Source organism: Hylobates moloch, unplaced genomic scaffold (assembly GCF_009828535.3).
Source record: "Hylobates moloch isolate HMO894 unplaced genomic scaffold, HMol_V3 SCAFFOLD_19, whole genome shotgun sequence".
Taxonomy (NCBI): Eukaryota; Metazoa; Chordata; class Mammalia; order Primates; family Hylobatidae; genus Hylobates; species Hylobates moloch.
In genome coordinates, this window is record NW_026652294.1 from 14197939 (window position 1) to 14338599 (window position 140661).

The 140661-nt window shown below is 50.0% G+C and overlaps 4 protein-coding genes and 1 long non-coding RNA gene across 14 annotated transcripts in view; 3 read left to right on the forward strand and 2 right to left on the reverse strand.

The window, feature by feature from the left end:
* DMC1 (DNA meiotic recombinase 1) overlaps nucleotides 1–21120 on the forward strand; it is a 54774-nt gene extending 33654 nt beyond the window's left edge. For 4 of the 8 annotated variants that reach the window (XM_058431411.1, XM_058431412.1, XM_058431413.1 and 1 more), the window contains 6 exons: nucleotides 532–623; nucleotides 1337–1410; nucleotides 1540–1654; nucleotides 2293–2353; nucleotides 18064–18180; nucleotides 19982–21116. In XM_058431411.1, the coding sequence (XP_058287394.1) occupies nucleotides 532–623; nucleotides 1337–1410; nucleotides 1540–1654; nucleotides 2293–2353; nucleotides 18064–18180; nucleotides 19982–20051 (529 nt within the window). In that variant the 3' untranslated portion in view covers nucleotides 20052–21116. Of the gene's footprint in view, nucleotides 1–531; nucleotides 624–1336; nucleotides 1411–1539; nucleotides 1655–2292; nucleotides 2354–18063; nucleotides 18181–19981 lie in introns of all 8 variants that reach the window. The other 4 variants (XM_058431409.1, XM_058431408.1, XM_058431410.1 and 1 more) reach the window with 4 other exon arrangements.
* Nucleotides 21121–32105: 10985 nt separating this feature from the next.
* Nucleotides 32106–55813, forward strand: DDX17 (DEAD-box helicase 17). Of its 2 annotated transcripts, none has more exons than XM_032139879.2 (13): nucleotides 32106–32488; nucleotides 37145–37295; nucleotides 39241–39340; nucleotides 40471–40604; nucleotides 40904–40969; nucleotides 43099–43240; nucleotides 43994–44154; nucleotides 44238–44410; nucleotides 44910–45020; nucleotides 45270–45331; nucleotides 46917–46976; nucleotides 50903–51145; nucleotides 52808–55813. In XM_032139879.2, the coding sequence occupies exons 1-13, from the start codon at nucleotides 32439–32441 to the stop codon at nucleotides 53311–53313; spliced, it is 1959 nt and encodes a 652-aa protein (XP_031995770.1). In that variant the 5' UTR covers nucleotides 32106–32438; the 3' UTR covers nucleotides 53314–55813. The 2 variants fall into 2 exon arrangements, with proteins under 2 accessions (XP_031995770.1, XP_031995771.1); XM_032139880.2 differs by having other exon boundaries at nucleotides 50903–51139.
* Nucleotides 55814–56305: 492 nt separating this feature from the next.
* KDELR3 (KDEL endoplasmic reticulum protein retention receptor 3) lies at nucleotides 56306–70592 on the reverse strand. 2 transcript variants are annotated; one of them, XM_032139920.2, is made up of 5 exons: nucleotides 70364–70592; nucleotides 64029–64129; nucleotides 59495–59653; nucleotides 57746–57998; nucleotides 56306–56735 (listed from the first exon to the last, which is right to left on the reverse strand). In XM_032139920.2, the coding sequence occupies exons 1-5, from the start codon at nucleotides 70452–70454 to the stop codon at nucleotides 56695–56697; spliced, it is 645 nt and encodes a 214-aa protein (XP_031995811.1). In that variant the 5' UTR covers nucleotides 70455–70592; the 3' UTR covers nucleotides 56306–56694. The 2 variants fall into 2 exon arrangements, with proteins under 2 accessions (XP_031995811.1, XP_031995810.1); XM_032139919.2 differs by lacking the exon at nucleotides 56306–56735 and having other exon boundaries at nucleotides 57687–57998.
* A 559-nt stretch (nucleotides 70593–71151) lies between these two features.
* On the reverse strand, nucleotides 71152–75044 carry LOC131381924 (uncharacterized). The gene is made up of 3 exons (XR_009210999.1): nucleotides 74915–75044; nucleotides 74474–74613; nucleotides 71152–71193 (listed from the first exon to the last, which is right to left on the reverse strand). It is a non-coding gene; the product is annotated as an uncharacterized LOC131381924 (long non-coding RNA).
* Nucleotides 75045–83134: 8090 nt separating this feature from the next.
* Nucleotides 83135–112672, forward strand: KCNJ4 (potassium inwardly rectifying channel subfamily J member 4). The gene is made up of 2 exons (XM_032139903.2): nucleotides 83135–83626; nucleotides 110575–112672. The coding sequence occupies exon 2, from the start codon at nucleotides 110614–110616 to the stop codon at nucleotides 111949–111951; it is 1338 nt and encodes a 445-aa protein (XP_031995794.1). The 5' UTR covers nucleotides 83135–83626; nucleotides 110575–110613; the 3' UTR covers nucleotides 111952–112672.
* The last annotated feature ends 27989 nt before the right edge of the window (nucleotides 112673–140661 follow it).

The following is a 140661-nucleotide window of genomic DNA, read 5'->3' on the forward strand; positions in this document are numbered from 1 at the left end:
ATAAACTATTTCATATTGAGCAAATGAGGGGTATGAAGAGAGTGAATTAATTCACTTTGCAGTTATTGAATTATAATTCAGTAATATTATCTATTACAGGTCTATTTTTATAGATCTGAGAACAAAAGGACTCACAAAGCTTAGTTCCTAGTTTTTCTCTTGTAACTGATTTGCTGCATAAGCTCAAGTCATTCTCCAAATCTCTGTTTGCCAGTGTCTTACGTTGTAAAATGTAAAATAGGCCATAAAAACTAGCTTCCAAGGTTATTGTAAAGATTTAATAATTTAATAGTTAAATTCATTACTGCCCCACATTTCTAAGACCATTATCACTACCTATGGTAAATTGAGGCACTTATGAATAAACAAATCTTGTATAGACTTTAGATGGTTGCTAGCATCCTCTAGAATACCTTCACAGGTACATTGTTTGGCTTCTCTGTTAATTTACGTAAGATATTATGTTTTGTAGTGGTTGTCTAAACTTTTTTAGAACTGGCTTATTGGATCCTTAATCTTGGCATACTCCAGCCGTCCAGATCGCCTTAGGGACATTGCTGATCGCTTCAATGTAGACCATGATGCAGTACTGGACAACGTACTTTATGCACGTGCATATACTAGTAAGAGCCCCATGCAGTTGGATGCTTGGGTCAATCAATGTAAGGTTGGCAGCACTGATTTACTACTTGAGTGATACAACATTTTGATACTTTTTTTCTATTTTATTTTTCTCTAAATTAATTTACTCAGTCTATAAATTTTATCATCTGGTAAGTCCTTAGATAATAAAGTGCCCTCAAATTATTTATTATTCTTTGTCTTTGAAATTAACAGTAACATTCTTTTTGGCTAATGTAGCATTTGGTATATATGCTAAAGCAGAATATGCAATAATTTTTTTCTTTTTTTTGAGATGGAGTCTCGCTCTGTCACTCAGGCTGGAGTGCAGTGGTGTGATCTCAGCTCACTGCAACCTCCAACTCCTGGCTTCAAGTGATTCTCCTACCTCAACCTCCCAAGTTGCTGGGATTACAGGCACACGCCACCACACCCAGCTAATTTTTGTATTTTTTAGTAAAGTCAGGGTTTCACCATGTTGGCAAGGCTGGTCTTGAACTCCTGACCCCAAGTGATCCACCTGCCTCGGCCTCCCAAAGTGTTGGGATTATAGGCATGAGCCACCATGCCCGGCTGCAATAATATTTAATAAAGTCATAAAGAACTAAGAGAATCCTTCAAGGAATTTCTTTTGCCTGGCTCCCAAGAATATGAATGACCTTAGCCTCTGCTTCTTTCAACTTTTATAACATTTTCTCACTGCATTTCCCATCAGGTGAACATCAGATGGAGCTACTTGATTATGTAGCAGCAAAGTTCCATGAAGAAGCTGGCATCTTCAAGCTATTGGTACAAGCTTTTAAATATTGCTTTCACAGAGCTATTTAGCATAATATTTTTCTTCTATTGATCTCTATTCAAATAATGTCTTCCTTCAATTTCCAAATGCATGTTTATTTTTACGTTAATCCTGTGTAGATTATCGATTCAATAATGGCACTTTTTCGAGTGGATTTCAGTGGCCGTGGGGAGTTGGCCGAACGGCAGCAAAAATTGGCCCAGATGTTGTCACGACTCCAAAAAATCTCAGAAGGTATATCTTTAAAATAAAATGGCATCTGTGACTATGTTTGTCAAGTATACTTTGCAGAGAAGCTTGGAATATAATGTCAGGAGGCAGCGATTTTTTTTTAAAAATAAAATTACCTTTATAAGGATACAACTCTTTTTTTTTTTTTGAGATGGTGTCTCGCTCTGTTGCCCAGGCTGGAGTGCAGTGGCACGATCTCGGCTTATTGCAACCTCTGCCTCCCAGGTTCAAGCGATTCTTCCTCCTTAGCCTCCTGGGTAGCTGGGATTATAGGCGCCTGCCATCACGCCCGGCCAATTTTTTGTATTTTTAGTAGAGACGGGGTTTCACCATGTTGGCCAGGCTGGTCTCGAGCTCCTGACCTCGTGATCTGCCCGCCTCAGCCTCCCAAAGTGCTGGGATTACAGGCATGAGCCACTGAGCCCGGCTTTACAACTCTTTTTTTAAGCCAAAAGTATTTATTCTAACTTTAATAATAATAATAACAAATAATTTCTGTTGTCAATGAAAAATAGGAATATGATGTTATTTATAAAATAAATTCATGATGCAATATTTCTAAACTCTGAAATCTAAACAATGAACTTTTAAATATCTATATTGCCTTTCTCATAGTTGTAAAATTTTATCTCTTGATGCAGAATATAACGTGGCTGTTTTTGTGACCAATCAAATGACTGCCGATCCAGGAGCAACTATGACGTAAGCCCCAATATTCTACTTTTTATTTCACAGAGGTTAATATAAAGAGGGTTAGAGTGTAGAATAGAAAATAATTTCAAGGCCTGGCGTGGTGGCTCATGCCTGTAATTCCAGCACTTTAGCAGACTGAGGCAGGCGGATCACGAGGTCAGGAGATGGAGACCAGCCTGACTAACATAGTGAAACTCCGTCTCTACTAAAAATACAGAAATTAGCCGGGTGTGGTGGCACACACCTGTAATCTCAGCTACTCAGGAGGCTGAGGCAGAAGAATCACTTGAACCTGGGAGGCGGAGGTTGTAGTAAGCCGAGATCGCGCCGTTGCACTCCTCTCTGGGCAACAGAGCAAGATTCCGTCTCAAAAAAAAAAAAAAAAAGAAGAAAAGAAAAGAATTTAAAAATCATTAGTCTTTATGTGGGCACAAATATATCACAAATCACTTTATTACCGGGCGCAATGGCTCATGCCTGTAATCCCAACACTTTGGGAGTCCGAGATGGTTGGATCACCTGAGGTCAGGAGTTCGAGACCAGCCTGGCCAACATGGTGAAGCCTCGTCTCTACTAAAAATACAAAAAATTAACTGGGCGTGGTGTCGTGCGCCTGTAGTCCCAGCTACTCGGGAGGCTGAGGTGGGAGAATCACTTGAACCCGGGAGGCGGAGGTTGCAGTGAGCCAGGATCACGCCATTGCACTCCAGCTTGTGCAACAAGAGCAAAACTGCATCTCAAAAAAAAAAAAATCACTTTATTGCACAGTGTATATGACTTCATAATTGTAAATATCACTTGGTATCCAGAATCTATTTTTCTCTAGTTCTTTATAGAATAAAGTGATACTTTAACCATTTTCAGCAGTACTTTGGGCTTCTCTTTGGTCTAGGGCTAAAGGGGTATGGGAGGACAATAAGAAATAGATCCTAGGGAAATAAAAACTAATATTGCAGCTTATCAGTACAATAAAAACCATTCATAAAAACAAAAAAGTCATCTTTCTACAGGATATACATGAGATATATTTCTCAGAGGCACTATGGGAGAAGTCTCCTGTTTGAAGAAAAAGAATTTCAGTTCACACTAGGCATATTCGGAATTTGTTGAAGTGTTTGTGCCCATAACTATTGATGACTCTGAAAGACGGCAGTGAATAGAAATACACAGAGAGCTAAAGTAGGATAATAAAAATAGATAAATCAAACAAAGGTTTGTTGCCACCATAACAAATTTTGAGCGTTATGTGTCTGAATAAGCAATCAAAATAATCCTAAATACAGACCACTGCACTCCAGCCTGGGAGACAGAGCAAGACTGTCTCAAACAAAGCAAAACAAATCTAAATTCATGATAATGCTTTTTAAAAGTGTGTGTGTTTTTTTAAGAGACAAGGTTTCACTCTGTCACCCAAGCTGCAATGCAGTGGCACCATCTCTGCTCACTGCGACCTCTCCTCCCAGGCTCAGGTGATGCTCCCGCCTCAGCCTCCCAAGTAGCTGGGAGGCACACATTACCACGCCTGGCTAATTTTTTTATTTTTAGAAGAGACAGGGTTTTGCCATGTTGGCCAGGCTGGTCTCGAACTCCTGGCCTCAAGCGATCCTCCCACCTCGGCATCCCAAAGTGCTAGGATTACATGTGTGAGCCCCCTTGCCTAGCCAAAAAGCTTTTTTAAAAATCTTTTAAAGGTTGGGTGCAGTGGGCAGTGGCTCACCCCTGTAATCTCAGCACTTTGGGAGGCCAAGGTGGGTGGATCACCTGAGGTCAGGAGTTCAAGACCAGCCTGGCCAACATGGCAAAACCCTGTCTTTACTAAACATAAAAAAACTAGCCAGGCATGGTGGCGTGCACCTGTAGTCCTAGCTTCTTGGGAGGCGAAGACAGGAGGATCATTTGAACCCAGGAGGTGGAGGTTGCAGTGAGCCAAGATCGTGCCACTGCACTCCAGCCTGGGTGACAGAACAAGACTCTGTCTCAAAAACAAAAAAAAAAAAAAAAATTTTTTAAAGGTTTTTATTTAGAAAATATTTTTACCAGAGAGAAGTTAAAAAACTAGTGCAATGAATTCATGCCACTGCATTTCAGCCTGGGAGACAGAGCAAGACATACTCATTTATCTAGATTCATCAGTTGTTAAATTTGCCACATTTTTTTCTCTCTCCTGTGTGTGTGTGTGTGTGTGTGTGTGTGTGTGTGTATGTAGAGGTGTACATACACCTTTGTTTCTCCACACATACACACATTCTCATATGTATATGTATGTGGTATGTGTATACGGTTTTCTCCTGCCTCAGCCTCCCGAGTAGGTGGGATTACAGGCGCCTGCCACCATGGCCGGCTAATTTTTGTATTTTTAGTAGAGACAGGGTTTCTTCATGTTGGCCAGGCTGGTCTCGAACTCCTGACCTCAGGTGATTCGCCCACCTCAGCCTCCCAAAGTGCTGGGATTACAGGTGTGAGCCACCATGCCCAGCCTGTATATGTATTTTTTGGTGAACCATTTGAGAAGTTTCTTCTGAACCACTGAAAATTATTCGCAGACATCATGACACTTCACCTCTTAATACTTCAGCATATCTCTTCTAAGAATAATGATGTTCTTCTACATAGCCACAATATAATTATCACATTCAGAAGGCCGGACGCGGTGGTGGCTCACACCTGTAATCCCAGCACTTTGGGAGGCCGAGGCGGGTGAATCATCTGAGGTCGGGAGTTCAAGACCAGCCTGACCAACATGGAGAAACCCTGTCTGTACTAAAAAATATATATATATATATATAAAATTAGCTGGGCGTGGTGGCACATGCCTGTAATCTCAGCTACTCAGGAGGCTGAGGCAGGAGAATCACTTGAGCTCAGGAGGTAGACGTTGCGGTGAGCCAAGATTGCGCCATTGCACTACAGCCTGGGCACCAAGAGTGAAACTCCGTCTCAAAAAAAAAAAAAAAAAAAAATTATCACATTCAGAAATTCTAACATTGGCATAATAATGTTATCTAATATACAGTTGTATTCAAGTGTCTCCAATTGCCCCAATAATGTCCTTTATAGTTGTTGGGGGTTTTTTTGTTTTGCATTCAATTCAGGATCAATTGAAGAACATGCACTGCATGTAATTGTCATGTCTCTTTAGTCTCCTTTAATCAGAACAGCTCTTCAACCTTTGTTAGACTTTTATGACACCGACATTTTTGTAGAACACAGGCCAACTGTTTTGCAGTGTCCCTCAATTTGAAGTTGATTTTTTTCTTCATTATTTAAAATGTTAAGCATTTTGACAGGAAAACTACATAAGCAATATTATGGCCTTCTCAGTATATCATATCGGGAGACACATGATGGCAGTTTGTCCCATTATTGGTGATGTTAATTCTGATCATATGATTAAGATGATATTCACATGATGTCTCCATTGTAAAAGAAAATTACAAAAATTCTCTTTTATATTTAATTAGTAATTTGTGGGGTGATAATTTGAGACTGTGCAAATATCTTGCTCTGCAATAAGCTTTCATGCATTTATATTAGCATCCATTGAAGATTCTTGCCTAAATTAATTACAGTAAATTAATTATTACTCTGATGGTTGCAATACAAAGTGCTATTACTTTAAAACAGAAGCAATGCATCATATGGTAGCGGATTAAATGAATCATTGACATATATATTAAAATATATTTGATATGCTGGAGTAAATTCTGTAAATTACATTGAAATGAATGTGTCTCTCTTTAGGCATTTTCCAAACTTACCCTTAACAATTTTGCTTCATCTTTTGCAGTTTGATATCTATCTCTCACTTTTCAAGACTCTTTTTTTTTTTTTTGTGACGGAGTCTTGCTCTGTCACTCAGGCTGAAGTGCAATGGCGCGATCTCGGCTCACTGCAAGCTCCGCCTCCCAGGTTGACGCCATTCTCTCACCTCAGCCTCCCTAGTAGCCTGGGACTACAGGCGCCCGCCACCACGCCCGGCTAATTTTGTTTTTGTGTTTTAGTAGAGACGGGGTTTCACCGTGTTAGCCAGGATGGTCTCGATCTCCTCACGTCGTGATCCGTCTGCCTCAGCCTCCCAAAGTGCTGGGATTACAGGTGTGAGCCACTGCGCCCAGCCAAGACCCTTTTATAAGTATTTTCTACTTAGTTACAAGAGATTCCTATGAAAAATATTAAGTACTCAAATGTTATTAAGCAAGTTAAAAAGATTGAGCAGGGGAAATCATTTATTCACTCAATGAATATTTATTGAAAATCTACTATGTAACAATATTCTGAGAATTCACTAGTGAACAAAAAAGACAAAAATCCTGGCCTCGGCCAAGCACGGTGGCTCACGCCTGTAATCCCAGCACTTTGGGAGGCTGAGGCAGGAGGATCACTTGAGCCCAGGAGCCTGAGCCACATAGAGAGACCTCGTCTCTACAAAAAATTAAAAATTAGCCAAGCATGGTGGCGCATGCCTGTAGTCCTAACTACTTGGGAGGCTGAGGCAGGAGGATTGCTTGAGCCTGGGAGGTCAAGGCTGCAGTGAGCCATGTTTGCACCACTGCACTCCAGCCTGGGCAAGAGAGTGAGAACCTGTCTCAAAAAAAAAAAGTCTTGTGGCTGGGTGTGGTGGCTCACTCCTGTAATCCAGCACTTTGGGAGACCAAGGCAGGTGGATCATGAGGTCAGGAGATCGAGACCAGGCTGGCCAACATGGCGAAACCCCGTCTCTACTAAAAATATAAAAATTAGCTGGGCGTAAATGCGCGTGCCTGTAATCTCAGCTACTTGGGAGGCTGAGGCAGAAGAATCGTTTGAACCCGGGAGGGGAGGTTGCAGTGAGCCAAGATCGCACCCCTGCACTCCAGCCTGGGTGACAGAGTGAGACACTGTCTCAAAAAAAAAAAAAAAGGAAGGACAATAAATGATGTCCATTCAACTCAAAATTGTAGTCTTGGTAAGTCACACATTGTCTATAGTATAGTCGCTGAGTGGTTAAGGCAATCATCTCTGTTTATGGGATGACTTTCATACACAGGACATGAAGTGCTTCACAAAGAGAATAATTTTAAACTGAAGAGAAATGGAAGATTTTTAAGGCTCGTTTTAAAAAGAGAAAATGACTCATTGGCTTAGAGGGAGGAAGTGGGTTGCATTCAAATAAAACAGTACAAGTTAAAGAGCAATGTTCTTTCTTCAGGTGTCGGGAGGGAACATTGAAGAGGCCAAAACTGTCACTCTAGAGTTAGAAGGCAAAGGAAATCAGCGGAAATTAGGTCAGATAGGGGTTCTTTTTCTTATATTTGTAGAAAGTTTCAAAAAGAGTAAAACAATTTTGAATTAATTCCAGTAAGACAATGAAAGAAATAGAGAGGTGACAGATAATTGAAGAGGGAGTTGGAATGGGGAGGAGAATGAAAATGAAGAAGCTAAGTAAAGTGCTAGACAAAGTAACAAAGGCTAGTATTTTAACTGGGTAAGTCAACTCTGAAACATCATCTCCTCCACCTAGCTGAATTGTTAGGAAACAAGGTTCACTATAATTGGTATGTTAATAAAGTATATTAAATTATAACAATACAAATTAAATGCTTGTCTTTATATAAAGCACAAAAGTTGCCACCGCTAAATGGGGGGAAAAAAAGGACAATTTTAAACTAAAGGATTTTAAATACTGTTAGGAAACCTCCCATAAAGAAAATATCTTGGCCGGGCGCGGTGGCTCACGCCTGTAATCCCAGCACTTTGGGAGGCCGAGGCGGGCAGATCACGAGGTCAGGAGATCGAGACCATCCAGCTAACACGGTGAAACCCCATCTCTACTAAAAATACAAAAAATTAGCCGGGCGAGGTGGCAGGCGCCTGTAGTTCCCAGCTACTTGGAGAGGCTGAGGCAGGAGAATGGCGTGAACCCCGGGGGGCGGAGCCTGCAGTGAGCCGAGATCGCGCCACTGCACTCCAGCCTGGGTGAAAGAGCGAGACTCTGTCTCAAAAAAAAAAAAAAAAAAGAAAATATCTTTGTTTCTCAGTGTTGAGAAACTCCAAGCTGCAGTTCCCCTGGGGCCTGTCAGGGAACTATCACTATAATTGGTATGAGTCCGCAAGTACACTGACAATAATTGGGGCTTATATCCCATGCATTATACTTGATTGCACATCTTATTAAAAAGGAATGAAATTATAGAGGCGAGGAGCTGCCATATGATATAGCAAGAGGAGTAGCTCCTAGATGAGGCTTACAGATACAGACTTTAGAACTGGAATGATCCAGTTGATGAAGACTTGGAGATAAAAAGTCAAAGTATCAGTCCATAAAGTCCCACACTGGGGCAAATAACAAGATGAACAACAAATAAGACCATGATGTTGTCACCTACTTCATTTGCGTATTTGTTTTGGGAAAACAAAAAGTCACCATAGAACATTTGCAGTCTTGTAAATGTACAGTCAGTTTATTCTCTAAGGATGTCACCTTCTTTTTGTTTGTTTGTTGTTGCCCAGGCTGGAGTGCAATGGCATGATCTTGGCTCACTGCAATCTCCGCCTCCCAGGTTCAAGAGATTCTCCTGCCTCAGCCTCCTGAGTAACTGGGATTACAGGAGCATGCCACCACACCTGGCTAATTTTTGTATTTTTAGTAGAGACAGGGTTTCACCATGTTGGCCAGGCTGGTCTTGAACTCCTGACCTTGGGCGATCCGCCCGCCTCAGCCTCCCAAAGTGCTGGGATTACAGGTGTGAGCCACCACACCCATCCTAAGGATGTCACCTTCTGATCCATCATCATTAGCATAAATTAAGAGGCAATATGATTAGAGAAAAAACATTAAACCAGGGTCACTAGCGTAGTGACCTTGTACAAGTGATTTAAACTATTTGAACTTCATTTTCCTCCCTCTCAAAATTAATTTATGTTTATTGATTACTTACCATGTGCCAGGTGCTTTTATGCATCATCTTATCTAATTCTCATGTGACCCCAATGTAACTCATATCCTCCTTGGACCTCCCTGTTGTTTTTGTGAAGCCAATCTCAGTATGTTGTTGAATCCCTCTCCATCTCACCTCCTCCCCCAAAAAAGAACCCAGAATTCCATCTTTAAAATGTTGAAAAAAGTATATATTTTTCTGCGTATTTTGGGAGAAGACAGAGGGGAGAATTACTTAACAAAACTTCTTAAACATACCCTTTTTTTTTAACCACCTCTTCTCTTTCCTCAAAATTCTTCTCCTTTGGCAGTACTCCCCTTTCCCCCATCTTCCCAAAATCTCAAAGCCTCCCCTGCCAGGCATGGCTCACAACTGTAATCCCAGCACTTTGGGAGGCTGAGGCAGGTGGATCACCTGAGGTCAGGAGTTCGGACCAGCCTGGCCAACATGGCAAAACTGCATCTTTACTAAAAATACAAAAATTAGCCAGGTGTGGTGGTGGGTTCCTGTAATACCAGCTACTTGGGAGGCTGAGGCAGGGAGAATTGCTTTAACCCAGGAGGCAGAGGTTGCAGTGAGCCGAGATCATGCCACTGCACTCCAGCCTGGGCGACAGAGCAAGACTCCATCTCCAAAAAAGCCTCCTAATTCTTGGGCAAGTTCAATCTTTCTCTCCTCAATGGACCACTTCTCGAAAATGCCATCTGTAATCTCACTCCTTAGCAAGTAAAAAGCACCAGGAGTACTTACTGTCCCTCAAGCTTGCCCTTGCCCATGCCCCTCAAGATCCACACTCTAACCAGTATTTAAGGTAGGCATGATGATTATTCCTAATTTATAAAGGTGGAAACAGAGGCTCAGAATACTTAGTGTTTGCCCAATTCCAGAATTTAAAAATGTGGGAGCCAGGATTTGAACCCAGGTATCTTTGACATCAAAGTTAATGCTACTTGAACCTCACTGTACCATCCTCCCCATCCTATACCATAACTCTATATATGTTTCATGACCCCAGCATCCTAATTTGACATTGCCAGGTCAGGCTGTTTTGGGTCTTCCCTCAACAATATAATATGCCATATCCTGTTCAACCAGAGGGGGAGAAGTGAAATATTCTCATCCCCTCTTTACTACTAATATACACCCCCATCTCTTCCTCCTCGCCATACTCCCCAGTTCCCTGACAAAAGGAAGAAAGAAGAAGAGAAGAAAATATAAAAGAAGAAGAAATAAAATGATAGGCTCAAAGAGGGTTGTGGGTGGTTTTCTGAAGCTGTTTTCACTTGGTCAGAAATAGAAGAAAATTGGCCGGGTGCGGTGGCTCACGCCTGTAATCCCAGTACTTTGGGAGGCCAAGGCAGGTGGATCATGAGGTCAGGAGTTCAAGACAAGCCTGGCCAAGATGGTGAAACCCCGTCTCTACTAAAAATACAAACATTAGCAGGGCATGGTGGCACACACCTGTAGTCCCAGCTACTTGGGAGGCTGAGGCAGGAGAATCGCTTGAACCCGGGAGGCGGAGGTTGTGGTGAGCCAAGATGGTGCCATTGCACTCCAGCCTGGGCGATAAGAGTGAAACTCCATCAAAAAAAAAAAAAAAAAAAAAGAAAGAAATAGAAGAAAATTAAAGCCCTCTAAAAGAATGTGGAATGCTATTACACCTTCTTGTGCTTCACCTCAAGACTTGGTTATAACTGCTGTAATAGTCAGGAAGTTCAAAGAAACTTTAAGAAAAGTTTCCTGGTCTACTTTTCACTGACAGATCGACTGTTTTAGCTGAATTGTTTAGTTAAATAATAGTTATCCTATGTATTATTTTAGTTTAGTTTAGTTTTTGAGACAGGGTCTCTGTTGCTCAGGCTGGAGTGCAGTGGCATGATCTTAGCTCACTGCAGCCTTAGCCTCCCAGGCTCAAGTGATCCTCCCACCTCAGCCTCCAAGGCAGCACAGAACCAGGCACATGCCACCACACCAGGCTAATTTTTTGTATTTTTTGTACAGACAGGGTTTCACCCTGTTGCCAGCCTAGTCTCAAACTCGTGGGCCTCCAAGGGATCAAACAAGGGATCTGCCCACCTTGGCCTCCCAATGTGCTGGGATTACAAGTGTGAGCCACTGTGCCCAGCCAATAATTATCCTTTATCGAGGATCTCTTATGTGCCAAGATTGCCGTAAGGATAGAACAAATGTATGTAAGTGAACAGGTACAGTTCCTGGCACATAGGAGCCTTGTATGTATAATATTCAAGATTCAGGCCGGGTGCAGTGGCTCACACCTGTAATCCCAACACTTTGGGAGGCCAAGGCGGGCAGATCATTTAAGGTCAGGACTTTGAGACCATCCTGGCTAACATGATGAAACTCCGTATCTCCTAAAAGTACAAAAAAATTTGCTGAGTGTGATGGCGCACACCCGCAATCCCAGCTACTCAGGAGGCTGAGGCAGAAGAATCGCTTGAGCCTGGGTGGTGGAGGTTGCAATGAGCCGAGATCATGTCACTGCACTCTAGCCTGGGTGACAGAGTGAGATTCTGTCTCAAAAAAAATAATAATAATTCAATATATCTTGAATTCTCACAATGCCCTAAGAGGTAAAGTCTTTTTATTCCCATTTTTTAGTGAAAGAAACCGAGGTTCATAAAGGTACCCCAAGGTAATATAGGTAGTAAATGTTTAAGTCAGGATTAGTAAAGCAGGTAAATAATTGTAGTCACTGGAGTTATGCCTTACCTGAATTATTTCATTTTATTTTACAACTATTAAGTACAGTTATTATCCCCCATTAAAAATGAAGAAGTAAGGCCGGGCATGGTGGCTCACACCTGTAATCCCAGCACTTTGGGAGGCTGAGGTAGGTGGATCACCTGAGGTCAGGAGTTCGAGACCAGCCTGACTAACATGGCAAAACCCCGTCTCTACTAAACATACAAAAATTATCCGGTATGGTGATGGGTGCCTATAATCCCAACTACTTGGGAGGCTGAGGCAGGGAGAATTGCTTGAACCCGGGAAGCAGAGGTTGCAGTGAGCCAAGATTGTGCCATTGCACTCCAGCCTCGGTGACAGAGCAAGACTCCGTCTCAAAAAAAAAAAAAAAAAAAAAAGGAGAAAAAGGAGGTCCAGTGCAGTGGCTCACACCTGTAATCCCAACACTTTGGGAGGCCGAGGTGGGTGGATCACTTGAGGTCAGGAGTTCAAGACCAGCCTAGCCAAGATGGTGAATCTCTGTCTCTACTGAAAATATAAAAATTAGCCAGGCATGGTGGTGGGCACCTGTAGTCCCAGCTACTCCAGAGGCTGAGGCAGGAGAATCGCTTGAACTTGGGAGGCGGAGGCTGCAGTGAGCTGAGATCCTGGCACTGAACTCTAGCCTGGGTGGCAGAGAAAGATGCCGTCTAAAAAAAAATAAAAGAAGAAGGAGAGATTTAGAATGGTTAAACAATTTTCTCAAGTCATATGGCTAAAAAGCCAGAATTTGAACTCAGGTCTAACTCCATAGCTCATACAACACACAGTATATCAGGACTGCTTCTGCCTGGGGAATGGCTGGTATGCTGTCACCTGAGAGGTTTTGCAGGGATGTATCCATTTCTCCAGTGAACTGACCATAGTCCAGAGCCCTCAGCCTTGCAGGCAGAGATTTGATTTGGTCAGCTTACTAAGAGCCAATCTGTTTCTTGGCGGCAGACACCCATTAATCAAGCTCATGAGACTGAATGAAGAACCAGAGGGCCAGTTTATTGATAACGAAAATGTAGCTACATTTGAGATTCATGTGACAGCACATTCTCTCCCTGTAAGTAGACCTCAATAGGAATCCAAATTTTAATCTGAAATTATTTACTCGATATGGAATCCAAGCAAAGGGAAAAATTTGATGACTTAGAAGAATGTCTGCCACATAGCAAGGACTCAGTAAATCTTAGTTATTATTATTATTATTAATACCCATGTATACCAGAGAAGGGGTTATGAATTTCCCAGACTTACACAAACATTTTTGTATGTGTGTATATGTGCCCCTTTTTTGGTGGGGGGGGGGGATGTTTTTATTAAATTATCAAAGTGTTAGTGACCTACAAGAAAGGCTAAGAGCCATAAATTTGGCCAGGTATGGTGGCTCACGCCTGTAATCCCAGCACTTTGGGAGGCTGAGGTGGGCGGATCATGAGGTCAGGAGTTCGAGACCAGCCTGACTAACATGGTGAAACCCCGTCTCTACTAAAAAATACAAAAATTAGCCAGGCATGGTGGCATGCACCTGTAATCTACTACTAGCTACTCAGGAGGCTAAGCTAGGAGAATCGCTTGAACCCGGGAGGTGGAGATTGCAGTGAGCTGCGATAATGGCACTGCACTCCAGCCTGGGCAACAGAGCAAGACTCCATCTCAAAAAAAAAAAAAATCCATAAATTTGACACAAAATCCTGAACACCTTAGTGGAACAAACAAAATTTGTTTGTTTTGCTTTCTTTTAAACCTATGGGTTATATCGAACAAACAAAATTTGAATTGGCTTGATATTCTCCTGGAGCTAAGGCTGCTATGTCACAGCCTATTTTGATATAACTTCTTAGTTTATGAATCATTTGTTAGACTTTTTTATCCCATAATATCTTTCTTTTTCTTTTTTTCTTTTATTTTATGTATTTTATTTTATTTTTGAGACAAAGTCTTGCTCTGTCACCCAGGCTGGAGTGACTGGAGTGCAGTGGCACAATGACCACTGACCGCAGCCTCAACTTCCTGGACTTGAGAGATCTTCCTGCATCAGCCTCCTGAGTAGCCAGGGCTCCAGGCATGCACCACCATGCTCAGCTAATTGTTGTATTTTTGTAGAGATGGGGTTTTACCATGTTGTCCAGACTAGTCTTGAACTCCTGGGCTCAAGGATCCACCTGCCGCAGCCTCCCAAAGGGCTGGGATTGCAGGTGTGAGCCACTGTGCCCAGCCTCATTCCTATATGTTTTCTTTGCCCTTTTGCAAATGCTATAATCTATTTCCCCATTTGGGTGATTCAAAATCATCTCCTTTTGGAAATAATGTTCTTAACATTCAGGCTCTTCACCTACAGTAATGACAAGCAATTGTCTCTATTCTTTTTTGCACATCGGGTACCACACTAGTAACAGTAAACAATAGTTTGCTAAGAAAAAAAAAATCATGGCTATACATCTAGAAGCTCTAGCTTCCCAGTCTTGTTCAGGTTATCTATAATGGCATGGGAGGCATGGTGCTTCAACTGGGGAAATCTATCTTCTTTTATATTTGCCTCTGTCAGAACACGCTTCAAAAGTTCTCTGAATTACAGTTTTGAAGATATGACACAAATCTGTGTCCAAGAAGGACCTAGCCCAGGGAGTCCCAAATTGTCATCTCTGTATTCATTCCACAATATTTATGAAGTACCCTGTATATTATAGGCACTTTTCCAGGCACTGGAGTTTCAAAGATAAACAGATATTTAACATATAGTTGGGGAATAAGACCAATACATTTAAAATTACCATGTAGTGTGCTTTATTTATTTATTTATTTATTTATCTATTTATTTATTTTGAGACGTAGTCTAGCTCTTGTTGCCCAGGCTGGAGTACAACAGTGTGATCTCGGCTCACCACAACCTCCGTCTCCCAGGTTCAAGCGATTCTCCTGCCTCAGCCTCCTGAGTAGCTGGGATTACAGGCATGCGCCACCACACCCGGCTAATTTTGTATTTTTAGTAGAGACAGGGTTTCTCCATGTTGGTCAGGCTGATCTTGAACTCCCGACCTCAGGTGATCCGCCCGCCTCGGCCTCCCAAAGTGCTATTGCGCCCGCCTGTAGTGTGCTTTAATAAAAGAATACAGACTGTTGGAAAGCACAGAGCGGGCCAGTTTCTACTGTTTCAGGGAAACAGGCAAGGGTTCCTAGAAGGGAGGACACTTGAAGGCTGTGTAGGAGCTGAATGAGCAGACACGGTGGGGAAAGGAGCTTTCATTTTAGAGGGAATAATGTGTGCAAAGTCATCAAGGATAAGAAGACTTTCTGAAATCAGAAAAAAGGAAGTTTTAGAGGGAAGGAGAAAACATGAGTACAACTGTAGTTAAGTATATAGGTGGTGGATAGAAAGAAGAAGTTGAGGAAGTGTCCTCCTAAGAGCCCTTATTTTCTTTTTTATTTATTAGTTTTATTTTATTTTATTTTATTTTGTTTTATTTTATTTTTTTGAGACGGAATCTCGCTCTGTCACCTGGGCTGGAGTGCGGTGGCATGATCAGCTCACTGCAACCTCTGCCTCCTGGGTTCAAGCGATTCTTCTGCCTCAGTTTCCTGAGTAGCTGGGAGTGCAGGTGCATGCCACCACACCCAGCTAATTTTTGTATTTTTAGTAGAAACAAGGTTTCACCATATTGGCCTGGCTGGTCTCAAACTCCTGACCTTGTGATCTGCCTGCCTCAGCCTCCCAAAGTGCTGGGATTACAGGCATGAGCCACCGCGCCCGGCCGAGCCCTTATTTTCTTTATAAAGTAGCAGGCGATGTTGTCCAAGGTGAGGGGATAAGAATGGAAAAGGGGGCTTAAGGAGACTACTGAAGGTTAGGCAGTAAAGCCAACCATGCTCACACAGGAGAATGAGCAGCATTGAGAGACTAGCTGGGAGAAGCAGTAGCATTGTGTTAAGACTTCTCTCTGCCCATTTAGCTAACCTTGACTATCCGTTCTTAGCTCCTTTTGATAGAAATTTCCAACTGGTCTCAATTTTATTTTCTCTTAACTTCTGTGAAAACACCAATCTTTTTGCAGTCCAATATTCCCCTTGGAATTGTTGTAGCATAAATATCTTAAGATGAAAAAACTTTTTTTTTCTGAGACAGAGTCTCACTCTGTCACCCAGGCTAGAGTGCAGTGGCACAATCTCAGCTCACTGCAGCCTCCGCCTTCCGAGTTCAAGCGATTCTCCTGCCTCAGCCTCCCACGTAGCTGAAAAAACAATTTTAAACACCCACTGTGTGCCTGGTTGTGCAGAACTAAACACAATATAGTCTGCCCTTAAGGAGCTTAGTGATAGAGAATAAGAGAGGAATTGAGAAGGAATACAATAAGTAAATAAACAATAGTGCTAAAGGCAGAACATGAAAAGTACATTACAGAATCATAAATACAGTGTTTGCAGGCTCAGAGTTCATAGCCCAATTAAGAATATCCTCAGGGTCTCAAGCAGCCCATCTATACAGAACATAAGATTATTTTAAAACCATGAAGAACCACCTGTAAGGTAGGGTGACCTGAAAAGTTAAGTGGCATCGATCCGTAAGCATTATAGAGACAACTCACTTATCTAGCTATTTTATCCAACTGAGAAGGCTTTATTGCTTTACTAACCTGTCAGGTGCCTGGCAAAGCAACCCAGCTTTCTGACTTCTTAACTGCTGTTAGTCTCGACTGTCTGGCTGCCACTTTCTTGATAGTGGTTCACTCCAAAACTAACTCTTTGTCCTTGTTCCTATGTTGGACCTGCTGCATTATATATATAATTTTTTTAAAAATGTTTTAAAGAGGGCCTCACTATGGTGCCCAGGCTAGCCTCTGAATTCCTAGGCTCGAATGATCCTCCTGCTTCAGCCTCTCAAGTAGCTGGGACTACAGATATGTGCCATAGTGCCCAGCTTCTACTGAATCTTAATCAATCCTATTCAGCGCCAACCAGGGATCTTCTGGTCCTAACCTCTGAGCCATTTAATCAAGTAGAAGTTTATCTCAGCAAACTCCTTTACCAAAGAGCTTCTTATCCCGACCAACTACAGTCTAAATATTTAACCTCATGCCAATCAGCTACATCCTTGCTATACCAAGCCTGAAGCTTAGAGTAACCAGAATCATGAACACTTCCATGGAGCAAGCACAACTTGAATTGACTTGTAACTATATTCTTCCAGAACTGAAGCTATTATGCTATATCACAGTTTATTTTGATCAAGTATAACCTTTAGTTTGTGCTGTTCCCTTATTGGTGATTTCTAAGCCCACATTTTCTTTTTTTTCTTTCTTTTTTTTTTTTTTTTTTTTTTGAGAAGGAGTCTTATTCTGTTGCCCAGGCTGGAATGCAGTGGCTGATCTCAGCTAACTGCAGCCTCCACCTCTTGGGTTCAAACAATTCTCCTGCCTCAGCCTCCCGAGTAGCTGGGATTACAAATCAGGTGCACGCCACCACACCCCAACCTCCCAAACTGCTGGGATTACAGGCACGAGCCACTGCGCCCAGCCTGTAATCTCATTTTTTAAAGTCAGGCTGGGCACGGTGGCTCGTGCTTGTAACCCCAGCACTTTGGGAGGCTGAGGTGGGCAGATCACCAGGTCAGGAGTTCGAGATCAGCCTGGCCAACACAGTGAAACCTCATCTCTACTAAAAATACAAAAAATTAGCTGGGCGTGGTGGTGGGCGCCTGTAATCCCAGCTACCTGGGAGGCTAAGGCAGGAGAATCGCTTGAACCCAGGAGGCGGAGGTTGCAGTTAGTGAGATCACACCATTGCACTCCAGCCTGGGTGACACAGCTAGACTCCATCTCAAAAAAAAAAAAAAAAAAGTCAAACAAAATATAAACTATTTATCATAGGAATCTCAAAAGCCTAGACTAGATGGGGTATATAGTAGTTCCAAAACTCACCCCACTCCATAGTTTATGAACAAGCCTCTGCTTGTTTAGAATATACACTTATTCCAACTCCTGACATTCACCACAGAAAGATTGCCTTGTAATTGCAGATATTGCCATATATAGTCCATATGATGAAACCTGAAAGGGTATTTTATTAATTCAGCTTTCAGGCAGATCCCAAAAAACCCATTGGGGGACACATTCTGGCTCATGCTTCAACAACAAGAATAAGCTTGCGAAAGGGAAGAGGAGAGCTCAGAATTGCCAAGATTTATGACAGGTAAATATTTTTTATTCTGTGTGTGTGTGTGTGTGTGTGTGTGTGTGTGTGTGTGTGTAGAGACAGGGTTTTGCCATGTTGCCCAAGCTGGTCTCAAACTCCTAGGCTCAAGCGATCCACCCACCTTGGGCTCCCAAAGTGCTGGGACTATAGGTGTGAGCCACCGCAAGGCTGTAATTATTACTGCCAGATGCTGTGTGTTTGAATTTCCTTCTAAAAAATTATTCAATTTATTGGGAAGTCCCTACTGTGTACTAGGTACTAGGGATTAAGGGATTCTGTTGACACGTAGACTTGGTCCCTGACCTTTCAAAGCATACACCTGGATAATGAAATCATCAATTCCAATTAAATTGTGTTATGTGCAAGGTAAGTATCAAGTATGGGAACATATCCTCCTTTCTTTTTTTTTTTGAGACGGAGTCTCGCTCTGTCGCACAGGCTGGAGTGCAGTGGTGCAATCTCGGCTCACCGCAAGCTCCGCCTCCCGGGTTCACGCCATTCTCCTGCCTCAGCCTCTCCGAGTAGCTGGGACTACAGGCGCCCGCCACCACGCCTGGCTAATTTTTTGTATTTTTAGTAGAGACGGGGTTTCACCGTGGTCTCGATCTCCTGACCTCGTGATCCGCCCGCCTCGGCCTCCCAAAGTGCTGAGATTACAAGCGTGAGCCACCATGCCCGGCCCTCCTTTCTTTTTGCCAGGTTAACTCTATTTGTTTTTCAGGTTTCAGTTTAAACATCACTTTCTCAGGGAACCTTTCCCTAACCCTTACAGTCTAGGCTACTCAGTATATTATACCCTATATTCTTTCTCAGCACTTTACGTGTTTAATTAAGAAACAGATTTTGGCCGGGCACAATGGCTCACACCTGTAATCCTAGCACTTTTGGGAGGCCGAGGTGGGTGGATCACCTGAGGCCAGGAGTTTGAGACTAGCCGAGATCGTGCCACTGCACTCCAGCCTAGGTGACAGAGCAAGACTCCGTCTCAAAAAAAAAACACAAACAAAAAACAAAAAAGAATTAGATAACCTGGGAGGATGAGCTAGGCAACCTATGTTTCCACGGAAGGTACTCAGTAATCTTTTAATTTATTTCAAAGTATTTTATAGTTTGCTCCTCCATTAGTCTAGTCATGAGAAAGGTGCATACCTCTATAGAATCAGATAAACCTCTAAGGGGCTGCTATACAATGCCTGACACTATACTAAAATAACATCCAGTTGGCCAGGTGCAGTGGTGCACGCCTGTAATCCCAGCACTTTGGGAGGCCGAAGCAGGCGGATCACCTGAGGTCAGGAGTTCAAGACCAGCCTGGCCAATATGGTAAAACCCTGTCTCTACTAAAAATACAAAAATTAGGCGGGCGTGGTGGCAGGCACCTGTAATCCCAGCTACTCAGGAGGCTGAGGCAGGAGAATTGCTTGAACCCAGGAGGCAGAGGTTGCAGTGAGACGAGATCTCACCATTGCACTCAAGCCTGGGGGACAAGAGCAAGACTTCATCCAAAAAAAAAAAAATTAAAATAAATAAATGAAAGAACATCCAGTTATCCTTTCACCTGTTTCCAAGTTTGGGGTAATTTTTCTTGACATTCAGACCTTTATATATAGAAGTTGCTCAATAAATGTTTGTGAGGGTTAATAATACTTGTGGGTAAGTTCTGTAGGCCACATTTGGTTGTACCAACTCAGATGTCTCTGGAGACTCAGACTGATGGGCGCATAATGCCTGTGACATGAATATAGTATTTATAGAAATAGAGCTTTTTATAAAATTCTGTTCCCTTGTATTCTGTTAGTCCTGAGATGCCTGAAAATGAAGCCACCTTCGCAATAACTGCTGGAGGAATTGGGGATGCCAAGGAGTAGGTGGTGAATTGATGCAGATTGCTTCTTAGTGCTTATTAGGAGCTGAAGAAATGGAAAAGCAGTCTCCAATTTCACATCTTGAAATAGAGGTTTTTTCCCACGTTACTAAAGTCAGCAAAAGAGATTTAAATCTTATATTTATCTTAAAAGTCCCTGATTTGTGATAACTATACATTGTATGTAAATTTAGGGATATGTATATGTATGTTTGTGTGTGTGTGTGTGTGTGTGTGTGTGTATACCTGACATATATAGTAGATATATATACCTATTGAAATTCTCTCACTCTGTGTATGTATATATACCTATGGAAAATTGTTGCGAAAGGGGTATGTGATTCCCTCCCTTTCACTTTTCAAAGTGAGCCACTAAGCAGATAGAAAGTCTAAGAGTTCAGAAATGTCCCATTCTCCTGAGGACTTTCCCTTCACCATTTTTCTAGGGTACAGTGCCACTGACTGACAGAGCTGGATGTTTTTCCACAAGAGGATTTAAGGGAGGAATGTTTATAGGACACACACAAAAAAGCTCTTTCTATTTATAATATCAAACTGCATATTCACCTTTATAGCAACAGAAAACAGACATTAAATTAAGCCAAATTTTAAATCATTTGACTTTGACAAGCAGAAATTACTTTTAAAAAATGTATTTATGGCTGGGCGTGGTGGCTCACACCTGTAATCCCAGCACTTTGGGAGGCTGAGGCAGGTGGATCACTTGAGGTCAGGCGTTCAAGACCAGCCTGGCCAAAATGGAGAAACCCTGTCTCTGCTAAAAATACAAAAATTAGCCAAGTGCAGTGGCATGTGCCTGTAATCCTAGCTACTCTGGAGGCTGAGGCAGGAGAATTGCTTGAACCCAGGAGGCAGAGATTGCGGTGAGCCAAGTTGGCACCACTGCACTCCAGCCTAGGTGACAGAGTGAGACTCCGTCTCAAAAAAAAAAAAACTTTTTAAAAATGTTAAAATTAATTTAAATGTAAAATTTCTGAATACTAATCTTAGAAATGTGTAAAAGATATTATTTTGATTGTTAAACAAAAATAAAATCCTGTTTTCAAAATGCATGTATGGTGAAAATATGTAAAAATAAATATACTAATGACAACATACAATGAAGAGCTTTATAGACTTCAATCTTTATAGACTTTAATGTTACATCAACTTACATGAAAATTCCAGGGCTGGGCGTGGTGGCTCACACCTATAATCCCAGCTCTTTGGGAGGCCAAGGCGAGTGAATTGCTTGAGCCCAGGAGTTTGAAGACCAGCCTGGGCAATATGGCAAAACCCCATCTCTCCAAAAAATACAAAAAAATTAGCCAGGCATGGTGGTGTGTGCCTGAGGTCCCAGCTACTCAGGAAGCTGAAGTGGGAGGATCGCTGGAGCCCAGGAGGTGGAGGTTGCATTGAGCCAAGATAGAGCCACTGCACTCCAGCCTGGGTCACACAGTGAGACCCTGTCTCAAAAAAAAAAAAAAAAAAAAAGAAGGAAAGAGAAGAAAATTCAAGTATTCGAAGTACCGTTTGTTACAAAAGGTATTTGATTATTCATGAAATTATTCACTCACTAATTATTATTGTTAAGCGCTAAAGAATAAACAAGGAAAATGTGGTTCCTACACGTAAAGAATGTGTACACTAGTTAAGAGAAAAGACTAATATTTAGGAAAACAAGAGAGCAAGTGATTATAGAATTAATTCATAAGCAGTGTAATCTTGGATTGACCCTTAAAGAAAAAGTAAAATTCTGCTGGGTGCAGTAGCTCATGCCAGTAATCCCAGCACTTTGAGAGGCCGAGGTGGGTGGATCACTTGAGGTCAGGAATTCGAGACCAGCCTGGCCAACACAGTGAAACCCCATCTCTACTAAAAATATGAAATTAGCTGGGTGCGGTGACGCACATCTGTAATCCCAGCTACTCAGGAGGCTGAGGCAGGAAAATCTCATGAACCCGGGAGGCAGAGGTTGCAGTGAGCTGAGATCATGCCACTGCACTCCAGCCTGGGCGACAGAGCGAGACTCCGTATCAAAAAAATAAATAAATAATAAGTAAAATTCCGAAAATGAGAGGGGAAAGGTTAAGCTGAGAGACTGCAAAGGTATAGGAGCTGGGATATGGAAAGAAAACAGAGGCTAACTCAGCAAGCAGAAATTGTTCACAATGCAGGATACTGGGAAATTGGAGCTTTTTTCTTCCTTTTACCTTTTGAAAACCACAGAAGCTGCTTCCCTGAATAAGCAGAAATAAAGTCATCTAGGAGCAGATTTTCTGCATTCTGCAAAATCACTTAAATGGCTTATTTTCGTATGCAAATATAAAGGCACACTTTAGTCCTAGGGAAAGGAAGGCTTTGTTACTTGATTCATTGTGTATATTTTAAATTTTCTGTGTATTATGCTGTTTTAACTTTTTTGTTTTGTTTTGTTTTGTTTTTTGTTTTGAGACAGAGTTTCACTCTTGTTGCCCAGGCTGGAGTGCAATGGCGCAATCTCGACTCACTGCAACCTCCTCCTCCCGGGTTCAAGCGATTCTCCTGCCTCAGGCTCCCGAGTAGCTAGGATTACAGGCACCCACCACAATGCTCGCTAATTTTTTGTATTTTCAGTAGAGATGGGGTTTCACCATGTTAGCCAGGCTGGTCTCGAACTCCTGACCTCGGGTGATCTACCTGCCTCAGCCTCCCAAAATGCTAGGATTACAGGCGTGAGTCACCACGCCCGGCCTGTTTTAACATCTTGAAAAATCTTTCTAGCTGGGGAGAGACTGCCCCTATCAGGGATAGCCAATTCTTAGAGATAGCAAAGGGACTAGCCAGGAGCATGCCTTTGATGCGCAAACTAACTAATCTACAGCCATCCTAGCTCTATCTGGCCCTTACACTCCAGAAGAGACTATTCCTTTGCCTTAATCATACCAGGCCCTGCTACCAGGCAACTAGGGGCCACTCATCTAATTTAGAGCCTATTGAAATTTCAGCCTGGGCAACATGGTGAAACCTGGTCTCAAAAAACAAACAAAAGTTAGCCAGGTGTGGTGGCACGTCTGTAGTCCCAGCTACTCAGAGGCTGAGATGGGAGAATCACTTAAGCCCAGGAAGTTGAGGCTGCAATGAGCCGTGATGGCACCACTATACTCCAGCCTGGGTGACAGTGAGACCCTGTCTCAAAAAAAAAGAAAAAGAAAAAGAAAAAGATTATTCAACTGGCCACTCCTCAACTGTTTAACCTGCCCTGCCTCAGAAACTTCAATAAAGGCCATGGCCCAAGCTCTCCCCCATCCCAGTGTTCTGCCTCCTGACTACCCCCACATTCCCCAGTGACCTCTGCATGGCATGTGGTGACCCCCTCTTTAGGACCTGTGAGTATAATAAACTTTCTTCAAGCCTCTCCTATCTTTCCTCCTGTGGCCACATCTGACTATCCTATAAATGTACAATTTAAATAGCTTTGACAACATCCTTGATAAAAACTGAGCATCTTCTAGAGATTCCCTGGTATGAGGAGCCCTGGAGAGGGGGTGGACCAATTTGCATAGCAGCCCAGAGCCTTCTAGTAGGGACAGAAATAAAACTCTCAAGACTTGAAATTCAGAGAATTTTTCTGGGTTAAGCAGAGTACCTCTGACAAATGACAATTTACCAAGAAGTGGGCATTCGGGTTGGAAAACAGGGCCCAAAACAAAGGCCTAGAGTTCAGTGGAGAAGCTGGTTTCAATATGGCATCTGGCTAAGGCTGGAAGTCTCTCTGGGTCCAGCCACTCTTACATGTCCTGCTTTGGAGAACAGTGGCTGAGTGTGAGAATGTGAACTAAAAAGCTGTAACTTGGGGCCCAACTTTGGGACAGAACTGCAGATTATGCAGGTATCTGGGCCCGCAGGAAAATCACCAGTGCCCACCGAGCTTTTCTAGGCCGGGGTTCAATTTGTTACCTGTGAGCAAAGGACCATGGCTTTCCAGTCCTCCACTCTCCATTTGAGTGTAGACATAGGTCTGGTCTATTTCTGGCCTATATAGGGGAGAGGAGCACTCAAAAAAGAGGGTTTATTGGTTAGGACTCTTTTGGTTGCAAGCCACAGAAAAATACTGTTACCAGAAAAGGGTCCTAACCCAGACCCGAGAGAGTTCTTGGACCACACCCAAGAAAGAATTTGGGGTGAGTCCATAGAGTAAAGCAAAAACAAGTTTGTTTGTTTGTTTATTTATTGATTCATTTTTGAGATGGAGTCTTCCTCTGCTACCCAGGCTGGGGTGCAGTGGCGCAATCTTGGCTCACTGCAACCTCCACTCCCAGGTTCAAACGATTCTCCTACCTCAGCCTCCCAAGCAGCTGGGATTACAGGCTCCCGCCACTACACCCAGCCAATTTTTGTATTTTTAGTAGAGACGAGGTTTCACCATGTTGGCCAGGATGGTCTCGAACTCCTAACCTCAGGTGATCCACCCACCTCAGCCTCCCAAAGTGCTGGGATTACAGGCATGAGCCACCGTGCCCTGCTACTTTCTTTTTCCCTTTTTTCTTTTTGTTTTTTTTGTTTTGTTTTGTTTTGAGAGGGATTTCATTCTTGTTGCCCAGGCTGGAGTGCAATGGTGCAATCTCTGCTCACTGCAACCTCCGCCTCTCAGGTTCAAGTAATTCTGCTTCAGCCTCCCAAGTAGCTGGGATTACAGGCATGCCTAACCTTGCCTGGCTAATTTTTTGTATTTTTAGTAGAGATGGAGGTTTCACCATGTTGGTCAGGCTGGTCTTGAACTCCTGACCTCAGGTGATCCACCTGCCTCGGCCTCCCAAAGTGCTGCGATTACAGGCATGAGCCACTGCACCTGGCCCCGGCTACTTTCTTAATAAACTTGCCTTCAGGCTAGGCACAGTGGCTCACGCCTGTAATCCCAACACTTTGGGAGGCCAAGGTGGGCGGATCACAAGGTCAGGAGTTCGAGACCAGCCTGGCCAACAACGTGAAAACCCATCTCTACTAAAAATACAATAATTAGCCAGGCATGGTGGCTGGCACCTGTAGTCCCAGCTACTCGGGAGGCTGAGGCAACAGCAACTGTCTCAAAAAAGAAAAAAAAAAAAAAATGGCTATTCCATAGGCAGAGCAGCAGCATGGGCTGCTCGACTGAGTACACTTACGGTTACTTCTTGAGCAAGTGCTAAACAAGTGGCAGATTATTTATGAATTTTCCAGGAAAGGGGTGGGCAATTCCTGGAACTGATGATTCCTCTCCTTTTAGACCATACAGGATAACTTCCTGACGTCATGGCATTTGTTAATGTCATGGGGCTGGTGGGAGTGTCTTTTAGCATGCTAATGCACTATAATTAGTGTATAATGAGCAATGAGGACAACCAGAGGTCACTTTCATTGCCACCTTGGTTTTGGTAGGTTTAGGGCATTATATTTACCTATCCTGTTTTATCAGCAAGGTCTTTGTGACCTGTATCTTGTGTGACCTCCTATCTCATCCTGTGATTAAGAATGCCTGGTGGCTCACACCTGTAATCCTGAGGTGGGCATGGGCAGATCATGAGGTCAGGAGATCTAGACGATCCTGGCCAACGTGGTGAAACCCATCTCTACTAAAAATACAAAATTAGCTGGGCGTCATGTTGCATGCCTGTAGTCCCAGCTACTCGAGAGGCTGAGGCAGAAGAATCACTTGAACCCGGGAGGCGGAGGTTGCAGTGAGCAGAGATCACGCCACTGTACTCCAGGCTGGCAACTTCATCTCACAAAAAAAAAACAAAAAAAAGAATACCCAACCTCCTGGGAATGCAGGCCAGTAGGTCTCAGCCTTATTTTACCCAGCCACTATTCAAGATGGAATCCCTCTGGTTTGAACACCTCTAACAATGCTAGCAAATGCAAGACAGGGAATTCATTGGCTCACGAAACTGAAAAATCCAGAGGAAGAGCTGACTTCAGCCACAGGTGAAGCCAAGGTGTTGAACAGCAGCCTCAGGACTCGACATTGCTGCCTCCCTCTCCTGCTCTGCTGATTTCCATGCTGCTATTGTTTTCAAACAGGCCTTCCCCACACAGTAGCCAAGTTACTGCTTCTAACTTTAGTGGGATGCATCAAGTTAGAAAACTCACTAGAACATGCCTTTTTCCTCATAGATTATTCATTCTGGGCCAGGCGCGGTGGCTCGCACCTATAATCCCAGCACTTTGGGAGGCCGAGGAAGGCAGATCACCTGAGGTCAGGAGTTCAAGGCCAGCCTGGCCAACATGGCGAAACCCCAACAAAAAAAATTAGTCGGATTTGGTGGTGCGCACCTGTAATCCCAGCTACTCAGGAGGCTGAGGCAAGAAAATCGCTTGAACCGGATAGTCGGAGGTTGCGGTGAGCCGAGATCGTGCCACTGCACTCCAGCCTGGGCGAGAAGAGTGAAACTGTGTCTCAGAAAAAAGACAGACAGAAAGAGAAAGAGATTAGATACAAGGGATATCTTTCATCATGGTGAGAAGGATTGGACCTTAGACACCAAGCTGTGGCCAGTCAGGACTCCTTCAACTGACCCTGGCTTGTTAGTGCAAATGTTTCACATTTTTTGGTTGCACAGTTTGCATTTCTCCATCATAATGACACTTGTTTTCTTTCAAAGAGTCACCTCTCCCCAATTCAGGGAGTGCATCCTGGGACACTGAATACCAAGTGACAGTCACAGGATGACAGCAGGGGTTAGAGGCTGCTCACACCTGCAGTGACAGCAGGGGGAGCAGGGTCAGCAGGGCCTAGCAGCAGTGGCAGGGGCCTGACCAGGCTGTTCCTGCTGCTAGACTGGGGTTTCCGGCTCCTAGACTGCCGAGTGGCTCAGACTCCCATCCATGCCCAGGCTGTTTCTGCAGTCTTCTGCTAATTCAATGAACCCTAATGTCCTTTTTTTTTTGAGACAGACTCTAGCTCTGTCATCCAGCCTGGAGTGCAGTGGTGTGATCTTGGCTCACTGCAACCTCTGCCTCCTGGGTTCAAGCGATTCTCCTGTCTCAGCCTCCCGAGTAGCTGGGATTACAGGTGTGCACCACCCCACCTGGCTAATTTTTTTTTTTTTTTTTTGAAACGGAGTCTCGCTCTGTCGCCCAGGCTGGAGTGCAGTGGCACGATCTCTGCTCACTGCAAGCTTGGCCTTCCGGGTTCACGCCATTCTCCTGCCTCAGCCTCCCGAGTAGCTGGGACTACAGGCGCCTGCCACCATGCCCGGCTAATTTTTTGTATTTTTAGTAGAGACGGGGTTTCACTGTGTTAGCCAGGATGGTCGCGATCTCCTGACCTCGTGATCCACCCGCCTCGGCCTCCCAAAGTGCTGGGATTACAGGCGTGAGCCACCGCGCCCTGCATTTTTGTATTTTTAGTAGAGACAGGGTTTCACTGTGTTAGCCAGGATGGTCTCGATCTCCTGACCTCGTGATCCACCCGCCTCGGCCTCCCAAAGCACTGGGATTACAGGCATGAGTCATCACGCTCAGCCCCTAATGTCCTTCTAATAAGTTTCCCTTTGCCTTAGTTAGCCAGTTAGATTCTACCACTTGCCATCTAGAACTCCAACCAAGGTACCAACAGAGTACCTCTCAAGTTCCGCCTTCAGGGACTGGAGACAGGAAAGCCAGGAGGGGCTTGCTTAACACTCAGGTGGGACAGCTCTCATTATTCATACTCTTCACGTGCTTTCCTACGCCAGGCTTCAATATTTTGAGAGGGAAGTTGTTAAAGGGATAGCTTAGATTTTACTTGATTGAATATAAGAGAAAACCCCCAAAATAAGTGTCTTAAACAAAATACAGGTTTATTTTTCTCTCATAGAAAAGAAATCTAAAGCTAGGCAGTCCAGAGATGCTACTACGGTGGGTCCACTTTGTCATCAGGCCCGCAGGCCTCTGTCTTTCTGCTTGACCATCTTAATTTTTGACTTCCGTCTTCAAGGCCAGCTCATTGCCTAAGTTGGCAGCTGGAACTCTAGTCAGAGAAACCAAGTTGAGAGAAGAAAGATAAAAGGCAGTCTGGGCGCAGTGGCTCACACCTGTAATCCCAGCACTTTGGGAGGCTGAGGCAGGTGGATCACTTTAGGACAGGAGTTCGAGACCAGCCTGGCCAACCTGGTGAAATCTCATCTCTACTAAAAACACAAAAATTATCCGGCTGTGGTGGCATGTGCCTGTACTCCCAGTTACTCAGGAGGTTGAGGCAGGTGAATCGCTTGAATCCAGGAGGCAGAGGTTGCAGTGAGCCAAGATTGTGCCACTGCACTCCAGCCTGGGTGACAGAGTGAGACCTTGTCTCAAAAAAAAAAAAAAAAAAGAAAGAAAGAAAGAAAGATAAAAGGCAGAAGGGCAAAAAGAAAAAAAAAAAGGAAAAGCTCCGTCTAGCTGAGTCAGCTCCTGTAAAGCAGCCCTACCATACAACATTTGTGCTTATATCTCATTGGCCATACCCATGCACAAAATAGGCAGGAAAATACAGACTTTTGTTCCAGACATTGATATGCCCAGCTAAAATTTGGAATTCTGTTATTAAGGAGGAAAAGGAGCCTTAAGCATCAGTGAAGACTATCAAAGACCCAGAAGAGGACACAGGGACACATGGAGCGGGGGAACAACACATACTGGGGCCTGTTGGGGGTCGGCGTAGGGAGAGCATCAGGAAGAATAGCTAACGGATGCTGGGCCTAATACCTAGGCGAGGGGTTGATCTGTGCAACAAACCACCATGACACACGTTTTCTTGTGTAAGAAACCTGTGTATCCTGCACATGCACCCCAGAACTTAAAAGTTGATGACAAAGGGCAGGTGCGGTGGCTTATGCCTGCAATCCCAGCACTTTGAGAGGCCGAGGCAGGTGGATCACCTGAGGTTGGGAGTTTGAGACCAGCCTGGCCAACATGCTGAAATCCTGTCTCTACTAAAAATCCAAAAATTAACCGGGCATGGTGGTGGGCAACTATAATCCCAGGTACTCAGGAGGCTGAGGCAGGAGAATCACTTGAACCTTGGAGGCAGAGGCTGCAATTAACCCAGATCATGCCACTGAACTCCAGTCTGGCCAACAGAGCGAGACTTTGTCTCAAAAAAAAAAAAAAGTTGATGAAAGAAACCAATAACATCAACAAAAAAGAAGAATGCAACTGCTTGCCTCTTTTATCTACCCTCCCTATACCCGCTTTTTCCTTTCTTCCCTTTAAAAATTGAGGTTCCCCAGACTCTTCTTAGAAAAAAAACATGGACCACTGATTTTTCTGTGGTTCTGTGTTCTTTTTCCCCAAGTACGTTCTTAACATTGGCAAATGAACCTCTTAAAGTGATTGAGACTCTCCTGGGTCATATTCTTTTTTTTTTTTTTTGGCTGGAGTGCAGTGGCACAATCTCGGCTCACTGCAACCTCTGCCGCCTGGGTTCAAGCAATTCTCCTGCCTCAGCCTCCCGTGTAGCTGGGATCACAGGTGCTTGCCCCTGTACTTGGCTAATATTTGTAGTTTAGATGGGGCTTCACCATCTTGGCCAGGCTGGTCTTGAACTCCTGACCTCGTGATCCACCCGCCTCGACCTGCCAAAGTGCTGAGATTACAGGCGTGAGCCACCGCACCAGGCCTGGGTCATGTTCTTTTATTTACACTATTAACCTGCCCCAATCCTCATCATCTCTTGCCCGGATGACTGCGCTCGCCTCTTTTTAATCTGTCTGCTCCTGTCCTTGCTCACTCTGAATTTATTCTTCACATTGCAGTCATAGTGGTCCTCCTATTATGTCACTTTGCTTAAAATTTTCCAGAGGTTTCCACTTGATAGAAAAGACAAAGGCCTTACAGTGGCCTACAAGCCCTTGAGGATGCGGTCCTCTTCTGTCTTTCCTCCTTGTTCTACTCCAGCCACACTCGGCCTCAGGGCCTTTGCACTTGCTCTTTACTCTATGTCAGCAAGGCTAGATACCTCAGTTTAGGTCTGTGCTCAAATGTCACTAGATCAGGGAAGCCTCCCCAGACCCCAATGCAACACTGTGTAACCTGCATACTCTCCTCCTTCACAAGTACACATGCATTCTTTCTTTTCCATTTTTCTTTGCTTTCATTTGAGTTAGCAACTGCTTGACATAAACACTTTCTGTCTCCCTCCTAGAGTGTAAAATCTGTGAGTGCAGGAACTTATTTGTTCACCACCGTGACCCAGTGCCTACCTGGCACAGTGCCTGACCTTTTAGCCATTCGACCACGCCATACCCTTGTCCAGTGAGTCTGTGACTGTCCCTTTGTGTTTCCGGGCCAACTGACATCTCAACAGCTTTTGTTTTTTGAGATGAGAGTCGCTCTGTCGCCCAGGCTGGAGTGCAGTTGGCTCACTGCAACCTCCGCCTCCCGGTTTCAAGCGATTCTCCTGCCTCAGCCTCCCGAGTAGTTGGGATTACAGCCGCCCTCCACCACGCCTGACTAATTTTTGCATTTTTAGTAGAGACGGGGTTTCACCATGTTGGCCAGGCTGGTCTGGAACTCCTGACTTCAGGTGATCTGCCTGCCTCGGCCTCCCAAAGTGCTGGGATTACAGGCGTGAGCCAACTTGCCTGGCCTCAAGGGCCTTTTTGAAGCTCCTTTTCTTATGCTATGTTCCCAAAAATTTGGGAAACAAACACTCAGCACCCACACTGAGGGGCCAAATCTCCCCGCTTCTACCCATCTGTTGAATTGAGACGTTAGATGGGCCCGTCTCGAGGGTCCCAACAGCTCAACAGTTGTGTGACGCCATTTGGCCAAGCTTGCGGGGCTTTAAAATGCAGTTTGAGAGGACAGAAAGCAGGTAAGGAGAGGGAAGCCAGTCTGGAAGGAATTGAGCAGAGAACGTGCGCTAGCCTGGTTAAACACTTGTCCTTAGCCTTAGCCCTTTCTGTGTCTAAAGACCATCGCTCTGAAATCTTGTTCTCCCGAGAGTGCTGGGGTCTTCTCCGGGCCTTCTGAGGAGCGCCGTTCAACGGCAGCAAAGGGCCCACGGAGTCCCCTGGGGTTCCAAGCAATTTTTTTTTTTTTTTTTGAGACGGAGTCTCGCCCCGTCGTCCAGGCTGGAGTGCAGTGGCACGATCTCGGCTCACTGCGACCTCCGACTCCCGGGTTCAAGCGATTCTCCTGCCTCAGCCTCCCAAGTAGCTGGGACTACAGGCACCCGCCACCATGCCCTGCTAATTTTTGTATTTTTCGTAGAGACAGGGTTTTGCCATTTTGGCCAGGCTGGTCTCGAACTTGGGACCTCAGGTGATCCTCCCGCCTTGGCCTCCCAAAGTGCTAGTATTACAAGCGTGAGCCACCGCGCCTGGCCTCCAAGCACATTTTGTTTCTGTATTAGCAACAGCTGTGCTCGGCCAGGGACAGTGAAAATATACGGTTCAGAAAATGCACCTCAGTGTGAACCAAATGTAGCTGAGCGCGCTTTAACCTGGAGGGGACATCGCCACCTCACAAACTCCCGAAAGAAAGGGACACGGCGCATCCATCATGGCTGCCGGAGACAGAACAGCTAGAGGCAACGGAAAGGAAATGGCGCCGGGGCCCGCCGCCATTCTCAGCGGGCCCAGGGCGGCGGAGCGAGAGGGCTGGCGGCGCCATATAGGAAGGCCACCCAGGGAATTTAAGACCCTCCCGGCCTCTGGCACCAGAGGACTCTGAAACTTGATAACAATATGGAGGACGGTTATTGTCTCTGCAAAGCAACTTCTTCAAGCCGGCCGCGGGGTCTGTCCCGAGATCGGAATCAGGCAAAATCCCCTATTCTCTAAACAGAATGCGTTACGCATACTGCGTATCTTCGCAACAGCAGGCTGGCTAACGACGCAAAGAATGTTACGTCGCACTAGAGGCGCTTCCTCCCACCTCACCCCACGTTCTAGTTCAGGTGGCGCGAGAACTCTACGCTCGCTCCGTACTTTATTTTTCTTGTACAGACCGCAAATACGCCCATCGTCGCAACTGACGTAAAGTGCTTCCAAGAATACCCGTAGTTCCCCGCGGATCCCTCGGGCTATTCCGAGACGCTGTTTACGTATCGTGTCCGCCGTACGCAGCGTTAAGTTGGAGCCGACTCAGCGGCGGCCGCCATTTTGTGCAGTCGCTGGGAAGGAAGGAGACGCCTAAACCGCGGCGCTGCCCGGTTTGAGCGTAGCCAAACCTGCCCACCGGCTTTGTAGCCCCGATTCTCTGTGTTTTGCTCCCGTCTCCGACGAGAGAGGCGGCGACGGTGGCGTCTGCGACGGGAGACAGCGCGTCGGAGCGAGAGAGCGCTGCGCCTGCCGCCGCCCCAACAGCGGAGGCGCCGCCGCCATCGGTCGTCACCAGACCGGAGCCGCAGGCCCTCCCGAGCCCGGCCATCCGTGCCCCGCTCCCAGATCTCTATCCTTTTGGGACCATGCGCGGAGGAGGCTTTGGGGACCGGGACCGGGATCGTGACCGTGGAGGGTAAGGGTGGGGGAGGAGAGGAGAGGCCTGGCGTGGGGGTGGGGGAGTTGCTTCTTGGGGAGGCCCAGCGGACTGCGAGCCTGGGAGCCTTGCTCCCGACCCGGGAGGCGAGGCGAGGCGAGGCGACTCGAGGCGAGACAGGTTTCGTGCGCGGGCCTCGGCCCCAGGGTCACTCGGGACCCGAGGAGGGCGGCCGCTTGGCGACGCTGGGCCTCTCCGTGCGGACGGCCGTCGTGGCGCGGCCCGGCCTCGTCCCAGCCCCGCGGGGCATCGGGAGGGGCGGCCTGGCGGCAGCAGCCCAGACCCGAGTTTAGGCGCCTCGCCTGGCTTCCCGGCTCTCGAGCCGGGCCGCTTCGGGCGGGCTGTTCGATGTCTTCAGGTCTCGGCGTTCATCTGGAAAACACGGATTTTCCTAAGAAGAGACTTCAGCCCAGGAAGGCTTTAACACGAAATGGCAGCCTTGACGTTGTCTCCCCAGAGTTCACTGTTTTAAGGCACTGGAGACGAAAAGACCAACTTACCATTTTTAGAAATAGGTTTTAATCCTCTTCAGTTATATTTTAAGTCGGAGGAAATGCATTGGGATGTAAAGCAATGGCGTTGCTTGCCATCTAAGTGACCGGGTTTAGGGGAAGGATGGTTTTTTGGGTCGTTATTTTAGTTTTAGTCTTAATATTTCCAGCCTTTTTTCTCTAATTGGACTGCAGCGTCAACTATTCTGCCTCGCTAGAAAGTTCTTGGTATTGTGGGCCGGGCGCGGTGCCTCAGGCCTGTAATCTCAGCACTTTGGGAGGCCGAGGCGGGCGGATCACCTGAGGTCGGGAGTTCGAGACCAGCCTGACCAACATGGAGAAACCCCGTCTCTGCTAAAAATAACAAAATTAGCCTGGCTTGGTGGCGCATGCCTGTAATCCCAGCTACTCTGGAGGCTGAGGCACGAGAATCGCTTGAACCCGGGGGAAGGAGGTTGTAGTGAGCCAAGATCGCGCGATTGCACTCCAGCCTGGGCAACAGAGCGAAACTCCGTCCGCCCGCCACCCCCCACTTCCAAAAAGAGTAACGTGACGCCACTTTATATGTGTGTATGACCTTGGTCAAGATCGGTAACTTTTGTGAGCCTGTTTCCTCTGAGAAACGTGATAATAATTGCCTTTACTTTGGTGTGGTGTCAGGAATTAAGAGATAGTCTCACTGTGGTAGGCGCTCTGTTAACGATATTTTCTCCAAACGTTTTTGTCTTTTGTGGTTCAGATGCACAACTACTGGATTTACTAATCACAAGCACTTCAGTTACCACTTTTTACAAAATTATTTTGATTTATACCTTATTAGGAAGGAAAATATTTGATCTCATTGTTTAGAGGACGAGAGGTGGAATGTTTGCTTCGTGTTTGACAGTATTGCTAAGTTTAGAAGTGAATTTCAGTTCAATGACTTAGAAAAAGAATTTAAGATATCTAGGAAAGTTGAAAACGACACAGCAATTCCTCCCTAAGCTTTATACGCTAGACTGTAATGCCTAGAGAAATCCTTGCACACGTACCCCAGGATCCTTGTACAGAAAAGTTTACACACCAGCATTCGTGCTGACAGGATATTGGAAACAATGCAAATGTCCCCATAAATTGTGGGTATTCGTAAAATTGAATCAGCCGTGAAAAAGAGAAGAACTTGGATTAATGTGGATAAGTCACAGACGTGTTGAGTTAAAAAGCACGTTGTGGTAGGGTGACACATTTAAGGATATGTGCAAATACTATAGGAAAGGGAATGGTTAACAAAATTCAAGGTAGTGGTTATTAGGGTGAAAGTTGTAAACTTGAGATAGGCACATAGAGGGGCTACAGGGTACTAATAGTGTTCTGTTTCTTTACCATGGGTGTTTGGTTTAATGTTTCCTTTCGCCATATATGTGCTTTAATAAGTTATTTGAAAGGAAAAAAGTGAATTACTGATCCATACTTTGAGTATCAGATGACATTTTTTAAAAATTGCAGACGAACTGGCCTTCTTTCATGAAATCTGTGCCCCAACTCTCCCTTTCCTAAGAAATGTTCTTGATTATTTGAATTGCTGTTGTTTTAACTGAATGTTACACAGTCGAAGTGGTTATTTTGAAAAAGGAATAGGTGAGGTCAGTTCATGTATTTCACATGTGTGATGCAAAAATGATATGCATTGTACATTTGAAGTAGTATGGTTTTTAATGTTAATACATGACTTCAAAGGTGAATTTTTTTGCAAAGCCAAATTAAACTAATTACTGACCGGATAAAAACATTTGAGCAGCATAGTATACCAGAGAGTACAGTGTGCGTATTTAAAGATGGCATGGATATGCTCAAAAGTAAAAGACTTCCTTGAATTTTGAGGTCATTAATTATGTCAGCATTAATTATAAACATGGAAGACGGCATATTTTCCAAGAACCCCATGTTTCAAATTAAATGTTTAGTGTAGAATAGTATGTCTTGAATAAATAGCCAGGGAAATAAGAGGAAAAAAATACATAAATGATAATCATCAGTTTAAAGCCTTAACAGGAATCTTCTTTTCAAGTTTTATTTTTTCCTGAATCACTAAGGTTTGGGTAGCATTGCAATGTAGCAGTAACAGTGAAGTCTTTTGTAATTTGCAAGAGTGATAATCCAAAGACTTTTTCTACCTCTTGAAAAGTACCTTATTTAGCTACTTCATTTGCAAGTGTGGCGGGAGCGGCAATTGAGGTGGCCTTTTTGGTCTGTTCGGTATTGAGCCTTAAGCTGAGGGGCATATTAAAGATGTCGCTGACACGGGTATCCCTATGCTATGTGCTCTTCCCGTTCTGATTCTTAATTTGTCTTACTGCCTCAGTAGTGGTATAAATGGAATTAGCCAAGTTCTGCCTGTTGAGTGTAGGTATCCAGTAAAATCTCCTGCCATCAATTTTTGTTACCTGTGTATTTAAAGGAATGTCTAGCTGGTTAAGCCAGAGTTCTAATGGCTTTGAATTGCAGGAAATTGAGACCCTGTAGAATAATACACCTACTTGCCTATCAATGATAAAGTGGAACTTTATATAAGATGAAGTTACAAGTGGGTTAGAGTGGGAAAAGGAAACTAAATTCAGTACAATATTTTACAAGGAGTAAAGAAACTGAGTGAGAAAATGCTATACAGTTTGTATGCCAAACAAAGACCTGTACTTGACAAGATCGAAATAGGGAAAATTAAGGCCATCTTAGTGTTAAGATTCTTCTAGGAAAAGTAGCTTCTGATTTCTTAAATATTAGCTTTGGCTAGTGGTCATATTTGTATTCCCCTTGAGCTTGTCTGTTGTGAAAGGTATATAAAAAGCAAGAAGTTGATCTTAAGTAATTAGTTGACTGTTAAAGCCTTAAGTAAGTCTTGTTAGTGTTTTTTTCTCTGTAAATTAATAATACCATTTGGGAACAAGAAGGAGATAGAAGGTAAAAGTAGAGACCAAAGAAGAAGGAAAGGTCATAAATCTATGTTCAGCTTTTTTTTTTTTTTTTTTTTTTTTTAAACCGACCCTCCCTCTGTCTACCAGGCTGGAGTGCTATGGTGCCATCTCAGCTCACTGCAACCTCCACCTCCCGGGTTCCAGCGGTTATCCCGCCTCAGCCTCCCAAGTAGCTAGGGATTACAGGCATGCACCACCACACCCGGCTACTCTTTTGTGTTTTTAGTAAGAGATGGGGTTTCACCATGTTGGCCAGGCTGGTCTCAAACTCCTGACCTCAAGTGATCCGCTGGCCTCCGCCTCCCAAAGTGCTGGGATTACAGGCTTGAGCCACTGCCCCCGGCAGGCTCAGCGCTTTTATTAGCGTAAGCTAAAAATGAAGACCAGTCTACCAGTCCTTTCCAAGACCCAGTTTTGCTTTGCAGATAAGCAGACAAGTGGAGTGCTTATCACAGTTTAATGGGGGAGCGGCCCAAGAAGCTATTCTAAGATTGAGAGACTTGCTTGGAGTGTATTTTCCTCCTTGTCCACAATCTTGCCTTTAATTGAAACTTAAACTAATGTCATCCTTTGCCTGCATGTCTGCTACACAAAAGTAGAGACTTGTGTCTGTTTTATTTAGTAACTCCAGCACAGCACCACTTCAAACAGTAGCCGATACATACTTGGTACCTAATAACTTGGTACCTAATAACTATTTGTTGAATGAAATGATGCTAACTTGTACTGAGTGCTGGCTGTGCCAGATACTTTTATAGCACATTACACATTATTAGGTCATTTTCTCAGCAGCCTCTGAAATAGGTGGTATTATTTCTACTTTGCATAGGAAACTAAGGTGTGTAGAAGTTAAATAATTATCTTTGAATTATACAGTAAGTGGCAGAATCAAAACTCAAACCATGTCTGGATCCAGAATCTGTGATTGTAATCCCTAGGATGTATTTCTCTCAATAAAGGGATTTTTAATTTTTCACCTATTGTAGCTATATTCATAAACAGTATTTATTGTTGTGTAGTAAAGGAAGTTTTACACAGTTCTCCATACCTTTAAATCAGAGTAAATAAAATGATCTTTTTGGAGGTAGGCTGGTAGTATCCCTAGAACTCCATCCTTTTTGAATGTTCTTATGGCATGTACGATACGTTGCTTTAAAAATACTGATGAACTAACAAAGTTCCGTTGTTCCTAGATTTGGAGCAAGAGGCGGTGGTGGCCTTCCCCCGAAGAAATTTGGTAATCCTGGGGAGCGTTTGCGTAAAAAAAAGTGGGATTTGAGTGAGCTCCCCAAGTTTGAGAAAAATTTTTATGTGGAACATCCGGAAGTAGCAAGGCTAACACCAGTAAGTTTATGTGTATGTTTTAATGTACAGATTATTGAACCAAGTAGATATATTGGTTAGAGTTTATTCATACGCTACTGTTGCTGTTTTACATTTTATTCTAGTATGGTGATATTTTTCTTTAAAAAATTTTTGGTTAATTTGTTTTTTTCCTTTTTGTAGAAGACTGGGTTTCGCCATGTTCCCCAGGCTGGTCTTGAACTCCCTAGCTCAAGCAAACTACCTGCCTCAGCTTTTCAAAGTGCTGGGATTACAGGCGTGAGCCACTGCACCCAGCTGATTTTTTTCTTTTTTTTGAGATGGAGTTTTGCTCTTGTTGCCCAGGCTAGAGTGCAATGGTGTGATCTTGGCTCACTGCAACCTCCGCCTCTTGGGTTCAAGCAATTCTACTGCCTCAGCCTCCCGAGTAGCTGGGATCACAGGCACCCGCCACTATGTCTGCCTAATTTTTTTTTTTTTTTTTGAGACGGAGTCTCGCTCTGTCGCCCAGGCTGGAGTGCAGTGGCGCAGTCTCGGCTCACTGCAAGCTCCACCTCCCGGGTTCACGCCATTCTCCTGCCTCAGCCTCTCCGAGTAGCTGGGACTACAGGCGCCCGCCACTGCGCCCGGCCAATTTTTTGTATTTTTAGTAGAGACGGGGTTTCACCGTGGTCTCGATCTCCTGACCTCGTGATCCGCCCGCCTCGGCCTCCCAAAGTGCTGGGGATTACAAGCGTGAGCCACCGCGCCCAGCCTGTCTGGCTGATTTTTTGTATTTTTAGTAGAGATGGAGTTTCACTATGTTGGGCAGGCTGGTCTCGAACTCCGGACCTCGGACCTCAGGTGATCAACCTGCCTCGGCCTCTCAAAGTGCTGGGATTACAGGCGTAAGCCACCACGCCCAGCCTTTTTTTTTATTATTATTTTGAGACGGAATCTTGCTCTGTCACCCAGGCTGGAGTGCAAGAGGCAGGGTTTCACCATGTTGGTCAGACTGGTCTCCATCTCCTGACCTCGTGATCTGCCCGCCTCAGCCTCCCAAAGTGCTGGGATTACGGGTGTGAGCCACCATGCCCGGCTTTTCTTATATTCTTAACTAAGACCCCTAATACTCATAAAAGGGGACCAATTTAAATATGCATTTAATTTGTTCTCATTTGTTGATAATGCTTACTAATCTGTTTATTATACTTGATTGAAACTATTGTATATTAGGTCATCGTGTCTTTTCAACTGTTAGTGAAAAAGATAGATTGGCGCTTTTTTTTTTGAAGTGAAGTCTCACTCTGTCCCCTAGGCTAGAGTGCTGTGGCATGATCTTGGCTCACTGCAACCTCTGCCTCCCAGGTTCAAGCAATTCTCCTGCCTCAGCCTCCCGAGTAGCTGGGATTACAGATACATGACACCACGCCTGGCTTTTGCTTTTTTTTTTTTTTTTTTTTTTTTTTTTTTTTTTTTTTTTTAGTAGAGACGGAGTTTCACCATGTTAGCCAGGCTGGTCTCAAACTCCTGACCTCAAGTGATCCACCCACCTCCCAAAGTGCTGGGATTACAGGTGGGAGCCACTGTGCCCAGCCAACATTGTCTATTCTTGTACCTCATTACCATTGTTTTTTGACTCTACACATGAAATGGTTGCTCTTTCAGAAGAAAGTGTAATGGAAAGAGTACTTGGGTCCAAGTTCCACTTTTTTTCCTTCTCCTCATTCTGACCTTGGGCAAGTACTTATCTTTTTTCTCCTATAGAAAATGGAACACTTAATCACCTACATCATTAATTAACTTATAAAATAAGTAGGAGCCTTGCAAAGTTAAAGTGATACACATGAAAGTACCATGTAAACTATTAAATATTTGCCATTGTAGCTGTGGACTGGATAATTGCTCAGCTAGCTTGGAACATAAATTCTGAATGTTTAGAATAACTAGCTTATTAACCTGTCTTATTTCATTTTTTTTTCCATAGTATGAGGTCGATGAGCTACGCCGAAAGAAAGAGATTACAGTGAGAGGGGGAGATGTTTGTCCTAAACCCGTGTTTGCCTTCCATCATGCTAACTTCCCACGTAAGTATTCTTCAGTCTAGAACCTTAATTTGTTAAATTGGGTTGAATGGGAGACAAGGGTAGTAGGTTAAACTCTTTGAGCCAGGCTTGGGGTTTTGTTGAAAGGACAAGAGATTGTTTTTATGGTCATCAGTGCTTCTGTTCTAGTATTTAGACTGAGGTTTTTTTTTTTTTTTTTTTTTTTTTTTGAGACGGAGTCTCGCTCTGTCGCCCAGGCTGGAGTGCAGTGGCGCAATCTCGGCTCACTGCAAGCTCTGCCTCTCGGGTTCACGCCATTCTCCTGCCTCAGCCTCTCCGAGTAGCTGGGACTACAGGCGCCCGCCACCACGCCCGGCTAATTTTTTTGTATTTTTAGTAGAGACGGGGTTTCACTGTGGTCTCGATCTCCTGACCTCGTGATCCGCCCGCCTCGGCCTCCCAAAGTGCTGGGATTACAAGCGTGAGCCACCGCGCCCGGCCAGGTTTTTTTTTTTTCGAGGTTTTTATCTTTTTCTAGGGTTTTGCCCTCTGCCTTTTAGAAAACAGCAGAATGAAATTGCTTTCTAGCTGGATGTAATGTGAATTTGGTAAACAATAAATGACTACCATGTTCCCATGTCCTGTTAGATGCTTTTGGGTAATGGTTTTTCAAATTTCTGGGACAGGTAGACTATTGTAGCAGCTTTTTTTTTTTTGAGGGTGGGGAAACCGAGTCTCAACTTTGTCACCTAGGCTGAAGTGCAGTGGCGCGATCTCAGCTCACTGCCTCCTCCTCCTCCTCCCAGGTTCATACGATTTCTGCTTCACCCTCCCGAGTAGCTGAGATTACAAGCGCCTGCCACCACTCTGGTTAATTTTTGTATTTTTAGTAGAGACAGGGTTTCACCATGTTGACCAGGCTGGTCTCAAACTCCTGACCTCCACTGGCCTCAGCCTCCCAAAGTGCTGGGATTACAGGCGTGAGCCACCTAGCCTGGCCCTTAGCAGCTTAACAGTAAGCTGGTCGGAGATCTAGTAGATAAAGGAAAAGCACTTTGGAGAGGTGAAGCTGGGTAAATCTTATCTTCAGTGAGCTTAAAAGTTTTTTTTAAAACTCTTTTGGTTTGTGTCTTTAAACACAATAAAATGTGCAAAATAAAATTCTCTTACAGAATATGTAATGGATGTGTTGATGGATCAGCACTTTACAGAACCAACTCCAATTCAGTGCCAGGGATTTCCGTTGGCTCTTAGTGGCCGGGATATGGTGGGCATTGCTCAGACTGGCTCTGGGAAGACGTTGGCGGTATGTATGAGCAAGAGAAGATCCTTGATATTGTGGTAACTTATTTTGCTATTCTAATTGTCATACGCTCTCAGTTCTTCATAGAATTGCCGTTCAGTAGTTACATACTATTTTAGTTATTAAATATATGGAAGCATTTTATGTTCAAATTTGTATTGCTTCCTGTGTATAGCAGTGGTAAGTTCTGTTTTTCACTTTCCTATTTATGTATTAATTCAGTAATTACTAAGATAATATTAAGTATCTTAGTAAGATTGTACTTCTAAGCGTAAGGTTGTCATTCTTTCCCCCCTTCACAGTATCTCCTGCCTGCAATTGTTCATATTAACCACCAGCCATACTTGGAAAGGGGAGATGGCCCAATCGTAAGTGTGTTTCAGTTTCTTTGTAATTCTAAGAACTGCAATTTAGCGACTATTTAGGCATGGTGCTTTACATTATCCGTTTGTACTCTTAACCACACCCTCCATACGTGGAAATGGTTTCATTCTCATCTTGCTTGAAATTAAATGACTTACCCAAGGTCACTCAGCAATTGAATAGCTGAGCTTATATTTGAACCAAAGTCTTACTCTTAAAGAAACTATGCATGCTATATGGGCACTTACTGTGCAGTAAATTCAAGTGTTTTCTGTTTTTGGGGTTTTTTTTTTTTGTTTTTTTTTTTGTTTTTTTTTATGAGATGGAGGTTTGCTCCGTGTTGGTCAGGCTGGTCTCAAACTCCTGACCTGAGGTGATCAGCCCACCTTGCCCTCCCAAATTGCTGGGATTACAGGCATGAGCCACTGTGTCCAGCCTTCTTTCTTTCTTTCTTTTTCTTTTCTTTTTTTTTTTTTTAAGACATATTCTCACTCTTGTTGCCCAGGCTGGAGTGCAGTGGCGAGATCTCAGCTCACTGCAACCTCTGCCTCCCAGGTTCAAGCCATTCTCCTGCCTTAGCCTCCCGAGTAGCTGGGATTACAGGTGTGCACCACCACTCCCCGCTAATGTTTGTATTTTTAGTAGAGACGGGGTTGCGCCATGTTGGCCAGGCTGGTCTGGAACTCTTGACCTCAGGTGATCTGCCTGCCTCGGCCTCCCCAAGGTGCTGGGATTACAGGTGTGAGCCACCGCGCCTGGCATTGAATGTGTACTTTTTTTTTTTTGAGTTGGAGTTTCACTCTTGGTTGCCCACGCTGGAGTACATTGGCACAATCTCGGCTCATTGCAGCCTTCACCTCCTGGCTTCAAGCGATTCTCCTGTCTCAGCTTCCCAAGTAGCTGGGATTACAGGCATGCGCCACCACACCCAGCTAATTTTTGTATTTTTAGTAGAGATGGGGTTTCACCGTGTTGGCCAGACTGGTCTCGAACTCCTGACCTCAGGTGATCTGCCTCGGCCTCCCAAAATAATGGGATTACAGGTGTGAGCCACCACGCCTGGCCTACTTTTTAACTTTTTTAAGAATTAAGCTTGCATTTGTCCTATATATTTATGAACATGTACAGTATGTCTCAAGATATTCACAAAAAGAAATAATGCACTAATTATAATATATAGTATATGTCTGACAGCATTATTATTAGTTGATACCTAACGGATCAGTATATAAAGCAAGTTGCATAATTTGAATGGTATATGATACCTTGATTTTTGTATTATTTGGCCAGATTGTACACAGTCTTGTCAGATTACCTGTAAATTTTCATTGTTTTTGCCTTATCTGCCTGGTGAAGTGCTTAAATTAGAGGTCAGGAATTGTCATTCTGCCAGTTTTGTGACTTCTAGTTTAAGTCAGGTTGACCATCCAAAATTTCAAATTTTAGGCCAGGCACGGTGGCTCACACCTGTAATCCCAGCACTTTGGGAGGCTAAAGTGGGCAGATCACATGAAGTCAGGAGTTCAAGACTAGCCCGGCCAACGTGGGGAAACCCCATCTCTACAAAAATACAATAATTAGCTGGGCGTGGTGGTGCATGCCTGTAGTCCCAGCTACTCAGGAGGCTGAGGCTCAGGAGAATCATTTGAACCCAGGAAGCAGAGGTTACAATGAGCCTTCATTGCACCACTGCACTCCAGCCTGGGCAATAGAGTGAGACTTTGTCTCAGAAAACAAAACAAATCCAAATTTTGAGGACCAATATGATCCTCAAAGTAAATGCTTGCTGGAGCATTTTGGTTTTTCAGGTTTAGGATGCTCAACCTGTAAATGAGAGTTGTATACTTACAACCAGGTAATATAATCTATATCTCCACTTAAACAGTATATATAAACTATAATGATTGCTAATGTGTCATAGTAAAAGTGACGAGGATACCAGTATCATTCCAAATGCTAAACATGAAGTTCTAATAATTTTTTTCTACATTCCATTGTACTAATATTCCCTCCTTCCGATCTTCACCCCATCACTTTTAATGTGCTAGATTAGACAACAAAGAATTAGATTAGCTTTTTGTATTTTTTTTTTTAACCTTGGATGAGGTCTCAAGTGTCTTTTTGTTGGTTTCAGTGTCTAGTTCTGGCTCCTACCAGAGAGCTTGCCCAGCAAGTACAGCAGGTGGCCGATGACTATGGCAAATGTTCTAGATTGAAGAGTACTTGTATTTATGGAGGTGCTCCTAAAGGTCCCCAGATTCGAGACTTGGAAAGAGGTAATAATATATAGTGTAAAAGAATTGTTAGTTTATCTTACTTTACCAATTCCTGTGGATGAAATTGGAGAAAAAAGTGGGTTCTTGTGAAAAACTCAGAATTTCAGCAGCTTAGAAATTCTCAGATGTGACTAAAATAGCTATTTTGAGAGAGAAAGTTCAACATGGCTGGAAACTTTGTGAGGATTTGGTGATTGTACATAAATCCTGACATCATGCTTTTGCAGTTACTTTATTAAAATTTAGCTTCTCTGGGCCGGGGCAGTGGCTCATGCCTGTAATCCCAGCACTTTGGGAGGCCGAGGTGGGCTGATCACGAGGTCCAGAGATTGGGACCATCCTGGCTAACATGGTAAAACCCCGTCTCTACTAAAAATACGAAAAATTAGCCAGGCGTGGTGGCGGGTGCCTGTAGTCCCAGCTACTGGGGAGGCTGAGGCAGGCGAATGGCGTGAACCCGGGAAGCGGAGCTTGCAGTGAGCCGAGATCGTGCCACTGCATTCCAGCCTGGGTGACAGAGCGAGACTCCATCTCAAAAAAGAAAAAAAATTGGCTTCTCTGCAGCATTGAGTACAGCCACCAGGGCTGCTGCTGCTGCATTTTTGTAGAGTCGGGGTCTTGCTATGTTGACCAGGCTGGTTGTGAACTCCTGGCCTCAAGCGATCTTCCCGCCTGCGCTTCCCAAAGTGGGAGAACACAGGTGTGAGCCACTGCACCTAGCCGATTGGCTTGATCATTGGTTTTGTTTTACAGGTGTTGAGATCTGCATAGCCACTCCTGGACGTCTGATAGATTTCCTGGAGTCAGGAAAGACAAATCTTCGCCGATGTACTTACCTTGTATTGGACGAAGCTGACAGAATGCTTGATATGGGGTTTGAACCCCAGATCCGTAAAATTGTTGACCAAATCAGGGTGCGTAAAGCTAATAATAAGCAGTCTTTATGCCATTTGTCCAAGTTCCTTAGCCTGAAAGAAAGCCTTTCCTTTTTTGATAGCCTGATAGGCAGACATTGATGTGGAGTGCAACCTGGCCGAAAGAAGTAAGACAGCTCGCAGAGGATTTCCTTCGTGATTACACCCAGATCAACGTAGGCAATCTGGAGTTGAGTGCCAACCACAACATCCTCCAGATAGTGGATGTCTGCATGGAAAGTGAAAAAGACCACAAGTATGAAAGATATTTTACTCTCTGATTTGATAATGCTGATAAACCTTTTCTAATCTCCAAAATTAGTACTGCAGAAACCAGTATATTTTGAGGCCTGAAAACATTAAAAGCATTGCTAGCTTTCTGATAATCCATCTTCATAGCATTTGTCAGAGCATTATGGTTAAATGCAAGGATTCTGAATTCTTGAGTTTGAAACTCAGCTCTGCTGATTACCAGCTGTATAATTTTGCACAATTTTATGTCTTGGTGCTGCAGTTTTTTCATCTGTGAAATGGGAATAATACCACTCACATGAGACTTGCTGTGAGGATGGTATGAGTTAGTATTTCTTGAGTACATAGCAGAACCTGACTCAGTATTCTATATATGTTTATTAAAAATTTTAATAGCACAATGTGCAAAGAAAGTACTGTAGCTTTGGGAGTTGATATTGCAGACGTAATCTTCCACATAATAACTTTCTGTGTGATGACTGCATTGTTGGTCTTGTTTTCAGGTTGATCCAACTAATGGAAGAAATAATGGCTGAAAAGGAAAACAAAACAATAATATTTGTGGAGACAAAGAGACGCTGTGATGATCTGACTCGAAGGATGCGCAGAGATGGGTGAGTATAGCACCAAGGCAATTAACGGCTGGTTTTATAGTTAAGTGGAAATTTCTAAATTGGTATTCCAAATGTTGTATAATATTTCAATAACGCCTATCCATGCAGTTGGCTCTTTTAATGAGCACAGTCATCTATTCATGAAGCCTGACAAACCTTACAAAAATTGCATGATAGCATTTGGCTTTAAAGTTTGATTTTCTCCACTTTAAAAGATTTTAAAAATATTGGTCACTTTTCTTCTGATAGTTGGCCAGCTATGTGTATCCATGGAGACAAGAGTCAACCAGAAAGAGATTGGGTACTTAATGGTAAGTTTAAAACTAAGCATTTTCTGTTGATTCCCCAGCCCCCGCCCATAAGTGAATGTCCATGCTCTGTTTCAGGGATAGGCAAACTTTCTGTAAAGGGCCAGATAGTAAGTATGCTTGGCTTCGTAAACCAAATGGTGGTCTCTGTTATAGCCACTCAGCGCTGCTGTTTTAGGACAAGAGCTGTAGGCTATAGATAATATGTAAAGAAATGGCCTGGACTGGGCACTGTTGGTGGCTCATGCCTATAATCCCAACACTTTGGGAGGCCGAGGCACGTGGATCATCTGAGCCCAGGAGTTCAAGACCAGTCCGGGCAACATAGTGAAATCCTGTCTCTAAAAGAAAAACAAAACAAAACAAAACTTAGCCAAGCTTGGTGGTGCACGCCTGTAACCCCAGCGACTCTGGAGATTGAGTTGGGAGGATAGCTTGAGTCTAGGAGACAGAGGTTGGAGTGAGCCAAGATCATGCCACTGCACTCCAGCCTGGGTGACAGAGTGGGACCCTGTCTCAAAGAGATAATGTGGCTATGTTCAGACAATATTTATTTGCAAAAATAGGCGTTGTGCCAGATTTGGCCCAAAGGCCAGTTTGTCTTTCCCTTGTTGTATAGTTGATTGGATTACTGAGGGTACTTTTAGCGTGTGCTCATGGTTCTTTAAGGTCCACGATGCTGGCTCTTTAAACTTTTTCACAACTTTCACCACCCTCCCTTAATTAATAAAGTCTTCAATTTTTTCCTTCTGATTATAAAAATATAACTACCATTTGGGGAGAATTAAACTGTTAATGAAATATTTAAAGAAAAATGTTTCTTAATGAGTCATATTTTAGCATATTTCCTTTCAGTCCTTTTCTTCAGGACTACTCTTAAGGGAAGCCATTGAGAAATGGAAGAGGCCATATTTTGTTTAAGAAATAAAATGGGGCTGGGCGCAGTGGCTCACGCCTGTAATCCCAGCACTTGGGAGGCCGAGGCGGGCGGATCACCTGAGGTTGGGAGTTCGAGACCAGCCTGACCAACATGGAGAAACCCTGTCTCTACTAAAAATACAAAATTAGCCGGGCGTGGTGGCATATGCCTATAATCCCAACTATTTGGGAGACTGAGGCAGGAGAATCGCTTGAACCCGGGGGGCAGAGGTTGCAGTGAGCCAAGATTGCGCCATTGCACTCCAGCCTCGGCAATAAGAGTGAAACTCCATCTCAAAAAAAAGAAAGAAAAATAAATAATATGCATACCTTTTGGGGGGAAATTCAGTTCTTTTCATTCCACATCTTTTGAACTTGTTTCCTACCGACCCCCAACTTTTCGTTGTGTCTCATTTGGGAAATAACTTTAAGGGGAAAAAATTCTAGCTCATATTAATTATGTAACAAATGTATTTCATTATTAGTAGAGGTAACTCTTTATTGTCCTGCTGAATATGAGTGTAATAAAGATTTTCAAAAGAATCACTGTCAGTCATTACAAGAGCTTGGGATTTTCTGACACCATTATTTGAAATTTTAACATGGTTATGTAAACAGATCAGATAGCGAGGAATGCTTATTTGATGATGATTATTGTTTGTTTTTACAGAGTTCCGTTCTGGAAAGGCACCCATCCTTATTGCTACAGATGTAGCCTCCCGTGGGCTAGGTTTGTATAGATAGGTGTCTCTGTCAATGGTATATGTATCTTTTGGTTTAAAGATTTGTCATTTCAAATTCAAACTTCAAGTTTAGAAAGTTGTATATACATGTGGTTAGATAAATATTTGAAAGAAAAGAATACAAAGCGTGATTCTCCCCATTCCCCGCCCCCCCCCCACACTTTTTTTTTTTAACTTTGGTATCCCACCCCCTTTTATTTTCAAAGTCTCTTCCTGCTCCTAACAAACAGGCTTTGGTCTGCAGCAAGGCCTAGGCATGACTGTTCAAACAGAGGGAGAGGAGACAGACAGTTGAATGCTCAGCTTCTCTCTGGTGGTGGTTTCTGGCTGGATAGAATAAGCCTGACGAAACCTAGCTATTGTAAGCTAGTTTCTTCAGTTATTATTTTCCCTATTCCTGTCGAAGCTAGATACATACAGAGAGGTCCAGTTTTATGAAGGCTTATTAGATGGAATTGTATAAGTCTAATGCAGTATCAGAATAGCAAATGTGTGTATTGCCCAGTTTAATTTACTGAGGTCAAATTATCTTGGGCACTTGGCTATCCCCTCCTCCCACCCATGCGCTTATCTGTAGGTGTGTTATCAACTGATGATTTTCTGGAGTTTTTGACCCATTACCATTTAAGATATACAGAGAATTTTATGGTAGTTTAGCCCACTATTCTGAGCTAAACAGGTCTAACTCAGAACTTCTATATTTTAAAAAAAGATTATTTGTATTACAAGGAAATCCTTAAATTATTGACAGGTATTTAATTTGCCCAGTAAGGTGAGAAGTACCATATTATTCCCTTATACTATTTAATATAAAGAGAACAGGTATTCAAACTGGAATACAAAAGTAATGAAGCCTTTTTATGCATTGCACTCATCATTCCCTCCTTCAGAGGTGGTGACCTGCAGCCATGATGGAAAGTTCTCTCTGCCCCTCTGCTCTCTGAGGTCATGTCTGGATCTGTGCCATTAAAACTTGGGCCTGTTGGGAGAGGAGGCGGAGGCCTGAAAGCAGTTTACATAAAGCTTTCAGTAATGGTTTTTAAACAGGCTTGCTATGTGCTGGTAGCTTCTTTGTGCATCTTGCCTAGACTATTAAAAATATTTGCTCCATGTCCCTTTGCATTTCTAAACCAAATTAATTGGCTACCATTAGAATAACTTAGACTCTTCATCCCACCCCCACTCATCCAAGTGAGGGGAGAGGGAAGGTACCCGAGTCTGTTTCTTGTTACTCAACATCAGTGCTTGTTTTGGGCCCCTTTGTTTGCTGCCTTGTAAAAAATCAAAAGAGGGAGAAAACCCACCAAAATGGCAGAATTCTGACCAATGTCCTACAAGATCCTGGAAAGTGAAGGCTTCTACCTCATAGACAGGGGTGCAATTTTCAGCTGAGTCACCAGGCCTTTTTTCACTTCCTGTCAAGCGATGGTCTCTTAAATGTTCCCTTCAGGTAAGTTCTTTGATTCCCATAATTTTATAATAGTTATCCTTAGGCTACCACTTCCCTTTCCACTGGGATATTTTTTATTTTTCCTTTTTTTTGTTTAAACTACACACTGTTAAACTAAAAGTATTGAATTTATTTTGTTTTGTTTTTTAACAGAAGCTTTGATATCAGCTGCAGATCACTCAATACATGGCCGAGACAAATCTACATTGGCCGGAAGCAGCTCTAGATGAGCCTCTTGGCTAGACTTAGTCCCTCCTAATTAGTGATTGGAGATTCAGGCCATGTCATAGGGCCTTTCAGTCAAAAGGTTCTTATCCCAGTCAGCTGGCCAAAACATTAACTTTTGATTTCTTACCCTGCTACAGCATCTTCTAGAAAGGCAGCAAGATAATATTGTGGCAGTACACAGATAACATCAGGGTAGACTTGACTGGAGAAAACCAGATTCTGCGCTTGCTCCTATGTGCCCCCATCCAGCTGTGTGTGCACACACAGGACACCTTTCTAGTATGAAGAACTTGCATCATGTCTGCCCTCTATTGAACACCCCCAGAAATACTTCCAAGTATTAGCATGTGAACTGTTGACTCCAGCCCCTGGTGCTTTCTGCTAGGAAAGCACACTTACGCATTCAGTGTAGTAATTGAACTTGTTCTGCTGCCATGGTCATATGCAGTGGGATTGCATAAGGAGCATTATCCTAGCTCTGAAGATACCATGGAGTAGAATTCCCCACCCCCTGTCTTACATCCACCCTGGCCCTGTAAATTCTTTTTTCCTTTGTTGCGTCAACGACCCTAGCCGGAGACTCAAGCTGCCCCCTGTGATAAGTGCCTTCTCGTCTTTCTGGTGTGATTCAGGACTTTAGGGGTCAGTAAAGACCGAGGAGCCTTTATTGTAATAAGAAACAGACATAATGCCCCTTCTTCACAAGCCCTGTAACAACAGCTAATTTTTTTTTTTTTAATCTCCCCTTTCTCCCTTGAAATTAATCCAGTCTGGGCAATAGATGCAGTCTGACCCTTTGGATGTAACTTACATTTTTTTATTAATTATTTTTTTCTACAATCGCCCCAATTATCCTTGGGGGAGGCGTTGGAGGACCTGAAATTTTTACCCGAACCCAGGTTCTCCGGCGCTTGGCAACCAAATGGGGCTACAGAGAAGCATCTAAGCCAGTTCACAGAGCGAGCGTGTGTGGGGACTTCTCACTGCCACGGACCCTTGATGCATGCTCCCCGCGCTCCAGTGGTCCCGTGTCAGAAGGCGGAGTTTTCGAAAGGAGGCCGCCAAAAATAAAAGGCAAAGAGACGGGATCGGCTGCAGCGGTTTCCCAAAGGAGGAGGGAGTGTGCATCGGTCTGGTAACAAACAGAGAATGTTTTTTAATTATTTATATCACAAAAATCTGTGTTTTATCTAGGATATTTTCTGAATATTCTTTGTAAAATGCAGATTTTTTTCCACAAAACAGTAGGATTCTTTGTTATATTCTTAAAATTGTTTGTTTAAGTAGGTAAAAATATACATTCAGCTGAAAGCATTACACTAACATTTACATTTTAAGCCTTAGGAGGTTATTCAGCCCAATTCCCAGCAGTAGAGAGAATACTAAACTTGTGTCTCAAGGTTTCATGGTTTTCCCACATTCTTTGGCTATTAATTTAATTTCCCAGGTCACGTAGACAATCGTTGATAATTGAAACAAGTCCTGAGTTGAAATAACCTTGAGTTGAGCAAAAATATCCTCATTTTGGCAGAAGCTGGGCTTGGTAGTACAGTAAAATTTTAGTGTAATGTGCTCTTGTAATTGAAAGGGGATAGATAATCTGGATGTTTTTGCAAAGGAAAATAGGTGCATACTTAACAGCTTTGGCTCTACTCAGTTTCTTAAAAAGATAAGAGCAAAAAAAGTTAAATGTTTTGATTAAGTTTCCTTTAAATTGTAGTAATAAAATATATGAAGCTCCTTTTTTTACTTTGCTCTGTGACTGGTTTAAAGGTAAGTTTGTTATGTTGTTGGTAGATTTTGCCAGGCTTCTCCCAACAGAGTAGAAGTGATTTGGCCTCGCAACTTAACAGTGGTTTACCACTTTGTTCTACGTTCCAGTTTTGTAAAGGATAGTACTGGAATTTGCGTCTGAAGACCAATCTTGGTATAACTCCTGTCAGTATATTGGTAAAATGTAGCAGAGGCAGGAGTTTGGATGTTTGGATGGGATTCCCTTAGGATTCTACAGCCAATAAAGATCCTACTTCCCATGCATGTCCCAGGAATCAGTAATCCTCTTTTACTCTGTTGGGATGAGTCTTTTTTTGTTTCTGTTTAGAGTGGTTACTAACTTCACCTTCTTTCCTCTTGCTGTCATCTGCATTCGTGCTTCCCACCTGTTGTTGGCATGTCCTTTACCTTCTCTTTCCCTGCCACATCAACCTACACACTGACTCATCATTGACGTGGAAGATGTGGAAGATGTCAAGTTTGTGATCAACTATGACTATCCAAACAGCTCAGAGGATTATGTGCACCGTATTGGCCGAACAGCCCGTAGCACCAACAAGGGTACCGCCTATACCTTCTTCACCCCAGGGAACCTAAAACAGGCCAGAGAGCTTATCAAAGTGCTGGAAGAGGCCAATCAGGCTATCAATCCAAAACTGATGCAGCTTGTGGACCACAGAGGAGGTGGCGGAGGCGGGGGTAAGGGTAAGTCCTGGAGTTTTCCAGGTACTGCCAAGGTATCTCTTTATGCCTTCTGTGCCTTGCTTTTAGTTGCTGTTTTTAACCATGCAAAGGCTGTAAGTATGTTGCTTAATTGCAAAGGACACTGCCTAATGCTTTTTATAACCTTTTTCAACTAAGAAAACGTGAAGTTTGTTGTGCTAGTCCTATTAAGCTAAATTGTGATTTTTTTCTAAGAGACTGGTCTGAGGTTTGGTTTTGTTTGTTTGTTTGTTTTGAGACGGAGTCTCACTCTGTCGCCCAGGCTGAAGTGCAATGGCGCCATCTCAGCTCACTGCAACGTCTGCCTCCCAGGTTCAAGTGCTTCTCCTCCCTCAGCCTCCCAAGTAGCTGGGATTACAGGCGCCCACCACCACACCCGGCTAATTTTTATATTTTTAGTAGAGATGGAGTTTCACCATATTGGCCTGGCTGGTCTTGAACTCCTGACCTCAGGTGATCCACCTGTCTCGGCCTCCCAAAGTGCTGAGATTACAGGAGTGAGCCACCACACCTAGCCGAGGCTGGTCTGAGTTTGTTTTTGTTTTTTTTTTTTTTTGAGACAGAGTCTTGCCCTGTCGCCCAGGCTGGAGTGCGGTGGCGCAATCTCGGCTCACTGCAAGCTCCGCTCGCTGGGTTCACGCCATTCTCCTGCCTCAGCCTCCCGAGTAGCTGGGAATACAGGCGCCCACCACTACGCCTGGCTAATTTTTTTTTTTTTTGTATATTTAGTAGAGACGGGGTTTCACCATGTTAGCCAGGATGGTCTTGATCTCCTGACCTCGTGATCCACCCACCTCGGCCTCCCAAAGTGCTGGGATTACAGGTGTGAGCCACCGCGCCCGGCCAGCTGGTCTGAGTTTTAATGTGGTTGCTTTGGCGGGGCGGGGGCAGAGACAGAGTCTCACTCTGTCGCCCAGACTGGAGTGCAGTGGCACGATCTCAGCTCACTTGAACCTCTGCCTCGTGGGTTCAAGTGATTCTCCTGCCTCCTGGGTTCAAGTGATTCTCCTGCCTCAGCCTCCCAAGTAGCTGGTACTACAGGTATGTGCCACCATGCCCAGCTAATTTTTGTATTTTTTGTAGAGACAGGGTTTCACCATGTTGGCTGGTCTTGTAACTGCTGACCTCAAGTGACCCTCCTGCCTTGATCTCCCAAAGTGCTGGGATTACAAGAGTGAGCCACTGTGCCCCCCGTCATGGTTGTTTTTTTAATACTTTCAAAAATGCTTAGTAGTATATTAGGTTTCCAGTTTTCCATACAGAGAGATCAGTCATTTTACACTGTTTAGTGGTGGGTAGAAATTGAGACATAGCAGTTGGATCTACAGTTGCAGAATATCCTAGGATCTGGGCTTCCTGCCTCAAGGTTTCATATTGTAATACCGTGTTTCTTGATCATCCTCAAGTAAAGGGTCTAAAAGGGTGAAAAGGTCTAGTGTCCTTTAATGTTTACTGTGCTTTTGAATGTGCCCCATTAAAGAATCAAATTATGAGCATATTTTTACAGTACTAATTTGGAGGCTGGCCAGCATAACTAAATATCAGGGAGACATGCTTAATACTTTTGTACCCAGTAGAATTTTTATATTGTTATGTTTAGGTCATATATCTGGCATTAAAAATTTCCTTGTATCTTCCCATTAGGTGGTCGTTCTCGTTACCGGACCACTTCTTCAGCCAACAATCCCAATCTGATGTATCAGGATGAGTGTGACCGAAGGCTTCGAGGAGTCAAGGATGGTGGCCGGAGAGACTCTGCAAGCTATCGGGATCGTAGTGAAACCGATAGAGCTGGTTATGCTAATGGCAGTGGCTATGGAAGTCCAAATTCTGCCTTTGGAGCACAAGCAGGCCAATACACCTATGGTCAAGGCACCTATGGGGCAGCTGCTTATGGCACCAGTAGCTATACAGCTCAAGAATATGGTGCTGGCACTTATGGAGCTAGTAGCACCACCTCAACTGGGAGAAGTTCACAGAGCTCTAGCCAGCAGTTTAGTGGGATAGGCCGGTCTGGGCAGCAGCCACAGCCACTGATGTCACAACAGTTTGCACAGCCTCCGGGAGCTACCAATATGATAGGTTACATGGGGCAGACTGCCTACCAATACCCTCCACCACCTCCCCCTCCTCCTCCTTCACGTAAATGAAACCACTTAAGTGGTAGTGACTCCAGCAGACTTAATTACATTTTAAGGAACACTGTCTTCCTGGTTTTTTTTCCTCTTCCCCTTTTCTTTTTTTTTCTTTTTTCTTTTTTTAATTCCTTTTTTCTTTTTTTAATTTTTCCCCCCAACCATCGTGATTTGTCTTTTCATGCAGATTAGTTAGAATTCACTGCCAGGTTTCTTCTGCCCACCAAAATGATCCAGTCTGTAATAACATTTTGTATAAAAAAAAAAAATTATATATATATATAAATATAGCTGACTGGAAGAGATTAATTTCTTCCCCCAACTTCTTGCATGTTGAAGATATTTGAGCTATTTTTCATCTTAAAGAGTAAGGTACTAGGCCCTGTTGTGGGAGCCCATCTTTTGTTTTTCTGAGTTGGTGGGGAGGGAGGGAGGGGAGGGCTGAATTGTTTTGCAGAGGAAGACGGCATCTGTGCTTTAAATTTCTCATTACTGCGTTAGAAAACAGAGGGATTGCCCTGCACATTTTCTTTCGTGCTTTTAAATGTTTCTCAAGTTGGAACAGGTTTCCTCGGGCCTGTTTTGACTGATTGCTTGAGTGCATTTGACAGTTAAAATATTACTAATTGGTTTCATCTCCCTTTACACTCTGCCTCCCCACTTCTCCCCCCATTACTGAAAAATAACCATTTTAGTGTCAGGCTAGAAATTGAATTGCTGAGTCTTGTGTATCCTCTAAATTAAAAACCACAAGTGTTTATTGCAGTGGTTAAACTGTAGCATCTCAGCATCTGGGTGGAAGCTGCCTATATTTCTTCCCAGTATAACTGGGGACCATCTGTGAAATTAATTTTCCATCCAGACAGCTGCTGTGAGCAAATGAACATAAATGCTCACTGGAAATTTACTAACCAGTTTTTACATTGACCTGCAGTGCAAAAAGCACATTTAATTATAAACAATATATTCAAAATGGGCAAATTTTCTTTTCAAATGCAGTGTAGAGCTAGAATAAAAGCAACTCTTTTGCCAGCTACTCTGCCCTTTTGGCAAAGTTACCTTGAGCAAAGAATCTTAAGGGTTTATTAAGAACTCTTATTTTCTTCATACCCTGTTCTCTGCAGTGCTTTCTAACAGCTTCTGGGTGCAGATTTTCTTCGGCATCCTTTTGCACTCAGCTTATTACAGGTAGGTAGTGCTTAAGAAAAGTCATGGAGGACTAAAGCCTAAGTCCTTTTCACTTTTCCTCCATCTGAAGGTAGGTGAGTTCATCCTCTTCATAGTAATGCTGTTTTACCAAGACTTTATAGCAGATGGACCCAGAATTTTCTGCTATTGTGTTCACTACAACAGGATAGGGACATCAGACAGCCCCAGAAACCCCTTCCAGATCTGATATGGGACTATTAATTTTTATGCTGTTAATTGGTATTCATTCACAATGCAGTTAAAGGGGGAAGGCTCCACTGCATTCTTTGGCTAAGGCCCGAATGCTTGCTGATCTGTAAGATCTATACTCGAGGTTTTGTTTTCCTTTTAAAATTCTTTAGGGAGAGAGGGATGGTTTCTGAGGGGTTCTGAAAGTATGATTCAATGTGCAACATAACAGGTAGGTCTTCAGCATAAGCTGAAATATATGCATGTAAAAACTTTGACATCTCTTTTTTTTAATTTTCCACTTTCTTCTTAACTTTACTTCTCTTTTTGTCCCCCCCATCTTATAGAAGTTGAGGCCAAGGGAGGATGGTAGGCACAGAAGAAACATGGCAAACTGCTCTGTGCTTTCAAACCAAAGTGTTCCCCCCAACCGCAAATTTGTCTAAGCACTGGCCAGTCTGTTGTGGGCATTGTTTTCTACAACCAAATTCTGGGTTTTTTTTTTCCTTCTTTAAATATAGAGGTTCCACCATAAGGGATGCCCTACTCTCTCGCAGCTCTTGAAAGCATCTGAGGGAAAAGTCTCTGGGCAAGCAAGTGGTTATTTGGATTGCTTGCTTCCCTTTTTCCACCTGGGACATTGTAATCATAAAATAACAGTAAATTCCAAACCTCAAAAACTATTATGGCCTGAGCACAGTTGAAATCTAGCAGAGTTTAACTCTTCTGCCTCCATGTCTGTCACTTATAATTCAGGTTCTGCTGTTGGCTTCAGAACGTGAGCAGAAGAATCATTTTATGCTAGTTACTGCATTCATGGTTGAAACTCAACTTAGGGAAAGGGTTTCAATGTATTAAGCAATGGGCTGCTTCTCCCCAATCCTCCCTAACAATTCGTTGTGTGGACTTCTCATCTAAAAGGTTAGTGGCTTTTGCTTGGGATCAGTGCTCTCTATTCATGTTCTTGCTGGTCTCCAAACACATTCCTGTTGCATTAAGACTTGAAAGATTTGTAGATGTGTGATGTTCAGGCACAGGATGCTGAAAGCTATGTTACTATTCTTAGTTTGTAAATTGTCCTTTTGATACCATCTTGTTTTCTTTTTGTAGGTATAAATAAAAACACTGTTGACAATAAGGTGTGAGCCTTTATTGCTTAATTCTCTGAATAGTTCAACGTAGATGTCTTAAAACAGTTTTTGTTTCAAGACAAAGGTGGGGGATATTGGATTGACTGATTAGCACCTAAAACTGAAAGGAAAAAACTTAAGAATTGGAATTGAAAACCCTAGCAGGATGCCTAGTAGGTAAGGGTTTGGATATATCTGTATCTGCTCATAAGTAAAACAGTGATTCTGCAAATGGTACTCACCTAAGTACCATTAGGTTATTGGTATTAAGGTACTAAGTACAAGGCAGGTGTCAGCCACTGGTTTGAAAAAATTCAAACCAGTAAAAGATGAGGCACAAAGCTCCTCCAGCCAAACCCAGTAAATTTGTTTTGCTTCTGGCCTGAAGGCAGTGTGAAGGTGAAATAAGTTTCACACTTAAAACTAGCTGTCACCTTTATATGTTGACCACCTAAATTTGGTCATCTGCCTGGAAAGTGGAAATTCACAGGAACGTACTCTAATGTTTTAACTGGTCTTTATTTGGAACATTCTTAAGAGGAGGGATATCGTTCCAGATTGGGGTTGACTTGCTCATCATGAGTCTTGCCCTCGGGCCTTAGAGAACAATCATTTATTTGATCTATTTTGTCGGTAAGGCACCTTAAGGTTTCTTGCAGTGAGGCACCATTTTGTGCAGTTGGCCAAGGTTTTTTATGACCTTACAATGGGTCTTTAAGGGCGATCTATTGAGAAGGTCTTCTGGGTGGGATCAGGTTTTGCTGAAATCCACACTAAGCATTTTTCTGGTTTTAACATTTGATCCCAAATTACGGACAAGTTGCCAAAGAACATTCAAAATAGTTTTCTTCATGTGCTTGTTGAGGTGTAGACTATCTCTGAAGGGTCCTCAGATTGGCATTGGAAGACTCAACTTCTTTCCCTTAAGGACTGGAAGAAAATGGAGATGAAATGAGAATTTACCATCTGATGAAAGGACTGCTTTATAACTTGATGCATAATCTTGGTATCATCTCTTAATGGCCGGCTCACAGTATATGTTTGATTGTTAAAGCAAAGGGGGAGTCTTCATCTCTGGTTGACTGTGGACCTACTGATTCCCGACTTGGTTATGGGCACCTTTCCCCCCAGCTGTAAACTTAGCGATTGGCCTCAAATTGTCTATTGTACATCTCATACAATCAATCAGCAGTCCCTCTCAAGTCCCAGAACTTGTGTCCACATCTCTTTCCACCTACAGCCTTTTTCCTGAACGACTGCAACTGCCCCATAGCTAGTCACTGTACTTGGACTGCTTTTTACCCTACATAGCAGCTAGTGGATTGGGTTAATGACCCAGTACCTGCCCTTGGCAATCAGAATATAGTGCAAACCCCTTACCCTGGCCTATGAGGTGCTAGGTCAATCTTAACCCAACCCGTGGCCCAGGATGGCTTTGTGGCCCAACATGAATTTGTAAACTTTCTTAAAACATACGAAGTGTTTGTTTTTGCTCATAAGCTATCAGTGTATTTTATGTGTGGCCCAAGACAGTTCTTCCAATGTGGGCCAGGGAAGTCAAAAGGTTGGACACCCCTGCCCTATGTGAACTGGTCTTGGTTAACTGTTACCTCCAGGTTTATAGATTTTGACCCCACTAGCCTTTTTGTCCATCACACCAAGCTAGTTGTCACCTTGGGGCTTGTAATAAGTTCTGGAATGTTTTTCACTATTAGCCAAGTATTCTGTCAAATGTCATCTCACAGCTGTCTTGCATAGTACACATAACCTATTGGCCTGCATGTTTTTATGGCATAAATATTTGTCTTCTTGCATTAGAACACAAAGCACTGTGAATGGCAGAGACTTGACTGTTCACATCTGTATCTCCTGGAATACTTATTAAATGGATGAGTAACTCAGGCCAGTGTCAGCATCATTGCCGTCATCCCAGGACCTACCTTTGGTCACATACAAGTAGAAGAAGTCACAGTAGAAGATGGTTTGTACTACTCCAGACACCACTGCAATTTGGTCATAGAAATTCTCAGTCTGATACCGCCTGATCCAGTTAGCCAGGTAGAGTGCCCGGTACAGACCCAGAAAGAACAGGTAGTGAGTAGTTATGGTCTCAGCCTCTCCAGTCTTGCTGATCATGAAGAGCTGGGGCAGAATAGCCACCGATTCCAGGTAGATAGAGAAAGTCCAGAGGATCTGAGTCAAAGAGAAAGCGGCCAGAGACAGCAAGGCCAAGAAGAGGCCCATCTTAAAAGAACATAATTACTAAAACAATAGCTTGCTGGGGAAGGTACAGTAAGGAGGAAAAAAAGTTCTCAATAAAAATTATAATATTTTAATCAGTTTACCATGTCTAGGTAAATGTAAGGTTTTTTTCTAATTTTTGAAAGATTATACAGTACACTGCTTTTTTCACAGTGTGGCATGAGCATTTATATGGAAAACTACTTTTAATTTTTTTTTCAAAGATAGGGTCTTGCTGTTGTCACCCAGGCTAGAGTGCAGTGGCATGATCATAGCTTGCTGCAGCCTCAACCACCTGGGCTCAAGCGATCTTTCCATCTCACCTTCCCTAGTAGCTGGGACTACAGGCATGTGCCACCACACCCAGCCAAAAATAGCTTTTTTTTTTTTTTTTTTTTTTTTTTTTTATAGCTTTTTTTTTTTTTTTTTTTTTTTTTTTTGAGATGGAGTCTCGCTCTGTCTCCCAGGCTGGAGTGCAGTGGTGCGATCTTGATCTTGGCTCACTGCAAGCTCCACCTCCTGGGTTCACGCCATTCTCCTGTCTCAGCCTCCCGAGTAGCTGGGACTACAGGCGCCTGCCACCACGCTCGGCTAACTTTTTTTTTTATATATATTTTTCAGTAGAGACGGGGTTTCACCGTGTTAGCCAGGATGGTCTCGATCTCCCGACCTCGTGAGCCACCGCGCCTGGCCAAAAATAACTGTTAAATGATAGTTTCATAGCATAAAATCATAATTGAAGCCACAGTTTCTTAAAATCTAGTCATGTTGCCGGGCTCACACCTATAATCCCAGAACTTTGGGAGGGGGAGGTGGGTGGATCACTTGAGGTCAGGAGTTGGAGACCAGCCTGGCCAACGTGGCGAAACCTCATCTCAACTAAAAATACAAAATTAGCTGTGTGTGGTGGCTCGTGCCTGTAATCCCAGTTACTTGGGAAGCTGAGACAGGAGAATCACCTGAACCCAGGAGGCAGAGGTTGCAGTGAGCTGAGATCCTGCCACTGCACTCCTGCCTGGGCAACAGAGCACAAAAAAAAAAAAAAAAAAATTAAAGTCATGTCCATAAATACCACCATCAGAATCTCCCATGATGCTTGTTGCCTGCAGATTCATGGGCCACAGTCCAAACTTACTGAGTTGAAATTTCTGGGCCTGGACTGGGATACAGGGATACAGGGATCTGCTAATCATCTGTTGAACAGAAGATCTCAACAGCCAGAAGTAGGGCTGTGATACCTGCTTGGTTTATGGGCATCATGACTATTGAGATGTGCTCATTTCCAACTAAAGCATTGTAAATAGCTTGTCAATTTCTTCTCAACTTATAGCTGAAGGATACATGAGTAATGGTCACAATTGTAAGCAGAAGGCAAGCCCAGGGTCTGGAGGGAAGGATGCGGGGAGCATATTTCCCTTTGAGAATTGGTACTCAGTCCCTTCCCTTACCTCCAGCGGAGTGAAACTGTAGTTTTCAAGGAAGGAAAGGCCAATGACTGGGACCAGAAGAAACTCCAGGCGGAATGTGTCATTCTCACTGTCAAAAGTTTTACGGAATTTCCCATATATCATGTACACTGTAACATAGGCACAGAGGAGAAAAACCACCTAAAAAGGGAGAGAGACATGGGAATCTATGAAGTCATTTCTTAGCCTATTTACTAGGCTCCTAGCCTACCAAACCTAAGGGTCAGTGTTCTGCCATAATGTAACATGAAGAGGTTAAATGAGTTTGCAATTTCTCTTGGGTCCAGTTGCCTAGAATTTGAAGTCAATGACCCTTTCGTTAAATAACTCCATGCTTCTATACTGGGACTGACAGTGCTGCCATGAAGAGTCAAAGGTGCCCTTGTCGTCCCCTTCATTTGTGGAGCATTAGGTGAAACAGGATTGGTCTATTTCAGGGGATTTACCAGAGGCATTCCAGGGCTCTTGAAACAATTTTAAAACAATTTCCTGGATATGCATCAGTGACTTCTGAGCATTCTTCCACAAGGACTAGCATTTTTTTTTTTTAATGTTTCCCAGTCTGGCCTCAAATCCTGGGGTCGAGTGATCCTCCTGCTTCAGCCTCCCTAGAAGCTGGGACTACTTATGGCCTGCTAACCTCCCTTGAATTAACTGACCATTGCTCCTTCAGAAAAGCTCTCCTTCTAATCACAGTAGCTGTCCTCTAGTATATAATGATTTCATTTTGATATGGCCTCTAACCTTCCAGGCCAGCAGTTCTCAAATGAGTGTGCATCAAAACACATATGTTGGCTGGGCGTGGTGGCTCACGCCTATAATCCTAGCACCTTGGGAGGCCGACGTGGGCGGATCACCTGAGGTCAAGAGTTCGAGACTAACTGGCCTGGCTAACATGGTGAAACCCCGTTTCTACTAAAAATACAAAAACTAGCAAGGCATGGTGGCAGGGGCCTGTAATCCCAGCTACCCGGGAGGCTGAGGCAGGAGAATCGCTTGAACCTGGGAGGCAGAGGTTGCAGTGAGCCGAGATCACGCCATTGCACTCCAGCCTGGGGGAAAAGAGCGAGACTTCGTCTCTAAAAAAAAAAAAAAAAATCACAGATCTGTCTCTTCTCTTGCCCCAAGAGCTTTTGATTTTTTGATTACATAGGTCTGGATGGGCCTGAGAGTTTGTTTTTTTCTTTTTTTTTTTTTTTTTTGAGACAGAGTCTTGCTCTGTCACCCAGGCTGGAGTGCAGTGGTGCAATCTCAGCTCACTGCAACCTCCGCCTCCTGGATTCAAGCAATTCTCCTGCCTCAGCCTCCTGAGTAGCTGAGATTACAGGCATGCACTACCATGCCCGGCTAATTTTTGTATTTTTAGTTTCACCATATTGGTCAGGCTTGTCTCGAACTCCCCACCTCAGATGATCCGCCCGCCTCAGCCTCCCAAAGTGCTGGGATTACAGGCATGAGCCACCGCGCCCGGCCTTAAAGTTTGTATTTCTAACAAGTTTCCCAAGTGACACTGATGCTGCCGGAGCAGGACCACACTGGCGTAGAGCACTCCTATTTGTACTCCTATTTGGAGTTATTTCTTCGAAGCAGTCTTTTTTTCACTACAATGAGGCACACATTCTGTCGCCATAGTTCCATGTGAACATATTCATTTTAGCCCGTGATCACATGCTCTGTAAATGTCTATGTACAAGTCCATCTCCCCTCTAAGAGAGGACTCCATGGCAAGGTCCACCTCCTAATCCCCAGCTCCTAACTCAGTCCCTGGCACAAAACAAATGCTGGAATGAGTGAATGAGGTGGTCACTTTTTCATTTCATAAATGTAGAAACTAGCCTCTTTGAGCTTCCTAGACCTCATTCAGCTATGCCAAGGGCTGAGTCTGCTGTCTCTGCCAGGAATGCCCAACGCTGACTTGGGCTGAGAAATGAACTAGGCAGGTGATGTTTGATACATGTGTGAACTTAAGTAGACGGCGATTTCCAGTCCTCAGATTCACATTCACTAAATCTGAATGAGTTCAACACCTCACAAGTAACAGCAGCCTCCACTCTACCAACTAGTAACAACATGCCTGAAATCCCAAAGGGATGTCTCTGATATGGAAGAAAAGGACAACTCACTTTAGTTAAATATTTTCTAGGTGCTATGTGTTATCTCATGTGATCTTCTCAATAGCCCTGCAAGACAGAATTCCCCCATGGAACCCTTCTTCCTTAGAAATAAGACTCCTAGGCCGGGCATGGTGGCTCTCGCCTGTAATCCCAGCACTTTGGGAGGCCGAGGAGGGTGAATCATGAGGTCAGGAGTTCGAGACCAGCCTGGCCAACATAGTGAAACCCCGTCTCTACTAAAAATACAAAAATTAGCCAGGCATGGTGGTGCGCACCTGTAATCCCAGCTACTCAGGAGGCTGAGGCAGGAGAATCGCTTGAACTTGGGAGGGGAGGTTGCAATGAGCCAAGATCACACCACTGCACTCCAGCCTGGATGACAGAGCTAGATTCCGTCTAATAAATAAATAACTTGAACCCAGGATGCAGAGGCTGCAGTGAGCCAAGATCGCGCCACTGCACTCCAACCTGGGTGACAGAGTCTCTGTCTCAAAAGAAAAAAAGGGGGGGGCTGGGTGCGGTGGCTCACACCTGTAATCCCAACACTTTGGGAGGCCGAGGTGGGCAGATCACGAGGTCAGGAGTTTGAGACCAGCCTGGCCAACATAGGGAAACCCCATCTCTATTAAAAAATACAAAAAATTAGCTGGGCATGGTGGTGGGCGCCTGTGGTCCCAGCTACTCGGGAGGCTGAGGCAAGAGAATGGCATAAACCCAAGAGGTGGAGCTTGCAGTGAGCCGAGATTGTGCCACTGCACTCCAGCCTGGGTAACAGAGCGACACTCCGTCTCAAAAAAAAAAAAAAAAGACTCCTAGCTGAGCATGGTAATTCCAGAACTTTGGGAGGCTGACACAGGCAGATTGCTTGAGCCCAGGGGTTTGAGACCAGCCTGGGCAACATGGCGAAATCTTGTCTCTATTAAAAATACAAAAAACTTAGCCAGGCATGATGGTGCGTGCGTGTAGTCCCAGCTACTCAGGAGTCTGAGGTGGGAGGACCCCTTCAGCCCGGGAAGTTGAGGCTGCAGTGAGCCATGATCGCACCACTGCACAAGAAATAAGATTCCTATTAGATAATGGGTCCAACTAAAATCTACATTTTGGCTGGGCACAGTGGCTCACACCTGTAATCCCAGCACTTTGGGAGGTCGAGGTGGGCAGACCACTTGAGGTCAGGAGTGTGAGACCAGCCTGGCCAACATGGAGAAACCCTGTCTCTCCTAAAAATACAAAAATTAGCTGGGCGTGGTGGCAGGTGCCTGTAGTCCCAGCTACTTGGGAGGCTGAGGCACAAGGCAAGCTCCCGGCTTGAAACCAGGAGATGGAGGCTGCAGTGAGCTAAGATTGTGCCACTGCGCTCCAGCCTGGGCAACAGGCAACAGTGAGACTCCGTCTTAAAAAAAAAAGAAAAGAGGTGTGTCCTTTGATCTTTACATGGCTGGTTCCTTGTTGTCACTAAGCTGTCAGCTTACATGTCATCTCTTTGAAGAAGCCCTGACCACACTCCCTGAAGTAGCTCTCTAATCCTTCTCTGTCACCTAAACAATCTTTTTTCTTGAGACGGGATCTTGCTCTGTTGCCCAGACTGGAGTACAGTGGCATGATCGTGGCTCACTGCAGCCTTGATCTACCAAGATCAGGTGATTGTCCCACCTCAGCCTCCTGAGTAGCCGGGACCACAGATGAGCACCACTACGCCCAGCTAAATTTCTTAAATTTTTTGTAGAGGCGGAGTCTCACTGCATTGTCCAGGCTGGTCTCAGACTCCTGAGCTCAAGCGGTCCTGTTGCCTCGGCCTCCCAAAGTGCTGGGATTACAGGTGTGACCCTTTATTGAATGTTTAATATATGGCAGGGTTTTTTACATTTACATTTATTATCTCATTTAATGTTCCCAACCAAACCCTCTGAGCTAAGTAATGGTATTGTCTTTTTTTTTTTTTTTTTGAGACAGAGTCTCACTCTGTCACCCAGGGTGGAGTGCAGTGGCGCGATCTCGGCTCACTGCAACCTCCGCCTCCCAAGTTCAAGCAATTCTCCTGCCTCAGCCTCCCGAGTAGCTGGGACTACAGGCATGCGCCACCATGCCCGGCTAATTTTTTGTATTTTTAGTAGAGACAAGGTTTCACCTTGTTAGCCAGGATGGTCTCCATCTGCCCGACTCGGCCTCCCAAAGTGCTGGGATTACAGGCATGAGCCACAGCGCCCAGCCCTGTCCTCATTTTTGCACGAGGACACTGACATACAAAGAGGCCCAAGATGAGGTCATACAGCCACTAAGCAGCAAAGTCAGGATTCAAACCCAGGTCGGCCTGGCTCCACAGACTGAGTCTCCAAGCAGGCCACCTCACAGTTTGTGGGGGCTTTGCGGCCTCCCCCAACCATCATCACCCAGCCCCTCACCTTCATTACTGTGTTGTAGATGGAGATGAAGTTGGTGAACAGGTCCAGGTACCTGGTGGTGAAGACGAGAGCAAACAGGATCTGGCTCTTCCCAGAGATGCCTGTGGCCAAGGGTAGACGGGAGACAATGAGGACACAGACTCTCAAGCCTGCCCACCCTGAAGAAGTGCACAGCCTGGAACTGAGGAAGCCTCCAGAGTGGCCACTCCCACTCAAAGACCTCCTGTCCAGGGCACTGTCGCTCCCTAAGGGCCAGGAAACTCACCCTTCCCATCAGATCACTTGAGTCGTTGTTCCTCTCATTAAGCTCTAATCTGTCTCCCAGTCTCCAAATAAAGACACGAACACCGAGTTCCCAGTCCCCCTGCGTGTGCCTGCCTGGGCTCTTGCTCTGGGGAGGATGTCGGGGGTGGTGTGAGTCGGGCTTCGTGGGGGTTGTTGAGGCTTCTCTTCTCTTCACTCCACCCCCAGAGTTCCACTGACAGTCCCCAAAGCTCAGTCTTAGTAGGAACAACTCACTGACTTTACAAGGTGTTGATTCACCAGGGAGACCAGAGCAGGCAGAGGAAGCTTCAGGGCCAGGGGAGCATTCTATTTTATTTTTCAAACTGTAAGATTTAAAAAGTCTTTTTTCTTTTTTTTCTTTTTTGAGACGGAGTCTCACTCTGTCACCCAGGCTGGAGTGCAGTGGCGTGATCTCGGTTCACCACAACCTCTGCCTCCCTGGTTCAAGTGATTCTTCTGTCTCAGCCTCCCAAGTAGCTGGGATTACAGGCGTCCACCACCACGCCTGGCTAATTTTTGAATTTTTCATAGAGATGGAGTTTCGCCAGGTTGGTCATGGCTGGTCTCAAACTTCTGACTTCAAGTGATCTGCCCGCCTTGGCCTCCCAAAGTGCTAGCATTACAGGCATGACCCACCACGCCCAGCCAAAAAGCCTTTTTTCTAGTTACAAAAGTTATGCCTATATTTACTCTTTGCAAAACAAAAATCAAACAATATATAAAGATGCAAAGACAAAAATTTCCCAAACCCCTAGTGTTCATCCTTCCAGATCTTTGTGAACATGTACACACATGACACCTATGTGTACACATATGATGCACATGGATGCACTGAGTTGACAAAAAAGGGTTCATACTCTCCATGCTGTTTCTTTTTTATTTTTTTCTTTTTAGAGACAGGGTCTTACTCTGTCTCCCAGGCTGGGGTGCAGTGGTGTGCAATCATAGCTCATTGCAGCCTCAATCTCCTGGACTCATAATTCTCCTATCTCAGCCTCCCGAGTAGCTGGGAACTACAGACACAAACCATCAGACTGGCTAATTTTATTATTATTATTATTATTATTATTATTTTTGTAGAGACGGAGTTTCACTATGTTGCCCAGCCTAGTCTCAAACTCCTGGGCCCAAGTGATCCTCCTACCTCGTTCTCTCAGTGTTGGGATTACAGGCGTGAGCAACCGCGCCCAGTCTAACTGCTGTTTCTTGACCTACTTTGGTCTCTTTCTTTTTTTAACTTTTTATTTTGAAAGAATGTTAGATTTACAACAGAGTTGTAAAGACAGTACAGAGAATCCCACATATCCAGCTATATCTAATGTTAACATCGTATTTGGGCCGGGGGCGGTGGCTCATGCCTGTAATCCCAACACTTTGGGAGGCCGAGGTGGGCAGATCACCTGAGGTTGGGAGTTTGAGACCAAGCCTGACCAACTTGGAGAAACCCCATCTCCACTAAAAAATACAAAATTAGCTGGGCGTGGTGGTGCGTGCCTGTAACCCCAGCTACTTGGGAGGCTGAGGCAGGAGAATCGCTTGAACCCAGGAGGTGGAGGTTGCAGTGAGCCGAGATCGTGCCATTGCACACCAGCCTGGGCAACAAGAGCAAAACTCTGTCTCAAAACAAAAAACAAACAAACAAAAAACATCGTGTTTAATGACAGTACTTTATCAAAACAAAGAAATCAACATCAGTAGAGCACTGTTGACTGAACTCCAGGCTCTATTCTGATTTCACCAGTTTTCCCACTGCTGCCCTTTTTCCATTCCTGGATTCCATCCAGGAATCCATGCTGCATTTTGTTGTCATGCTCCTTAGTGTCCTTTGGCCACTTTTTATTTATTTATTTATTTTTTGAGACAGAGTCTCACTCTGTCACCCAGGCTGGAGTACGGTGGCGCGATCTCGGCTCACTGCAACATCTGCCTCCCAGGTTCAAGTCATTCTCCTGCCTCAGCCTCCCGAGTAGCTGGGATTACAGGCGCCTGCCACCATGCCTGGCTAATTTTTGTGTTTTTAGTAGAGATGAGTTTTCACCATGTTGGCCAGGTTGGTCTTGAACTCCTGACCTCAAGTGATCTGCCCACTTTGGCCTCCCAAAGTGCTGGGATTACAGGTGTGAGCCACTGTGCCCGGCCAGCAGTCTTGGTTATCAGATGGAAGAAACAGTATATATGTAGGGTTTAGTTTAACCCGTGGTTTCAGGCATCCACTAGCCTGTGGAACATATCCTCCGTGGATAAGGGGGATCTACTGTGCTGTCTGATTCAGGGTCTGGTTCCCCTGTACCCCTGAACTGTGCCTTCTCTAACCATTCCTCTGGTCCCAGACATTTGGGGTGGGAGAACATTTTTTTTTCTTTTTTTGTGAGACAGGGTCTCACTCTGTCACCCAGGCTGGAGTGCAGTGACACACTCACAGATCCTGCAGCCTCAACCTCCCCAGGCTTGGATGACCCTCCTACCTTAGCCTCTTGAGTAGCTGGGACTACAGGCACATGCTACCATGCACGGCTAATTTTTATATTTTTTCTAGAGACAAGATTTTGCCATGTTGCCCAGGCTGGTCTCAAATTCCTGGGCTCAGGTGATCCTCCTGCCTCGGCTTCCCAAAGTGCTGGGATTACATGGGTAAGCCACTGCACCCAGCCTGGGGGAACATTTTTAATGAGCAAGAAGGAACACCCCTGAAGTCCCTAACATTCTGGAGAATGTGCTGGCTTTAGGGCGACCCTGGGTATCACATTCCTCACCTGCCAAACAGCCCCTCAGGCAGAGTGGCAGGACTGAGCTGAGGAATACACAGCACTCAGTGAGAACCTGAGTCCCTCTGGGGGGTCTAGCATGCGCGCACGTGCACTTGCCGGGCTGAGGGCAACAGTAGGGCTGGCAGTGGGTAACGAACCCCACTGGAGGAGGCCACACTGACCCGAGTCCAGCTCTGGGATGGACTGATGTTCATCTCACTGAGCCCTCACACAGACTTTGACAGAGAAGCCCTCAGCCCCATGTAGGACTGCCTGGGAGGCAGCCCTGGTGGGGGATGCTTGGTCACCCGCTTGGGCCTTCCCCTACCCCTCTTTTCTCTTCATCCTCAGCCTGCCAGTCCCCTGGGTTTTACTCACATTTTCCTTAGTGCTTTGGGAACCCTGGTGATCTTTTGTTTTGTTTTGCTTGTTTGTTTGTTTGAGACAGAGTTTCGCTCTTGTTGCCCAGGCTGGAGTGCAATGGTGCAATCTCAACTCACTGCAACCTCCGCCTCCCAGGTTCAAGCGATTCTCCTGCCTCAGCCTCACGAGTAGCTGGGATTACAGGCACCCGCCACCATACCCAGATAATTTTTTGTATTTTTAGTGGAGACGGGGTTTCGCCACGTGCCAGGCTGGTCTTGAACTCCTGACCTCAGGTGATCTACCTGCCTTGGCCTCCCAAAGTGCTGGGATTACAGGTGTGAGCCACCGTGCCCAGCCCCCCGGTGATCTTGAGCACAATAGTTTTCACACTTTTGAAAACAATCATTTCCACCAGGAAGCTAGCTGCACATGGACACCGGGACACAGAGGTGCAGGAAGCTGCACCAGGACACAGAGGACAATGTGAGCCTGGACTGGCCAGAATCCCTCCAGGGTCCACTGAGCACAGGTGGACCCCATTGCCAGGGGCAGCCCTCACTCCCATTTGACAAATGGGAAAACAGAGGCCCAGGGTCACACAGCGAGTCAAGGGGAGGAGCAAGAGTGAAGCCCAAGTCTCTGGCCTTTGGGGCTGGGTCTGTTGAGGTCACACCAGGCCCTGCCTCCATCCAGGCACCTCACCTCTAACTTCTCTCTGCGCACACACAGGCCCATCCCTGCCACCCAGCTGCCCTTTTTCTGTTCCCATAGTACTCACTATGGCCTCTAACAAACCGTGTCATTTGCTCAGTTTCCTAGGACTATTGTTTACTGATGGCTTCCTACCACTAGAAAGTCAGGTCCACCACTTGGCCAGGCATGGTGGCTCACACCTGTAACTTGAGCCCAGCAGTTTGAGACCAGCCTGGCCAATATGGCGAAACCCCGTCTGTACTAAAAATACAAAAATTAGCTGAGTGTGATGGCGGGCGTCTGTAATCCCAGCTACTCGGGAGGCTGAGGCAGGAGAATAGCTTGAACCCGGGAGGCAGAGGTTGCAGTGAGCCGAGATTGCACCACTGCACTCCAGCCTAGGGGATAGAACAAAACTCTCTCTCAAAAAAAAAAAAAAAAAACAAAAAAAACGGTGGGTGCAGTGGCCCATGCCTATAATCCCAGCACTTTGGGAGGCCGAGGTGGGCGAATCACCTGAGGTCAGGAGTTCAAGACCAGCCTGGCCAACATGGCGAAACCCCATCTCTACTAAAAATACAAAAATTTGCCCGGCGTGGTGGTGCGTGCCTGTAATCCCAGCTACTCAGGAGGCTGAGGCAGGAGAATCACTTGAACCTGGGAGGCAGAGGTTGCAGTGAGCCAAGATGGCACCACAGTACTTCAGCTTCAGGGACAAAGCGAAACTCTGTTAAAAAATAAAAACAAAAAATAAATAAAAGAAAGTCAGCTCCACCAGGGCTGGGCCTCTGCTGTCCAGGCTGTATTCCAGATGCCCAGCAGTGTCTGGCAGACAGCGGCCAGGTACCAGTGTCCCCTCTTGGTCATCGTTGCTCACTCCGTTCAGGGCCCTCTGCAAAAATGCAGGGAGAGGTCAGAGCTGATTCTCCCCTCACCAGGGCCTGCTGCTCCAGGTCCCCCACTCAGCATTCCTGGCCACCTCCCCTGAGGAAGAACCTGAAGAGACACTGTCTCTGTACCTGTCTCTCCAGAGACCCCAAACCCAAATGGCCTCCAGGCCTAGAACCACTCCCTCCACACGTACTGTTGCTCATGTCTGCACCAACCCCCACCCTGCCAGGCCTCCCCCTGCTCTCTGTGCCTTCTCTCTCAAAGCTTCCAAAGCAACCTGTTCAGGCCCCCTTCCAGGCCCCTTCCCGGCTCCCAAACCATGAAGGGCTCCCCAGACCCAACTCCCTGGCCTGACAGAAAAGGCCCTTTCACATCTGGACCAGCCTCCCTCCTGGACTCATCTCCCTCCAGACCACCCCAAATCTGGCTGCCCACCCTTCCCGGGGGATGCCCGGTGCTTGGTGACCTCCATGCCTCTGCATCCCCAGAGCCCTCCACAGCACACATTTCCTGGATTGACACCTGCTCATCCTCCGGGACTAGCACCGAGCTGCTCCTTCCACAGGGCCTTCGGGGCCCCCTCTCAGCCTCCTCAGCCCCACGAGGAGCCTGAGCTCATTCCTGCCTCTGCACACCCAGTGCCAGGCACAGGGAGGGCACCACGAGGACGCTGGTGGACAAAGATGGCTGGAGGAGGCTCTGGCAGCCTTTTGTGGCTCTGGATCTGTTTGGCCACCACGAGTCCAGCCTCAAAGCTTCTTCAAACCCCCAGCAGGGCAGCCAGAATGCAAACAGGGGACCCCTCCAGCCCTCCCCGGCTTCCGTTTAGGGGCAGCTCCACACCCACCTAAGCCTGGCTGGTGCCCTCCTGCCACATCACAGCCACCGGTGCCACACATGCAGGCAGGGGAGGGACGAGGGCTCACTTTAGGGGGTGGGATGGGGTCTGGGAAGGGGCAGGGAAGAGAAGACGTTGAGAATCGTGGGCCATTCCTGAGTGCATACCTGCTTCTCCCCCCAGTTGATGGCAGAAGGAACAATGGGTGTAACTGGTGGGAGGGAGGGGTTGTCACCTCCCTTATACTCCTCCTCTTCCAACCAGCAGTGACACTGCCAACCTGAGGGGGCGTCTGTGCAGGAACAAACCCACCCTCCTCCCATCATCTCGAGGGGTCCTCCTCCTTTGATTTTATACTTTACATTGTTTTTGGAAGTGGAGCTCTGCAAAGTTGCAAGGACCCCCACGCCGGAGTCCCCACCCTGAGCAGACACCTGGAGCGCCCTGCCCTGCACGCAGGGGCATGAGGCTGGCCAGAGAGGGGGTCCCGCACCTCCCTGCCCAGCGCCCCTCACCCGTGCAGCACTTGGACCTCCAGATCTTCCCCAGCAGCAAGATCATGGCCAGGAGGTGGCTCAGGTCGCCGAGGATTCGGAACACGTTCATGGTCCGGCTAGTCAGTCGTGCGCCTGCGCCCAGCAAACTTCTAGGAAACTTTCTGGCGGGCAGGGCGGCTGCCACGTCCCCGGCCCCGGTCTCTAGGTGCCCCAGAGCCCTGCCTGCGCCTCACAGCTCCGCGCTCGCACCCGCGCGCCGCCGCCCACACACTCTTGGCCCGGCGGTGACGTGGCCAGGGCGGCCGCCGGCGCAGGGTGGGGAGCCAGGAAGCGGCGCGGCCCGGAGATCCCGCCTCCCGCCCATCCCAGCGCCCGGCTCCCGGACTGGGCGGCCCAGCGACGCGGGGGGCTTCTGGCCTGCGCCCGGCTGCCGTGTGCGCCGGGTGCCCGCCACGACCCATGCCGCCCATGCCCCAAGTGCCCTCTGCCTTCCCTCCGCAGAAACTGGAGGCCTGCCACCAAGCCCCAATCTCTGCCTCAGTTTCCTCATCTGTACACAGGCCCCATAACACTGGTGCCAGCGCTTGGCAGGAGCCAGCACGTGGAAGTACCCTGTGGGGCGATTGCTGCTATTGTCTTCATCTTCCCGGAGCTGGAGCTCCCTCCCTGGGAGCGTGGGGTGGGGCGGGGCGAGCCGGAAGCGGAGTCCCCGGGACCTCCGTCTGTTAATTTGGATTTGCTGCAGGTGGACAATGGTAATGGCGCACCACTCAGCAGCGGAATCAGACTGACCTGGGCTGCAGCCTGGGTCGGTGGGCCTTCCTATCTCTTGGTCTCAATTTTCTCACCTGTAAAATGGGGTTGTTGTGAGTAGGAAGGAGGTCAAGCTGGTCAGGGAGATCCAGGGCCCTCGTTCGTGCCTCCCTCTTCTTGGTGTTACCAGCATATTAAACGGACACACAGGCCAGGAGAGACCCAGGAGGGCTGGAGAGACCCAGGAGGGCTGAGCAGCAGGAAGGGTGGGGAGTGAAGGGTCCCTGGTGGGAGGGAGTCCTCCCAGAGCTGTGTGGTCTGAGCAGGTCCACCACCCTCTCTGGACATAAGTCTCTGCGTCTGAAAGAGTGGAGCATGTGAGCTGAGGGCCTTGGCCTCCCCTCCTTGACCTGAACAAGCCCTCCTCCCACTCAGCGCCCTCATCTCTCTCTAAATAATGGACCTCCTCCCACTCCCACCTCCTGCCACAGATAACCAGAGAGGCTTTTCCACGACAAATGTATTTAAATAGAGATGGGGGTCTCACTATGTTTGCCCAGGCTAGTCTTGAACTCTTGTGCTCAAGCCATCTGCCTGCCTCAGCCTTCCAAAGTGCTGGGATTACAGGCATAAGCCACTATGGCCAGCCCCTTTTCTGTGATAAAAATCTGTCACATCAGTGGTCAAGACCCCTCTATGGCCCCCTATGCCCCCTACTTTGTCTTTTTTTTTTTTTTTCTTTTTTTGAGACAGAGTCTCGCTCTGTGGCCCAGGCTGAGGTGCAGTGGCACAATCTCGGCTCACTGCAATCTCTGCCTCCCGGGTTCAGGTGATTCTCATGCCTCAGCCTCCCGAGTAGCTGGGATTACAGGCACCTGCCACCACGCCAGGCTAATTTTTGTATTTTTAGTAGAGATGGGGTTTCACCATGTTGGCCAGGCTGGTCTCGAACTTATGACCTCAGATGATTCGCCTGCCTCGGCCTCCCAAAGTGCGGGGATTACAGGCGTGAACCACTGAGCTCAGCCAAGGCAGTCCTTTGAGACCCCAAACGCAGTCCAAAGACCAGCAGCATTGCTACCGCTTGGGAATACAGAATCTCAGCCCCTCCCCAGGCATTCCGGGGTGAATCAGACTCTGATGTGCACACGAATCTCCTGGGGATCGTGTTTAACTGTAAAGTTCCAAAGGCACTCATCTAAACAACACTGTGAGGAAGCACTGGCCTCATTCTCATTTTACACATGGGGAAAGCAAGGCAGGGAGGGTAAATAACTTGCTTGAGGTCACACAGACACTAAGTAGTCCTGTAGCCCAGATTCCAACACACGGTCTGCCATGAAATCATTCCCTTACACTGTGGGTTGCCATGGCAGGTGATGAGCACCTCGTCACGAGAGGTGGGTGAGCAGCGGGTGGACGCTCGTTTGTCAGAGACTCAGCAGCAGGCCCTCCTGCCCTGGCAGGGAGGTGGTGATCATAATAGCCATCAAGTACTGAGCATCTGGGTGCCAGGCATGGGTCAGGCCTGTTACTCAGGTTCTTTCCATCGCCTCGCTTTGCAGGGGATGAACCTCGAGGTCCAGGGAGGTGAGGTGCCTGGACCAGGTCCCTCTGGGAGGAGGAGCCAGGCGCTCATCCCTGAGCCGCAGCAGGTTCCGAATGGCCCTTCTGTTCCCTGCTCCCCTCCAACCCTGCCCAGATGCCTCCCCCTCAGCCGGTGCCCAGAGAAGGCGGAGGCTATTTAAATCCCTCAGGTGTGGCTGCGGTTCTCTCTGCCCAACCAGCTGGCATTTCCTTCTCAGCGCCCACCTCCTCCCCAAGCCAGAGAAAAGCACGTGCAAGTGCCATTTGGCGAAAACATCTGTCCTCCTGGGAAGCAGCCCCCACTAGTGTGTGTTAGGGGGGAGGTGGGGCTGGAATGAGGCTGGATCCTCCCCTTCCCTTTATTTCCTCAAGACCACAGGGAAACTGGCCAAGGCCAGGGACAGTCGGAGGAGGGACTGTGGTGCTGGAGGGGAAGGAACCCAAGCTGGATGGCTCCAGGGGCTAGACCTTGTCCCAGGCCTGCCACTGTGGCCTTGAGCCTGCCACGTCCCTTCTCTGGGCCTCAGCTTTCTCATCTGCTAAATGGGAAAAATGAAGATAGATGTAGGCCAGTCACGGTGGCTCACACCTGTAATCCCAGCACGTTCGGAGGCAGAGGCAGGGGGATCACTTGAGGCCAGGAGTACAAGACCAGTCAAGGCAACACAGCAAGACTCGTCTCTACAAAAAATTAAAAAAACAGAAAATAAAAAAAAAGATTAGCCGGGCATGGTGACAGAAACCTGTGGCTCCAGCTACTTGAGACACTGAAGCAGGAGGATCTCTTGAGCCCAGGAGTTGAACGCTGCAATGAGCTATGATCACATCACTGTATTCCAAACTAAGTGACAGAGTGAGACCTTGTCTCAAAAAGAAAAAAATAAAAAGAGCCAGGCGCAGTGGCTCATACCTGTAACCTCAGCACTTTGGGAGGCCAGGCGGGCAAATCTCTTGAGCCCAGGAGTTTGAGACAAACCTGGGAGACCTGGTGAAACTCTATTGCTACAAAAAATATATATATATATATAAATTATGGCCAGGCACAGTGGCTCACGCCTGTAATCTCAGCACTTTGGGAGGCTGAGGTGGGTGGATCACCTGAGGTCAGGAGTTCGAGACCAGCCTGACCAGCATGGTGAAACCCCGTCTCTACTAAAAATACAAAGATTAGCTGGACTTAGTGGCGTGTGCCTGTAATCCAAGCTACTTGGGAGGCTGAGGCAGGAGAATCGCTTGGACCCAGGAGGCAGAGGCTGCAGTGAGCGAACACCAGGCCACTGTACTCTAGCCTGGGTGACAGTGTGAGACTCCGTCTCAAAAAAAAAAAAAAAAAAAAACCAAAACACACACACACACACAAATTAGCCAGGCGTGGTAGCACGTGCCTATAGTTCCAGCTTCTTGAGAGGCTGAGGTGGGAGGATCACCTGAGCCTGGGAGGTCAAGGTTGCAGTGAACTGAGATTGCGCCACTCTACTCGAACCTGGGCGTGGGTGACAGTGAGACCCTGTCTCAAAAAGAAATGAAGTATTGCAGATGCTTAGTCATTGCTCTTTGCATCCAGTTTTCCTAATGTCCCTACGAAATGGATACTATGTCCTTATTTTACAGATGAGGAAATCGAGGCTCAAATTTGTCTCTTGCTCCCCAAAGTCACATGGCTCTCCTCTCCCCAAAGTCCTAAGGCTCTGTCCTCAGTAATTAGCCCCACCTCTTTTGTGCCCACTAGGCTCCCAGGTGGAGACTTTCAAAGCTCCCCATGGAGAAAAGGGGAAACCCTTTACTCACGGAAAACATTTGGCTCTAGCCCCTGGCAGCACTCTGGCCACCTGCACGGTCATTCACGATCTGTCCCTGCTGCTGGGTGGATCCCGGCAAGTCCCTCACGTCTCTGAGCCTCAATTTCCCGACACTCAAAAATGTGCCTGCTGCAGGGGAAAGCAAAGAGGGAAATTTTCCTTTAGCTCAAAGGGCAAAGACTGTTTTCTTCTCACTAACAAAGCAAATTCTACGTTCAAAGTCAGATTTATGGAAGAGAGAATGGGGGACTTGCTCAATTATTTTTTAAAAATAGGTATATATAATCTCTCTCGCTCGCTCTCTTTTTCTGGTCCTAGCGCTTTCTTATATTTCACCACTGTTTGGAATATCCTGCAAACTGCCTCCAATTCTGTATGGAAGGAAAGAGGTGAAAGTGAAAATCACTCCACTTAATTGGCTGTCTCTCACCGGGCAGGGGCCTGGAAGGAAAGCTATGTCCCAGGCTTCCGGGGCTCCCTAGAGCTTCCTCTAGGCCGCCAAGTCTTCCTCTGGCCTAGGCGAGTGGACGCTCTCCCGTGGAAGGAATGACCTCTTCCCAGGCAGCCCCTGAGGTCCCGCCCGCCCGGAGGCGCGGACGAGTCCATTCCTAACCGACCGCGGGGTGGGCCCAGCCTTCCTCTCCCTGCGGTTCCACCCCAGGTGTTCGGGAAGCTCTTTCTCCAGCTCAATATCTTTTGAGTGACAGGAGGCAGGGGCAGCGCGGGCCGCATTTTACTGAGACACCAAGGTTATAAACACCAAAACCTCTCTTCCCGTTTTAGTTACAAGCATATTTACTGAAGACTAGCTGGGCACCAGGCGCCTTGCGGGTTGAACTTAGGTGCAGCCTCCAGGAGCCTTTCTGGTGCTGTGGGAGGTGGGTGCCTGTGCACGGACTGGACCGCACAGAGGAAAAACGGCAATCACTGTCAGTTGGAGGGAGTCCCTGGGAGGATTGCTCTTAAGGAAGGCTTTAGGGGAAATGATGCTCTAGTGGGCTTTGGAGGGTGAGTAGGAGCTGGCCTCGGAGACAAAACCTTGGGGAAGAGAAGAGAGTCCCCAGTGGAAGTTACTAATTGCACAAAGGCGCGGAGCTAAGACGTGGCCTGCCCCCGCCCCCCTGCCCGGCCTGCCCAGTGCCTCTTACTTTTACCATTCTTTATTTTTTTATTTTTATTATTATTTTCAGACGGAGTCTCACTCTGTCACCTAGGCTGGAGTGCAGTGGTGCGATCTCAGTTCACTGCAACCTCCACCTTCCGGGTTCAAGAGATTCTCCTGCCTCAGCCTCCGGAGTAGCTGGGATTACAGGCGCCTGCCACCACGCCCGGCTAATTTTTGGATTTTTAGTAGAGACAGGGTTTCGCCATGTTGGTGAGGCGGGTCTCTTAACTCCTCACATCAGGTGATCCGCCCGCCTCGGCCTCCCAAAGTGCTGGGATTACAGGCGTGAGCCACCGCGCCCGGCCTGTAGAGGCCAAGGAAGGGAAGAAGGAAAAGATGAGCGTCAAGGTTAGACAGATGAGTTAGGCCCTCAAACTCCACCACCTAAGAGCTATCTGAATTTAGACTAGCTAATCTCTCCAAGTTATAGTGTTCACATCGTTAACCTGGGTATAAACCAAGTACTGACCTCATACAATAGTTATCCGGGTTAAAGTTAGCTAAATATCTAAAGCGATTTGCAAGATATAAACCACGTAATGCACGTCACCTCAGCTCCTTGCTTCCCTTCACAGGCAACTGAGGCCCAAAGAGGGTCTGCCAGAGCAGAGAGGGGCAAAAACAGACAACTCCAGGGTTTCAGATGGTGACCTCTCCCTCACCGGTTTATTCCTGAAAACGTGAGACTTCTAGGGCCTGGAAGTCTTCTGTGTCTTGATCACAGTGGTGGTAACACGAGTTTTATGAGTATGTCTGAAAAATTAATCGAGCTGTACCTTTTTTTTTTCTTCTTAAGAAATAGGGTCTCGCTTTTTTGCTCAGGCTGGAGTAGGAGTGCAGTGACAGGAATGACAGCTCACTGCAGCCTCGAACTCCTGGGCTCAAGCCATCCTCCCGGCACGGCCTCCCGAGTAGCTGGGACTACAGGTGCACGCCATTACACTGTTATTTTTTCTAAAAGACAGAGTCTCGCTATGTTGCCCAGGCTGGTCTCGAACTCCTGGGCTCAAGGGAGCCTCCCGCCTCGGCCTCCCAAAGTGCTGGATTATAGGCGCGCGCCGCCGCGCCCCGCAGAGCTGTACTTTTAAGATGTTCGCTGTACTATTTGTAAGTTACACCTCAATTAAAAAGAAAAGCATAATAACCCGGGCCGCGACGCCCCCACCCCTCGCAGCTGGAGACAGGTGTCTCTCGGTGACCGAAACGCGGCTCTCAGCGCGCGGAGTCGTGCGCCGCGCCGAGGCCCTGGCGAGGTTCCTACGGCAACCGCAAGCCGCTCGCAGCGTCTCCAGAGTGACGAGGCGCGAACGAAGACCCGGAGCCCGGATTCAGGAGTCACACAGCGAGGCTGGAGAGAGACCGCGGCTGGCCAAACGAGGAGGGGAGCGGCTGGGCCACCGGTGCTTCGTCCTTGCGCTGGCATTCCGAGGACTTCCGGCAAACACCACTCCCCAGCCCTGACGGTGGCCACAAGCCGCTGCTTGAAAACACCCCTGGGGATTCATTCTCAGCTTTCCAGGTGGGAAGATGGAGGGCCTGGCTGCCCCCCAGTAACTCGGGGCTCATCAGGGGCAGAGCTAGGCCCTGCACCCGGTGGCCTCCTTCCAAGCTCGTGCAGTGCAGCCAAGTGCAAGGCACTGGGGCTGGGTGCTGGCACCCCCTTGGGTTCTGGGTCCAGCTCTGCTAGTAACTTACTGTGTGGTCGTGGAGTTCTCCCTCCTCTCTGAGACTCAGACATGGGGACACCTCCACCAGTATCTCAGAGTGGCTGTTACCAAGTGTGTGAAATAATGGAGTGTAAAAGCGGCTCACCAACTGGAAAGTGCCTTGCGCATGCCACAGACCATCACAGTTGCCACCCAATTGCCATCTTGTCCTCTTTATCGCCCCAGCCCCTGGGGCTCAGAAATCTCTGTGCCCAGAAGTTTCAAGTCTGCAGGTGAGAGTCTACTCCACTTTCCCTTTGAGAAGTGGGTCCAGGGCAGCTCTCCTGAGCACCAGTCATCATCTGGTCCCCAGACTTAAAGGGGTTCACAGAGACACAACCCTGCATCCACCTGCCTGCCACCTCCTCCTTACCCTCTGCCCTGTGGTTGGATTGTAGAAGTTCCCCACTAAGTGAGGATTTCTGGAAACCCTAAGACACAGCACCCCAGACAGAGCCTACTGGGTAACACCACTGATTGCCCTTTAGATGCCACAGGCTGGGCATGTGTTTGGACAGTTGTGTGTATCTGTGAATATGTGTGTCCATGTGCTGTGAGGGTATATGTACATTGGTGTGTGTGTGTCCGTGTGCCTGGCATGCATATATTGGTGTACGTGTGTATTTGGGATGGGTGTGTGAATATGTGGATATAAAAGCATGTCTTTGCGGCTCCATGGTGTGTGTGTGCAGGTGGATGTTGTGTAGTTGTGGCATATGTTTACCCGTGCATCTAATGCATCTTTGCTGATGTGTGTGTACCCCTCGGTGGGCATGCGTGGGACTGTATTCGTGGTGTGTACAGTGGATGTGGAGAACTGTGATAACCTGTAATTGTGTATGTGTGGGAGTGTGCTGGGGGGTCTTGGATGTGGGGGTTCTGCTCCCCCGTCTCCTATCACCTGAGTGACCTTCTTCCCTAGCTGAGGACTGTGACTGAGATCACAGGCATGCATGGGACAGCTCCTGCCCTTCCACAGACCTGTGGCTGCCCAGGTCTTGGGCCAGGGTGGGCACCAGGGGCCAGGGTGGGTGGGTGAGCCTAGGGCGAACACTCATGTGCCACCCCCTCCCTGCCTGGTCTCCTCCCCTCCCCACAGCAGGAGCAGCAGCGGGAAAGGTTGGCGGAGGGGGGCTATTTTGGGAGCGTCTCCTTAGCAACAGCTGCCACGGCCGTCTGTGGCGGTTTTTCTATAGGTGCTAAAATATTCCACCCTGGTGACTACTGAGTGCTGGGGGGTGGGCCAGGGTGGAGGTGGAGGGCAGGAGAGACCCCTACAGTCCTCTGTCCCCAGGGCACAGCCTGCTGGGATGGGTTCTGGGCCTCTGGCCCCCCAGTGTCCCTTTAATCACCTCTGGACCTCACCCCCTGGGAGCTCCTGGGACTTTAGAGCTCCGAGTCAGGCCAGCTGTGTCCTGATCTGATTTCTAATCTAAGTATCTGGGCTACCTCAGTTTGCCTCATCTGCAGAATGGGTTGACTGGACTTTTTTTTTTTTTTTTTTTGAGATGGAGTCTTGCTCTGTAGCCCAGGCTGGAGTGCAGTGGTGCGATCTCAGCTCACTGCAACCTCCGCCTTCCGGGTTCAAGTGATTCTCCTGCCTCAGCCTCCCGAGTAGCTGGGAATACAGGTGCGAACCACAATGCGTGGCTAATTTTTGTATTTTTAGTAGAGTCGGGGTTTCACCATGTTAGCCAGGCTGGCCTCGAACACCTGACCTCAAGTGATCTGCCCGCCTCAGCCTCCCAAAGTGCTGGGATTATAGGCGTGAGCCACCGCGCCCGGCCCTGGCTGAACTTTAAGACACTCTCTAGGACAAAAACCTCTGGACTCTGTGACTCTAGCATTTTGAAGTAGCCTTTTCCCTCTCCTCCCCAGCTGTCCACCTGCCTGGCCCAAGTTGCCCTCCCTTCCACTCCTCTCAGCCATCTACACAGGCTCTCAGGGCCCCTGTAGGACCCAGGAGGTGTGAACAGGACCCCAGAGTAAATCGGTTAGTGAGTCCTCTGCTAGCCTGGAATGACCTTTCCCCAGAAAGTGGAAGTTGAGCCTGGTTCAAATCCTGGCCCAGACAGTTGCTTACTGCCTGACCCCAGACGAGCCACTTCCCCTCTCTATATGTCAGGTCAGAGTCTTCACCTGTGAGGTAAAGACAGGCATAGCCCGTACCCCACGGAGATCTTGTGAGGATCAAAGGAGAGAATGGAGAATGGAGACGGCCAGGACGTTTTACCAAAGTGTATGGTGGACAGAGGTTTTACCAGCATTCTCCTCCAAACTTCAGAGTGAACCTCCTTCCTCCAGACCATTGTTCCTGGCCACCCCGGCCCTGCCACTCATGGCATTACTGCCTGTGCCTCAGTTTCCCCATTGGTAACAGGTGCCTGGAGAATTCTTGCAAGAATCAAAGGAGACAATCCCTGTGAAGGTCTGGATAGTGCTGAGCTAAGGGTACGAGCTCAGGGGAAGCGGGTTGTCCTCATTCCATCTGGGGGGGGCGCATCTGTGGTGGATCATGACAAAGCCCACTTACCCTTGGGAGACCTAGTCCACACTGTCCCACTACAGACGAGGCCTCTGAGGTCCAGAGAGGACATGCATCTTGTCCAGGGTCACACAGGTTCTGACACCCAAGCCTTTCCTCAACTCCCTCACACTGCCCCCAGGCCTCTGCACACCCATTTCCATCTCCGCCCCCACCTCACACAGGGCTAGAAGCTACTCACACATAAGGTGAACAACGTGAAATCTTCCTTTAGTCTTTGATTATCCTCAAAACAGCTGCTCGACCACGTGCGGTGGTTCACACCTGTAATCCTAGCATTTTGGGAGGCCAAGGCAGGTGGATCGCTTGAGCTCAAGAGTTTGAGACCAGCCTGGACAACATGACAAAACCCCGTCTCTACAAAAAATACAAAAATTAGCCTGGCATGGTGGCACATGCCTGTAGTCATGTGCTACTCGGGAGGCTGAGGTGGGAGGATGGCTTAAGCGCAGGAGGCAGAGGTTGCAGTGAGCCGAGATGGCGCCACTGCACTCCAGCCTAGGCAACAGAGCCAGACCCTATCTAAAAACAAGAACAACAACAACACACACACACACACACACACACACACACACACACACACACACCCCGATGCTCAAAGTGGGTATTATATTTCTCACTTTACATATGAGGAACAAAGGCCCAGAGAGGACAGTTGAGCTGCCCAGGGTCACACAGGGCTGGAGAGGAGAGAAAAGGCTCTTTCCTGGGGCCTCCAAACCTCTCCCTGCCTGGAGCTCCTCTGCTTGCCTCTCCCCACCTCCTCCCAGTCCAGTCTCCTTGCAGGATGAGCAGCTGCCCCAGGGTGCGGCCCAGGCCCGGCAAGGTAACCCTCCTTGCCCCAGAGTCCCCATCCCATCTTCAAGTTTGTGCCCAGGGACTTGGCATCAGGAGACTGATTCTGTGACAGTAGATGCTTTGGATCTACAGACATCCCTGTCTCCATTTTCCCCTCCTTCCTGCCCTTTCCTCCTCTCCCTGCACCCCACACTCCCAGGATGGCTACCAGGTCAGGCCTGTGGCCAGGCAGGTCATTTGTCTCACCCTCATCCTCCCACTTTCAATCCATGGAAAAGGTGAAAAAGACCAGGCACACATCTCTTGCCCACAGGGCACTCAGGCTGCTTGAGTCTGCCCTGCATCCACGCACTGAGCATTCATGTGATGGAACATCAGTCCTGGCTGTCTGCCTGTGAGGACACAGCAGGGTAACCAGGGAGAGGCGTGGAACAGGACGTGCGTTCTGGAGGTCTGCACAGTCGGAGAGAGCCGTGAGAAAGGATGGCCACATTTATTGAGTGCCTACCATGATCTGTGTATTTCTTGTGCATCCACCTCACTTAATCTACCCCTTGGGAATGGAGGACGGTAGGGTCCTCAATTTACAGACAGATTAAATAAAAACTTGTTCAAGGTCAAGTAGCTCCTAGGTGCTTTTGAGCCTAGTAAGCCTGAATCCTCATCCCACTAAGCAAGAACCATACTTGTGCCCAGCCGAGGGGCTGGTACGTGGTGAGTGCCTAGTGCTGGTTGAATGAATGAGTGGGTGATAAATGACTTCTGCTGGGGTCATCAGGAGGCCTTCTCAAGGAAGTGGCACTGAGGCTGGGCTTGGGGAGCAGCAGGAATTCTCTGGGCAAAAAAGGTGGAAGGGCATTTTAGTGAGGAGGAACAGTGCGTGCAGGCAGAGAGGTGTGGAGACCTGTGGCGTGTTCTGGAATCTGTGGAATCAGGGTGTGTCTGTGGATTTATGGGATGTGGGATGCCAGATAAGGTGGGGCCTGACTATACCACACTGAGGAGTTGGGACTGGATCCTTTTGAGTAGGGAGAGCCCACGAGGAAGGGAAACAGTTGTGGTGATTTGTGTGTTGCTGTTCTTATGCTGACATCCTCGAGGCTCAGGAGAGCCAGAGGGGATTTCAGATTTCATCAGTTCTCCACCTGGCTTTGGGGTGCCTCGGTCTCTCCCTCTCTGTAATGGGGCTAGTCAGTGATGGCCAGACTCCCAGGGAAGTTCTGCTGGCTAACTGCAGGTGTTCTCTCATCCTACCACCCTGGAAGAAGGAGCACTTTCCCACCTGTCTCCTTGGAGGGCTAGAGTGACGTGGCAGGATGGTCAGGAAGTAGCTGGCTAGACAGGTGCTGTGGGTGCTGGGGGTTCCCTGACACCCCAGAGTGTGGGGCCCAGGCCTGACAGCTTGGGGTAATGGAGAACGACAGAGAACAAGAGAGGTTTGGCCTGGCTTTGTCATCTCTGGGTGACCTTGGCCGAGTTTCTGACCCTCTCTGGTACCCAGTCTCGCCATCTGTAAAATGGGGCAATGGTGACTGAGTGATCGTGAGGGTCCCTCCAATAGGGCCCCCTCGGACTCCCGGAGTGAGGTGCTTCGGGTCCTTAACCGGCGGTACTTTGGAAGAGTACGAAGACCGCCAAGGAGAGGGGCCGGACTCCGTGGGACCCCAGAGGGACCAGCTCCCACCCACCCCCTTCCCGGCTCGGAGGAACCCTCTCCACCTGCCCCCTGGGGGGGGCACAAAACCCGGGAGCGGATCCAGGAACGGGTTCTGGGAGGAGCGCTCCTGGGGCGAGGAGGAAAACCCGGGCAGGATCCAGGGCAGGAGCGGGGCCAGCAGCCCCCCGCCCTAGCCTCTGCTCCGCGCCGCGGGCCCCGCCGGAGGGGGCTTGAGGCCGGGTTAGGCCGAGGCGCGGGCAGGGCGGGGTCCCGCGGGCAGCCGGGCCTCCCGGGCTGGGGGGCGCGCGGCCTCCGCAGTGGGGCGCGGGTCACGTGTGAGGAGGGGCGAAAGTCTCGCAAAGCGGGGCGGCGTGCCGCGAGTTGGGAGTTCTCGGCGCGCCGCGGGCGGCGGGAGCTCGGGCTCCCGGGCGAGCCGGGGACGCGGCCGAGGCGGGGGCCGGGGTCCGAGACAGAGGGGGCCGCACGGAGAGTGGGAGGGGGAGAAACGGAGAAGGACAGAGGCCGCGAGGGAGACGGACAGAGACGCGCAGGGGAGAGAGGCAGCGCGGGCAGAGGGAGGCGGGGGGAGGCCGGCGGGGGACCGCGACGGAGACGGAGACCCCGCGGGCAGAGGGCGAGCGGGGCCGCAGGAGGCAGGGAGGCCGGGAGAGGGACGGGGACGCGAGCGCGGGGGAGACCCCGGCGGCGGGAGAGAGACGCGAGAGCGGTCGGGGAGGTGGCGGCAGAGCCCGGCCGGCGGGGGCGGGGAGGGCGACCCCAGGCCGGGAGGCCGAGGGGTCGCGGGGCCGGGAGCGGAGCGCAGGGCCGGGGGCAGAGCGCGCGAGCAGGAGCGGGTGACAGCGAGGGAGCCGGGCGCAGCGGGGTACGGCGGCGGGGAGGGCGCCTGCAGCGGGGGGGGGGGGCGCGGGCGGCGGGGCGCCCCGGGCCCCCGGACCCCCGCGCTCTGAGCCCGGCCGGGCCCGACGATGCTGACGCCGAGGCGGCGCCGAGGGCGCGGCGCGGGGCAGCGCTGAAAGTTGGGCGGCCCGCGGGGAGCGGCGCGGGACGGCCGGGACGCGCGGAGACCCCAAGACCCACGCGCAGACCGAGCGGCAGCCGGGGAGGGGAGCGCGGGCCGGCCGGCCGAGTTCGCGGGCAAGGGGCGCCGGGACTCCCCTCTCCGCGCCCGGGACGCCGCCCGCCGGATCGCGCCGTGGGATGTAGCGCCCGCTCGCCGCCTCCCGGACTCTCGTCGGACCCTCCGCCCAGCGGTAAGCCGCGCTCGCCCACCCCGGGCTCTGTCCGTCAGTTTGTCCCGCCGCGAGAGTGTCTGTGTGTCCCGGGCCCGCCGCTCCGGCCCCGCCCGCTCCGCACCTGATCCGGAGCCGGGTCCCGGCTGCCCGGCGCCGCGCGCGCGGTCCCGTGACGCCCCGTCCGTCTGTCCGTCTAGGAGCGTCGCGGTCTGAGTTGTGGCCTGGAAAGGGGGAAAGAGGTGGGTGGAAGGGGTCTTGACCTCCTGCCCCGGCCATGACCTTTCCCTGCCTCCACCCACCCCAGTTGTCATGCCGGGGAGCTTCAAGGCAGGTGACTTGTGGCAAGGTGGGGGATGCCGCCTTTCTGCCTCCCCAGCTGCATCCTCCTTGCAAATGGCCCTGTGATCTGAAGAACGAAATCCCACTTCTCCTGTTTTGAGCACCTACTTTGCGCCACACGACCCCAGGGCGCAGGGGCAGGGATTGGTAGAGGAGGCACTGCACATTCACAGTGATAGAAACTGAGGCTGGGGAGGGAGGCAGAGGCTGCTTTTTCCTCCGCGTGTAGGGAGCACCCCAAGGCAAGAGAGGTCTCAATGAGCCTCCCGCAGGGAGAACTTCCCCTGCAACCTGCCAAATGTCCCCCCACCAGTGTCAGCCTCCCTGCCCCCTACCCACGCTTCTGCCCCCAATGTCCCCGCTTCAGGATGGACAGGATGCAGGGAGTTGGAGGTGGCAAGCTGGGTGGGGTGGAGCGGAGGGCTAGAGGCAGGGCAGCCTGGCCAGCTGACAGAGCAGAGCCTCAAGAGCAGTAGAATGTTCAGCAGCAGGTTTGGGGGAAGTGGGGAACTCAGGGAGGGAGGCCCAGAGAAGGGCTGGAGCCGAGTGTGTGTGTGTGTGTGTGTGTGTGTGTGTGTGTGCTCCGCCACATCCAGTCCCATGACCTCCATGGCTTCAGGCCTTTTGGGAGCAGTTAGCAGGACTTTAGGGGCCCAAGAGCCTTGCTGTGGCCCTGGCTTGGCCTGTGATGAGGGGAGCAAAAGGTGGACCAGGGCAGCTGGGGTAAGAGATGGGTGCAGCATGGTGGGAACAGAGACTGTTGGCCACTGAGCTGACCCATATCCCAGCGAGTTGGAAGGGCTGAGCCTAGAACATTCCACTCCATTCTCATTGGGAGGAGGGACTCTTTCTGGGGTTTTCCACACTGGGCAGTGGGTTTCATATGTCCTCCATTCAGCCTCCCAGAAATTAGCTCAGCTGGCTGGGAGAGCAGCCCCCTGGGCTGGTCACTCTCCTCCCAACCGTCAGCTTCCACGTCTGTGTCATGGGGACGTCACTCCCTGCCCCAGTGACCTCCAAGGCGGGCCCTGGGCTCAGCGAGCAGAGGGCTGTTCACAGGCTGGGGAAAGCGCTGGGGAGATGGGAGTAAAGACTCACTTTACCTTAAGAGAGATGAACAGCTAGTGGGTGGAGGTGGGCATGGGGCAGTGGGAATATGGCGGAAATAGCTGACCAAGGAGGAGTGTCCAGGATTAGAGGGGGAATCTGGGGTACTATTCCTCATGGCCCTTTGGGTTATCCTTGAAAAGAAAGCTCTTCTCTCAGAAAATCCTCTGGAGTGGCTGTGACCAGGCAGAGCCGGTTGAGTTTCTGCTGGGTGACCTTGGGTGGGTGGCTTGACCTCTCTGAACCTCAGTTTCTTCAACTGGAGAATAGGGATGATGATACTGACTTCATCAGGGTGTTGAGCAGTTTCCAGACTGTGTCAGGTCTGTGAAAGCCGCGTGCGCCAGCCTGGAGCATAGTAGGTTCATAGACATTTGCGAAAGACAGTATGAAGTAGCTCTGGGAGATGCTGTGAGAAGATAGCTTAGCTTAGGATGAGAAGGAAGGGGAGGAGGAACAGTGTAGGCTTACAGGGCGGGCTGGTTCTTAATGTGGATCTGGGGGAGGCGGGGGCGCGTGCTAAGGGGGGTGTGAGGAGGAGGGGGCCCCTCTGCGGGGACCACTGAGTCACGAGGACATGTAAGCGACATGACAACCAGCAACATGGTAACCAGGAAACTAGCGGCGGTGGGAAACAGAGCTAGAGCAGTGTGGGGTGGGGGTGGCGGGTAGGCTTGGCAGCGCCGGGCTCAAGGGGTCCAGGGAGCAGCCAGGCTGGCCCCTAAGAGTGAGGAGGGGAGGCCCCAGGGCCAGGCTACCTGGGGAAGAGATGGGGGCCCTGAGGGGAGGGAGGGGAGGCGCTTCAGGGCTGTAGGGCAGGGGGCTCCTCTTGCACCACCCCAGGCTCCTCTCTGCTCCTCCACATCTCCACTTTTCATGCCTCTCCCCCTAGGATGCCAAATTTGGCTCACGCAATCTGTCGTCTCTCTTCTGAGATTGGCACCGGGACGAAAGCCGAGTGCATTACATCACCACCGCCGCCGCTCCCCCTGCACGAGGAGAGCAGGAGGGGAGGGCCAGAGGGCCGGGGGCAAGTGGCCAGCCCTCAACTTTCTTTCCTGTCTTCCTGCTCACTCTTCCCATCTCAGTCCTAGATGCTGGGGGGCTTCTGGGGGCAGCAGCTAGAGGCAGGACGTGGGTTCCAGTCTTGGGGAGATCCCAGGACCAGGGCAGAAAGTCAGGTCATGTTGCCAGCCCCCTGTCTGGGTAGAGCCTGGGGGCAGGGAGGCTTGGTTCAGGACCCTGGTCTGTCAGTGCCTTGCTGTGTGACCTTGGGCAGCCCCTTGCCTCATGCGGAGTCCACATCTGTATAGAGAACGGCTGGCCACTTAAGATCTTGGTGATTCTCCTGAAAGAAGGTGCCCTTAAGTTCTGTGGCTCCCCTGGGCCCAGAGGAGGGAGCCCTGGATTTCAAATCACCCTCTGTGACCTTGAGCAATTGGCTTCAATGCCTCATGCCTCCATCTCCCCACCTGTAAAATGGGGATGACAGACTCCTCAAAGGCAACAGCTATGAAGGCAGGAGACAGGGGTAGAGATAGGGCCTCTGACTCTGAAACTATAGACACTCAGGGGCCCGTGGATCCAGCATGCTGGGCAGGGGGTGGACAGGGTAGAGTGGGAGGGTGCCTGGATTCAGACAGAAGGTTTGGAGCTTAAATCACTGGTCTGATGCCTTCGTTTTACAAAAGTGGAAACTGAGGCCTGAGGGGGAAGTAGACCCATCAGGGTCACAGTGATGGTTTAGGGGTGGAGGAAGCAGAGCCAGGGCCATCATTTTACAAAAGTGGAAACTGAGGTGTAAGGGGGAAGTGGACCCACGAGGGTCACAGTGATGGTTTGGGGGTGGAGGAAGCAGGGCCAGGGTCTGAATCCAGAGCTCCTGGCTCCCAGCCCTACCTGGAAGCAGACAGACAGATGTCCCTGTGTAACACTGTGGCAAGCCCAGACAGGACCCAGGAGCTTTGAGGGCCCAGCTCTGAATTCAGCCACCTCCTTTCTCCCTCCCTTCTCTCCAGATCCCCTCACCCCTACTGTCCTTGGGCACTAATCCCCTCCCTCTATTGGTCTCTTTGAAGAACTCCTTTCAGTCTCATTTTAAAGCCAGTTGCAGGCAGTCCCAGGCAAGGACAGGTTGGATTTGGGGTTAAGCTGGAAGCTTATGCTCCATTCTAGAAAATTCCCAGAGCTGGAGGTGGAGCAAGATAGGGAGCAGCTGTGGATGTTTTGTGAGATAGTGAGCTCCTCAATCCTAGAGGTATTCAAGCAGAGCCAGATGAGCACCTGCCAGGTGACTCTCGCCTTACGGGTGAGGCCGAATAACATCCCCACTTCCAAAATCCTAGGAGTCTTTGGTGTTTCCCAAAGAGGAGCTGGGAAGCAGTGCCCATCGCTTCCCCGCTTCCCAGCGAGGAAACACATTTGCTCGCCAGGCACTGGGCTAGGAGCTTTTGCAAATTCCCATTTAATTCTCCATGGCAATGTTGATTTGATGTTCCCGTATTACAGATGGAAGAGCCACAGCTCAGAGAATCTATGTGATTTGTCCAAGGTCACACAGCAAGACAGCAGAGGAGCCTGGGTGTGAGTTCAGACTAGTCTGATTCTCGGGGGCTGTCTCTGGGGCTTCCCTGGGGAAAGAGTGGAAAACGTTCCTCCCCTGGGCTGGGGCTTGGCAGGAGATGGTCTAGACGCCCCAAAAGCGTGACGCCCCCACAGCGTGACACCCCCTCAGAGATCCTCTGGGGGCTCCATTCGGAAGACAGATACCACCATGCATCTTAGGGGAGAACTCATTTCATAGATGGGAAGACTGAGGCTCAGAGACAAGGAATGACCTGCCCGAAGGTGCCCAGAGAGTTAGATTAGGGCCAGGCTGCCTGTCTCCTGGACCAGGGCTCTGTCCCCTGTGCCAGTGAGTGAGGAGGGGCCTTTGGGCTGACGGTGGTGGCATGAGGTGTGAGGTCGGGGATACAGAGGGCTGAGAGAGGGCTGGCTTCAAGCTAGGGCTGCAGGAGGAAAGTTATCGGCTCAGGGCACAGGGAGAGGGGAGCGGAAGGGAAATGGCACACATGTTACAGAGCCCGGTGAGGTCAGTGGGACCTGGCTGGCAGGAGAGGGTCTTGGAGACAGCTTCCTTGGGTGGCTCTCTGTGTGACCTTAAGTCAGTCCCTCACCCTCTCCAAGTGATGTCCACCCATCCGTGTGAACCTGGGCTGAACGATCTATTTCCACAGAGTATCTGTGGTAGGGCTGCTGTCAAAAAGCGCTCCTCCCAACGATGGGAGGACTCTGGGTCCTGGGCAAGGGGCAGGCACAAATCCTGGGGGTTGGCGTAACCTTTAAGCCTCCTCTTTGGACTCAGCCCTCCTTGGGGTGTGGGGGATCGCCAGGCGCAGCCCTTCTTCTCCTTTTCATCTTTATTTTTCTCCTGTTCCCTCTTCCCCTCGCTACGTGGGCTGATCGCTGCTCAAACTTTTAATTCAGATGGTAATTGAAATAATAATATGGGCTGAGGCCCCTCTGCTTGTGACGCTGCAGCTGGTGGAGCTCGGCTATGAATAGACCTTGAGTCACACACGCGCGCTCCTGCAGGCGCGCACACGGGCGCTCACGGGGTGGTGGGTGGGGTGTAGCATGGGGAGGAGGGGTGGGCTCACACTCTGCCTTGCTCTGGTCTTGGCCCCCCACTCCCAAAGGTCTTGACCAATCCTGGCCCTGCGGCCCAACACGGGGTCCCTGTTGTGAACCTGGAAGACTTTGGACATAGATGATTCTCATTTACAGAAGGGGAAACTGAGGCTCAGCAAGTGGAAGTGCCTGGCTGGAAACGGGCTGGATTTGAATGGATGGGTTTCGCCTGATTCTAAGACCACTGTTGTCTGTTGGGACACACAGGGTGGGAAACCGTTGGGGGGGAGTGCTGGGGTGTGGCCCCTGCCCCTCCCTCTGCACCCTTTGTCGCACCTGCTCGCAGCCCCCTCTCAGCCTGCACATGCATGCTCAGGCACACACACAGGCACACGCGCATGCGCATGCATGAGGGCTGCTCAGATGGCTGGTGCAGTTACTTGGTGGCTGGGGTGAGAGCAGTGTTCTCAGGGTACTGCTGCAGGAGGGAAGCTGAGTGCCAGGCTCTGTGCTGGGCTTCATATTCATGATTTCACTTAATCCTCCACCACCCTGGGAGAACCATCACCCCACTTCTCAGATGAGAATACTGAGGCTCAGAGAGAAGCAAGGATTGGTTCCAGGCCCCTGGGTGGAAACAGCCACAGATGCTTTGTCCTACTGTGCACCCAGTGCCAGCCCCTCCAGGACGCTCATTGGCCACCTGAAGGGAGGTGGGTACATGTCTGCCACCCTAGGCCTCCCCTTTCCTTTCCTGCAACAGCTCAGCCACTCCTCCCTATGGCTGCTGGCCAGTCCCTGACCAGCCCTGGTGCCAACAGCTGGGACGTCTGGCCTTGGCAGGCAGGGGAGGGTGAGGTGCCCCAGAGAGACATTGGCAGGTCAAGAGGTCCTTAGGGGCTACCAGGAAAGGGGGTCCTTGGTGTTCCCGACCCCAGCAGGAGCTGTGGAGGGAGAAGTCAGTGTTGTCATGGTGACCCGTCAGCTGGGAGCTTTGGTCTAGGCCTGGGCAGGGCCAGTGGGGGGCCCCCAGCAGGGCAGAGGGGAGCTGGGGCATGGGAGGTACAGTTGGGCGGAGGAGCTCCCTGGGACTGGGATGGAGGAGAAGCCCCCACCAAGCTCGGCCCAGCAGCTCCTGTCTGCCCCTACATTGGCCTTCTCCCCATTACCTCTCCTGGGAGATGGAGAAACCGAGTCCGGAGACCACCAGGGTTTGCCCAGGGTCACACAGCAATGGTGGCAGAGCCTCTCAACCGGGAGCTACTCCTGACTCCTCTGTGTCCTGATGGCCCCCAGGGCTGCCGGCCCCTCCTCTCTCGCTGACACTCCCCAGAGCTGTGGGGTTTGGGGGAGGGGAGCAGGGTCTGGGTCTCTTTAAGCTCCCTCTCCCCAGAAAATCCGCAGATTGGAGCGAGGGGAAGGGCAGCAGTCCCTGGTCACAGCAGTAGGAAGGGTGGCCTAAGTCAGGGTCGTGGGATCGAATCTCAGCTCAGCCCCTCACTGGCTCCACATGACCTTGACTAGGCCACTGTCCATCTGGGGGCCTCTGTTTGCCCCTCTGTGTATCGGGGGCCACCCATAGGGATGGTGGGGCTTGCTCAGCCTTTTCCTGTTTTGCCTGTCCTGGGAGAAGCTCATGTGCCTGGGCTGCAGGAATGGGAGGGTTTTTTTTTTTTTTTTTTGAGACGGAGTCTTGCTCTGTCCCCCAGGCTGGAGTGCAGTGGCGCATCTCGGCTCACTGCAAGCTCCGCCTCCCGGGTTCACGCCATTCTCCTGCCTCAGCCTCCCGAGTAGCTGGGACTACAGGCGCCCGCCAATTTTTTTTTTTTTTTTTTAAAACTGACCTTGTCACCCAGGCGGGTCGAATGCGGATCTCACTGCAACTCTGCCTCCGGTTGTCTCCCAAGTAGCTGGGACTACAGGCATGCGCCACCACGCCCTGCTACTACTTTTTTCTTTTCTTTTCTTTTCTTTTCTTTTGAGACGGAGTCTCACACTGTGTCTCTCAGGCTGGAGTGCAGTGGTGCAATCTCGGCTCACTGCAACCTCCGCCTCCCAGATTCAAGTGATTCTTCCGCCTCAGCCTCCCGAGTAGCCGGGACTACAGGCGCGTGCCACCATGTCTGGCTAATTTTTGTATTTTTAGTAGAGACGAGGTTTCACCATGTTGGTCAGGCTGGTCTTGAACTCCTGACCTTGTAATCTGCCCTCCTCGGCCTCCCAAAGTGCTGGCATTACAGGGGTGAGCCACTGCACCCGGACGGGAGGGTTCTTTAGCTGGGCCACAGCAGGGGGTGCGTGTGCTATGGGGAGCTGACCCCATTTTACTGATGGGGAGATTCAGGCCTAGGGGAGGGGTGTGCCCATCTTCAAGTTGGTGGCAGAGTTGGCCCCTGGGACACCTCAGTGAAGCTTTCCCCACCCCTCTGCAGCTCCTCTCCCAGCCCCCACCCTAGACTCCCCCAGGAGCCTCCCCTCTCCACATAGGCCTGAGAAGCCCAGGACCCTTTGCCCTGTGAGTGTGAAGGTACCACTCAGCCTGGGAGACAAATGGGATGGGGTCCGTAATTAGGGGCTCCTTGGGGCCATACAGGGGAGGTGGTGGGCACAGGCTGGAGGGGCTCTGGCTGGGGGTGAAATGGAGCAGGCAGAGGGGCTTTGGGCATCCTTCAAACCTCGTGCCCATGGATACCGTTCTGCAGTTATCCTGACAAATGGGCCTCAAGTCCCTCCTCACTATTCCTCACGAGGAGCTCTCCACCTCCATCTCCGGGGAAGCCCACTCGTGTCAGAAGGCTCTGCTGATTGATCCCTGCCTCCCCCTTTCCTTCACCCTGCCCTCTGGGGCCGAGAGACCCAGCCTGCTCTCAGCAAGACAGGAGTGGCCTGCCTCCCACTCCCCTACCCCAAGGCTCCTCTGGCCTCAGTTGTCCCAGGTGAGGCCCATGACTGGGAAACAGAAGATCTGGGTTCACGTCCAGCTCCACCCCTGAGCAGCTGTGGAATCTGGGGCAGCTTTTTCACCTCTCTGAGCCTTCATCCCCTGCCCCATAAGGGTGGGTTTTTACCCGTTTCTTTTTTTTTTTTTTTTTTTTTTGAGATGGAGTCTCGCTCGGTTGCCCAAGTTGGAGTGCAGTGGCACGATCTCAGCTTACTGCAACCTCCACCTCCCGGTTCAAGCAATTCTCTGGCCTCAGCCTCCCAAGTAGCTAGGATTACAGGTGTGCACCACCATGCCTGGCTAATTTTTGTATTTTTAGTACAGACAGGGTTTCACTGTGTTGGCCAGGCTGGTCTCGAACTCCTGACCTCATGTGATCCATCCACCTCGGCCTCCCAAAGTGCTGGGATTATAGGTATGAGCCACCGTGCCTGGCCCTTTGCGTCTGTTTCTGAGGGTGACTGGGAAGATCCCGTGAGTCTGTGAGTGAATGAATGTATCATAGCTCATTGATATGAACTACTTTGTGGCCCAACCACTCAAGGGCACTGCTGGTCCTGATTTCCAGACCCCCATCACCAGCCACTGCCTTGTGGTACCACTTCTCTGGACAGCTGAGCCTCCCCCGGCCCTCCCTCCCCCAGACCCCCAGAACTGCTTTGGTGGGGCAGGGCTGGCTGAGTGCCAGCCCCGCCATGAGGCTGCAGATCCTGAGCCCACCTGACCTTGGAAAGGGCCTCTCTCTGGCTGGACTCCAAGTCTGCCCCCAACAGACATCAGGCAGTGGCTGGGCAGCAGAGAGAGAGAACTGGGTGGGGCAGAGAGAGGACCACTTGCCAGAGCTGTCCCGGGTCCCTGAGACAACAGGCTAAAGGACAGAGGAGAATGGCCAGCTAGCCCCGGGGGGGCCCCACTTAGCAGCTGCATGAGCAGCCCAGCAGAACTTACTCCTCACAGTCAAGTGGGCTGCCTGAGAAGGGGGTGAGCGCCCTGTCCTGGGAGATGTGTAAGCAACTGCTGAATGGCATCTGTTAGCAGGGCAGGAGGGGGCTCTAATACAAGACCAGGGGAAGAAATTGGACCCAGAACCCAAAGAGTCCCTGTTATTTGGGCTGCAGAGTGGCGGTCCTGTGAGCTGGGGGGTCTAACAGGCTTTTCCCAGTATTCCCCCATAACATCCAAAAATTCTCCCCATGGTTGTGTGTCACAAAGCCCGGAGTCCAAGCACCGCCTGTCACAGCTTCAAGACACACGCTGAATCCCGTTTCACAGCTCCTAACCCCCACTCAGGCCAGTGCTTTAAAATTGCACACAGGTCCTGCCCCGTTAGTGGGTTGGGAAATTGATTTAGTGAGTTGCACTACTTGTTTTCCGAAAATGAAATTAAAAAGAAAATTTCAAAATACTATGCATGTAGTGAGGGTAAATATTATTTTGTGACGCTCTTACTTCAGCTTTAAATATACAGCCGGGTGCAGTGGCTCATGCCTGTAATCCCAGCACGTTGGGAGGCCGAGGCGGGAGGATGGCAAGAGCCCAGGAGGTTGCAATTGAGCTGTGATCGCATCACTGCACTCCAGCCTGGGCATTGGAGCAAGACTCTATCTCTAAAAAATAAATATAAAGTAAGTTAAAGTAACAAACAGGATGTTTGCTTTTACTATGGATTTTGGTCAAAAAACTTGAAAGCTACTGTCCTGTATAGAAATCCAGGAGGCGCCCTGATAGAGGCTCTGACGCACAGGTTCCTATTTCCCTGGATGTTTGGTTCCTAAAGACATAAGTGCCACAACTTCCCAGGTGCTGCTGTCCTGCCCTCAGAAGTAGCCTCTTGTCCCTTGCTCAGTGGATTACCCAGGTCCAGGGCCCCACGCTCCCCCAGAGCCACCACCTCTCCCCAGGGCCTAGATCCCAGGCTGGGCCAAATTCCCTGCTTTCCGCTCAGCCCAGGCCCAGCTGTGCTCTGTCCTTGTGCTCTCCTGCTTGCCCTCATCTTCCTAGGACCTTCTCTTTATGCCCTTTCACACACACACATGCACACACACGCATGCACGCACACATGCGTGCATGGAGCTCAGCAAAGCCGGTTTGTGACTTACCTGCTTCCCTTCAGCATACAGTAGGTGCTCAATAAATGTTCACTCAATTATTTACAGAGCACCCTCCAAGGCAAGGCAGTGTGCTGTGTTGAGACACATCTGGCACCTGGCAGGAAGGCAGATCCTGTTCCAGCTCAGGGGACATTTAGGGTGATTAATGAATGAATGGATGGATGGGGGTCGGCTGGAGTTGGAGATTCTCTGGCCTGAGGAGCCAGTGGCGAGGTGGTCAGAAGTAAAGAGGGGCACGAAGCTCGTGGCCCCCCCATGGCAGGCATTCTGCCAGTGACAGTCCTTTGGGGCTGTGGCCCAGCATTGAGTCATGGGCAGGGGCTGACTGTTCCTCCTGCTGTCTCTGGTCCTTCTGAGGCCTCTGTCTGCCATGCCCTCTCCCACTAGGTCCTGTACACATGTCCCTGCCACCCATCTCTGGTTGAGGCCAGGACATCCCCCCCCCGCCGAGCCCCTGGCACCTGGGGGACACCTGGGAAGAGAAGCCCATGCTCTGTGGAGGGTGAGGCAGAGGCTTGAGCCCTCTGACATCCTGTCCTCTCTCCCCTCTGCTCATGGCCACTGTGCTGGTGTACAGTGACACAGAGGGTCTCCTGGTCACTGCTCAGAGGCCACCTCTGCTGGGAAGTTCTCCCTGACTACCGTGTCAAAAATAGCTTCTCCTTGGTCACAATGTGTCACATGGCCCAGTTAGACCCTTCCCGGGAATTGTGACGGGCTGGGTCATCTTGTTTGTCAGTCGTTAGATATTTATGAAACAGCTACTCTGTGCCAGGCTCTGGGAGTCGGGGTGAAGTAGGGAGGCAAGGTTCCTGCCCTTAATGATGTTGCAGATGAGACTGGTTTGACTGCTAAGGGCTGTCAGGAAGATCTGAGAGCTGGATGGGGAGGGAGGGCCTCGGGGCCTCTTGGAACAGGCAGCCTTTGAATCCAGACCTGAATGGTAGGAAGGCACAAGCGGTGGAGTCTTGGAGAAGAGAATTTCAACCAGAAAGAACAGCCAGTGCAAAGGCCCAGAGACAGGAATAAACTTGGTGCGTTAAAGGGACGGGAAGGAAGGTCTCTTCCCGTGGTTGGAGAGTGGAGGGGGTGCGGTCAGAGAGGGCAGGACCTCCCTGAGGCCAGGCGTTCATCCCGAGTGCCCTGGGGAGACCGAGAGATCTGAGCAGGGAGTGATGTGGAGATGGACTGCGGGAGGTGGGTGGAGGCTGTGGGAGGAGGTGGTGGGCGGAGACTGTGGGCTGCAATAGTGATGTGGCTCTTTGGGGTGGATGACTGGGTGAAGGGACGTGTCCGGGGCCCCGAGGTTCACCCGCTTTGGGCAAGCTCCCAAGCCCGCTGTGGGATGATGATAACAGCACCTGCCTTGCAGGTGTGGACCAGTCAGCGCATGGCCCTCAGTGAACACTAAGTGCGTGTTAGTTATTATCCCATTGTGACTGTGGTTGGGCTTAGGGAGGGCTGGAGGATGATGCCTAGGTGTCAGGCCTGAGCGACCTCTTGGGAGGAGTCACAGACTGAGATGGGGAAGGCAGAAGAGGGGAGGACGGGGGCATGGCTCGGGCTTGGCAGTGCCGGGTTCGCGATGCCTCTTCACTGTCCAGCAGACACAGGGAGCAGGAGCCAAGTGGGCTTGTAGCTGCCTGGGAGGGAGGCGCAGGCTAGGTGGTATTTTAAGCCACAGGACTGGATGAGATCACAGGGAGGACTGGGGAGAAGAGAAGGGAGGTGGGATGGCAGAGCTGGGCACTGCACGGTGTGGGTCATGGAGAGGCCAGGGGCAGGAGAGCGAGGGGCGACCTGGAGAAGGACCCTCAGGCCTGGAGGACTCAAGGAGGAAAACGAGGGCCAGTCCGGAGCCTCCATCAGAGCTGCTGAGAGGGAAGGGGGCACAGAGGAGCCCTGGAGGGGGCTGAGGGGAGATTAGGAGGCGAGGAAGAGTGGAGAGTAAGTCATGCTCTTAAAGAAGGGCTGCAGGCCGGGCACGGTGGCTCACGCCAACACTGTGAGAGGCTGAGGCAGGAGGATCACTTGAGCCCAGGAGTTTAACATCAGCCTGGGTAACATAGGGAGGCCCTGTCTCTACAAAAAATTTAAAAATTAGCCAGGGACGACGGCACACACCTGAAGTCCCAGCTGTTTGGGAGGCTGGGGTGGGAGGATCGCTTGAGCCTGGGAAGTCAAGGCTACAGTGAGCCGTGATAGTGCCACTGCACTCCAGCCTGGGTGACAGAGCGAGACCCTGCCTCAAAAAATAAAAAAAGAAAGAAAGTCTTCTGCACTTTACAGTTTACAAACCCCTGCCCACACTGTTCGCCTTGGCAGCATGCCTGTACACTAGGTGTTATTCCTTCCCATTTTACGGATGTGACTCAGAGAGGTTAAGAAATTTTCCCAAAGCCACGCAGCCCATAGGTGAAGTGTTCTCAGACTTTTGGGGTCACAGTCCTTTTTTTTTTTTTTTTTGACAGAATCTCGCTGTGTCACCCAGGCTGGAGTGCAGTGGTGCAACCTCAGCTCACTGCAAGCTCCGTCTCCCGGGTTCACACCATTCTCCTGCCTCAGCCTCCGGAGTAGCTGGGATTACAGGTGCCCACCACCACACCCAGCTAATTTTTTGAATTTTAATAGAGATGGGGTTTCACCATGTTAGCCAGGATGGTCTCGATTTCCTGACCTCGTGATCCACCCGCCTCGGCCTCCCAAAGTGCTGGGATTACAGGCGTGAGCCACCGCACCCGGCCACACAACCTTATGAATGCCTTCTCTGGAAAATATGCATGTGTACACATTAATTTTAAAACTTTTCATATGCATTTTCCCACAGGTAATACATTCATACGGTTCTAAAATTTAAAAAGACACAAACGGGAATACAGTGACAGTTCTTCCTCCCACCCTGTCCCCAGCCACCTGCTTTCCCTCCCCGGAGCAGCCAATGTCACCAGCTTCCTGGGTCTCCATCCACAGACAAGCAGAGACAAGCAAATATGTGTATCTATAAATTTCTTCTCTCTCCTTTTTTACACAAATGGTAGCTACTATACTCACCGCTCATCACTGTTGCCTTCTTTTGCTTAAAAATACATCTTGAAGACCTACATTGCTCCTCACAGAGCTCCCTCCTGGCTTTTTCTGTCTGTGTGCTGTGCCATTCGTGGATGGGCATTTGGGCCGCTTCCAAGCAGCGCTGCTGAAGGCAAGGCTGCTCATTCCCCACGTGTGAGTCTCGGGCTGGAGTCCCAGGAGGGCCCAGGAGGCGTCACAGGCGATACCACCCAGTGGCCTCCACTGGATAAGTGAGGGAGTGGGGCTCGAACTCAGCCCTGACTGTTCTCACTCCTCCCTGCTCCCACGCCACTTCTTTAGGGGGCACCTGCTGGGCCCAGCCGAGCATCCCAGAGAAATCCTGTGTATGTTTGAGAGGGGCACATTAGCCCCCATCCCCCAAGGTTCTGGGAGACACCCCCCACCAGCTGGCGGCCCCAACTCCTGGAGTCTTGTTTGCTGACAGCTAAGGATGAGGCAATGGGATGGGGGAGCAGCAAACACCACCCCCAGCCCCACCCATGCTGGAGTGCAGGGATGAGGGTCAGATGATGATCAGACATGGGCTGTGCCGAGGTCACCTCTGCTGCAACTTCCCTGACCCCCGCCCAGCACAACTCCCGGCCCCTCCTCAGCACCTCCCCTTCTGCCCAGCCCATGAGGAGATTTCCCCCTTTCTGGCTGGGGAGGGAGGGAAGCCAAGTGGAGGAGGGACTTGTGGCTGCCATAGTCAGGCCTCAGGTGCTCCAGGCTGGGCAGGGCCTACCGGGCAACTCTGCTGAGCGCTCCCTCTCCTGGCTGTGAGCCGGCCTCCCTCCCCTGCTGCTCCTGCCCTCTGGCTGGTCCTCCTCATCTGCTCCTCAACTTCTTCCCCAGCTGTGGGGCTGCTGGGGCCGGGTCTGAGACCCCCTCTCCTTTTCCATGCCCTTGGCCCAGCCGGTCTCGTCCACCCTCACAACTCAGCCTGTCACCAGCATTCACCATCTCATGCACCCAGCTCTGCCCGCTCTCCCTCTGGAGGCTCGGGATCTGACGCCGGGTAGACATCTGCATTTGGACGTTCAAAGCCACTGCACACTAGAAACCGTCGCTCCCGAAACCTGGCCCCGTTTCAGTCTTCCACCACTACCGGCCACTATCGACAACCCCCTTCCACTCCCAAACCCTGCGGACTTTTCACCCAGAATGCATGTGTCTCAAATCCATCTCCTTTTGAGCTCCATGGCCGCCATCTTGGTAGCTCCATGCTGCCATCATGGTCTTCTCCCCAGCCTAATATACCTCATCACAGCGACTGGCGCTGCGCTCTGGAAGGTGCAGGCTTCAAAGGCCGGCTGAGGCAAGGGCCAGGGTGCCACTAGGATTATATTGGGAATGTTTATCTTTTATTTTTATTTTTTATTATTATTATCTTTTGAGACACAGTCTCATTGTGTTGCCCAGGCTGGAGTGCAGTGGCAAGATCTTGGCTCACTGCAACCTCTGCCTCCTGGGTTCAAGCGATTCTCCTGCCTTAGCCTCCCGAGTAGCTGGGATTACAGGCACGCGCCACCATGCCTGGCTAATTTTTGTATTTTCAGTAGAGATGGTGTTTTACCATGTTGACCAGGCTGGTCTCAAACTCCTGACCTCGGGTGTTTGGAGAGGCCCGCATCAGCCTCTCAAGGTGCTGGGATTACAGGGGTGAGCCACCATGCCCAGCCTACTTTTTATGTTTTAGGGAAAGAGTTTCACTATGTTGCTGAGGCTGATCTGAAACTCCTGGGCTCAGGCAATCCACCTGCCTCAGCCTCCCAAAGTGTTGGAATTACAGGCATGAGCCAATACACCTGGCTAGGAATTTTTTTTTTTTTGACCAGGATCCCCCTCGGCCCCAAATCTGGTACAGGCTGACCAATGTATTCTTTTTTTTTTTTTTTTTTTTTTTGAGTCAGGCTGGAGTGCAGTGGCGCAATCTGAGCTCACTGCAAGCTCTGTCTCCTGGGTTCACACCATTCTCCTGCCTCAGCCTCCCGAGTGGCTGGGACTACAGGCGTCTGCCACCACACCCGGCTAATTTTTGTATTTTTAGTAGAGACGAGATTTCACCGTGTTAGCCAGGATGGTCTCAATCTCCTGACCTCGTGATCTGCCCGCCTCGGCCTCCCAAAGTGCTGGGATTACAGGCGTGAGCCACCACGCCCAGCCGAAATGTTGTAGTTCTTAAGCCTAGTGGTAGATACACAAGGCTTTATTTTATTTTATTTATTTGAGACGGAGACTCACTCTGTCGCCCAGGCTAGAGTGCAATGGTGCAACTTCAGCTCACTGTAACCTCTGCCTCCTGGGTTTAAGTGATTCTCCTGCCTCAGCCTCCTGAGTAGCTGAGATTACAGATGCCCACCACCGCGCCTGGCTAGTTTTTGTATTTTTAGTAGAGATGAGGTTTCACCATGTTGGCCAGGCTGGTCTTGATGTCCTGACCTCGTGATCCATCCACCTTGGCCTCCCAAAGTGCTGGAATTGCACCTCACAGGTCCAAGCAATCCTCCCACCTCAGCCTCCTGAGTAGCTGGGACTATAGGCATGCACCACCACACTAGCTAACTTAAATTTTTTGTAGAGATGGGGTTTTACCATGTTGCCCAGCATGGTCTTGGATTCATGGCCTCACGTGATGCTTCTGCCTCTGCCTCCCAAAGTGCTGGGACTATGGGTGTGAGCCACCATGTCTGGCCTAAAGGCTTTATTGTATTAGTCCTTATTCCTATTTGTCTTAAATATTTCACATGGAAATTTAAAACCAGACCAGGCAAAGCCTGACAGCCCGCTGGCCCTGAGGGTGACACCCGCAGCCCTTGCCACCTCCGGCCTCTGTGGCCTCATCCTGGTCCGCTCACTCCCAGGCTCACCTCACGGCCACAACCTGGCCTTCCTGCAGCTTCTCAACACCAGACTCAGACTTTTGGAGTATTCTTTTTTTTTCTTTTTTCAGACGAAGTCTTGGTCTGTTGCCAGGCTGGAGTGCAGTGGCGCGATCTCAGCTCAACCTCTGCCTCCCGGGTTCAAGCAATTCTCATGCCTCAGCCTCCCAGGTAGCTGGGAGTACAGGCGCCTGCCACCATGCCCAGCTAATTTTTTTGTATTTTTAGTAGAGACAGGGTTTCACCGTGTTAGCCAGGATGGCCTCAATCTCCTGACTTCATGATCCACCCACCTCGGCCTCCCAAAGTGCTAGAATTACAGGCGTGAGCCATCGCACCATGTCCTTTTTCTTTCTTTCTTTCTTTTTTTGAGACAGAGTCTTGCTCTGTCACCCAGGCTGGAGTGCAGTGGCACGACCTCTACCTCCGCCTCCCAAGTTCAAGCAATTCTCCTGCCTCAGCCTCCCAAGTAGCTGGGATTACAGCCACCACACCTGGCTATTTTTTTTTTTTTTTTTTTGAGACAGAGTATCGCTCTGTCGCCGAGGCTAGAATGCAATGGCATGATCTCGGCTCACTGCAACCTCCCCCTCCCAGGTTCAAGCAATTCTCCTGCCTCAGCCTCCCTAGTAGCTGGGACTACAGGCACCTGCCACTACACCTGGCTAATTTTTGTATTTTTAGTAGAGACAGGGTTTCACCAAGTTGGCCAGGCTGGTCTCAAACTCCTGACCTCAGGTGATCCACCCGCCTCGACCTCCCAAAGTGCTGGGAATACAGGCGTGAGCCACGATGCCTGGCCTAATTTTTGTATTTTTAGTAGAGACAGGGTTTCACCATGTTGGCCAGGCTGGTCTGGAACTCCTGACCTCAAGTTATCTGCCCACTTCGGCCTCCCAAAGTGCTAGGATTATAGGCATGAGCCACTGCACCCGACCTCCTGGAGTATTCTACACCCCACTTCCACAAAGATATACAGTTCTCCTGACAGACTCCCACTTACTACCCAAGTCTTGGCTCTGCCATTTTCTCGCAGAGGCCTTTGGAAATGCCCATCAGACCAGAGCCCCGCCCTCTGTCTCACTCCATGTTGTACTTTTCCTTCAAACTGCTTAACGCCACACACATCCAGCCGCCTGTGATGGCAAATGCCTGCCATCCACAGCGTCTCTCCCCAGCTCTTCCATATGCCGGCCGAGTCCAAGGCCTGCGTCTGGCCCACAGCTAGCGTGCAGTCCATAGTAACTGAGCGGAGGCCCCAGCGAGGCATGGGGTGTTGAAGCCCCACCCGCCGCCACTGAGGGAGCTGCGGTTGTTCTGGAAAAGAGAAGCTTCAGGGATCCACTGGCCTTCACACCCCTATGGGGAAGATGGGCACAGGTATTTGTGGAGGGTGGGAAGCTCTCCAGGGAGGGCAGAGGCCTGGCGTCAGCAATTCAGCAAAGGGCACACCTGTGGGTTGAAGCAGGTGGCCTCTGGGTCCTCCAGCCCCCAGCACCTGTGATTTGGCCCTGACCAAAGGTCCCTCTGGACATTGTGGGGAACTTGCTTGTCAGCCTGCTCCCCGGCCCCGCATTCGCCGGCCAAGTGGTTGGGAGGGCCCGGTGGGGTGCAGAGTGGGAGGAATGAGCCGGTTCACCTCCCGCTGCTCCAAGCCCCTGTGGAGCCCAAAGCTTGGTCTCCAGGGTTTGGCTGGACCTGAAATCAGGAACCTGAGTCCTGGCTCCAACTTACCCTGTGATCCAGTTTCTCCTTCCCCATAGGACTGACTTCACGGAACCTGGCACGTAGTAGGACTGGATGTGTACCGGGTGGAAGCAAGCGCGTGACAGTATTTCTTCGAGGCAGGACAGTAGCATGTCTTGTTAGCGTGCTTTGATGCCCATTGCCCAGGCCCACATCCTGGCTTTACCACTTACAAGCTGTGTGACCTTGGGCAAGTTGCTGAACCTCTCTGTGCCTTGGTTTTCTTACTTCTAAAACGGGTAATGATAATTTCCTCTGAGATCATTGTGAGGATGATAGGAATCGATCGGTGTAAAGTATTGAGTAAATGCGTGCTCAATGCTCAAATGCTCAGCCTGGATTTTTGCGATGTCAGAGGGTTGCCTGGTGAGGGAGGGGCTAGGTGTGCCACATGATTTCGTGGTCCAGAAGAAGGTGGGGAAGGGGACAGCTTTCTTGAGCACCCACCATGTGGTGTGCGCTTTTGGGACAATCCACATCAGGCCCTGCAGGTAGGCACTGCGATGTTCCTTTCACCAATGGAGATACCGAGGCTCAGAGAATCCAGTGACCTGCTAGAGCCAAGTGGGACTCAGCTTGGTTCCAGCCCAGCTCTGTGTGATCCCAGGCTGCTGTTCTTGCCCACTTGCTCCCTAGTGCAGTGAATGAAGACAAACTGGGCAGGGCCCTGTGGATGGGGCCCAGGCGGGCTCTGGGATGCTGCATCTGAAATTCCGGGGAGGAAATCAAGAGGGAGCAATGTTCAGCCTTGAGTAAAATGCACCTTATCGATCACTTACGCTGGGCTGGGCACGTGGCGTGCATGATCCCATTTGTCCTCATTACGGTCCTAGGAAGTCTGCTCTATTATTAGCTTCTCCTACAGATGGGGCATGCAGGGACTAGAGAGGTTAAGTGCCTCTCGCATAAGGTCACATGGGCACAAAGTTGTTTAGAGGCTCCAGAGCTGAAGCTGCTGCACCAGGCGGGGGGTTCCTGAGACTCATGAAGAGGAGGGAGTCAGGCCTCCCAGGGACAGGGGACTGCAGAGCCTGCAGAGGGCAGTGGCAGATGGGGACCCTGCCACAGTTTCCCCTGTGGCTCAGTCTGTCTTTGGCTCCCCTTACTCTTTGAGGGGTACAGCTCAAAGAGCTGTGGGCCTGGGCTCTTGAGTTCTCTTCCTCCCTGCAAAGCTCCACTTGTTGGAGTGGAAAGCCCCTCCACTGCAATCAAAGCAGACCTGAGGACCTCAGCTGGAGTGGGGCAGACGCTGTGCTCCTCAAGGGCTGGGAAATGGGACAGTGCTGTTAATTCTGTCTACTTCTTTTTTTTTTTTCCGAGACAGAGTCTCGCTCTGTTGCCCAGACTGGAGTGCAGTGGCATGACCTCGGCTCACTGCAGCTCCTGCCTCCTGGGTTCAAGCGATTCTCCTGCCTCAGCCTCCCAAGTGGCTGGGATTACAGGCACCTGCCACCACGCCTGACTAATTTTTGTATTTTCAGTAGAGACGGGGTTTCACCATGTTGGCCAGGCTGGTCTCAAACTCCTGACCTCAGGTGATCCACCCGCCTCGGCCTCCTGAAGTGCTAGGATTACAGGTGTGAGCCACCGCGCCCGGCCAATTCTGTCTATTTCTTCCAGGGAAATCCTCCACCCTTCAGGACCCGTCCTGGGTGCGCTGAGTTATGCCCTGGGCTGCGTCCTCTGACCTCCACTGCCCTGTGCTGTCTCCCTCTGGTAGGACATTTGCTGGAGAGTCAGCCTCCCCACCTAGGCCCAGGAGGGCTCAGGGATGGCTGGGGCTAAGGAGACTCAGGAGCGCCCCCCATGTGTCACCTGACTTCAAGCTCTGTCTGGGTGCCTTGTTTTGTACATCTTCCCACCTCTCTTGCCAGGGAGCCATGATGGTCTCCCCATCTTGCAGGCAGAGGGAAGGAACTTCTGACCAGAGCATGTTAGTGGTAGAGTCAGGAGTGGAAGGGATTCCCCAGCTCCCAGTCCAGCATTCTTGGTCATCAGCATCTGCATCTTTGTCATCACCATTATCAACATCAGTTTTTGCACTTTACCTGCAATGTAATAACGCATGGTGGTTGTCATGTTCACTCAGCAGCGGCCTGGTGAGGAAGGTACCAGTATCATCATCTCCAGTTTGCAGATGAGAAAACTGAGGTTCAAAGAGGATATGCTGGGAGGTTACAGAGCTGAGACTGAGAGCCAGGTCTTGCCACCCAAAACATATGGGTTTAACCAGCACATTTTCTCATATTGAACAGAGGCCAAGTGCTGCAGATAGACAGTGAGGCCTGAGGGCTCAGAGTAGCAGGGTCAGAGAACCTCAGGGGCTCAGGGTAGGTCTGGAGGGATGGGGAGAGCCTGGGGGTCCCAGGTTGAGTGGGGCGATATGGCAGGAGAAGGGGTCCCGAAGCCAGAGGCTGAGGACCAGGGTGAGCCAAGGACCTGGAGCCAGTCAGACTCAAGTTAGATTTCCAGCTTTGTCACTGCTGCTGTGTGGCCCCCAAGCTCAGCATCACCCCTCAACCCCCCGGCATCTCTGTAGCCTGCAATTCTTCAGCTGGGGAGGAGAAATAACAACCCTTCTTGTTACTGTGGTAGGTGCTTAATAAATACTTATTAAATACACAAAGGATACAGTGATGCTTCAGTGAGAGAGAGGAGGCAGTGCCTGGCATGGAGTTGGCAGAAATTCTGTGAGAGGGGCTGGAGAGAGAGGATGACTGGTTCCTCAGATCCCCAAGGCTGAGCTCTGTGACCTCGAGCAAGTCACATCACCTCCCTGGTTGTCTCACCCAATAACAGTCACCTCGAAGTCTGGTGGTGGGATGACATGAGACGCATGACAACCCGGCAGGCTGGCACTGGTCACTGCTCCCTAGGCGTGAGCTCCCCCTCCTGTCTAAAGGAGTAGAGTTTCAGGCAGGGCTGGAGCTGCTGCCTGGCTCTGGCAGGGCCTGGCGGAGGTGCCCCTGCAACGGCCACGGTGTCTCTGGTCAGTGGCATGGGTCTCGGGAGGAGATTTGCCCTCGAAGCCTTCCAGGTAGCTGGGACCTGCCGAGGCCGCTGCAAGCTGATCAGCTTTTCTTTTGCAAAGGGGGTTGTGGGCAAGGACAGATAAGTTAGTGTCCTAAAATTGTTGGGAAAACCTAAAAGTTGACAGGGTTGGGGTGGGCTTCCCGCCTCTTCTGGACCCCCAGGAGGCAGTCTCCAGTCCCTCCCTAATTCCTCAGGATGGGGCAGGATGGCTGGCGTCAGTGGTGAGGCCTGAGCTTCCTTACACAGCTGTTGACTTACTGTGCCACCTCGGACACAGTGCCATGCCCTGTTCTTGGCCTCATTTTCCCCAGCTGGCTAATGAAGTCTGGACTAGAGACTTGCAGATTTTGGATGTTTACAGCACAGTAAAATTAAAAGAAAGCCAGACGCAGTGGCTCGTGCCTGTGATCCCAGCATTTTGGGAGGCTGAGGCAGGAGGATAGCTTGAGACCAGGAGTTTGAGACCAGCCTAGGAAACACAGTAAGACCCCATCTCTATAAAAAATAGTAAGAATCAATTTTTATGTTTATTTTTATGTATTTATTTTTTGAGACGGAGTTTCACTCTTGTTGCCCAGGCTGGAGTGCAATGACACGATCTCCGCTCACCGCAACCTCCGCCTCCCAGGTTCAAGTGATTCTCCTGCCTCAGCCTCCCAAGTAGCTGGGATTACAGGCACACACCACCACACCTGGCTAGTTTTGTATTTTTAGTAGAAACAGGTTTCTCCATGTTGGTCAGGCTGGTCTCAAATTCCTGACCTCAGGTGATCCACCCGCCTTGGCCTCCCAAAGTGCTGGGATTACAGGCGTGAGCCACCGCACCCGGCCAATAATAAATTTTTTAAAATTAAAAGTCTGGTAACTGGTGTAGCATTGTCACTTCTTCATTTTGCCAGGAAAAGACATTAACATTTAAAATGCAGTCAGCATCTCCTATGTCCATCACTTTCTAAAAAAATGTTTGCCACTGAAAGAGTCCCAGGATATAAAGGACAGCAGTACCATTGATCTTTTTTTTTTTGAGATGGAGTCTTGCTCTGTTGCCCAGGCTGGAGTGCAGTGGTGTGATCTCGGCTGACTGCAACCTCTGCCTGCTGGGTTCAAGAAATTCTCATGCCTCAGCCTCCCAAGAAGCTGGGATTACAGGCGTGCACCACCATGCCCGGCTAATTTTTTTGTATTTTTTGTAGAGATGGGGTTTTGCCATTTTGCTCAGGCTGGTCTTGAACTCCTGGCCTCAAGAGATCCACCTGCCTCTGCCTCCCAAAGTGCTGGGGTTACAGGCATGAGCCACCACGCCTGGCCCATTGATCCTTCTTAGGCTCATTTTGCCATGGGCTAGTGGCCTGCACTGGGGGTTTCGGAAACCTCAGGCCCCACCTCACCAATCCCTCTGGTCCTATGTCAAGCTCTGTGACCTTCAAAAAATCTGGGGAGGATGAGTAGTCCCTTAATTGGAGGAGGACCTGACTCCAGGGAGAGGAAGAACTTGTTCAAGGTCACATACCAGGGCTGTGACAGAGGGCCTCTCCACCTCCCGGGGCCTCCATCGCAGAAAACATGCCTCAAACTGCATTCTTCTAGTGCACATTCCATGCAGGCAAATTAGGCCCTGCATCCCTGCATCCACAAAAGTGGTTTAATCATAGGGATAAAGCAGACACCTAAACAACCAGGGCTCTTTTTTATTTTATTATTTTTATTTATTTATTTGAGATGGAGTCTCACTGTGTCACCCACCCTAGAGTGCGGTAGCTCAATCTTGGCTCACTGCAACCTCCGCCTCCCAGGTTCAAGCAATTCTTCTGCCTCAGCCTCCCTAGTAGCTGGGATTACAGGCGCCCGCCACCACGCCCGGCTAATTTTTTTGAATTTTTAGTAGAGACAGGCTTTCACCAAGTTGGCCAGGCTGGTTTTGAACTCCTGACCTTGTGATCCGCCTGCCTCAGCCTCCAAAAGTGTTAGGATTACAGGCGTGAGTCACCTAGCCCAGCAGCGCTCTTTTTAAAAAATATATATATATATCTCTAGTCGGAGGAGGATGGTACTGAATTGTCAAGGCCTCTTGACCCTCTCCTGGCATCGTCAGCCTTCCCCAGGAAGCCCCATGTGACAAGGAAGAGAAAACCTGGCCATCTCCTGGTGGTTGTCACATGAGAACACAATGCCAAGCTCATACCCTTCACTTTTTGGCCAGGCCTTGCATGGGTCAGCCTCGAATTAGCAGCTGAACCTCTCTCTCCTGCTAAAATGGTCTGTGGTGGCAGCAGCGTGCACTTACTTGAGCAAGTCACTGCAGACCAAGGGTTTTCAGGGGGATGGGATGTCACAGAGGCTGCTCCATGGGGAAGGGTGCCAGGTCTGAGGAGTGCCAGGGAAGCAGCTTTCCTGCTAAGCTCCAGGATGTGCTGGGGGCACTGGGAACCCAAGACAGGGCCCAGCACATAGCAAGGGCTCAGGACACCTGCTGTGGGCTGTTGGGGAGGTACCGGGGTGAGGGGTAAACTATGTCCCCATCGGGCTGCACTGTGGAGGCCAGTGGGCTGGTGGGGCTGGGGAGTGAGTGTTGCCAATGGGGCTGGGGATTGTGGAAGCTCAGGGTTGACCCTGGGCACTCACTAATGGGGAGGAGTGGGCACTGCTGGTGAGGGGACGCCCAATCTCTGTAGCCATCGGGGATTGGCTCCCTTACCCCCAAGGCCCCTCCAGAGGTGGGGAAGTCCATGAAGAGATCTCCTCTGCAGCACCAGGTGAACTCGCCAGGTCAGGAGCCAATCTCACCGGGCAGAGAACCAGGGATCCCCTGGAACCCTGGGCTTGTGTTTGGCCTTGGGCAGGGCCCCCCACCCTCTCTGGAGCTCAGTGACCTCACCCGTTGAAGGCCTGGGCCGCCACACCCTGTCCCCTCTGCCTCTATCCTGCACACCTGTGGATGGTGGTCCAGTTTGGACTGGCTGGCTTCTTCTCTTCCCTTGCCCCAAAACCCACTCCAGCCCCCTGCAGGGAGGAAGTGGATGAGGAGCTCTGGGGTGGGGGTGAGGCCTTGTTCAGGGCTGGCCCACCTGGCTCCACTCTGGGACTCTTAGCAAGTCCTTCCTATCTCTGGATTTCCTTGGTCTCCGACATAAAATGAGGGTCCTGAACTCGGTGACCCTATGCTCCTCCTGTCCTGACAGTCCGCGGTGCCCCTGGAGCCATTTCAGGCAGTGGGACAGAACAGGGGGAATATGTTTAGCAAAGAAAGGCCTCCCTGAGAACTCTATTTATAGAGCAGAAGGTGTGCCTGGCCCCAGAACCCCAAGGCTTCCTCCTGGAGCCCTGGCTGCTGGGATGCTGCGGGAGGGGGCAAAGAGGGTCTGGGCCTCCCAGCTCTGAAGGGCCGGCATCGCGTTAGAGGCCACGCCTGCATGACCTGTCAGGTCTCCAGCATGATAGCTCATTGGCCCAATTTTCTCATTTTCTTTTTTTCTTCGAGACGAAGTCTCACTTTGTTGCCCAGGCTGGAGTGCAGTGGCGCGATCTCAGCTCACTGCAACCTCCGCCTCCCAGGTTCAAGCGATCCTCCTGCCTCAGCCCCCCAGTAGCTGGGATTACAGGCACACGCCACCATGCCCTGCCTAATTTTTGTATTTTCAGTAGAGACGGGGTTTCTCCATGTTGGTCAGGCTGGTCTCAGACTCCCAACCTCAGGTGACCCACCCACCTCAGCCTCCCAAAGTGCTGGAATTACAGGTGTGAGTCACCGCACCCAGTCAGCCCCATTTTCAAGATGAGGAAACTGAGGTTCAGAGTAGTCAATAGCTCGCCCAAGTCACACAGTGGATCTAGGACTTCAACCCAGGACTGAGGGGGCCAGGGAGCTCTTTGAGAACCAGGGGAATAGGGAGAAGAACTCGGAGTCAGGGTGGGTGACCGCGGGGGAGGAGGTGGGGGCAGGGCTCACTCTCCCTGGGCCCGGAGAGGGAGTTTCTCTTGGGAAAAGGCAGGCTCTGAGGCTGTTGATCTCTAAATTATAGCGTTGGCGCGTACCGGTTGCTGCAGCAACCGAGTTGTCCTGAACCAGGGAAGTGTATAAACATTGCCACAGATGCACAATTAGATCAGGAAGAAGAATAGAACAGAAAATAGAAACTTCCAGCCTTATGTAATTCTGGGCCAAAATGTTATTGGGAACCCAGGCCCAGTCCTGGCCCTGCCAGCCGCTGGGGCCCGGGCAGCACCATGTCTTCCCTGGGGACCCAATGGCAGAGAGGAGTGGAGAGAAGGTCTGTCCTCTACGGGCGCCAGGCGCGTCCCGCCACCCAGTGGGGTGAGGGGCCTCTTCTGCTGCAACAGCTGGGGATGCTTGACAGGCAAATCCTGCCTGTCACCAGCTCCTGGGAAGTGTGGGAAGGAAGGCAGGAGGGTGATGGCTTTACCCCAGCGCCTGCTGTCCCCGTAGGTCCCGTGAAGTAGGGAGTTTTGGTGCCCATGTTACAGATGAAGACACGGAGGCTCAGAGAGGTGAACTGAGTTGCCCGAGGTGTGTCCTCCCCTCCCACTCCCTGTCTCCCCACCATCGACTCATTCATGTTGGTGCCACGCAAGTTTGTATCCACTGCCAGCTTTGTGGCTGGCAGGTGGCTTTCCCTCTCTGAGCCACCTGGGACATGGGAATAGCGATGTCTACAGAGGAGTCAGAGCTGGCGCCCCCCCTTCCTCCACCCTGACTGTCACATTGGATTCTCCCCTCACCACTGCTCCTAACAAGTGTGGGCACTGGGCAGGAATTTGGGCTCAAGGACTCAAAGCAACACTGGGAGGGAAGAGTCTAAGCAAGGAGCTCAGACCCAGGTGGGGCTGCGGGTCCCAGTAGAACTTTTGTCTTTTTTTTTTTTTTTTTTTTTGACATGGGGTCTTGCTCTGTGGCCCAGGCTGGAGTTCAGTGGCATGATCACAGCTCACTGCAGCCTTGACCCCCTGGGCTCAATAGATCCTCCTGCCTTAGCCTCCCGACTACCTGGTACCACAGGCGTGCACCACCGTGCCTGGCTAATTTTCTTATTTTTTGTAGAGATGGGGTCTCACTCTGTTGCCCAGGCTGGTCTCAAACTCCTGGCACAAACAATCCTTGCATCTCGGCCTCCTAAAATGCTGAGATCACAGGCATGAGCCCCTGTGTCCAGCCAGAAATTTCTCAGTGATAGAACTCTCCTGTATCTTCTCTGTCCAGTGTGGTGGCCGTTGACCACATGTGGCTCCTGATCACTTGAAATGTGGCTCATGCAAGGAAGGAGCTGCAGTTAATATTTTATTTAGTTTTGTTTTTTTTTTTTTGAGATGGAGTCTCACTCTGTCACCCAGGCTAGAGTGCAGTGGCACGATCTCCGCTCACTGCAAGCTCTGCCTCCCGGGTTCATGCCATTCTCCTGCCTCAGCCTCCCAAGTAGCTGGGACTACAGGCGCCCGCCACCACGCCCGGCTAATTTTTTTGTATTTTTAGTACAGAAGGGGTTTCACTGTGTTAGCCAGGATGGTCTCGATCTCCTGACCTCGTGATCCACCCGCCTCGGCCTCCCAAAGTGCTGGGATTACAGGCGTGAGCCACCGCGCCCGGCCTGTTTAGTTTTAATTAAATGTAAAGAGCCACAGGTGGCCAGTGGCTATCATACAGGAGGAAGTCCAGCCCCCGAGAAGCCCAAAAGTGCAGAGATGGAATCCAGGGAGAGGAGCGGGCTCAGAGCCTCCGTGGCTCCCTATGCTCAGGGCAAGCAGGACAGAGGGACAGGGAGGAACCAAGATGGGCATCAGGAAGCTTCCAGAACAGTGAGCATAGGCGGGCCAGAGGGGCAGTGTTGAGGGGCAGGGACTAGGACCTGGATCCTTGTGGCTTTAGCTTCCTGGTCTGTGGACCCCAATCTCTAAGCTGGGCCAGACTGGGTGGCACTGGCTCAGACCCTGTCATCAGAACCACCTCTGCTGCCACCCTCTGCCTGCCGGGACAGAGGAAGTCTTAGGTCCTGGTCCAGGCTCACCTGCTTCTGAGAGTCTTGGGGCTGAGTCTGAGTTGCCCCAAGGGAGCCCCTCGCTCCCCAGCATCTCACCTGTCCGGCTTCTCCTCCGCAGGCCCTGCGTCTTCCCAGGTGACCACGCCGGCTTCAGGACATGCACGGACACAGCCGCAACGGCCAGGCCCACGTGCCCCGGCGGAAACGCCGCAACCGCTTCGTCAAGAAGAACGGCCAATGCAACGTGTACTTCGCCAACCTGAGCAACAAGTCGCAGCGCTACATGGCGGACATCTTCACCACCTGCGTGGACACGCGCTGGCGCTACATGCTCATGATCTTCTCCGCGGCCTTCCTTGTCTCCTGGCTCTTTTTCGGCCTCCTCTTTTGGTGTATCGCCTTCTTCCACGGTGACCTGGAGGCCAGCCCGGGGGTGCCTGCGGCAGGGGGCCCGGCGGCGGGTGGTGGCGGAGCAGCCCCGGTGGCCCCCAAGCCCTGCATCATGCACGTGAACGGCTTCCTGGGTGCCTTCCTGTTCTCGGTGGAGACGCAGACGACCATCGGCTACGGGTTCCGGTGCGTGACGGAGGAGTGCCCGCTGGCGGTCATCGCTGTGGTGGTCCAGTCCATCGTGGGCTGCGTCATCGACTCCTTCATGATCGGCACCATCATGGCCAAGATGGCGCGGCCCAAGAAGCGGGCGCAGACGCTGCTGTTCAGCCACCACGCCGTCATTTCGGTGCGCGACGGCAAGCTCTGCCTCATGTGGCGCGTGGGCAACCTGCGCAAGAGCCACATTGTGGAGGCCCACGTGCGGGCCCAGCTCATCAAGCCCTACATGACCCAGGAGGGCGAGTACCTGCCCCTGGACCAGCGGGACCTCAACGTGGGCTATGACATCGGCCTGGACCGCATCTTCCTGGTGTCGCCCATCATCATCGTCCACGAGATCGACGAGGACAGCCCGCTTTATGGCATGGGCAAGGAGGAGCTGGAGTCGGAGGACTTCGAGATCGTGGTCATCCTGGAGGGCATGGTGGAGGCCACGGCCATGACCACCCAGGCCCGCAGCTCCTACCTGGCCAGTGAGATCCTGTGGGGCCACCGCTTTGAGCCCGTGGTCTTTGAGGAGAAGAGCCACTACAAGGTGGACTACTCGCGTTTTCACAAGACCTACGAGGTGGCCGGCACGCCCTGCTGCTCGGCGCGGGAGCTGCAGGAGAGTAAGATCACCGTGCTGCCCGCCCCGCCGCCCCCTCCCAGTGCCTTCTGCTACGAGAACGAGCTGGCCCTTATGAGCCAGGAGGAAGAGGAGATGGAGGAGGAGGCAGCTGCGGCGGCCGCGGTGGCCGCAGGCCTGGGCCTGGAGGCGGGTTCCAAGGAGGAGGCGGGCATCATCCGGATGCTAGAGTTCGGCAGCCACCTGGACCTGGAGCGCATGCAGGCTTCCCTCCCGCTGGACAACATCTCCTACCGCAGGGAGTCTGCCATCTGACCTTCAGGCCCAGCCCTCACCACTGCCCACAAGAGCCTCTGCCGGGGGTGGGATGCCAGGACACCCCCTCCCACACTCAGGACAGAGCCAACCCTGGCTCCGTGGACCTTCTGGAGGAAGGTGGGGGTTTCAAAGACTGGGGGACCCCTTCCTCCTGACTCCAGCACCCAGGCCTGGGAAGAGCTCAGCCCGATCAGCCTGAGTTCCCCCAGCGCCTACTCCTGGTGGCTCTGGGTCCCCGGATCCACCACCCTTCCCCCACTGACTCTTCAAGGACGTGCCCTCTTTGCTCTCAGAACCTTGGGGAAGGTGGCTGGACTGCTGGGCGGGGGACATCTCGGGGTTTCAGGGTGGGCAGGGGGTTAGTTTGGGGAGGGGGGATGCGTTTCTTTTGCATGACTGTGGCCTGTTGCTCATGACTTTCTTTTGTAAATATCTATAAATGGAGACAGATGGAGACACCAAATTCACTTTCTGCCGTTTTTACCTGCGGGACAAGGAGATGCAGTCCCTCTCTGTGCACCCCTCCCCACCCCGCCCATCAAGCCTAGCGCCTTCCCCTGCCCAGCTGGCTGGCCCCTTGAGACCCTCGCCAGCCACCTTGGCCCTTGGATGGTGTTGGGTTTGGGTGCAGAGGAGGGACTCTGAGGGGTGGGATGAGGGACCATCCCTCCCTCCCTGCAGTCCCTCCGGCCCCGGGGCCCAGCCTAGATTGACAATAAAGTTTGTAACCATATATATATATTTTTGTTGTTGTTTTTGTTGTTGTTTTTTCTTGAGACGGAGTTTTGCTCTTGTTGCCCAGGCTGGAGTGCAATGGAGCAATCTCGGCTCACTGCAACCTCCGCTTCCCAGGTTCAAGCGATTCTCCTGCCTCAGCCTCCTAAGTAGCTGAGATTACAGGCATGAGCCACACCATGCTCAGCTAATTTTTGTATTTTTAGTAAAGATGAGGTTTCACCATGTTGGCCAGGCTGGTCTCGAATTCCTGACCTCAGGTGATCCACCCGCCTTGGCCTCCCAAAGTGCTGGGATTACAAGTGTGAGTCACTGCGCCCAGCCATAATTATATATTTTTAATAAAGTATATGGTCCATTAAGGGTAGGCTGGTTGACGATGGAGGGGTGAGGAGAGAAAGAGAGTAAGCAAGCACACATGTAATTGTGCCTGTGTGTGTCATGTGTGTGCCTGTGTGTCATGTGTGTGCCTGTGTGTTATGTGTGTGCCTGTGTGTGCCTCTGTATGTGGCCCTTTCTGAGTGACTGACCCTTGGAGGGAACTTTATCACCTGCCATTCTCCTTCCTGTGAGTCAATAGAAGGATCTGGAGTTGGCATCAAAGAACCAAAAGCTTTGATGTCAGAGCTTTGTTACCTAGTGGCTGTGTGACTATCAGCTCTTGGCCTCAGTTTCATCCTCTGCAGAATGGGATTAACCATCCCTCTCGCCTGCAATGATGGGCAGGACAGCCCTGTGTGGACGTCAGCCAACCCTTCCTAACTCAGGTGGAAGTGGGAAGGGCCCACCCAATCTGCACCTCCCTACATACATGCAGATCCACACACCGCTGGTAGAGCTGGCAGCAGGACACTGATGGGAAGGGCACAGGGGCCGGGAAACCTGGTCACAGACTTGACCAAGACAGGCTTGGTCTCTGCTCTCTGTGGGACCTTGGGTAAGTCCCTTCCCTTCTCTGGCTTCAGTTAGCCTATGCTATATAACCAGCCAGCACAAAACAGAGACCAATGATGCATCCTCTCTTAGGGTCCTGTGGGTGGGCTGGGGTTCCTAGCTGATTTCTCCTGGGCTTACCCAGCAGCTGTGCTCAGCTGGAACGTCAGTGGGCCTGGAAAACCCCCGATGAGCCCATGCACATGTTGGCAGCTGGTATGGCTTTCGGCGGGGGGGGGGGGGGGGGGTTGGTTCTCCTCCAATAGGGCTGCATCACATTCCTTCATGGCGACTCCAGGCAGCAACCTAAGAGGGCGAAGGTAGAAGCTGCAAGGTCTCTGGAGGCCTAGCCTCGAACTTGGATAACATCACTTCCACTGCAGTCTATCGGCCAGAGTCCAGGTCACGAGGCCAGCCCAGATTCAAAGGGTGGGAAATTAGACTCCACCTTTTGGGAAAGAGGCAAAGTCACATTGCCAAGGACATGCCGAGCAGGAGGGAGCTGTGGCCATAGTTGGTCATCTATCCCAGAGCCTTGGAGTTTGAGGGTTCCTCCCACCCGACTTCTACTCTACAGGCCGACTGTGTGCCCCGGGCTGTAAGGAAGCAGAAGGCACCCTTCTGGGTCCCAGGGGTCTTCCACACAAAGGTGCCAGCTGCCTCGAGAAACAGGGAAGCAGCAGGCAAGCTTGTCTGCTGTGAAGCACAGCGAGCTGCCTTGTGAATGACCACGTCTCACCAGCCCCAGGAGCATAGCTGCCGTTTGGGTGGATCACTGTGCACCCCGTATGCTGTGCTGCTGCAAAAGGAAACTTGAGGCCTCTTTCCTGGAGACAGAGCCAAGCTCAGGATCCAAGCCTCCCAATAGATAACTCAATGTCTCTCATTTGCATAACACCTTTCACGTCCTTGGGTTCATTGAACTCTTACGAAACTCCAAGAGGAAGCCAGGACAAGGATTATGGCCTCCTTTTACTGATGAGGAAATAAATAGAGGCCCCGAGAACGAGGGGGCTGGCTGGAAACAAAGTGAGGACGGTCAGAGGCCTGGGAGCCTGCTTCTCCTTCACTCCATCCTCTCCCAGGTGGGGGCTCAATGAGGGGGAGGGGCTGCTTCCTTTCCTCCTCCGCGCCCTCCCAGATTTCCCAGAGTGCACCTGTGGCCTTTGCCCCCTCCCCCCGCCGCCGAGAGCTTGTGGGGGCCGCTCAGCAAGAAAGAAATTCAGTGGCGCAGCCGGGCGCGGTGGCTCACGCTTGTAATCCCAGCACTTTGGGAGGCCGAGGCGGGCGGATCACGACGTCAGGAGATCGAGACCATGGTGAAACCCCGTCTCTACTAAAAATACAAAAAATTAGCCGGGCGTGGTGGCGGGCGCCTGTAGTCCCAGCTACTCGGAGAGGCTGAGGCAGGAGAATGGTGTGAACCCGGGAGGCGGAGCTTGCAGTGAGCCGAGATCGCGCCACTGCACTCCAGCCTGGGTGAAAGAGCGAGACTCCGTCTCAAAAAAAAAAGAAATTCAGTGGCGCATCTGCCCACATTCTGGAAGGACCCCTGGTCCCCTTCTGTCAGGTGAGTACCCCAGGGTCTCAATCCTGACCCTGGAGGCTCATGAGAGATGTCCCTCTATCCAGCCCTGCAGGCCCTGGGTGGGTCTCGCCAGGTCTCCCCACTCTTCCCACCACATCCTCAGGATGCCACGGCTTCCTGCGCTACAAGCAGTAACTGAAGAGGACACAGGCTCAGGCACTCCGAGACTCAGAAGCCTCCACCTAGAGCACGTCTTAGGGGATGTCTACCCTCCTCTAAGATGTGCGAGAGGCCTGGATGCAGGGTGGGGAAAGGGTACATGTGGGGTTACCCCCAAGAGGGCCCATCATCCACCATCCAGAGCAACATGGGGCGTTCCAAGGTCCCTCCAGGCCCTTCACCAGCTTGCGGCTTGCTCATATGCTTGTGGTAGTTGCTCTTTTGGGAGAGGCCTGGTCTCTCTGGTCACATGCAAGGTGACCTGTGGCAGGGTCACACAGAAGAGGCAAGTGAAAGCCCAAAGCCAGGACTTCTGGAGTGCCAAAGGGCAGTGCCAGTGTGGGCACTGGGGGAGGGGGCCACGCGGTGCCAAGAGCCCGCAGCTGCAGGGAGGCTCCCAGGCCTGGCTGCGCTGCAAACTCCTGCTGGCTCAGCTCTGCTCAGGGCTGACTCACCTTCCCTCTCCCACCTGTTCCCCTTTCACAGCCCTCCCACCTGCCTCCCTCCTCGTGCCGCTCCTCTGATCCCTCACTCCACTCTGGCTCCTGCGGCGCTGATGGGGGGCGGGGGATTGCTGCGTCTGGGGGTGTAAGAACCTTAGATGTCACGGAGCTTGGAATTGTGCCAACGGGCAGGCTGAAGGGGCCTTAAAGTGCTGCCAAGCCCTCCTCATGCCACACCAGCTTCCCTGCAGAGCCAGGGTAGGGAGACCCCCTCTGCCCTGCCCTACCTTCTCTTCCCCATTTCGGTCACAGCCTCTGGGGGAGCAGGAGTGGTGGGTGGGATGGAGAGAATGAAGAGAGTATCATGCATGCGGAAGAAAAGGAGGAAGACAGGGAGGGAGGAAGAAAGAGAGGAAGACAAGGAAGGAGGAAGAGGAAGAAAGGGAGGAAGACAGATGGGGGGAAGAGGGCGGGTCTAATGGGAGCAGAAAACCCTGCCCTCATCTGGCCACACCTGCCTGCCTGCCTGGAATTCCACGATTCAGGCCTAATCCTTACAGATTCACCATGGCTTCCTTCCCACCAGCTTCTGGAAGATTTATCTTCCTTCTAAACTCAAACAGCTCACAGAAGAATAGAAAAGAACTTAGGAGGCATCCGACTCAGCTATTTCACCTCATTGCGTTCACCCTTGTCTTTGTTAGATCCCATGGCTGCAATCAGATGACTGCTTCCTGCGTCTAGCTTTTCTCATTGCAGTTTTTTCCAGGTATTGACTTTTCTGGGTATTGACGGATTCTATATCTTTTCAATTTTTTTTTTTTTTTTTTTTTTTTTTTTTGTGTTGCCCAGACTGGAGTGCAATGGCGCAATCTCGGCTCACCACAACCTCTGCCTCCCGGTTTCAAGAGATTCTCCTGGCTGGGCATGGTGGCTCACACCTGTAATCCCAGCACTTTGGGAGGCCGAGGCGGGCGGATCATCTGAGGTCGGGAGTTCGAGACCAGCCTGACCAACATGGAAAAACCCTGTCTCTACTAAAAATACAAAATTAGCTGGGCGTGGTAGCACATACCTGTAATCCCAGCTACTTGGGAGGCTGAGGCAGGAGAATCGCTTGAACCCAGGGGGGCAGAGGTTGAAGTGAGCCGAGATCATGCCATTGTATTCCAGCCTGGGCAACAAGAGTGAAACACCGTCTCCAAAAAAAAAAAAAGAGAGAGATTCTCTTGCCTCAGCCTCCCGAGTAGTTGGGATTACAGGCGCACACCACCATGCCTGGATAATTTTTTGTATTTTTAGTAGAGACAGGGTTATGTTGGCCAGGCCAATCTGGAACTTCTGACCTTGTGATCCGCCCTTGGCCTCCGAAAGTGCTGGGATTACAGACGTGAGCCACTGCACCCGGCCTTCAATTTTTAATGACTATAGAATGTTCATCAAATTATAGAGGATCAAAAATTATACACCATTATGGATCATCAAGGCAACCCCTCATTTACAGATAGAGAAACTGAGACCTGGAGCAACGCAGTGGTGAACATCTTTGGTCACTATTTTTTCTTCTTGTGCCTGTTTGCATAAGCTGAGTGCAAGGTTCAAAAGCTAACAGAATTCTGGGCTCTGTTTGGCAGGCTGTAGAAATGCACCCTTCAGCCTTTGAATCTTCCTACAAGGACGATGTAGACCTGGGTCCCAGGAATTGGAAAGCGAAGGAGCTTTAAATCCAATATCCTGGCCGGGCACGGTGGCTCGTGCCTGTAATCTCAGCACTTTGGGAGGCCAAGGTGTGTGAATCACAAGGTCAGGAGTTCAAGACCAGCCTGGCCAACATGGCGAAACCCTGTCTCTACTGAAAATACAAAAATTAGCCGGGCGTGGTGGCATGGGCCTGTAATCCCAGCTACTCGGGAGGCTGAGGCAGAGAATCGCTTGAACCCGGGAGGCAGAGGTTGCAGTGAGTTGAGATCACGCCACTGCACTCCAGCCTGGGTGACAGAGTGAGACTCTGTCTCAAAAATAAATAAATAAATAAATAACCAATATTCCCCTCCACAGCCACGCAAGGGGCTCCTAGTCAAGAGAGTGAGTGCAGATGAGGAAGAATGGCAGGCAATGGGCACAATAATGGGACCGGGGCATGGGGCTGAGAGCACTGGCCTCTATGTGCCTATTCACAGAGAGGAAAGATCACGGGTGTCAGAGCCAGAGGGTCCTAGATTTGAATCCTGCCTTTGCCACTTACTAGCTGTGCAACTTTGGGCAAGTTAATGGATGTCTCTGGGCCTGTTTCCTTATCTGTAAAAAAGAGCCATTCATAGCTATCTCACATGCTTGCTGTGTGCGTTAAATGAGATCCCATATGTGACCAGGCATGGCATGGTGTCAGGTACGTTACTGGACCTAAATAAATACGAATTGCCTTCTGGAAGGGATGTGGATTGGCTACAATATAAGACACACAATTTGAAAATGGACCTCTGAGCTACCTGGCAGCCATGGAAAAAGGGACACCTGATGGTTACTTCACTCTCAGTCTATGAAAACTGGAAGGCTAGAGAGAGAGCTTGGGTTTGACCACTGTGTGATCTTGGGTGTTCTCTTTTCTTTCCTGGGCCTCATTTTCCCCATCTTCAAAGTTAGGAGCTAGGCCGGGTGCAGTGGCTCACACCTGTAATCCCAGCACTTTGGGAGGCCAAGGTGGGTGGATCACCTGAGGTCAGGAGCTTGAGACCAGCCTGACCAACATGGTAAAACCCCATCTCTACTAAAAATAGAAAAATTAGCCAGGCATGGTGTTCGTGAACACCTGTAGTCCCAGCTACTCGGGAGGCTGAGACACAAGAATCACTTGAACCCGGGAGGTGGAGGTTGCCGTGAGCTGGGATCACGCCACTGCACTCCAGCCTGGGCAACAGTGAGACTCGGTCTCAAAAAAAAAAAAGGAGCTGGGACCTGATGACCTCCAGGGTCCTGATGTGCCTGACCACCTAGGATTTTGTTCCTGTGACCTTCAGAGGCTGGCAGGAGGTCTGGGGGAGAGGTGAGGACAGACAGAATAGGCACTTAGCAAAATTGGCCAAGCCTAGCTTTGCCCCGCCCCCAATCACTGGCCACCCCTCACTCCACTTACTGCCTGGAACCTGGCAGGACCTTCCCACACAGCCTTATGGGAATCCCACAGCCAGAAGCAAGTGCCTGGATCCTGGCCCTCAGCTCACACGCCGGCCGCACCCACTACAGATTCTAAAGGGCATCTCAAGGTCGCACAGCGAATACATGTTGAGCACCTTCCGTGAGTAAGGAAGGCCTGTTTTAGCAGAAAGCATTCAGCACTGAACCAAACCGACAAAGATATAGCTGGGACCCCACCCTTCAGCCCTGGGCTGAGAGTCCTGAAGCCGGCCTCTGGCCTGGGCCCTGCCACCGACGCCAGGTGGGACCATGGGCAAATCCCTGCCACTACCTGCTCAGGCTTGGAACAGCAGCCAGGGCCCCTTGGTCATGGTCGCTGGAGCCGTCCACTGTGGTTGCAGGGGCTTTGATAATGGGGCAAGTAAGCCAGAGCCCCTGCTGGGTGGAGGTTGCTTTCAGCTCTCACAGTGCCCACAGCGAGAAGGAGGCCAAGAAGAGACCCTTGGTTGTCCCCGGTTCAGAGGAAGAGAGGGGAAGGTGGGGGAATTAGAGACATCACACAGAGGAACAGCCACAGAACCCTATCCAGAGCCAGGCTCCTGACCCTCCGCCTGTCGCCAGGGTTACCTTCTGGGATGTGGCCCCTTGGGATGAGGGTCTGGAGGCCAGCACCTGCCCCTCTGGCCTCCTGGGGCTCCTGCTAAGCAGGGCAGAGGCTCAGCTCACTGTCCTCCCCTTGCCATCCCTGGAACCTCCCCCAGGCCTGTCTGAGCCCCTCCTGCCTCCCCCCCCCCCCCCCCCCCCCCGGGGCCTCTGTCTACACCTGGTGCAGGGCCTAAGGGTGAGTGCACACAGGTGGGAAGGGTTCAGGGAGAGGCGACAGAGCTGTGAGGATGGAAGGGATATTACACACTGATGTGGGAGGAGGTGACAGGGATAGGTTGTGACAGAGATGGGGAGAGAGAGGAGAAACACAGAAAGAGACACTGAGAGAGTCAGAGACAAAGAGCGACAGAGAGACAAGGGCTGAGAGAGGGAGGCCTACTGAGGCCCAGGGGCCAAGAGTGAGCCCGAGGGAAGCAGAAGAGAACGCAAAACAGATCAAGTGGAGCTCCGGTAGAGGAGGCACCGGCTTGTGGGTCCGGAGACACCACACTGAGTCACAGGTGGACAGCAAGAGGTGCTGGGGCACAGATGGAGGGGAAATGATGGCCTCCCACCCACTACAAGGCCTGGCATGTCTGTGGGGAAGCGGCTAGGTGCTCAGGGACCCCAGGATGGCAAAACCCTAGGCCCGCATGCAGCCAGGCAGAGAGGAAGGTGGGCATTAGAGAAAAGGAGCTGGGGCCGAAGAAGGGATGGCCCTGGGAGAATGCCGGGGGGGCGCTGAGTGGTGGGGGAGCTGCAAGGAAAAGCCAGAGGAGGCTAAGGAGATGCAGAGACCGAGACAGCCCAGCAACTACAGCAGTGGCTGGAACCCAAATCGGGGAGATGAAGGCCAGGCGCGGTGGCTCACGCCTGTAATCCCAGCCCTTTGGGAGGCCGAGGTGGGTGGATCACCTGAGGTCAGGAGTTTGAAACCATCCTGGCCAACATGGTGAAACCCCGTCTGTACTAAAAATACAAAAAATTAGCCAAGTGTGGTGGCTATAATTCCAGCTACTTGGGAGGCTAAGGCAGGAGAATTGCTTGAACCCGGGAGGCGGAGGTTGCAGTGAGCCGAGATGGCGCCACTGCACTCCAGCCTGGGTGACAGAGTGAGACTCCATCTCAAAAAAAAAAAAGGAAAAAAAAAAGGAGATGAAGAAAATCCGGAGGCTGGAGGGGACAAAGAAGTCCCGCTGCATGCGTGTTGGGGGCAAAGGACAGGCCTGTCGCCAATGCCAGTTCCACTTGGCAGCTGTGTGCCTTGAGCCTCCTCTCTTCTTCTCTGCAGATGGGGACCCTGATGTCTGCCCTGTGGGCTGGAGCAGGCGGCGACTCTGTCCCGGCTGTGAGATCTCCTCCACCGCCCCTGACTCCTACCCTGTCAGGCCCACCCCCAGTCTCTTATCACCACTGGAGGGGAACCTGAACAATCCCCTACGGTAAGGGTCACAGTGAATGGTGCACTTTCCAGGTGACAGAGCCCTTACTCTCTGATTTCTCATTTGACACCCCCCATCTGCCCTGTGAAGGGGGTTCTGTGATTCCCCCATTGTACAGATGAGGAGGCTCTGAGGGGTGACACGTCTTGCCCAAGGCTTTCTGGCCTTAAGGTTGAAGACTCTTCAGCCTCTGCACCCTGGCAGAGGTTGGCTGGGAGGCGAGTGAGGCTGAAGGGGGGTGCATGGCATGGGTGGGGCCGTACTGGGGGCTGGGCCAGGTGAGTAGGTGAGGATGACAGACTAATGACTTGGGACCTTTTCCTGTAGGCAATGGGGAGCTCTGGGCAGTCTGGGAGCAGAGGAGTGGGTGACGGAGGTGGCATTCAGGAGCTGCACGTGGCAGCTGAGTGGCCTGGAGCAGGGGCTGGGCAGGGGCGGGAAGCCAGCAGGCCCGGGTGGGCAGAGTGGCAGCCTGGACAGGGCCAGCCTTCTCGCAGCCTCTGCCAGTCTCCAGGTGTCTGGGGCTGCTGTGGGACATTGAATGGGAGGGGCAGGAATAGGAGGGGCCACTTTGGGGTTCCGAAACCAGTCAGGGAGGACCTGGGAAGCTGCCAGAGGCACCTCAGTGGGCAGGAGGGCGAGAGACAGAGAATGACCGGGAAATGGCAGGTGAGAGGAGGGAGGATATGGGCAATTGAGCATGGGGACGGCAAAGGTGGGGCCGTGGAGAGGATGGTCCACGCTATTCACAGCCCAGTCACTGCAGGGAAGGACTGGGTGTGGAGGGGGCCGCAAATGGCCTTGCCACCTCCTGGCAGCCAAAGACCAGCTTGGGGGTCAGGGGAATAATGAAATCAGACTTTGGCTTTGTTGCGTCATGAAGGTGGCGGCAGAAGGGCGGGGCCTGGAGCCCGCAGCCTGGGTGAGGGGCCCGACCATGACCTCCCTCTCGGGTGGTCCTGGGCCCAGCGACTTCCTGGCCCTGGGCTTCAACTATAAAAACGGGGTGATAACAACAGTCCCTCTCTCACAGGGGTGACAATCTGCAACTACATGGCATCGTGCACGTGGATCTACCGCAGCATGGAGAGGGGTCTGCATCAGGAAAGACACTGCTCCTCTTCCCCTGGCTGCAGGTGGGCCTCACTGAGAGACCTGGAGAATGGGTTTGCTGGGGAAGGCAGGCTTCGAAAGCCCCGGGTCATTGCAGCTGCCTCCCAGCCCAGCTCTCCGCCAGCCTCCCCGTGGGACATGTTATAAACATGAGTTGGATGGGCCTTGGCCAGGCGCGGTGGCTCACTCACACCTGTAATCCCAGCACTTTGGGCCACCAAGGCGGGTGAATCACCTTAGGTCAGGAGTTTGAGACCAGCCTGGCCAACATAGTGAAATCCTGTCTCTACTAAAAATACAAAAATTAGCTGGGCATGGTGGTGGGCACCTGTAATCCCAGCTACTTGGGAGGCTGAGGCAAGAGAATCGCTTGAGCCTGGGAGGCAGAGGTTGCAGTGAGCCAAGATCGCGCCACTGCACTCCAGCCTGGGTGACAGAACAAGCGGCCCCATCTCGAAAAAAAAAAAAGAAGAGTTGGATGGGCCTTTTGGGACTGTGGCCTGATCTCCTGGAAGTACGGATGGGGACACTGAGGCCCAGAGAGGAAAGGGGCTTGCCTGCATTTGGGCAGTAATTCAGACACCCACCTGAGGCTGGAGCTTCCCAGGCCTGCCTTCTTGGCTTCAGGCCTGTCTGTGAGAAGGGGCGAGGCTGCAGCCTCCTGTGGGGTGGGACGCAGGGCCTCCCTGAGCTGTTGCACGTGCAGAGGGCCAGGCACCTGGCAGGTGGTCAGGAAACAGCTGCTCCTTCTGCCTGTCGAGGTCCCGCTCATGCCCACTGCTAGGGTTAGGAGCACATCTCAGGCGTCATCCAGACCTGGCCGAATCCTGGCTCTGCCCCTTGCTACTGACTGACCTTGGAGAGGTGACTTGGCCTCTCTGAGCCTCATCTGTAAGATGGGGAAGCCCCAGCTCCCACCTCACACGGCTGCCCTGAGGACGGAGGGAGATGATGTCGGTGGGCCAGGCCCCCAGCCCCTCAGCAGCCACGGTCCTCTCCCATTCCTTGGCCCGCACCCTCTGCCTCAGGCCGCACTCACAGGGCCCACCCCCCACCACTCCGGCATAGGGGAGGGCCTGCCCTTGTAGAGGCTGAAGCAACTTCTCACTTCTGGCAGGGAAATGACTCCAGTTCGCCTCAGGCCCCCAAAATAGAGTCCTATTTTAGCTTCCAGCTCCTCCATGGGGAGGCCCAGAGTGCAGCGGGAGGGTGTTCACTGCTGAAACCTGCACCAGCCACTGTCACCCGCCCTCCTGCACCCTGCCCTGCTCCGTCAGGCACTGCCAAGTGGTGAGCTTGGGCCTCTCCTGCCACCTGGTAACGTCCCTGTCACCCAAAACCCTCCACCAAACCCTGGGCTGCCTGTTCCTCCTGGCTGGGTTCCAATTCCAGTTCCAATCCAGGGTCTTCATTCCCCCCGACCCATAGGCCCCAAGACTATCGTGCATATCAGAATCTCAGCATCCCCCTTTGCATTATTCAAATTAGGTCACCTGGACCCACAGGCCAGTCCACCCTTCCACAGCCCCATTCCAAGGAAAGCAGAAGTTCTCCCAGGGGCAGAAGGAGGGAGACAGGACTGCTGAATTAGAACTTGAGCCAAAAAATGTATTTGTCTAGCCCCACAGAAGCTTCCCCCTGAGCTACCCATGCCTTCCCACTCCAGAGGCCTTGCACCAGCAGTTCCCCCAGCCCAGAGCGCCCTTCGTCATCTCCAGCTGGGACTGGATTGCAGACTGCCTGGGTCCAGTCATGCTCTCACCCCTTATAGGGACGCTAAGGAAGGACGTCCAAGCAGAGGGACGGCATATACAAAGTCCCCTTATAAAAGAGGGGGCTGGGCCGGGCACGGTGGGTCACACCTGTAATCCCATAGCACTTTGGGAGGCCAAGGCAAGTGGATCACCTAAGGTCAGGTGTTTGAGACCAGCCTGGCTTCAAACACTGTCTCTACTAAAAATACAAAAATTAGCTGGGCATGGTGGCAGGCACCTGTAATCCCAGCTACTCAGAAGGCTGAGGCACAAGAATTGCTTGAACCCAAGAGGCGGAGGTTGCAGTGAGCTGAGATTACGCCATTGCACTCCAGCCTGGGTGACAGAATGAGACATCATCTCAAAATAAATTAATTTAATTTAATTTAAAGGGGGCTGCCATCATCGGGCAGGGTGTTTCTGGCTTCCAGAGGAGCTAGGGGGCTTTCAGCCCTTTGCCACATTTTACAGATAAAAAACAAAGGCAGGCCAGGCACGGTGGCTCAGGCCTGTAATCCCAGCACTTCGGGAGGCCAAGGCAGGCAGATCACAAGGTCAGGATATCAAGACCATCCTGGCTAACACGGTGAAACCCTGTCTCTACTAAAAATACAAAAAATTAGCCAGGTGTGGTGTCAGGTGCCTGTAGTCCCAGCTACTCGGGAGGCTGAGGCAGGAGAATGGCGTGAACCCGGGAGGCAGAGCCTGCAGTGAGCTATCGCGCCACTGCACTCCAGCCTGGGCGACAGAGCGAGACTCCGTCTCAAAAAAAAAAAAAAAAAAAAAAAAAAAAAGAGAGAGAGTGGAGCCAAGCCTTCCTTTCTGGAGGAGGCAAGGGGTTGTGAGGGACCCTTCAATGATCAGATTCTAGATTTGGTGAGTCAATGTGCGGAAGGGGTGCAGATGGACAGGAGGGTGGGAGGCAAGACTGCGGGCATAGACCTGGGGTTGTGGGCAGGTGGAAGGCTGGAGGTGCTTTGGCTGCATTCCAGAGCACAAGACCACAGTCAGCAGTTCCTCCATTAAAGGGGAAGCCAAGTGGGGCGCAGTGGTGCACACCTGAAGTCCCAGCTACTCAGGAGGCTGAGGTGGAAGGATGGCTTGAGCCAGGAGTTCGAGTCTGATTGCCCCTGTGAATAGCCACTGCCCGCCAACCTGGACAACACAGTGAGACCCTGTCTCTAGAAAAATACAAAATAGAAGGTGAAGACAAGACTCCAGCAAATCTCCCAAGGTCTCCGGGCTCCAGGCTCCCAGCCCCTAGGCCTCCAGGCAGGTTTCCAACTGCTCTAGACGCCAGAGTCCCAGCATCCAGCCACACTGGCCAGGCTTGAGTCCCATGCCTGTCTCGAAACCACCGTTACGGCCAGAGGACCACTCTGACTGGCTAGGCCTGAGCTGTGGGCATGGAGAGGCTTCTGATCTTAATGGGGAGACTGGGGGTCCTGGCTGTGGGCCCTGGCAGCCTTTGGGGTGGGGAGGGAAGGCCAGAGGGTCTGGGAGTCCAGGAGGGGAGGGAGGAAAAAGCCATGGGTGGCGGGGTGGGGGTGTGCAGGAGAAGGTTGATCCGAACCCGTCTAAGCCAAGGTCTGGTCAGAAGGCAGCACAGAACCCTGGAATCAGGGTCCCACTCTGCTGGGCCAGGTAAGGCCACACTAGACCTTGGAGGCCCAGCTACCCCATCTGTCAGATAGGGGCAACAGTCATACCAACCTCACCGGGTGTTAAGAGAGTGCAAAGAACAGTAGGCATTTAGCTCAGCACGGGCAGCTGTTATTTTTATCCTCATCTCTCAAAGTTCGCCTCTCAATCCCAGGCACGCACTGACTCTGGCTCGGCACCAGACAGTTGGCAACGCCCCTTTGCAGCCAGCATCGCAGGGAGGCACAGGTGTCCTCGTCTACAGGTGGGAGACCAGGCCGAGCAGCCCGAGGTCCCTCAGAGGTCAGAACCAGGACCTTACCCAGAACCCCCGACTCCAAACCCGGATCCTCCCATGGCCGCAGTGCTGGCCGACTTGAATTACGGGGGTTGGGTGGGGGATGGGCTTCTTCGCCTGTTTTCCCTCCTGTCGCAGAGGGACCAGAGTGACCTCATTCTCCCCTCCCCCGGGAAGTGCACCCCGGACAGGGGCGGTTACTAATTATTCTCGCTTCTCCGTGGGCCCCTGCGGGCCCCGGGGGTCCCTGCTCCACAGCGCCGCCCGGTGGCCGCCTCCGGAGCTGCCGGCTGCTGCAGGCGGACTGGCGTGGCCCCTGCGGAGCCCCCGCACCCGGAAGCCCTTCTGGTTCCCCCGGCTTCAGTTCTTGCCCCTACACCCGCCCGCAGGCTTCACGCCTTCCTGCCGCGAGCACCCGGGGGCGCCTGACTCCCCGCACGCGTCTCCCCACGCGCACCACCGCTGCTGCCAGCAGGAGTCACCACGCCCGTTTCTCAGGTGTACAGGTCAAGGCTCTGGAGGCCAAGGGACTCCCAAGGTCACGTGGCCAGGACGGCGCGGAAGGGCCTTGGGGCAGACAGCCAGGAGTGGGAGGCGGAATTGCAGCCCAGGTATGACTTTGTTCCCTCATTTTGTTTGGAGAACCGAAGTCTGCAAAGTGAGTTTCACAGACACGATCCAGCCCTGCGCTGCTCCCAGCGTGGCCCCCAGGCTACCCCATCAGCCTCCCGGCTGCACTGTCCAACACAGTAGCCCCGACTCACACTGCGCACTTGAAATGTGGCTGGTGTAACTGAGGTGTGCTGTGAATATAAGATACACACCGGATTTCAAAGACTTAGTAGTAAAGATTGCAAACTATCTTTAAATTATTGGTTACTTTTTTTTTTTTTTTTTTTTTTTGAGGTGATGCCTCTCTCTGTAGCCCAGGCTGGAGTGCAGTGGCGCGATCTCTGCTCACTGCAACCTTGGCCTCCCAGGTTCAAGCCATTCTCCTCCCTCAGCCTCCCGAGTAGCTGGGATTACAGGCGCCCACCACCACGCCCGGCTAATTTTTTGTATTTTTAGTAGAGACGGGTTTCACCATGTTGGCCAGGCTAGTCTCCAACTCCTGGCCTCAAGCCATCCTCCTGCCTTGACCTCCCGAAGTGCTGGGATTACAGGCGTGAGCCTCCGTGTCTGGCCTTCTTTTTACCTTTTATTTATTTATTTTTTGAGATGGCGTCTCTCTCTTATTGCCCAGGCTGGAGTGCAATAGCGCTCACTGCAACCTCTGCCTCCCGGTTCAAGCGATTCTCCTGCCTCAGCCTCCCGAGTAGCTGGGATTACAGACATGCACCACCACGCCCAGCTAATTTTTGTATTTTTAGTAGAGAGGGGGGTTTCTCCATGTTGGTCAGGCTGGTCTCGAACTCCCAACCTCAGGTGATCCGCCCACCTGAGCCTCCCAAAGTGCTGGGATTACAGGTGTGAGCCACCATGCCCGGCCTTCTTTTTACTTTTTAATGTAATTGCTAGAAAATTTAAATTGATGTGATGTGGATCATTTTGTGGCTTACATATTGTAGGACAGGGCTAGACTCAATTGGCAAAAGGTGCCCACTCCTGTTCCCCACCTCACACCCCTGACATCCTGTGTGAGATGGGTCCTGGGACCTGCATTTTAACAAGCTCTCTTCAAGGATTCTGCAAACTACCAAATCTCAGATTGAAGCTACAGGAATATGTCAGGCCTGTTCACCATTATATTTCTCAGGATCTGGCATGGGGCCCGGCATATGGTGGGGTGCTCATTAAATATTTGTCAAGTGAATTGTCTCATCTAATACTCATAGTAGGTAAGTAGGGGAGAGAAGACTTTTTTTTTTTTCTTTTTTTTTTGAGACGGGGTCTCACTCTGTCACCCAGACCAGAGTGCAGTTGTGCAATCATGGCTCACTGCAGCCTCAACCTCCCTGGGCTCAGATGATTCTTCCACCTCAGCCTCCAGAATAGCTGGGACTTCTGGCACACACCACCACACACAGTTAATTTTTGTATTTTTTTGTAGAGACAGAGTCTTGCTATGTTGCCCAGGTTGGTCTCAAACTCCTGAGGCTCAAGCAATCCACCTGTCTCGGCCTCCCAAAGTGCTGGGATTACAGACTTGAGTCACTGTGCTTGGCTGAGAAGACATTTTAAAAAATAGTAACTGTTGGCCTGGTGCAGTGGCTCAGGCCTGTAATCTCAGTACTTTAGGAGGTTGAGGAGGAGGACTGCTGAGCTCCAGAGTTTGAGAGCTATATATATATAAGGAAATTAATATATATTGTATAATAATAAAATAAAATGTATTTTATATACTTATTTTTTAAATCATTAAAAATTTTTATTTTAAAAATTGACATAAAAGTTGTAGTTATTGTACACAACATGTTTTGAATTATGTATGCATTGTGGAATGGCTAAATCGAGCTAAGTGACGTAGGTGTCACCACATACTTATTGTTTGATGGCGAGAACACTTAAAATGTACTCTCAGCAATGTTCAAGAATACAATACATTGTTATCAACTGTGGTCACCATGTACGATAGCTCTCTTGTACTTATTCCTCCCATCTAACTGAAATTTTGTATCCTTTGGCCAACATCTCCTAACACCCCCACTCCCTCTGCCAGCCTCCGCACAACCACCATTCTCCTCTCTGCTTCTGTGAGTTCAACTTTTTTTTTTTTTTTTGAGACGGAGTTTCACTCTTGTTACCCAGGCTGGATGGAGTGCAATGGCGCCATCTCGGCTCCTCTGCCTCCTGGGTTCAAGCGATTCTCCTGCCTCAGCCTCCCGAGTAGCTGGGATTACAGGCGTGCACCACCACACCCAGCTAATTTTTTGTATTTTTAGCAGAGACGGGGTTTCTGCATGTTGGTCAGGCTGGTCTCAAACTCCCAACCTCAGGTGATCTGCCTGCCTCGGCCTCCCAAAGTGCTGGGATTACAGGCGAGGGCCACCACGCCCGGCTGAGTTCAACTTCTTTAGATTCCATAGTTTAAGTGAAATCATGCATATTTGTCTTTCTGTGCCTGTGTTATTGCACTTAACATAATGTCCTCTAGGTTCGTTCACGGCGCTGACAGTGACAGGACTGTCTCTTTTTTTTAGGCTGAATAGTATTCCATGGTGTATGTATACCACATTTCCTTGATCCATTCATCCTCCAATGGACATTTTCAGTTGTTTCCACAGTTTGGCTATTGTGAATAAAACTGCAATGAGCATGGGGTGCAGATGTCTTTTTGACATACTGATTTCATTTCCTTTGGATACACACCCAGTAGTGGGATTGCTGGATCATATGGTAGTTCTATTTTTATTTTGTTTTTGAGGAACCTCCATACTGTTTTCCATAATGGCTATACTAATTTACATTTCCACCAACCATATGCAAGGATTCCCTTTTCTTCACGTCCTCTCCAACACTTGTTACATCCAAGATGTATTTCTAAAGATCATTATCTATATAATTTCATTAAACAAAATATTTTTATGTAAAGGACAAATGACCTGGTTTCCCCAACTAACAAATTGCAAGGAAAATAAAAGAGATAGAGTAGGAACCTATAGATTGAATGAGATTTAAGAGACATTGAGGCCGGGCATGGTGGCTCACGCTTGTAATCCCAGCACTTTGGGAGGCTGAGGCAGGCAGATCACCTGAGGTCAAGAGTTTGAGACCAGCCTGACCAACACAGAAAAACCCCGTCTCTACTAAAAAAATACAAAATTAGCTGGGCGTGGTGGCACACGCCTGTAATCCCAGCTACTTGGGAGGCTGAGGCAGGAGAATCGCTTGAACCCAGGAGGCGGAGGTTGCGGTGAGCTGAGATCACACCACTGCACTCCAGCCCAGGCAACAAGAGCGAAACTCCGTCTCAAAAAAAAAAAAAAAAAAGATTAAAATCAAAGATTTTTCATGGTATTAATAACAGACAAACTAGGCTTCAAGGCAAAAGTATTATTAGAAACAAAGAAGGAATATATAACTCCAGGAAGATAAAACAATTCTGAACTCTTATACACCTGATAACACAACCTCAAACTATATAAAGCAAATCAAGGAGAAGCTAACAAATCCATTATTCTAAACAGAGCTTTTTCCTTTCTTTTGATAATACTGGTGCCAATGTAATTAGAGATTTTATGACAAACATTCAGTGACTGACACATCAAAATGATGAAAGAATCACTAAGGATATAGAAGATATAAACAGGGGCCAGGTGTGGTGGCTCACGCCTGTAATCCTAACACTTTGGGAGGCTGAGGCATGCGGATCACCTGAGGTGGGGAGTTCAAGACCATCCTGGCCAACATGGAGAAACCCTGTCTCTACTAAAAATACAAAATTAACTGTCATGGTGGCGCATGCCTATAATCCCAGCTACTTGGGAGGCTGAGGTAGGAGAATAGTTTGAACCCGGGAGGCAGAGGTTGCAGAGAGCTGAGATCACGCCATTGCGCTCCAGCCTGGGCAACAAGAGCGAAACTCCATCAAAAAAAAAAAAAAAAGATATAAACCAGACGGATATTCAATATCATTAGTAATAAGAGAAACGTAAATTAAAGCTACAATGGGTTGGGATTTTACTCTCACTGGCTTGGCAGATATTATGAAATTGAACGCTTTCAGATTTGGCAAGGAAATGAATCAGTGAGGACTCTCATCTGCTTTGGGCGGGAGTATGAACTGGTTCAATCTGCAACTTTGATTGTGAACTGGTTCAATCTGCAACTTCAATCAGCCTTGCCTAATAAAGTTGAACATGTTGCACACGCAATAATTGAGCAATTCTCATCTTACACTTATTATTTAAGGAACATATATGTGGCCAATAGTAAGAAAAAAGAGAAATACAGCTAGGCGTGGTGGCTCACACCTATAATCCCAGCACTTTGGGAGGCTGAGGCGGGTGGATCACCTGAGATCAGGAGTTGGAGACCAGCCTGACCAACATGGTGAAACCCTATCTCTACTAAAAATACAAAAAATTAGCCAGGTGTGGTGGTGGGCACCTGTATTCCCAGCTACTTGGGAGGCTGAGGCAGGAGAATCACTTGAACCTGGGAGGCGGAGGTTGCAGTGAGCTGAGATCACGCCATTGCACTCCAGTCTGGGCAACAAGAGTGAAATTCTGTCTCAAAAATAAATAAATAAAAGAGAGAAAGGAGGAGGTGCAGGCATAGAGACGTACAGGGGTATAATTCAGGTGTTAGCAGTTTTTATGGGTGGTGAGTACATGGTATCTCTATTTTTTTAATTGTATCATTTGTATCTCTTTTGCATGTATATCTTACAATAAAAATTCTGTCTATATATTTGTATATATCATGTCTGTAGGTCAATGCACAGTAGGTCTGGAAGGAGACCCCAGACTGTTCACAGTGGCTCTTCCTAGAAAGTGTTACTGGGAGGCTGGGCACAGTGGCTCACCCCTGTAATCCCAGCATTTAGGAAGGCCAAGGTAGGCGGATCATGAGGTCAGGAGTTCGAGACCAGCCTGACCAACATGGTGAAACCCCATCTCTACTAAAAATACAAAAATTAGCCAGGCGTGGTGGCAGGCGCCTGTAATCCTAGCTACTCAGGAGGCTGAGACAGGAGAATCGCTTGAACCCAGGAGGCGGAGGTTGCAGAGAGCCAAGATCGTGCCATTGCACTTCAGCCTGGGCCACAGAACAAGACTCTGTCTCAAAAAAAAAAAAAAAAAAAGAAAGTGTTATTGGGGGACAGGTGCATTCAAGGGGGATACTCATATTTTACCCAAATATTCCTGGATGGTTTTAATGTGTGGTTTTTTTTGTTTTTTTTTAATAGACAGAATCTAACTCTGTCACCCAGGCCGGAGTGCAGTGGCAGGATCTCGGCTCACTGCAAGCTCCGCCTCCTGGGTTCACGCCATTCTCCTGCCTCAGCCTCCCGTGTAGCTGGGACTACAGGCACCCACCGCCATGCTCGGCTAATTTTTTGTATTTTTTTAGTAGAGACGGGGTTTCACCATGTTAGCCAGTATGGTCTCGATCTCCTGACCTTGTGATCCACCCTCCTCGGCCTCCCAGAGTGCTGGGATTACAGGCATGAGCCACTGCACCCAGCGGTTTTAATGTTTTTACAGTAAGTGCATATGACTTGCATAATTTCAAAGACCTAATTACAGCAAGTGAAGCAAAACAAAACCCAAATAACATTCACTTGAGATGAGCGAAAATGCCACGGGGACATTTTCAGAGGCAGGCTGGTGGGGTGGAAAGAGCCGCCACTCTCTGGCAAGTGATGGGACCTTCCTGAGGCTCAGTTTCTTCATCTGTAAAATGGGCCCAGTGGAGTCCTGTCTCACAGAGTCCCTGGAGGACTAGGGAGAATGAGATGGGCAAGGGGCCTGCCTTAACCCTGGGTGCTCAGTTGATGTTTAGGAGGACACAGAAGCACTGAAAAGAGGGGGACCGGGCCGGACGCAGTGGCTCACACCTGTAATCCCAACACTTTGGGAGGCCAAGGCAGGCAGATCACCTGAGTTCAGGAGTTCGAGACCAGCCTGGTCAACATGGCGAAACCCTGTCACTACTAAAAATACGAATTAGCCAGGCGTGGTGGCGTGTGCCTGTAATCCCAGATACTCTGGAGGCTGAGGCAGGAGGATCCTTTGAACCCGGAAGGTGGAGGTTGCAGTGAGCCAAGACTGCACTATTGTACTCCAGCCTGGGCAACAAGAGTGAAACTCTATCTCAAAAAAAAAAAAAAAAAAAAGAGGGGACCAGTGTTTTGGGAGTTCAGAGGAGGGGGTTAAAGATTGTGAGACTGGGCTGGGCATGGTATCTCACTCCTGTAATCCAGCACTTTGGGAGGCCGAGGCGAGCAGATCACTTGAATCCAGGAGTTTGAGACCAGCCTCAGCAACATAGCGAAACCTTGCTTCTACAAAAAATACAAAAATTAGCTCGTGGTGGCGAGGGCCTGTGGTCCCAGCTACTCAGGAGGCTGAGGTGGGAGGATTGACTGAGCCCTGGAGGCAGAGGTTACAGTGAACTGAGATCATACCACTACACTGCAGCCTGCACAACAGAGTGAGACCCTGTCTCAAAAACAAAGCAAAACAAACAAAAAAAACGAGTGTGGGACTGAGAACAGGCTTTCGGCTGTGGGGTGGGGGAGGTGATGTGTGTGTGCCAGGCCTTGGGGGACTAGGAGAAAGTGGAGATGGGGTCAAAGGATGACATATTTGACTGGGACTAGGAGGTGAGGAGGACAGGATTAGTCCAGGCCAGCCAGGTCTGGGCGGGGGCAGTGCTAGGGGAGGGCGGGAGGGAAGAAGCTTTGCTCAGCACCCAGCAGAAGTGAGGATAAGGACTAACAGGCTTTATTTGGAACCAGGGAAGTCATGCAAATATATGCAAAAGATCATGCAAATGAGCCTGGCTGGGTGGCCGGTGGGAAGAGGACCCAGCTGGCGATTTTGTTCCTAAGTGTGGTCCAGGGCCACCTGTGACAGAATCACCCAGGAGCTCATCCTGGCCCCTGCCACCCACAGCCCTGCTGCTTCCTCCCTTTGGGGCCGCAGCCCAGGAGTCCACATGCCCAGGGAGCTCCCGGGTGACGACTGACGTCCGCATTCATTCATGGACCTGCGCGTGGTGACACATTATAATGATACCACATTATAATATATAACACAGACATTCAAGCAGAAAAGTACGTCTCCCTCCCACCCCCATTCCCAGACGCAACCCCCGGTGCCAATTCCTTGTGCGTCCTTTTTTTTTTTGAGACAGAGTCTCACTCTGTTGCTCAGGCTGGAATGCAGTGGCGTGATCTTGGCTCTCTGCAGCCTCCGCCTGCCAGGTTCAAACAATTCTCCTGCTTTAGCCTCCTGAGTAAATGGGCTAACAGGCGCGCACCACCATGCCCGGCTATTTTTTGTATTTTTAGTAGAGACGGGTTTCACTATGTTGGCCAGGATGGTCTCCAACTCCTGACCTCAGGTGATCTGCCCGCCTTGGCCTCCTAAAATGCTGGGATTACAGGTGTGAGCCACCATGCCTGGCCCCTTTGTGTGTCCTTCTGGAAGCTACTCTATACATTCCCAGGTGATTCAGCCTCCAACTGTTCAGATCCACTGCCTCTTTGCATCTTAGGGAGATGCCTCTGGGTCACTCTGAAACTCAACTGTCACCCTTACATGTCTTTATTCACTTACTCAAAATTCCTGAGGAGGCTGCTGAATGCAGGGCCCATGCCAGGCACAGGGGAGACTCCGCTCTGCCCTCAGGAGCTCGCAGGAGACGGGGAGCCATTCATTTACAAAAGGCAGTAGCCCAGTGGTTAGAGCCCCAGCTCTGCAGTCAAGATGCTGGGTTCAGCAAGACCTCTCCTTCCCTGAGGGTAGCAATGGTACTTGCATCTCAGGGCAGCAACGTCATGGGCAAGAGGCTCATGCAAGCGTGAGAGCAGAGCAGTGTCTTTAATAAATGTTGGTTTCCTTCCAGAAAATAAGACTTTGCTTAGAGCAGATGCAATGGGGTCAGGGAGGCTTTCTGAACATTCGCTGGCCAGGCTTGGGGCCAATCGGTAGGAGCTGCTGGTGGCAATCAGGGCTTCTTCTCTCTCTCTTCTCTTCTCTTTTTCTTTCTTTCTTTCTTTCTTCCTTTCTTTCTTTCTTTCTTTCTCTTTCTTTCTTTGTTTCTTTCTTTCTCTTTCTTTCCTTTCTTCTCTTTCTTTCTCTCTCTCTCTCCTTCCTTCCTTCCTTCTTTCTTTTTTTTTTTTTTTTTTTTTTTTCCTGGTACCCAGGCTGGAGTGCAGTGGCGTGATCTCAGCTCACTGCAACCTCCGCCTCCCAGGTTCAAGCGATTCTCCTGCCTCAGCCTCCCGAGTAGCTGGGACTATAGGCAAGCACCACCAAGCCCAGCTAATTTTTGTATTTTTAGTAGAGACAGGGTTTCACCATGTTGGCCAGGATGGTCTTGATCTCTTGACCTCGTGATCCGCCCGCCTTGGCCTCCCAAAGTGCTGGGATTACAGGCACGAGCCACTGCGCCCGGCTGGACTTGTTTTCTTGTCCCACTCTCAGGCAGAGCTCTCTCTGGCTATGGTTCCAGTGCTCTGGGGCCTGGGTGGGCAGCTGTGACAACAGCAGAAGCTCCACAGCCCTTGGCCTGTGTTCAGGGGCCCCAGGGGGTGGGGGAGCCCCGCAGTCTCTCCCGTGCTCATTCTGAGTCTCTCTGAATCAGCCCTTACCTTCAAGGCCTGCCTCCTCCAGGCAGCCTTCCTAACTGCTTCAGCCAGAAGGGGAAGGGGAAGACATGGTCACCGCCCGCCGGGCTAAGTACCTGCTGCTGGGTCCAGTGCTATGACATTAAAATAAATAAATAAATAAAAATAAACTCTAATTTAATCCTTCCAACCCTTATGAAAGGAGGCATTTCACACCCATAGGTGTGGCAACTGAGCCTCAGAAAGGTGAAGAGACTTGCCCGAGGCCGCCCAAAGAATCAGCCTCCATGCGGGCTCTGAGCCTGCGCTGTTCCTGTCTTTGGGACTCCCGCCCGGAGAGCCTGAGCCCCTCAGCAGCAAAGTCCCAGGGACCGTGGAGGGACCAGGATAGTTGGACTCCTGTCGGCAGGGATGCTCATCACTGGGTGGCCTTGGTGACATGGCCCGCTGTCCTTCCTCCCTGCAACTCGATGATCTCATCTATCAAACAGTGCCTGGCCTGCAACCCAGGGAAGCTGGAAGCATGTCTTGTCTATACCTCCAGTCCCTCTGGACCCCTCTCCCTGCCTCCACACACTTCTCCAGCTCAGAGGGTGCCAAACAAGCTCAGCACCCCCTGCTCCTCCCCACTAGGCCCCTTCCAGTCCCACAGTCCCCCATTTCCTGGGCCAGAGTCCTGAGCAAACCCTTGGAGTCTTCCTTTTCTTGCCCCCACATGCAGGCACCAGGTCCTTTAGCTTCTCCCAACAAAGGGCCTCAGCTGGCATCTGTCTCCACCAAGCTTTGGGCTCCCCACAGGCAGGCTCAGGTTGACTCAGCTCAGAGGAAGTTAACTGCAGGACAGGCGCACAGCTCAGCAGCAGGAGCTGGCGGAAGGTGCTGACCCTCCTAGTCAGCTCTACCTGAGGCATGGTGGGAGTCTTAGATCACTTTCAAATCCACACCAAGTGAAGACTCTGTGCTGGATGCGTGGAGCGCAGCAGGCCGGCTCTAGGCCTTCCTGTTCCTGGCTCCGCCACCACGGGGCACGCTCAATTCCTTCCCCTCACATTCACCCAGAATGGGTCTATGTCCAGCCTGGTGGGAACCATGCCTGGGCTGGGGACTTGTCTCCCCACCAAAGAGGAGACACAGCAGGTACAGGCTCCAGCACGTGGCGGGGCTCAGAATATCCCCGCTGGATTGAATGGGTGACTTCGGTCCATAGAATGAGAGGCTCCTGGCCGGGCGCAGTGGCTCATGCCTGTAATCCCAGCACTTTGGGAGGCTGACATGGGCAGATCACGAGATGAAGAGATCGAGACCATCCTGGCCAACATGGTGAAACCCTGTCTCTACTAAAAATACAAAAATTAGCTGGGTGTGGTGACACGCACCTGTAGTCCCAGCTACTCAGGAGGCTGAGGCAGGAGAGTCACTTGAACCCAGGAGGCAGAGGTTGCACTGAGCCAAGATGGTGCCACTGCACTCCAGCCTGGGAGACAGATGGAGACTCCGTCTCGAAAAAAAAAGGAATGAGAGGCTCCTGGCCCAGCCTCACCTGCTGATTAGCGGGATATAGAGGCTTTCTAGTGCTGGCTTCGGATCTTGTCACTCCACTGTCACCTTTGTTGTCTCCAGTGCGTGCCTCTAAACTATTTTATTAAAGTTATAGAATAACGTTTTTAAATCAACTTGATTTTTTTAACTTGAACAATTTTATTATTTTATTTTTGAAACTGAGTCTCTGTCTGTCACCCAGGCTGGAATGCAATGGCGCCATCTCAGCTCACTGCAACCTCTGCCTCCCAGGTTCAAGCAATTCTCATGCCTCAGCCTCCTAGGTAGCTAGGATTACAGGTGTGTGCCACTACGCCCAGCTAATTTTTGTATTTTTAGTAGAGACAGGGTTTCACTGTGTTGGCCAGGCTGGTCTCAAAATCCTGACCTCAAGTGATCCGCCCACCTCGGCCTCCCAAAGTGCTGGGATTACAGGCGTGAGCCACTGTGACTGGAACAATTTTATTTTAAAAGGAAACTTCCTATCCCTACATAAGTGGAAACCAGTATTAACTTGCCACATATGGAAGGTAAAAGTGAAAAGAAATACAATGAAGTCAAACAAGGAGTTTCTATTCTAACCAGGTACTCCTGCTGGTCAGTGCTGGGCCCAAGGCCCAGGACCTGCCTCTCTGGCTTTTGTTTTGTTTTGGTTTGGTTTTTTTAGAGGGACAGGGTCTCACTCTGTTGCCCAGGCTGGAGTGCAGTGGTGCGATCTTGGCTCACTGCAACCTCAAACCCCCGAGCTCAAGCAATCCTCCCACTTCAGCCTCCCAAGTAGCTGGGACCACAGGCATGCACCATCATGCCCAGCTAATTTTTGTATTTTTTGTAGAGAGGTTTTCACCATGTTGCCCAGGCTGGTCTGTAATTCCTGGGGTCTTGTGATCTGCCCACCTCAGCCTCCTGAAGTGCTGGGATTACAGGACCACAGCCGACCTCTGCCTCTCTGTTGACGAAGTTGATAAGAAGGTGTTGTAGACGGCTACCACTCGATAGAGACCTCCTGACCCCATCAAAGGGAAGGGGAGAACACAGGAAGCTCTCCCACTGTGTGGTTAGGGCTAGTTCCAGCTCTATCCCTGGGCCTTGGCAGGGCCTGGAGACACCTTTGGGAGGAGCAATTTCAGCCCAAACTCCTGCAAGGGAGGGATGGAGAGAGGGGAGGCTGAACACAACCCACCTACAACCCAGAGCTGGGCCCGATGCTTTGAATATCAACTTAATTAATCTTCACAACAGCCTGTGAAGGGGGTGTGTGTGTGTGCGTGAGCGTATGTGTGTGTGTACGTCAATTTCTTGCTGAGAAAAAGGAGGCTCAGAGAGGTTAAGGCATTCGCTGGAGTCCACAGCAACCAAGCCCCTGGAACCCCTCTGCCAGGTTCCGAAGCCCTCACAGGCCAGCGCAGAATTCGGCCCTGGGCAGGACTCCTCCAGGTGGGGCGCCCGGAGCACTCCCGACCATCTGTTCCAAGGACACTGCCTCCTGGAAGCGTCCCTGGTTTCCCTTTGGAGGTGAACTTGTTCAGGGCACTTCTCGGAGTCGCAGGCTCAGGTGGCCAGGGCAGGCCTTCTTCCTATGGGTGCTCCCTATGTCCGCCCTGGGCTTGGCAAGGAGAAGCAGCCCCGCCCCGCGTGACCAGGACCCACCTGCAGCGCCCGCGGCGGCCACACGGGGGCAGCAGGCGAGCGCCGCCCGAGTTCCCGGGTCCTAGCCTGGGCTGGACCGGAGGGCGCTGGCGGATCGCCTCGCCCCAAAAGCCTCAGTTTCTCTGTCTATATAATGGACTAGACTGTCTGCCAGGGCCTTTTTGGTCCCAGCAATCTGACCCCAAGCGAGCTTTATTAACAAATAGAAAAAAGAAGACATAAAAACAAACAGCCGGGCTCGGTGGCTCATGCCTGTAATCCCAGCACTTTGGGAGGCCGAGGCAGGTGGATCACCTGAGGTCAGGAGTTCGAGACCAGCCTGACCAATATGGAGAAACCCCGTCTCTACTAAAAATACAAAATTAGCTGGGCGTGGTGGCACATGCCTGCAATCCCAGCTACTCGGGAGGCTGAGGCAGGAGAATGTTTGAACCTGGGAGATGGAGGTTGCAGTGAGCCAAGATCGTGCCATTGCACTCCAGCCTGGGCAACAAGACCAAACTCTGTCTCAAAAAATAAATAAATAGGCCGGGCGCGGTGGCTCACGCTTGTAATCCCAGCACTTTGGGAGGCCGAGGCGGGTGGATCACGAGGTCAGGAGATCGAGACCACGGTGAAACCCCGTCTCTACTAAAAATACAAAAAAAAAATTAGCCGGGCGCGGTGGCGGGCGCCTGTAGTCCCAGCTACTCGGAGAGGCTGAGGCAGGAGAATGGCGTGAACCCAGGAGGCGGAGCTTGCAGTGAGCCGAGATTGCGCCACTGCACTCCAGCCTGGGCGACACAGCGAGACTCCATCTCAAAAAAAATAAATAAATAAATAAATAAATAAATAAATAAATAAAATAAATAAAACAAATGCAAAGGGACGTTTGCTGCGTGGCCCTGATGGCAGTGGGGTCCCACCTGAGTCGCACAGAAAAGTCCAGGCCCAGGTGGAGACCAAGAACCAGGAGAGCACCACGAGTCCCCTGAGGTCACACCTGACTCCCAGCCCAACTCTGGGACAGTGGAAACCCTCATGTACAGATGGGGAAACTGAGGCCCAAATGGTATGGGAACTTGCCCAAGCCCTCAAATGGAGGACAGGGCAGAGCTGAGCCTGGGACTCTGACCCACGGTCTCCAGAGGCCTCCCTCTAAGTCTAAGGACTTAGCAACCCCTTCACTCATGTTTTTTGGATTTTTTTTTGTTTGTTTTTTTTTTAAGGCAGAGTCTCTCTGTCACCCAGGCTGGAGTGCAGTGGCATGATCTCAGCTCACTGCAACCTCTGCCTCCCGGGTTCAAGTGATTCTCCTGCCTCAGCCTCCCGAGTAGCTGGGACTACAGGTGCTCACCACCATGCCTGGCTAATTTTTGTATTTTTAGTAGAGACGGGGTTTCACCATGTTGGCCAGGCTGGTCTCAAACTCCTGACCTCGTGATCTGCCTGCCTCAGCCTCCCAAAGTGCTGGGATTACAGGTGTGAGCCACCGCGCCCAGCTTGTTTTTTGGATGTTTAATGGAACCAGAACTGGCGGTCCCTTCTGTTTATGGACCCGTGCACACAGCAGGAGGGAGAGGCTCCAGAGGCCCTGGACTCGGGGAACAACCCTCGCTTCATCACCTCCTGAGGGTCCACCGCAGCCAGCCCTGGGCCTTCTGCCCCTTTTCACTCCAAGATCTCTAGGCTGACCTTCTCCAGCCCCTTCCACCTGCCTCAGGAGGTAGGGACAAGGCTGGGAGTGGCCTTTGTAGCTTCTGAGAATGAATATTGTCCTGCATACACAGCCCAGTGGCCACGAGAGGCAGACGAAGATACTGAAGGTCAGAGAGGGCCAGAGGCAGGGCCAGGACTTGAGCCACCCTCTCTCCAGGCCTGTCTATACCATTGGGCTGCCGCCTTCAGACCTCCGGCCAGGAAAAGAAGGTAGAGGGGATATTCGCTGAGCCCCCGCCTTGAGCCTGGGCCTGCCCTGGGGTGTTTGCCTTACTGGCCACTCCAGCCAGTGTGAGAGGCTGCACTATCATGCACCCTACTGACAGGTGAGGAAGGCGCTGTGACCACCAGAGGAGTGAGCAGATTGGAATTTGAGCCTAGGTCATTCCAGGTCTGCTCGGCTCCCACACCCGGCACTGAGCTTCAGGTCTGACCTGGCTCTTGGGCAGGGGCCCTGCAGGCCGCCTCCCTACGTGGCCCCAGAATCCAGAGAGCAGCAAGGAGAGTGGGTTTCTAGGCTGACCTGGACAAATGAAGACACTACCCTGTGCCTCAGTTTCCCCAGCCTTTCCCACTCACAGCACAAAAAGAAACACTGAAGAGGGCCCTTCAGCCCACACAGGTCCCATGTTCCAGTGCTGATGTTGGGGACAGCCTGGGGCCCAGCCTCAGGCAGACTGTGTAAACAGCTTC

Bases quoted from the DNA above. Each gene is read 5' to 3' on its own strand.
- DDX17 (XM_032139879.2), top strand. From the start codon at position 32,439: ATGCGCGGAGGAGGCTTTGGGGACCGGGACCGGGATCGTGACCGTGGA. The intron at 32,489-37,144 runs GTAAGGGTGGGG...CGTTGTTCCTAG, and splicing joins CGGGATCGTGACCGTGGAGG to ATTTGGAGCAAGAGGCGGTG. The intron at 43,241-43,993 runs GTAATAATATAT...TTTGTTTTACAG, and splicing joins GATTCGAGACTTGGAAAGAG to GTGTTGAGATCTGCATAGCC.
- KDELR3 (XM_032139919.2), bottom strand. From the start codon at position 70,454: ATGAACGTGTTCCGAATCCTCGGCGACCTGAGCCACCTCCTGGCCATG. The intron at 64,130-70,363 runs GTGAGGGGCGCT...CCTTGGCCACAG, and splicing joins GAGGTCCAAGTGCTGCACGG to GCATCTCTGGGAAGAGCCAG. The intron at 57,999-59,494 runs GTAAGGGAAGGG...TCTTTGACTCAG, and splicing joins ACAGTTTCACTCCGCTGGAG to ATCCTCTGGACTTTCTCTAT.
- KCNJ4 (XM_032139903.2), top strand. From the start codon at position 110,614: ATGCACGGACACAGCCGCAACGGCCAGGCCCACGTGCCCCGGCGGAAA.